This window comes from Hyperoodon ampullatus, assembly GCF_949752795.1.
Source record: "Hyperoodon ampullatus genome assembly, chromosome: 19".
NCBI lineage: Eukaryota > Metazoa > Chordata > Mammalia > Artiodactyla > Ziphiidae > Hyperoodon > Hyperoodon ampullatus.
This window is the reverse complement of record NC_136932.1, coordinates 18,694,912-18,803,205: the sequence shown is the minus strand read 5'-3', so window position 1 is coordinate 18,803,205 and position 108,294 is coordinate 18,694,912. Positions and strand designations below refer to the sequence as shown.

Below are 108,294 nucleotides of genomic sequence, written 5' to 3'. Positions count from 1 at the left end.
TTGATCCATACCCATCTTTTAAAAGGCCTCAGGGATTTCAGTGCCTGCCCCGAAGGTCACTAATGAGTTGAGATGGTTTAATGGTGAACCAAAGGCAGATGGGTCTCCTGGGGTGGCTGGCAATGTGTGTGTGTGTGAGTGGGCAGGAGGGGCTTGTAATCCAGCTCCAGGCTAATTTTTGAAAGGGTGATCTGCTCAGGGGCCCCCAAAGCTCAACTCTGGGCAGGCAGAGGTGGGGAGTAGGGTGGGGACCCCTCCTCTGATGGGACAGTCAGCCACTGCAGAACTGAGTGCAACAAGCCTCCTCCTTCCTTCCCCAGGCCCCAGATATTGGGAGGGGCCCCCTTCTTCCCGGCTGCACCCTCTCACCAAGAGGCAAGTGGGCCAGGACAGAGAGGGGACAGGAAGGCGGAGCCAGGACCCTCTAGGGTGGCCCTGTCCCTGCCAAGCCTGACCCAGGCCACTGGGGTCTGAAAGGCAAAGGCGGAATAAGCCCTGTTCTGCCCTCGGGGAGATCAGCACAAGAGACCTGGCATTGGGACAGGCTCAGAGCCCAGAGTCCTCAGTGGTGAGAGGGTGGGGGCCTCCCTGGGCAGGGCATAGGCCTGCAGGGCATCTGGCTACCCCAGAGACGACAAGGAAGGGGGCAGTGGAAAAGAGGAGTCAGGGGCCCTGGGCCCTGCCACTTGCAGGCCAGGTGGCCTTGGAACATCACTAAAGTTCTGTAGAGCCTCAGTTTCTACATCTGTGCAATGGGAATGATGGAGCTTAGACAGGGACCCAGTGAGCTGACACATGGACCAGAGTTGTCAGGCATGGTATGTCGATTGTTGCTGTTATACAGGAGGAAGAAGATGGCAGGGCCACATCCCAGCTGGTGGACCAGGCTGCTGCTGGCAGCCCTGCTGAGCGTCAGCTTCCCCGGGGACATGGGTGAGTCGGACACACCCCTGCAACACCCCTCTCTGTGGCGGGGGCTCAACTTCCAAGGCACTGCCCTTAAGTGAGGGAGGGGGCTCTCATGGAATGTCTTACCCAGACACTCACTCGGCCATTCAACAAACAACCACCACCCACTTTGAAGGCTGGGGAGCCATGAGCCTGAGCCGTATGGCCCAAGAACACCCAGGGGAGGAAGGAGACTTGGTCTAGAGGAGGGAGAAGACATCCACTAAGAGAATGGAGGCGCTTGCAGGATGTACTGAGGCTTGGAAAGCTGAGTCGAAAAGTTTTAGAGGAACTTGGAGGAGAGAAATGTGATCATCACCTGCTCTGGGAGTGTCTACAGTCGGCAAAGGGCTGGAGCTGGCTCCTCCTGATGAAATTTTGCCTGTCAGTGGAGGTCATGCTGATAGCTTGAAATAGACCATGGTGGGAACATTTACACCCTGGAAATTGGCAAATGCTGCAAGTCAGGGCTTCCCCGCCCTCACCGGAGCCCTTGCTATACATTGACAGTGCACCTTGCCTGGAGCCCAGGAGACCACCCACTAGTGCACATAATAGGTCCTTACTGTGATTTTAACTGAACAAAACCAAAGGGAATCCCAACCTTTGGAGAAACTGGAGTTTTACCTCATTCATTTACTAACAGCTCACTGTGTGCGGGGCTTGGGCTAGGCTCTGGGGACACAGTGATAAACAAGACAGAATCCCTTTTACCCTGGAGGAGCAGGTGGTGAAGGGGGTGGTTAGGGTGTCCCCGCCAGCAAATGGGCCAGCGCCTCGGTCTCGGCCCCCACCATCCTTGCCTCCAGACTTGAGTGGAGAGTCCAGGTTTGAGACCTGGCTCTGCGGGTTTCTAGCTGTGCTACCTGGGACTGACCACGTACCTGCTGGCCTCCATTTCCCCCTCTGTAAATCGGGAGAGGATCCCCACCTCTTTCAAATGAGGATGCACAAGGGAAGGGCTTGGCAGTGGGTGAGGCGCATCTCAGTGGGCACGCCCATCTCTGCTCCCCAGCGAACCGCTGCAAGAAGGCCCAGGTGAAGAGCTGCACCGAGTGCATCCGCGTGGACAAGGACTGCGCCTACTGCACGGACGAGGTGCGATGCTGCTGGGGCCCAGCCTGGGCCACCTTCCCAACCTGCGTGCCCCACCCTGCTACACCCCACGCCTGGGCTCTGGCCCACACTTGCCCCGCCCTCAGCCCAGCCCCAGGCCCCGCGGTCGTGGGAGGACAGGCAAGGGTCAGGAAAATCGGAGTGGTGGGGGGCAGGATAAATCCGGGGTTAGGACAGCCAGGGGAAGGGCACTGCTCTCCTGACTCCATCTCCTTCTGGCCAGATGTTCAAGGAACGGCGCTGCAACACCCAGGCAGAGCTGCTGGCTGCGGGCTGCCGGCAGGAGAGCATGGTGGTCATGCAGAGCAGCTTCGAGATCACAGAGGTGCCCAGAGTGGGGGTCGGCGGGGCTGGGCCCTCCAAGCTCAAGGCTGGCTGTTTGTGGGAGGCTATCGTGTCCCCTGGCTGAGCTGAGAGGTATCTCCATCAGATCTGGAGAGACCCTCCAGCCAGGTGTCCCCCTCCCCTGGACACAGGAAACACAGATCGACACCACCCTGCGCCGCAGCCAGGTGTCCCCCCAGGGGCTGCGGGTGCGGCTGCGGCCCGGAGAGGAGCGGCACTTTGAGCTGCAGGTGTTTGAGCCCCTGGAGAGCCCCATGGACCTGTATATCCTCATGGACTTCTCTAACTCCATGTCTGACGATCTGGACAACCTCAAGAAGATGGGGCAGGATCTGGGTATGGCGCAGAAGACAGCACAGCAGGGCATGGAGAGAGTGGCCTCCCCCAGCTGGCTGGGCACCTGCTCAGGAGGCCAGGGCTCAGGCTAGCTGCACCCACTCCTTCCCCCCATTCTCAGAGGCGGGTCCTGTGCAGACCCCAGTAACCACTCGGGAGTGCAGAGAAGGCCCCAGCCGGGTGGGAACCAGAGCCCTCTGGTCCTTTTTGGTTTTTTGGATGTGCTGTGCCTCATGGCTTGCGGGATCTTAGTTTTCCGACCAGGGATTGAACCCGCACCCCCAGAAGTGGAAGCTCAGGGTCCTAACTACTGGACTGCCAAGGAAGTCCCTCCTCTGGTGCTGACAGAGGGCACCAGCTGCCATAAGGCTGAGGTTAATTCCCAGCTCTGCAGACGGCTGGTCCAGCTCCCCGGCCGCACCCTCCAACTAGCTGCATGCACAACTCTGGGTCCCCCGAGTCCCATTTCCCTCATCCATAAATAAGGACAAGGGCTGTCATGTGCGTGAGCTGACGCCCAACATGCAAAGTGTTGACAATAAGTTATTCTTCCTCTTCCCCCTTCCCAAGCGAGCCCCCGGCCCCTGTGTTGATGGGTTCTTGGGGCTCAGCTGCCCCCTCTTTTTTGTTGTTGATGCCCAGCCCAGGTCCTGAGGCAGCTCACCAGCGACTACACGATTGGATTTGGCAAGTTCGTGGACAAAGTCAGCGTCCCTCAGACAGACATGAGGCCCGAGAAGTGAGTGACCGAGGGGGCAGGGGTCCTGGCCAGGTGGCCCACGCCCTCTCCACCCAAGCACTTCGAAGTCTTCAGGTTGAAATGAGCCAAGGGGGAGGTCCCTAGAGAGGGTGGGCAGGGGGTTGGGGGCGTCTTCTCCCCTGACTTTCTCCCTCCCTGACTCTCTCCTTCCCACGTCCGCCCAGGCTGAGGGAGCCCTGGCCCCACAGTGACCCCCCCTTCTCCTTCAAAAACGTCATCAGCCTCACGGAGGACGTGGAGGAGTTCCGGAACAAGCTAAAGGGAGAGCGGATCTCGGGCAACCTGGACGCCCCCGAAGGAGGTTTCGATGCCATCCTGCAGACGGCCGTGTGCACCGTGAGTGCCGGGGCAGGTCCTGCCGGCCTAGACCCGGCTGTGCTTTTCAACAAGGGCAGGAGCTGCCCACTGGCCTGCTCTGGTACCAGGCTGGGGCCCCCATCCCCTAAGACAAGCTCAGACCCACTGGGGGACCCTCAATTCCAATCCAAGTTTAGAGGTATCAGGGCCTGAGCAGTCACAGCCTGGTTTTGTATTGGCCAGTGAGGCGGACATGAGTCTTGGGGTTCTGGAACCTTCAGTGCCCTGAGGCCAGCTCCCCATCCAATCTCCCCGTTAAGACCCGTCTCCATCTGTGCTGGAAGAGGGCACTTCTTTTTTTTTTTTTTTTTTTTTTTTTGCGGTACGCGGGCCTCTCACTGTTGTGGCCTCTCCCGTTGTGGAGCACAGCCTCCGGACGTGCAGGCTCAGCGGCCATGGCTCACGGGCCCAGCCACTCTGCGGCATGTGGGATCTTCCCGGACCGGGGCACAAACCCGTGTCCCCTGCATCGGCAGGCGGACCCCGAACCACTGCGCCACCAGGGAAGCCCAAGGGCACTTCTTTTTATGTGCACATCAGTTTTTTCATTTAAAGAATAATGTATCCACAGACAAAAAAGAAATTTCCCTGGCAGTACAGTGGTTAAGGATTCAGCACTTTCACTGCCAGGGGCCCAGGTTCCATCCCAGGTCGGGGAACTAAGGTCTCTCAAGCCACATGGCGTGGCCAAAAAATAAAACAAAATTAGAAAATAAGAAGTAAAAATGAAAATAATGTATCCATATTACAGACAATTTGGAAAACAAAGAACAGAAATTGCCCATAATTTCACCACCATCAGACAACCAGCCACTGATACCCCACCAGCATATTTTGTTCCCTTTTCCTTATTTTATATAGTTGGAATCAGTGTACGTATAGTTCTGAAACTTGCTTTTTTTTTTCACCTAATGCTATCATAAACATTTTCTCTTGTAATACATGGTTTTCAAAATCATCCCATGTATTTCTCAAACAAATTGCCCCGTGCTGCTTGCTGTACCTATTTTAAATCTTCCGTTGAATGCTGCGTGGCGTACATTTTTCTGTGCAGTTGAGATATTCTCACAGAGTGGTTAAGACCTTGTGGGGACAGCTGGATGAACCTGGTTCACATCTTGCGTGGTGCCCACTGTGGGCACAGCCCCTGCTTCTGTTTCCCACTTCCCATCGCTGGTTTCTTTTTATCCCCCTCATCACTCATGTGCTGTCTGTCACGTGCGTCATTCATGGGGGCGTCAGGCTGTTAATCCCGTGTCCTTGCTGAACCCTGTGTTGGGACGTGCTTTCGCTGTCACTGTGCACGACACTGTGATGAGTGTCCCCTGCTCCACGGGCACCCCTCCTCGCTCTCCCCAGAGGGACATCGGCTGGCGCCCCGACAGCACCCACTTGCTGGTGTTCTCTACCGAGTCGGCCTTCCACTACGAGGCGGATGGCGCCAACGTGCTGGCTGGCATCATGAGACGCAACGACGAGGAGTGCCACCTGGACACCACGGGCACCTACACCCAGTACAGGACACAGGACTACCCGTCGGTGCCCACCTTGGTGCGCCTGCTCGGCCAGCACAATATCATCCCCATCTTTGCAGTCACCAACTACTCCTATAGTTACTACGAGGTGCGGGGGCCGGGGCCTCACTGGGCAGGATGGGGGCGGGCGGGAGGGTCCGTGGAACTTCTCAGACACCCCCATCTGCCTTCCTCCCTTCCTTCCCAAAACTTGGGATGGGCCCTGGTGGGAAGAGGAGTCCACGTGCCCATTCCCCAGCCCCCCTCCCAAGCAGGTGAGGGCTAAGAGCACAGGCTCTGGAACGCACAGCAGGCGCCAGGCCTTAGCTTCCCCATCTGCCAAGTGAGCAAACCCCAAAGGTGTTGTCTGGATTCAAAGAGATGACACTTGTGGGAGGCTGAGCCACGGCCTGGCATTTTCTCCTGCAGAAGCTGTCCTCGTATTTTCCTGTCTCTTCGCTGGGGGTGCTGCAGGAGGACTCTTCCAACATCGTGGACCTGCTGCAGGATGCCTTCAACGTGAGAGCTCTGGAGTCTGAGCCTTTCTGGGGCGGGGCTGGAGAGAAGGCTGAATGGCAGAGGACTGGGAAATAGGACAGGAGGGAGGAAGGGTCTTCTGCAGCCCTTGAGGAGTGCCCCCTGGGCCTGGCCCCAGGTTCCTGCAGCCTCTTCTCCCTTGACCCCCCACCCCCCACCCCGCCCCCTGCCAGCGCCCCAGGCCTCCGTGTAGGTGGGAGTGCAGCACAGACAGGCCAGGCCAGGGTGGGTGAGCCCGGGGTACCCCCAGGCCATTGATCGCCTGCTCTCTTTTAGCGCATCCGCTCCAACCTGGACATCCGGGCCCTGGAAAGCCCCCGAGGCGTGCGGACAGAGGTCACCTCCAGGATGTTCCAGAAGACGAACACTGGGTCCTTTCTCATCCGACGGGGGGAAGTGGTACGCCTCCGTGGGGGTCCCGGGGCAGGGGAGGACGGGCACAGCGCCCTGCGGGGCGGGGTCTACCTGAACAGATGTCCAGAGCATGGCCTCCGGAGTCAGATCTGGGTTTGAAGCTCTCTGGATCAGCCCCTTGGCTTGTCCTCATCTGTAAAGTGGAGACCAATCAGCTTGGAGCTCAGGGTTGCTCAGATGAGTGAATGGGCCAAAAGCAACCCTGGTTACTGTTGGTGCTCTTGTTACTGTGGCTGTGCCTGGAGGGAGCAAGTTCGCAGCCCTGAGGAAGGGTGGGCAGGGAGCTGGGTGTCGGGGGCCAGACACATCCCTGGGGCTTGAGGGCCTAGAGACTTCAGGCATGACTGCCCCCTGGTGGTCTGTCCAGGCCTGCCTTGTCTGACAGTGGGGTCCCTGCAGGGCACATACCAAGTGCAGCTGCGGGCTATCGAGGACTTGGACGGGACTCACGTGTGCCAGTTGCCAGAAGCGGACCAGAAGGGCAACATCCATCTGAAGCCCTCCTTCTCCAATGGCCTCATGATGGACGTGGACATCGTCTGTGACGTGTGCTCCTGTGAGCTGGTATGATGCGGCCCCACCAGGTCGTGGAGGGAGGGAGAGGCTAAGCCGACCACCCCAGGGCCCTGAGTAACACAGCAGAGCATCCTGTGGCCACAACTCCCTTTCGGGGTGCCCTGAGGGGCAGCGTCCAGCGTCCCTCACCCCCGCAGCCACCCCACCATCATTTCATTCCAGCAAAAAGAGGAGCGGTCATCTCGCTGCAGCTTCAATGGGGACTTCATGTGCGGACACTGTGTGTGCAATGAGGGCTGGTGAGTGTGGGAGGGTGAAGCCAGCACCCAGGATGCCAGCAGCTCCCAGAGAAGGGGCTGGGCACACCATGTAGGCTGCTGAGGGTGGGTTGGCAGCTGGGCATAGAAAGGGCTAGGAAAGGGGTATGTCTAGTTGGCAGGTGGATTCAGTTCAAAGCACTTTGAAATTCATGGATATGGGAATTCCCTGGTAGTCCAGTGGTTAGGACTCAGCGGTCTCACTGCCGGGGCTCCGGGTTCGATCCCTGGTCGGGGAACTAAGATCCCGCAAGCTGCATGGCGTCGCCAAAAAAAAAAAGAAATATATGGATATATAGGATTACCTCTGGAAAGACGTGTAAGAATCAGGGCAGTGGTGGCCATTAGGGTGTTGTGTGTCGGACACAGGAGAGAGACGTACTTTACCCTCCATCCCTTTCGGTTTTTTTTGTTTTTTTTGCTGTACACGGGCCTCTCACCGTTGTGGCCTCTCCCATTGCGGAGCACAGGCTCCAGACGCGCAGGCTCAGTGGCCATGGCTCACGGGCCCAGCTGCTCCGCGGCATGTGGGATCTTCCCGGACCGGGGCACGAACCCATGTCCCCTGCATTGGCAGGTGGACTCTCAACCACTGCGCCACCAGGGAAGCCCTCCATCCCTTTTGGACCTTTAGTATCTGAGCCATGGGCACCTATTACCTGAGCAGAAGGGAGTCATAAGAGAATGTTAGTAAGAGTAAGGGCTTTTCAAGCTTCAAGACATTGAATAAGTTTATCATGACTTGAGGGAGGGACAGGGGGAGGGTCTCAGGGGACTGAGGTTTGAGTCTCAGCTCAGCCCCTGCTGTCTACGTAACTCAGACCCACAGGGGCCCACTTCAGTTTCCTCATCTGTAAAATGGGATGGTGAAAGCCTTCCTGCTGAGCTGTGCGGAAGTGACTGGCTTCTCCTGCAGGAGCGGCAAGACCTGTAACTGCTCCACTGGCTCCCTAAGTGACCTGGCGCCCTGCCAGCGGGAGGGTGAGGACAAGCTGTGCTCGGGGCAGGGCGAGTGCCAGTGCGGCCACTGCGTGTGCTATGGCGAAGGCCGCTATGAGGGTCAATTCTGCGAATACGACAACTTCCAGTGCCCCCGTGCCTCCGGGTTCCTCTGCAACGGTGAGCTACTGGCCCAGGTTGGGTGGAGCCGAGAGGGTGGCCTGGGTGTCCAGCCCCTGCCCCCCGCCTCTAGCTCTGCCATCAGAACCCATGTTGGGAGAGGCTCGCTGGGAGTCGGGACCCCCATGTTCAGGCCCAGCCCTCCTCCAGATTCCCTGAGTGCCTCTCCCAAGTCCAGCCCCAACCTGGACCCCTCTCCTCCTCCACAAACTTGGTGCCCAAGGCCCCTGCCAGCATGAAATCCCCACTGTGGAATGTCCCCCTGAAGTCCTCCAGCCCGTGCCCACTCCCTCCTCCACTCTCCCATCCCACTAGAGTGGGTACCACCCAGCTCAACCTCAGTGATCGGTGGTATATGGCATAGCGATCTTTCCTCTCTCGGAAGATGCTACATCTCTAGCAGACAGGGCCGCCTGGAGTAATGCATCCTCTGTAGCCCCACAGGGCCGCCTGGAGTAATGCATCCTCTGTAGCCCCACAGGGCCTAACACAGTGTGGGCCCAGGCCATGGGCACATAGGCTGGCCAGGGCTTCCGGAGCTGGGCAGGGGTCACAGAACCCGCAGGGGCCACATGGAAATACTGAATGGGTGAATGGAGGAGAATGAATGAAAATCCACTCACCAAATACTTATTAAGCCCCAACTGTATACTTGCCACAGGGGGTCAAGACCCTGCTTTTCTACCCTTTCCTCTGTTCTTGTTTTTGTCTGCCATTTCTTCTCTTCACCTGCCCACCCCAGGGTGTGCTCAGAGAAATGAAGGGAGAACCCAGGACGTCTGGAGAAAGGCAGACATTTGGCACAGGCCAAGCTGAGACAGGAGGGGAGGGAGATGCAGCCAGGAAGGAGGCAGGGCCAGACTGCGAGGGGCTTGGGTTCCAGTCCAGGATGGGTCCAGTTTTAATCTAGTCCAAACTTTTTCTTAAAAGGCTATACATTAAATATTTTCAGCTTTGTAAGCTATATGGTCTCCGTCACAACTACCCAGCTCTGCCGTTGTAGCAGAAAGCAGCTATAGGCAATACATAGGCAAATGAATGTGGCTCTGTTCCAATAACACTTTTGCAAAAGCAGGTGGTGAGCTGGATTTGGCCCACAGGCTGTAGTTAATCAACCCCTACTCTAGTAAGGATATTGGACTTCATCCTTTGGGCAAAAGGGAGTCACTGGTGTGTTTCTTTTGTGTGTGTGTGTGTGTTTTTTTTAAAATAAATTTATTTATTTTTTATTTATTTTTGGCTGCATTGGGACTTCATTGCTGTACACGAGCTTTCTCTAGTTGCGGTGAGCGGGGGCTACTCTTCATTGCGGTGCGCGGGCTTCTCATTGCAGTGGCTTCTCTTGCGGAGCACGGGCTCTAGGCACGCTGGCTTCAGTAGTTGTGGCATGCAGGTTCAGTAGTTGTGGCTCGTGGGCTCTAGAGTGCAGGCTCAGTAGTTGTGGCGCATGGGCTTAGTTGCTCTGCAGCATGTGGGATCTTCCTGGACCAGGGCTCGAACCCATGTCCCTTGCATTGGCAGGTGGATTCTTAACCACTGCGCCACCTGGGAAGTCCTCACTGGTGCTTTTAATTTCATTTTCTAACTCTTTATATGTTAACCTTTTATCCAGCCACCTTGCTAAACTCACTTATGAAATCTAATAACTTATTTATAGATTCTTGTTATTTTGTGACATGTTTCTGATACTTGCAAATGATGACAGTTTTTCATCTCTTAACTTTCCAAAACTTATGTTTTATTTCTTTTTCTTACCGTATTGCATTGGCCAGGCCTCATTAGAGGTTCTTAAACAGGGGAGACACATGATTGGGTTTGTGTTTTGGGGTGATCACCTCAGCTGCAGAGTGGAAGGTAGAAGGGCACAACAGAGCAGGAGAAATGGAGAGAAGGGAGTTCCAAGAAAGCAACGAAGAGATGGCTCTGCCCCTGGCTGGAGACATCCTAGCTCCCAAGGCAGCTCCAGCCAGTGGGCAGCCTGGACTGTGGGTGCAAGTGTGCCTCTCCTCTCCCCTCCCCTTCACTGCAGACCGGGGACGCTGCTCCATGGGCCAGTGTGTGTGTGAGCCTGGCTGGACAGGCTTGAGCTGTGACTGTCCTCTCAGCAATGCCACCTGCATCGACAGCAATGGGGTAGGCCTGGGCATGAGGCAGACAGTGGGGGGCGGTGGAGGAGGCCCCAATCAGGACCACCCTCCCTCTCAGGCAGGGGTGGGGGCACAGCTGGCTCACTGGTGCCTCCTCTTGACTCAGGGTATCTGTAACGGGCGTGGCTACTGCGAGTGTGGCCGCTGCCACTGCAACCAACAGTCGCTCTACACAGACACCATCTGCGAAATCAACTACTCAGCGGTGAGGCCAGATTCACTGGGTATGGGCATGGGGACCCCAGGCACAGGGCAAGACGGACAAGAGGGGCTGAGCCTGGTGCCAGAGGAGCTGCCCAAGGGTGTGACGTGGTGGGAGCGGGCCTGGCAGGAGCCGCCGCCCAACATAGTGCCCGCCTGGCCCTCTTCACCCACCCAGATCCGCCTGGGCCTCTGCGAGGACGTGCGCTCCTGTGTGCAGTGCCAGGCGTGGGGCACCGGTGAAAAGAAGGGGCACATGTGTAAGGAGTGCAGCTTCAAGGTCAAGATGGTGGATGAGCTTAAGAAAGGTATGGGGCAGGGAAAGAGGACTAGGCAGGGGGGCTTCCGATGGGGTAGGTGGTGTCTCTCATCTGGGCAGGGCTGTAGAGCTGGGTAGGGGTCTCATAATCCAAACTGAGGAGATGCAGTCCAGAAAGAGGGTTTCCAGACCTGGGAGTGGTCACAGAACCCAGACAGGTCACACAGACCCAGGTAGGGGACACACAGTCCGGCCAGGGCACCCAGACCTGGGGAGATGGCTTCTGGCTTGGACAGGGGGCAAAGAGCTGGGTAGGGCCATGAACACGGCAAAGGCGCATAATTGGGCCATGGGGGCACACAGCCTCCTTTCCTCTAGGTCAGAGAAATGTTCTAGAAGGGACTTCCCTGGCGGGCCAGTGGTTAAGACTCCACACTCCCGCTGCAGGGGGCGTGGGTTCGATCCCTGGTCAGGGAACTATGATCCCACATGTGGCCAAAAAAAAAAAAAAAGAAAAGAAAAAAGAAAAATGTTGTAGAAGCCTAGCTCCTGAGTGTTGCCCAGGATGGGCACAGATTTGCAGCCTTTGATGCTCCTGGCGGACAGCCCCCGCCTTGCCCCATCTGTATGCACAGTTTGCCTGGAACTTGCATTCTTCCCCAGGGAGGTGCCTCCCACCCTGTGATGGGCGGGGTGGGCCCCAGAGTAGGGCCATGGTGAGGAGCGGCCATCTCACCAGGCCCTAAGGTGCTCTGGGGTGGGGTTGGGTGCCCTACTGACCGTCTGTGGGTGCAGCGGAGGAGGTGGTGGAGTACTGCTCCTTCCGGGATGAGGATGACGACTGTACGTACAGTTACACCGTGGAAGGTGATGGCGCCCCCGGGCCCAACAGCACCGTCCTGGTGCAGAGGAGGAAGGGTGAGCTGGAGGGCTGGCCGGGGGCATGTGGGTGGCCTGTCAGACCCCAGCGGGGGAAATGGCACCGACTCCCTCCTCCTTGCTCCCTAGACTGCCCTCCCGGCACCTTCTGGTGGCTCATCCCCCTGCTCATCTTCCTCCTGTTGTTCCTGGCACTGCTGCTGCTGCTCTGCTGGAAGTACTGTGCCTGCTGCAAGGTGGGGGCTCCCCCAGGGTCTCCCCAGGGTCTCCACCCACCACCAGGGTCCCTGTAGGTGGCAGAGGCCAAGCGAACCCACATGTTCTGCCCAGCCCTGGTGCCCTCCCCACCCCAGCCTCTCACCTCTGCCAACCATCAGTGGCTGGATACCTGGGAGCCTCTGCCCGGGGGTCAGCCACATGCAGAGGGTCATGAGAGCTAACAGAGAAGGAAGGGCTCTGCCCACCAGGAGCTGACAGTCTACTGGGGAGGAAAGACAGGAGACAGGAAAACATGGAGGATGGCATGGCATGGGATACTGAATTGTGGGGAGCAGAGACAACACTCTGCAGTAACCCCCAGCGTTGTGGGATATTAGTGTGTGTTACAGAGAAAAAGAGTTCTGTGATCAAATACATTTGAGCAAGCGGTTTCTTCTCTGCAGGACTTCTCAGAGCCTTTGATCTAGTTGTGTGAATAGTGAAACTATAAGGGGAAGGAATTCCGTGCTTCCCAAATGGGTTTGATCACAGAACCTTTACTTTCCACAGTATACAGCAGGACCAGGGTCCCCTGGCACAAATTTGGGGAACCCTTTGCCCCATCACCCTCTGTACCCACCTTGTGTGCCACACATCTAGACCCCTGCAGCTGCCTGGATATCCTGGTGTCTGGGAAGGCACCTTTGCCCCCTCTGGACCGTTGGCGTGGGTGGCAGGTGGTGGCGGAAGGGGCTCACCTAGGCTGGGGTGGCTGTCTCAGCTCTCATCCTCACCCACCTTGTCTCCTAGGCCTGCCTGGCCCTTCTCCCGTGCTGTAACCGAGGTACGGGCCGGCATCAGCAGGGGTGGTGGGCTTCTGCCTGCTCTTTCTTCCAGCTGGGGTGGAGAGGAAGTGGGGGCCGAGTCTGGAACAGAGGCGGGAGGCCCCGGGGTCCCACCTGCAGGGTTGTGGTGGGGAAGGTCTGGGGAGCGGCCCAGCGTGAGGACCCTGTCCCGCAGGTCACATGGTGGGCTTCAAGGAAGACCACTACATGCTGCGGGCGAACCTGATGGCCTCGGATCACCTGGACACGCCCATGCTGCGCAGTGGGAACCTCAAGGGGCGTGACATGGTCCGCTGGAAGATCACCAACAACGTGCAGCGGCCTGGCTTTGCCTCGCATGCTGCCGGCATCAACCCCACGGAGCTGGGTGAGGGCCAGGCCTGGGCACCGCAGGTCTTGGTGCTGCCCTTGGGGCCCGGGGCATGTTCACCGCCGCTCCCGGGTCTGGGATCACACCATTCCTATTTTCTCTGGGTATTGGGTGCAGGCACAGGCCTGGCTGCCTTCTATCCTTCCTGATGGTGCTATAAGCCTCAGGTGCTCCCCTATCCAAGCATGGCTCCTGGACGGGGCTTCTGCGGTGCCCACTGTGCAGGGGGCTGACGACACCCCTCCCTGCCTGCCCCTAGCGCCCTACGGGCTGTCCCTGCGCCTTGCCCGCCTTTGCACCGAGAACCTACTGAAGCCTGGCACCCGAGAATGTGACCAGCTGCGCCAGGAAGTGGAGGAGAACGTAAGGGCCAAAGAAGCCGATCCCAGGCAGCTGGCGTCTCTGGGCTGGGTGTGAGCCAGGTGGCGGGAGAGCAGAGGGAAGCAGCTGGGGAACCTAGATTTTTCCGGGCAGGGAAGAAGGGCTTCCTTGGACGTGTGCCTGGCCTGGGATCATCCTGGGATCTGTTCCCTGTAAATGCTTCCAGAAGGGTAGAGGCAATGTGCGTGCCCGTGGCCACGCCCCCAGCCAACTCCGAGAGGTCCTCTGGGCCTGGATGGCTCTGGGTGGAGAGGCTCCCCCAGGGCCCGAGCCTCACAGCCCTCCCTTGCCTGGCAGCTGAACGAGGTGTACAGGCATATCACAGGCGCGCAGAAGCTCCAGCAGACCAAGTTCCGGTGGGTCCTGGGTGCCCAGGGTTGGGTGAGGGTGCTGCCCGTATAGCCAATGCCAGGGGATCTCCCCCAGGCAGATTGTGCCTCCACCCCAGGGACCACCTGGCTCACGTTCCCCACTTTGTCCTCCACAGGCAGCAGCCCAATGCCGGGAAAAAGTGAGTCGAAGACACACAGGTGGGGTAGTACCAGCCCCGAGTACCTGCCGCCTCTGCCCCCTCCCCCACCCCAATCTCCATCCCCATCTCCATCCCACTGGAAAGGAGGGCTGTCTGTGTCTGTCCTTGGGTAGGACCTTCATTGAGCAAATACCTGTATGAAGCCCTCACCAAAAGCCAGCCCCCGTACTAGAACAGGAAAACCACAGAGAACCAAGCAGACCCAGTCCTTGTCCTCATGCCGGCGTTAGCCCCCTACCCAGTACCTGGGATAGCCCGGTGCCCAGCTGCAGCCCTCCTCCGACGCCAAAGGCCTTGATTCTGGAGGCACCACTGGGAGCCAAGAAGATGGTCCAGTGGGTGACACACCTCCTTCCCAGTTCCTACCCCAAGTCCCAGCCCCCCCAGGGGAAGAGTGGGGGTGGGAACAGCATGCAGAGGGGACACAACTGCGCAGGAACAGAATACAGCTCTCGCTGAGCACATCACCTTCAGTAAGAACCATCTAGACCAGCATTTTGAGTGCTTACGACGGGCCGGTCCTTGTTCTAAGGGCTTCATGTGTGTGGTTATCTTATCCAAGTGGGTACCTTTGCTATTCCCATTTTATAGTTGAGGAAACCGAGAATCAGAGAGCTTAAGTACCTTGCCCAAGGTTACCTAGCTGTTAAGATATAGAACCAGGATTTGAACCCAGGCAGTCTGGCTTCAGGGCCTATACTCTTCACATCTTTGCTGTCCTGACTCTCCTTTTGCTTCACCAGCCCTTCTTGGTGAGGTGGGTGGGAGTAGTAGCCTCATTTCACAGATGAGGATGCTAAGGCTGCAGGGTGAGGTGGTGGGACCAGCGTGGGCCTCTAGGACTGTCTGGTTCTGATGACTGCTTTTTCCTGCCTGGAATCTTGTCCCCTGATGGAGAGAGGACAGGTAGGTGGGGCGGGACAAGTGCCAGCCTCCTGGCCAGCCTGACACCTCCCCACCCAACCCCACCCCCAGGCAGGACCACACCATCGTGGACACGGTGCTGATGGCGCCCCGCTCAGCCAAGCAGGCCCTGCTGAAGCTGACGGAGAAGCATGTGGAGCAGGGGGCCTTCCATGAGCTCAAGGTGGCCCCTGGCTACTACACCCTCACTGCAGACCAGGGTAAGTGGGCAGGCTCCCTGTGCCCCTCCCTCTCACCTCCCACCCCTGTGCGGCCCCCTGACCCCCATCTGACGGCTCCCCACCGCCCGCCCAGACGCCCGGGGCATGGTGGAGTTCCAGGAGGGCGTGGAGCTGGTGGACGTGCGGGTGCCTCTCTTCATCCGGCCTGAGGACGATGATGAGAAGCAGCTGCTGGTGGAGGCCATCGACGTGCCCGTGGGCACTGCCACCCTCGGCCGCCGCCTGGTCAACATCACCATCATCAAGGAGCAAGGTCGGTCAGGGTGGGGGGAGCAGGGGGGCCCAAAGGGAGGCTCTGGGGTCCCTTGTTCCTCCTCGAATCCAAGTGGAAGTGGGGCCTGGCCATGTGGCCTAGGCAAGTGACTTAACCTCTGAGCCTTGGTTTCTCCATCTGTAAAATGGGTATCAGGCTCAACCCCTGAGCCTTGGCTTCTCTATCTGTAAAATGGGTATCAGGCTCTTGTGAGGATTGTGTGGCTCTACATCTCCGCACAGTGCCTGGTAGTAAGCACTCAGTGTGGGAGCTTCTCTTATAATCACCAGAGGGTGCTACGTCCTCCTGGAGCCATTGCACATCCCTCTCCTTGTTCTTCCTCTATGGCCCTTGAACTTGGGAGACTGAATGGGGCCCCCCTAGGATGGCAGGGCATCAGAGCAGGAAGGGGACTGGGGCCTGCCTCTGCCCAAGCCTATCTAGAGGGGTGAGCAAGGCGTCACACCGCTGTCACCCACGGTGCCTTCCCTGCTGGTTCCTCGGGGAACCTGGACTTGTTGATAACCATTTTTCTGGCGCCCGGAGGGTCTGTTCTGGTCCCTGACCCCTCCTCCCCACCTGCCCCAGGACCCCAGGACTCAGGCCTGCTCTGCCCCAGCTCTCAGTCTCAGCTCTCATGTCTGGTCTTTCCCCTGCCCAGCCTCCTTTCTCTGCGCTGACCCTTCCAAGATGTTAGTTGGACACTGTTCCAGCCTTGTCAACTTTTCCTGGAAGACTTTTCCAGCCCCTTCCTCTGCCCTTCCCCAGAGAGGGGTGACAAGCAGACTCCTGGAGTCTGGGCCGGGCTGGGCCAGAGGGAGGGCGGGGACTGAGAAGGGACTGTGGCCAAGACCCCTGACCAGTGCCTGGCTCCTTGCAGCCAGCGGGATCGTGTCCTTTGAGCAGCCCGAGTACTTGGTCAGCCGCGGGGAGCGCGTGGCCCGCATCCCCATCATCCGGCGTATCCTGGACAATGGCAAGTCCCAGGTCTCCTACTGCACGCAGGACAACACAGCGCAGGGCAACCGGGTGAGTCTCCACCATGGGGTCAAGGGCACATCCCAAGGGCCCGGTGCAAGCAGGACATGGCAGCTGCCTGAGTCTCTGGATGCTGGTGGTGCCGCTGGCTGGCCTCCCAAGGACATGTCCACCTGCCCGGCCACCCTGCAGCAGGGGTGTCTTGCACACCAAAAGTGCCAGTGACTCCCTGAGTAAGGTCTTATCGTGTCCAGACCATCCGTGTCCCCCTCCCAACATCCCAGGATCCACCAGGATAGCCAAACTCTCCACAGAGAAATAGACACCTCCGTCTGCCCCTGTCCAGGGACTCTGGGCTTCTTGACGTGGGATCACAGGCTCCATGTCCCTGGGCTGTCATTGCCGGGCAGGCCCTCTCTGGGCCGTGCCACAGGAGCAGCCCTTCAGGGCAGGGAGGGCCGTGTGGTAGGGCAGTGTCCCCTTTATCACTGGGCCCCAGTCTCAGGGAACTGCCAAATCCAGGTGGTGGATGTGCTTGGTTTGGCTTACAGGTCTGTTTGGTTTTCTAAATTTACTACCAACATTTTATGTTCTTTTTTTTTTGGCCACACCGCATGGCTTGTGGAATCTTAGTTCCCCAACCCAGGGATCGAACCCGAACCCGGGCCCATGGCAGTGAAAGTTCAGAGTCCTAACCACTGGACCATCAGAGAATTCCCTATTACCAACGTTTTTTTAAACTAATTTTTATTGGAGTATAGTTGATTTACAATGCTGTGTTAGTTTCTGCTGTACAGCGAAGTGAATCAGTTATACATATACATATATCCACTCTTTTTTAGATTCTGTTCCCATATAGGTCATTACAGAGTATTGAGTAGAGTTCCCTATGCTATACCGGAGGTTCTTATTAGTTATCCAGTTTATACCTATTACCAACATTTTAAAACTAAAAATATTCACATCAAAACTTCACTCAAAAAGTAATAAAGTCTAGTCTCACTGGCCCACAGGCCCAGCCCACTTGGCAATCATGGGAGCAAGTGTGCACTCAGAAGATCCTGACACACACCTATTCTTTCTTTCTTTCCTTTCTTTCTTTCTTTCTTTCTTTCTTTCTTTCTTTCTTTCTTTCTTTTTTACGCCCTATTCTTCTTTTTATTGGTAGGAACAGTTCTCATTACTGCTCCAGTGCTCCAAAGAGGAATTTGTATGCCCATAACTTTTCACTGAATATGCCATATTATAGAGATTCTGGCTATCCTGTTATGCTTTTATAAAGATCCTTTGGTATTGAACTATTTTTAAAAACATTTTACTTCTCAACTTTTTGTTTTGAAAAGCTTCAGCCTACAGGAAAATGGAAAGACTAACAAAATTAGCACCCATTTACCCTTTACGTAGATTGACCTTGCTTTCTCTCTTTCTATATAGATGTATATATGCATGTGTGTGTGTGTGTGTGTGTATATATATATATATATTTATTTATAGCTCTATAACTGTAGAGAGAAAGGGAGAGAGAGTGTGTTTGGTTTACTTTTGTTGGCTGAACTATTCAAGGTAAGTTGTAGACATCATATAGACCCTAAACCCTTCTGCAGGCGCCTGCTAAGAACAAGTGCACTCTACATGACTACGACAGAATTACCTAACTTAAAAAATGTCAGGGCTTCTCTGGTGGCGCAGTGGTTGAGAGTCCGCCTGCCGATGCAGGGGACACGGGTTCGTGTCCCGGTCCGGGAAGATCCCACATGCTGCGGAGCGGCTGGGCCCGTGAGCCATGGCCGCTGAGCCTGCGCGTCCGGAGCCTGTGCTCCGCAACGGGAGAGGCCACAACAGTGAGAGGCCCGCGTACCGCAAAAAAAAAAAGAAATGTCACACTGTCCTCATAACTAATAGTCCATATTCGGATCCCCCATGTTCACATGTCCCAGTAATGTCCTCTGTAGCTTTTTCCCCCCAATCCAGGAACCAGTCAAGGGTATGGCATTGCATTTTGTTGTCATGTGTTTAGTCTCCTTTAATCTAGAATAATTCCCTGGCTTTGTCTTTTGTCACCTGGACACTTTTTTTAATATAAATTTATTTATTTATTTATTTATGGCTGTGTTGGGTCTTCGTTTCTGTGCGAGGGCTTTCTCTAGTTGTGGCAAGCGGGGGCCACTCTTCATCGCGTTGCGCGGGCCTCTCGCTATCGCAGCCTCTGTTGTTGCGGAGCGCAGGCTCCAGACGCGCAGGCTCAGTAATTGTGGCTCACGGGCCTAGTTGCTCCGCGGCATGTGGGATCCTCCCAGACCAGGGTTCGAACCCGTGTCCCCTGCGTTAGCAGGCAGATTCTCAACCACTGCGCCACCAGGGAATCCCTTCACCTGGACATTTTTGAAGCATTCCCCCCAGGTCAGCTGTCTTGCAGGCGACTCCTGCTTTTCTTTCTGGGTTTTTGTAGCGTTTGAGTTTGTCCCTCTCTGCACAGCGCGGCTGGCTAGCAGTGCCTGGAATTGAATGTTAGTTTGCAGTGCCACCCAGTGGCGTCATGTGATGGGAGCTCAGGAAAGCTCTGGGGCATTGGGGGAAAAAAAAAAAAAAAAGCTGGAGATGTTGGAAGCACCGCCCCCGGGAGGCAGGGCCTGGGGGCTGGTGGGATCCAGACTTCAGAGCCCCAGTGCGGGGAACAGTTCCTCCCTCCCTGTCTGGGGCCTGCAAATCTCAGCTCCCCCGGCTGAGTGCCTGCCTGTATGGGACCCTCCATATCTGCATCCCTGTCTCTGTGCCTTGGTTCAAATCCTGGTTCCACCGCAACTACCTGTGTGAACTTGGGCAAGTTTCTTCACCTCTGTGTACCTCAGTTTCCTCATTTGTAAAATGGGGACAATAATATCTCTACCTCACACTGCCCTGAGGAGCAAATGAGCTAATATTTGTAATGTGCTTGATGCGCAAGAGGTGTTGTAGAAACATGAGTCATTCCGTGTCCATATGGGACAGTCTGTGTGTGGGGGGTCTCTGCATTGTCCGTGAGGTTGGGGTGGGCTGTGTGGCCGTTACTCATTCTTCCAGGCCTGGTCTGACCCTGACCCTGACCCCTTCCCACTCCCAGGACTACATCCCCACAGAGGGCGAACTGCTATTCCAACCTGGGGAGACCTGGAAGGAGCTGCAGGTGAAGCTCCTGGAGCTGCAGGAGATGGACTCCCTTCTGCGGGGCTGCCAGACCCGCCGCTTCTACATCCAACTCAGCAACCCCAAGTTTGGGGCCCGCCTGGGCCAGCCGCAGTCTGCCACTGTCATCATTGGGGACCAAGGTAGGCAGAGTCTGGAGTCAGCCTAAGCGGGGCTGGGGGCTTCTTGACAGTCTTAGCAAGTAAAAATACAGGACGCTCAGTTAAATTTGAATCTCAGATAAGTAACAACCACATTTGTAGTATAAGTATATCCCATGTACTATTTGGGATGTACTTATCCCAAGAAAGGGTTTGTTGTTTATCTAAAATTCCAATTTAGCTAGGTATCCTGCCTTTATCTGGCAACCCTACTCTCAATCAGAGAGGCTGGGGTCATGCGGCCACCGGCCTGCTGCTGGCTGTGAATCGCACCACTAAGGGCCTTAGCCCTTTGACTTCAGCCTTCATTCCAGCTAAAATGCAGGTGTTCCCAGAAGGGGTGAAACAGTTCTTATGGGTCCTGAGAACTGTATAGTGGGGTCTGTGAGCCCACCCGGAGAGGAGGCTTGCTGAGAAGATGGGGCAGGAGGTGGAGTCTTGGGGTCCCGGAGTGACGGAGGGCATTGGGAGAAGCCAGGTGTTCTCACGTGGGACACACCCTTGGCTGCCAAAGGGAGCGAGAGAGCAAACTCCTTCCTCCTTCTCATCCCTCCAGAGACCCTCCTGGGCCCCCCAAGTTTGGCAGGATGCCCTGTGCTTTACTAATGGGGGCACCAGCCCTCTAGAGACCCCCTTTGGTAGGTCTCAGTTGAGGGGGATGCAGGGAAGGAGCGTTGGTGTTTAACTGGGCTTCTGGCGCCCCCTGGTGGCGATGGTGGGTTCCTGCCCCCCTCAAAGCCGTGGGGTGACTCAGCTGGCTGCCCTGCCCTGGCTTTTGACCCACTACAGATGAACTGGACGGGAACTTAATGGGCCAGACCCTGTCATCACCCCTACTCCCCCGGGGTGACCTGGATGCCCCACAGAACCCCAATGCCAAGGCCGCCGGGTCCCGGAAGATCCACTTCAACTGGCTGCCCCCTCCTGGCAAGCCAACAGGGTACCGGGTAAGGTGCGGGGCGATGAGGGTGGTGGATGGGGAGGCTGGGCACATAGTGGGGAGGTGGGCCACCCGGGGGGAAGAGGGCCCTTGAGGGAGAGGAGAGGGCATGCTTGGCCTCAGTGGACGGGGGAACCCCCCTCTGTGCCCCGGGGCAGAGGCGAGTTCCTGGACTGTGGCCCCACCAGCCCAGAAACACCTCGGCTCCGCCCCAGCCCTGCTGTGTGAACCTGGCAGGTCACTCGGTCCTGTCTGTGCGCAAAGCGGGTAACAAGGGCAGGGCTCAGTGGAGGGAGGATCAGCTTTGCCAGCTGCTCCCCACTGACCAGCCCCGCCCCGGGAGCAGGTGAAGTACTGGATCCAGGGTGACTCTGAGTCCGAAGCCCACCTCCTCGACAGCAAGGTGCCCTCGGTGGAGCTCACCAACCTGTACCCGTATTGCGACTACGAGATGAAGGTGTGCGCCTACGGGGCGCAGGGCGAGGGCCCCTACAGCTCCCTGGTGTCCTGTCGCACTCACCCGGAAGGTGAGGCCTCGCCTTTCTGTCCATCCACCTGTCTGCCCCCCAGCTACCCTGATGCCAGCGTGCCCAGCCCTGTCCCCCGACCCCCTAGAAGTCTGCCCCCTCTCTGCGGCTGACAGCTCTCTTCCTGCATCCCCTCCCCCTCCAGTTCCCAGCGAGCCGGGGCGTCTGGCCTTCAATGTCGTCTCCTCCACCGTGACCCAGCTGAGCTGGGCTGAGCCGGCCGAGACCAATGGCGAGATCACGGCCTATGAGGTCTGCTATGGCCTGGTCAACGAGGACAGCCGTAAGGATCTGGACCTCTCCTTCTGCCCCCAGGGAGGAGCAAAGAGTGGGAGGAGGTCCAGCGTCCTGGTCAGTGGATGAGTCCGTATGTCTGATTGCCTGGGGCATCGTTAGGTTTGTGGTCAGGTTTGGGCTGAGTTGCATTCCAAAGCCAGGCCCAGAAGCTCCCAGGGCAGGTAGGGATGGAGGGCCTGAGATTATATATGTGCAGTGGGGTCACAGGTCCAGGGTTGCCTGCCCACGCAGGTAACTAAAATGGCTCAATTCTACACGGTTCTCTTAGGGCCAGAGTAGAGTTGACAGATTTAGCAAATAAAAGCAGAGGACGCCCTGAACTTCAAACAGACAATTTTTCTAGTACATTTCATGCAATATTTTATCTGGCAGCCCTAGGCCAAAGCACCTGGCAGAACTGTTATTTTTCTTCCAGTCCTGGAAGGGGAGGGACCACCCCTGCCAGTTGTCAGGATGAGAAACTATTTGAGGGAACTTGGTCCCACCTCTCGCCTGGTGCAGGGCCCTCCTCCTTGCGCTCTCACCTCTGTTTGGCCCATCTCAGGGATGGAGAGCTTACCACCCCCAAATAGGACCCGTGGACCCTAAAGTGAGTCAGGCTTAGCATCCCCAGGGTGGCCCAACAGGGCAGAGGGCAGCAGGATTGTTCTGGGTCTCAGGCTCCTTGCTCTTTAGTAGCCTGGCTGACTAAGCACAGCCTTCTCAGCAGCTGCATCACATCCTTGGCTCATTCTGAGTTTACAACACCTGGTCCACCCATGGACCGCTGTCAGGAAATGTTTTCTGACCCAGCCTTTAATCCCAGGAATGACTGATGGTTTCAGCCCACAGCGTTAGCCTGCTGAGGCCTCCACTGTGTCACAAATGTGTGAGGCGGGCCCAAGGGCATCAGCAACTTTGGGGTGGCCCCCTTCCCTTCTCCCCCTGGTGGACAGGGATGGGAAAGGGCAGTTAGAGACCTCCCCCGACTGACAGCCCAACATCAGCCAATTCTTGGAGCACAGCTCTTTACTTACCAAACAGCATCAAGGGACTTCCCTGGTGGTCCAGTGGTTAAGAATCCATGCTTCCACTGCAGGGGGCACGAGTTCGATCCCTGGCTGGGGAATTAAGATCCCGCATGCCACGCGGTGGGGCAAACAAACAAACAGCCTCAAGCTTAGCAGGTGTTGTTTTTCCAGAGCCCTCCTTTGGACCCCTTGGAAACTGGGACATTTTCTGGTCTCCCAGACGTCTTCCAACATAGAGGGCCCCCATCTTGTCACATGGGGTCCAAGGCACCGTAACTTGCTCAGAGCAGCCTGGGGTCTCTTCCTCCTCTCTCCCAGGGCTTGTGTCCACCCTTCTAGGTGTGGCGGAGGAGAGCTGTTTCCCCTCTGCTCTCGCCCTTAGCTCTCACAAGCCTCAGCCTGTCCTCAGGTGCAGGTTCAGGCCTGCCTCTCCCCTCCCGTCCTTGCCCAGGTGACCAGGGAAGCCATGCATTTGGGGTTTGGTTGTGGACAGTGAGGCACAGGTGGTGAGGGCGCCCAAGCCTCTGGAGCCAGTGTCACACAGACGCACATGGACGCAGGACCCTTTACCAATTGGTAGAGGTGACAGTGGGGCCGACTTGAGTCTAGTCTTGTCTCTGCCACTTAACTTAGCGATGAGCCGCATGGAGCCTTCTCTAAGCCAGTCCCACCCAGGTTCTCAGGGCTTGGCATGCAGCTGGGGTTCAACAGTTGCTTGCTCCCTGACTCGTTCCCCAAACTCCTGGGTGCAGCTCAGGGGCTGTGCGACAGTCCTGGTGCACCAGAGGCAGGGACCAGGCCAGAAGCTGGATGACCCCTCTGAAGCACTCTCCCTGTCCCAGGACCCATCGGGCCCATGAAGAAGGTGCTGGTGGACAGCCCCAAGAAGCGGACGCTGCTCATCGAGAACCTGCGGGAGTCCCAGCCATACCGCTACACGGTCAAGGCTCGCAATGGGGCAGGCTGGGGGCCTGAGCGGGAGGCCATCATCAACCTGGCCACCCAGCCCAAGCGGCCCATGTCCAGTGAGTGGTGGGTGGGAGGCACAGGGCAGACGGGGGTGGGCAGGAGGCTGAGGCTGGGGCCCTGGCTCACCCGCTCCCACCCTGCAGTCCCCATCATCCCAGACATTCCCATCGTGGACGCCCACGGTGGGGAAGACTACGAAAGCTTCCTCATGTACAGCGATGACGTGCTCCGCTCCCCGACTGGCAGCCAGAGGCCCAGCATCTCTGATGACACTGGTGAGTGGGCCTGGGATGCCTGCGAGGAAGGTGGGGGTCCTGGGTAGAGGATGGGGCTGTCACTGGTGTCCAGAGAGAACCAAGGGGCCAGTGAGCACTGGGCATGAAGGTCACACCAGAAGTCCCCTCTCAGCCCCAGACGAGCATCTACAAAGCCGACGGTTTGGCAGGCACCACACTGGCTCTGGATACAGAGGGGACAAAGCCGACGTGGCCCGAATGAATCGTGTGCACGTCTGTGTGTGAGGACAGGCAGACAGACATGTGCTTGGGGCACATGCACACAGGCTCATGCACATGGGACTGGAAACACAGTTTTGAGACCGGAGGGCTCACCAGCAGTGCCATGGAATCAGGCCACCTGCCAGGGACAGGGCCATGTGGGAGGAGGCAGGCCTGGCTCTGGGCCCACAGAGCAGTGTCTCCCCACACTGGCCCTGTTCCTCCTCCTTCCTTGATTCCTGTACAGTGTGATGCAAAGAGCCCTCGACTGGGACTCTTGGGGACTCAGTTTTAGCTCTGGCTCCACTGCAGGAATTCAGATGAATCACCTTCTCTGCGCCTGTTTTCTGATCTGTGAAATGGGATGCCAATCACACACTGCCATTAGTGAAAATCCTTCAGGATTTGTATTTTCTTCCATCCTTGCCTATACCAGGCCTCCACGGTGTCCAACCTGGGTTTAAGGAACCCAAGCCCAAGGGTCTTGAGAGTTTTGAGGGTCTGAAGTAAAGAGCAGCTGGTTCACATCAGGTGCCCCAGCTCAGCTGCACTACACTTCGCTGCCTGTGACGCACTCTGGCTGCTGGAACTGCCCCTGGGAGGCCAGCAGGGGAGAGCTCACGCCCTCCGTTATCCAGACGGAAAACCAAGGCTCAGAGCAGGGAGTCCTCACAGCTGGCGACAGAGCCCAGGCTCTGGTCCAGGGGTCTCCCCTCGCCAGCTGCAGCCCGGGCCGCCCTCTTCCACCTCTCGGGCGAGGGCCTCGCCGGCCACCGGGCTCCCCGGCACACACCCGGATCCCAGAGAGCCAGAGGACGGGCTCCCGTCACAGCGCCGCCCGCCTCCTCCCCCAGCCCCTCTGCGCAGCCGCCCGCGCCCCCCCCGGCGGTGCCAACGCGGCCCTTCGTTGTTCCCAAGGCGGCAGCGGCTGGAAGTTCGAGCCCCTGCTGGGGGAGGAGCTGGACCTGCGGCGCGTCACATGGCGGCTGCCCCCGGAGCTCATCCCGCGCCTGTCGGCCAGCAGCCGGCTCTCCTCCGACGCCGCCGAGCCGCCCCGCGGGCCCCTGGATGACGGCGCCGCCGGTGGGGGCGCGCGGGGTGCCGGCGGGGAGGGAGGTGACCGGCCTGCCCTGACCCGCACCCACCTAGGCTCGCTGGTTTGCTGCCTCTGGGCTCCAGCCAGAGCCCACCGCAGTCAGGCTGCCCGGCTGCCACCCCAGAGCCAAGGGATCCCAAGGCAGGCGCTGGGGCTCTCCCCAAAGCTGGACTGCCCCCAACCTTCCAAGTCTGTTGTGTCTAGGGCAGGCCCTGGTGCCCAAGGAGACCCGTCAGAGGCCTCAGGGGACCCAAGGGCAGGCGTTTGGGCTCTCCCCAGGGCAGGGCCAACTGCAGGGGCAGTGAGTCCCCGGCTGAGGTCAGCGGCCGTCCATAGGGGCGTCCTGCCAGGCCACAGGACCTGAGTTGCAGACGCCTAGGGGGCCCTTGGACTCCTCCAAGGACCTCTGTCCCTGGCGGGCCAAGGGAAGCAGGTTGTTTTTATGCCAAGGGCCCCCAGAGGGTAGGTAATCCAGGGAATTCCCAGGGCTGCAGCCTGCCCCGAGGGGCTCCAGGTCTGGTGCGGGCCGGTCCGGTGACCCTGCTCTACCCCACAGAGCACCTGGTGAACGGGCGGATGGACTTTGCCTTCCCGGGCAGTGCCAACTCCCTGCACAGGATGGCTGTGAGCAACACGGCCTACGGCACCCACCTGAGCCCACACCTGCCCCGCCGCCTGCTGAGCACGTCCTCCACCCTCTCGCGGGACTACCACTCGCTGACCCGCCCGGAACACTCGCACTCGGCCACGCTGCCCAGGGACTACTCAACCCTCACCTCCCTCACCTCCCAGAGTGAGTACTCACCACCTCCCCTGCCCTCCCCTAATCCTTCCTCTCTTCCAGCTCCTGGAGGCTCGGGCTGCCGGCCTGCCGTCCCCCTCCTGCCCATCCTCTGACACGCACACTCCCTGCCCTCTCACTCTTGTTTTGTCCTGCCCTAGGCCTCCCTCCCATCTGGGAACACGGGAGGAGCAGGCTTCCGCTGTCCTGGGCCCTGGGGTCCTGGAGTCGGGCTCAGATGAAGGGGGTCCCCCACTCCGGGGACTCAAGAGACTCTATAATCCTGGCTGGGCAGCCAGCAGCACCCTCTTGGGGCTCAGGTAGTACAGGGGTGGCCATCCTGTGCCTCCACAGCTGTCCTGCTGCATCTGTCACCCATCCACCCACCGCCGCTGCTGCCCGTGCCACCTCACCCTCCATTCCATCCACATCAGCGCTGGTGCCTAACGCAGCTTCCGTCCTCTGGGGGTGCTGGGTTGGGGTTAGGAGAGGGGCCAGGCCAGCTGAGGAGGGTGGGGGCCGGCTGACTCACGGGCTCACCCCCTCTCGGCACAGGCAGGGCCCGCACCCACATCCTTCACAGGACATTCAGGAGGTGCTGGGTGGCCTGGACAGGGTGTTGCAGGGTGAGTGGGCCACCTGGCCAGCGGTCAGTGCAGGCGCCACAGCTGAGGGCGGTCAGGGCTAGAACTAGGACTCCTGCCCGGACACCCCTGACACCGGCTGACTGTGGCCTCCTGTCCCCAGGCTCCCGCTTGGCTGCAGGTGTGCCCAACACACCCACCCGCCTGGTGTTCTCAGCCCTGGGACCCACGTCTCTGAAAGTAAGCTGGCAGGAGCCACAGTGTGAGCGGGCGCTGCAGGGCTACAGCGTGGAGTACCAGCTGCTGAATGGCGGTGAGGCATGGCTGCTGTTGGGCTGACACACGGGGACACCCGACTGTCAGGAATCCACCCAAGTCCCTTGAACACTAATGCTCCCCCCCACCCCACCTTTCTGAGAGAGTCTCTCTCTTCTAAGACTCCCACTGCCTCTTCTGATGAATCCTCATCCATCTCTCCCTAGGCCTCTCTCCAGATCATTCCCACTGCTAGGTTTTACCTAACAAGGCCTCACCAGCCTAGGGACCCAGGGCCTCTGCCGGCCTATGAGATGTCTTTCCAGGAGTTGGGAAGTGGCACTTCCGTGGGCAGAGACACTCGCGGCAGCATGATCTGGGCCCATAAACAGCCAACATACACAGATGGGATCTCAGGTTCCACTCATTCCTTGTGTAGCGTACAACCTGAACAACCAACCGTACTATACAAGGCTGACCCCACCTGTACCCAAGCCACAGCTAATGCTGGGCAGGTGGTGGGTAGGTCTTGACAGTAGCCTAGGGAAGGGGTGGGATCAGGCCGGGGATAGGAATAAGGAATAATGCTGCTCTGCTACCTGCCTCCATCCCCACCCAGGTGAGCTGCATCAGCTTAACATCCCCAACCCCAGCCAGACTTCGGTGGTGCTGGAAGACCTCCTGCCCAACCACTCCTACGTGTTCCGCGTGCGGGCCCAGAGCCAGGAAGGCTGGGGCCCAGAGCGCGAGGGTGTCATCACCATCGAGTCACAGGTGCACCCACAGAGCCCACTCTGCCCCCTACCGGGTGAGTCGCCCACCCACCCTGACAGTTGTCCCCTCATCTTGTACCCACAAACCCACCCACCCACCGACACTCTTCCTCTGCTGTCCCCAGGCTCTGCCTTCACTTTGAGCACGCCCAGCGCCCCAGGCCCACTGGTGTTCACAGCCCTGAGCCCAGACTCTCTGCAATTGAGCTGGGAGCGGCCGCGCAGGCCTGATGGCGACATCCTCGGCTACCTGGTGACTTGTGAGATGGCCCATGGAGCAGGTGCTGCCCGCCCCAGGGTCAGGGGGACCAGGGGAAGGGTGGAGGGGGAGCCACCGAGGCTAAAGGCATCTTCCCTGCCCAGAGCCAGCCACCACGTTCCTGGTGGATGGCGACAGCCCCGAGAGCCGGCTGACGGTGCCAGGCCTCAGCGAGAACGTGCCCTACAAGTTCAAGGTGCAGGCCAAGACCACCCAAGGTTTCGGGCCTGAGCGTGAGGGTATCATCACCATCGAGTCCCAGGATGGAGGTGGGCTGCTTCACCCCTTCTTCCCCCGCACCCCTTCTGGCCACGCCTTCTCCCGGCCCCACCCTCTGACTGGCCCCTCTGCCCACTCCAGGCTCCTTCTCACAGCTGGGCAGCCACTTGGGGCTCTTCCAGCACCCAATGCCAGGAGAGTACAGCATCACCACCACCCACTCCAGCACCACTGAGCCCGTCCTACTGGGTGAGTTGCCCGGTGGGGGCTCCTGGCTCTCCCAGGGGAACACAGCGCTAACAGAGGAAAGGGGGTTGGGGACCCAGGTGGACCCTTCAACACCTCTTCCCCTGCAGACGGATTGACCCTGGGGTCCCAGCACTTGGAAGCCCATGGCTCCCTCACCCGGCACGTGACACAGGAGTTTGTGAGCCGGACACTGACCACCAGTGGAACCCTCAGCACCCATGTGGACCAACAGTTCTTTCAGACCTGAGCCCCCGAACCCCACCTCCTCTCCCTGGCGCTGCCTCAGCTACGCCATCCTTGGACCCCTGGCGACCAGCCCACCCGCATGCTGATCACAGGGCCGGTGCCTCTGGCCACAGAGCAGGGGGTAGGTGTCCTCTGGGAGGCATGAAGTGGTCCCGGAAGGCCCTTCGGCTGCCCTCCTACCCTGGGCCCAAGCCCATTTGTAACCAAAGAGCTAGGACCAGCGTGACAAGGTCCCAGCTTTGTTCTGCACTTAATAAAAGAGTTTGCTACCGCTTGGCTCTGCCCTGTCCATGTTTCTGGGGCCTGCCCAGAGCAGGGGAGCAGTTCTTACACCCACCTTTCTCTGATGCCCAAGCACACATCCACCTCTGGAGACAGGCATGTATCAGAGCCAGAGGTAATACAAGTTTATTGAGCACCCAGGTTGGAGGGCAGGCCTGCCGTGGGCCGGCCTGGGAGGGCCTCACAAGCACAGCACCTGGGCGCCGTCGGCCGCCTGGGAAAGGTAGAAGGTGGCGGTCCCGCTGTACTGCCCCTGTAGGAGGGACGGGTGGGGTGGGGTCTGAGCACAGCACGGCCCTGGGAACCCATCTCTCCCGCTCCCCCCAGTCTCTGGCACCTGCCCACCTGGATGTGCTGCATCACTAGGGAAGCGGCGGAGGCCTCCAGCAGCGTCACCGTGCAGCCACCAAAGCCACCGCCTGTCATGCGGCTGCCATAAACCCCGGGCGCAGAGAGCGCAGCCTCCACCAGCTGATCCAGCTCGGGGCAGCTCACCTCGTAGTCATCCCTGCAGAGAGGACATGGGGGGGAGGCGGGAGGCCTTGAACCAGCCCCATCCGGCACAGGGGACAGCCTGTGACCAGGAGGTGCTGGGCACCCGGGGATCTCACCTGAGCGAGTGGTGACTCTCCACCATGAGGCGGCCGAAGGCTCTGTAGTCACCGCGGCTCAGGGCGGCTGCTGCCTGGGCTGTGCGCTGGATCTCGCCCACCACGTGCCGCGCCCGCCGGAAGGCCTCCCCGCTCATCAGCTCCCTGCCAGCTGGGGCGGAAAAGGAGTCAGCAGATCCACCATCCACCGCCTCTGGGCCCCTGTGGACGTGGAGGAGGGGCACGATGGCTCCAGGGCGCTGGCTGGGGGGGGCGGGGGCATCTCCAGTTTGAGACCTGGTTCTGACCAAGCTGTGGGTAGAACCTCGGGTTGGTGACCAAGGTTTCAGAGTCTCCCCTCCTCGACTATAAAAGGGGACACCCGCCTCATTTGGCGTGCAGGGAAGACTGAGTGAGCAGACACATGGAGTGCTCCCAGCAGGGTGCCTGGCACACAGGGGGTGCTCGATAACCAGCAGGGTGCCTGGCACACAGTGGGTGCTCGATAACCAGCAGGAGCTTGTGAGCCACAACCACTGAGGCCCGCACTCCTAGAGACCATGTTCCGCAACAAGAGAAGCCACCGCAGTGAGAGGCCAGCACACAGCAACGAAGAGTAGCCCCTGCTCGCCACAACAAGAGAAAACCCGCGCACAGCAACGAAGACCTAATGCAGCCAAAAATAAATAAAACAAAATAAAATTAAATTAAAAAAATAGATGCCATGCAGCATGGCCAAAAAAAAAAAAAAGTTATGTTTTGATTTTGTGATCCTACTCCTAATAATCTAATCCTAAGAAAATAGGAAGAAAGTGCAGAGAAAGAATTATGTATAAAAATACCCATCAAAAAAAAAAATACCCATCAAGGGGGCTTCCCTGATGGCGCAGTGGATAAGAATCTGCCTGTCAATGCGGGGGACACAGGTTTGATCCCTGGTCCAGGAAAATCCCACATGCCGCGGAGCAACTAAGCCCGTGCACCACAACTACTGAGCCTGCGCTCTAGAGCCCGTGAGCCACAACTACTGAAGCCCGCATGCCTAGAGCCTGTGCTCCGCAACAAGAGACGCCATCGCAATGAGAAGCCCGAGCACCAAAACGAAGAGTAGCCCCCGCTCACCCCAACTAGAGAAAGTCCGCGTGCAGCAACGAAGACCCAACGCAGCCAAAAATAAAAACAAACAAACAAACAAAAAAAACCCATCACAGGGACTTCCCTGGCGGTGCAGTGGTTAAGAATCCACCTGTCAATGCAGGGGACAAGGGTTTGAGCCCTGTTCCAGGAAGACCCCACATGCCGTGGAGCAACTAAGCCCATGCACCACAACTACTGAGCCTGTGCTCTAGAGCCCACGAGCCACAACTACTGAGCCTGCGCGCCACAACTACTGAAGCCCACGCACCTAGAGCCCGTGCTCCACAACGAGAAGCCACCGCAATGAGAAGTACGCACACTGCAACGAAGAGTAGCCCCCACTCGCCACAACTAGAGAAAGCCTGTGTGCAGCAACGATGACCCAATGCAGCCAAAAATAAATAAATTTATATATAAAAAAAATCCATCACGGTGTTAGGTATGATTACCAGAAAATGGTTAAGTAAATTACAGTGCACCTAGATGCTGAAATGCTATGTAGCTTTAAAAAGCCATGTTGATGACAGGCCTTTCATGACATAGAGAAGGGCTCTGAGAAAATGTTAAGTAAAAAAAAAAAAAGGGCAGGTGGCAACACTGCGTATACTCAACCTTGAGAATACAGATGTTGAAACTAACATAACATTGTAAGTCAAGGATATTTCAATTAAAAATTTTAAAACTGGGACTTCCCTGGTGGTACAGTGGTTAAGAATCCGCCTGCCAATGCAAGGGACACGTGTTCGAGCCCTGGTCCGGGAAGATCCCACATGCCGTGGAGTAACTAAGTCCATGCGCCACAACTACTGAGCCTGCGCTCTAGAGCCTGCAAGCCACAACTACTGAAGTCCACGTGCCACAGCTACTGAAGCCTGCACACCTAGAGCCCGCGCTCCGCAACAAGATAAGCCACTGCAATGAGAAGTACGCGCACCACAACAAAGAGTAGCTCCCGCTCGCCACAACTACTGAAGCCCATGCACAGCAACGAAGACCCAACGCAGCCAAAAAGAAAAAAAATTTAATTAATTAATTAATTTAAAAAAATACAGATGTAGAAAACACTGGAAGGAAATATACTAAAATGCTAATAGAGGCTATCTCTGGGTAGTGATCTTATAGCTTGTTATTTTCTTCTTTGTACTTTTTTTTTTTTGGCTGCGCACAGGCTTTCTCTAGTTGCGGCGAGCAGGGGCTACTCTTCGTTGTGGTGTGTGGGCTCCTCACGGTGGCTTCTCTTGTTGCAGAGCACGGGCTCTAGGCATTCAGGCTTCAGTAGTTGTGGCTTGCAGGCTCTAGAGCGCAGGCTCAGTAGTTATGGCCCACGGGCTTAGCTGCCCTGCAGCATGTGGGATCTTCCCGGACCAGGGCTCGAACCCGTGTCCCCTGCATTGGCAGGCGGATTCTTAACCACTGCACCACCAGGGAAGTCCTCTTCTTTGTACTTTTCTGTATTGTCCACGGTGGATACTTAATCCTCACATTAGAAAAAACAATATGGAGATTTCAAGCAGTCCTAAGTCAGCAGTGTTGGGGGAGTGGGCAGAGCTTGGCAGAGGTCCCTGGGGGTGAGGGGATGTACATCCGGGTCAAAGCCACAGCGAGAGCCCGGCAGCCCCCCTCACCCCAGGGTGGCCAGCCATCTCCAGAACACAGCGCACCCAGCCAGCTCTCACCCTCCAGCTCCTCCAGCTGCACCTCACGAAGGCTCTCCTTGCCCAACGCCTGGGCCACTTCTTCACACTGGCGCCGCCTCAGGGGATACTCACTGGAGCCCAGTGAGTGGCGGACGTTGGAGTTGGTGATGAGCACAGCCAGCTTGGGATCCAACAACGGCACCAGGCTTGTCTCCAGGGACCTGGGATAGAGATGGAGCCAGGAAGATGACAAGGCCAACCATCTGTTTGCCGCACGTTTCGTCCAGGAGCTCCTACGAGGTGGGAGGGGACAAGGGGAGCCCCTGACCTGCAGTCAATGAGCAGCGCGTGGCCTTTCTGCCCCAGCAATGCGATGAGCTGGTCCATGATGCCACAGGGCACCCCTGCGAAGCTGTGCTCAGCCCGCTGACACACCTGGGCCCGGGTGGCTATTGTCCCCGAGTCTGCAGCACAGGGCAAGGTGGGAAGGCTGGGGCCCAGGAGGGGGCACTAGGGGTGGGAGGGTGGGAGCAGCCCCCAATGTGTCCAGTGATACTCCAGGGAGATTCCCTACCCACTCCCCCAAAGCCACAATTGGGGTAGGAAGTTCTGATCACAGGACCTCAGGGAAGGAGGGCTGCGTGGGGAGCTGGGGTCTAGGAGGTACCTGGGCAGAGCTGCTGCAGGAAGGTATACGTGGCCACTTCCAGGGATGCTGAGCTGGACAGCCCACCCCCTAGGGGCACTGAGCTGACCACCACTGCACTGAAGCCAGGGAGGGGGGCAGCTGCAGGAGAAAGAATGGATGATGGTAAGACGGGCCATCTGGGAGGATGAGCACAAGAAGGGCATGTATTCTGGTACAAAGGAGGCAACTGCCTGGCAGCTGCTTCCGGGAATGTGTCTCAATTGTCAGAGGCCACCAACCTGTTGGGCCAAGGGGTCCGCCGCCCTCCATCCTCCAACCCTGAGGTTCCTGGGACACAGTCTCCTAGTTCTCCTGGCTTAGGGCTCTGGAGACCCACGGGCTGGGGTTTGAACCCTGACTCCTCCAATCATGTCATGGGCAACCCAGGGCAAGTTCTAGAACCTCTCGGGGCATCAGTCTCCTCACCTGTACAATGGGGATGCTCCACCCTGCATGCCTACCCCACAGTGGATTAGATGAGCTGATGAGCTTTGTGGCTGAGAGACAGGAATTTGACCCAGGCCTGGGCCCCATACCTGGGTAGTGCTGAATCACTCCCTTGACGTAGTTGGCCCAGTGGGGGACCCCAGGCTCCAGTGGCCGCTGGGTTGTGGGCAGGGGAAACTGCAGCCGCCGGGGCTCGTCGGCATCCTCAGAGGTGGTAAGGAGGGAGATAAGCCCATCTGCCCGGGGGCTGCCCACCAGCACAGTCCCAAGCTCCAGCGCCTGGCGGAAGAAACAAATAGTATGCAAAACTTCCAATACCAAGGGGCCAGGGACAGACAAGGAGGTGACCTCCAGGCTCAACATGAAGGGAATGGGGAGTGTCTCAGGGAAGAGCCTGCATGTTCACCTGGCCTTGGGGGGCTTGGGTCCCACCCCATAGGTCTTCAGGGGCAGGGCCAGTGCAGCGGGAGTGCAGACCTGGACTCTGCCCTAAGCGTGGGCTCCTGGCTGTGGGTCAATAGGAAAACAGAATCAGACGAGCTCTTTCTGACGCCTTCCCATTTTGGAAGATGCACAGGGGGATGGACATAGCCCCAGGCTAAGGCAGCTCCACCTCAGCTGTGTGACCTTGAGCAGATCACTAGCCCTCTCTGTGCCTCCATTCCCTCCTCTGCAAACTGAACGGGCTGGACCAGGAAGCTTAGGGCTACTTCGCCTCGGTTTACAGTTGGGCCCCCTTCCGCATTCCCCCACAATCTGAGGTGGCTCCCAAGGAGATGGCGAGGATCAGCGGTCCATAGCCTACTTCCTCGCGGATTCCCCGTTTCCTCCCTTCCAACGTGTGAAATGCCCCGTCCTAAGGTCTCTCCCACGTGCTCGTCCCCCACACTCGGCTGGAGTAAAAGTTCGGGGCGGCCCGCCCAACAGTGCACGCGGGGAGATGGCGCCTCCCGCGCAGCCCCTCACCATGGGCAGCACCAGGCCCTGGTTGTAGTCCGTGTGCTCCCCGATGAGGTTGACGCGGCCCGGGGCCGACACGGCCAGCTCGGGCTCGGCCCCGAACTCCTCCAGGAAGGCTCTCCGGGCCTTGGCCAGCAGCTCCCCGGGTTGGCGCTGTTCGGAAGCGGCCATGACACTCACCCTGCGGCTCTGCCAGGCGCAGTCGAGTCGGCTCGGGATGCTCGGGGCGGAGCCGCGCGGCGTCGGCTCACACAGCGGCACGCACCGCCCCAAATCGGGCCGCGCTGGCCCCGCCCCGCCCGCGGTTCCGGCCCAATCCACCAGCTGGGCGCGCGGGGCGGGCCGGCGGCGGGCTTTCCAAAGAAGTGCTGGGCGCCCAGCGGGGTGGGTATTGACGGGCCCGGGAGATCTGAGCTGCTCTTTCCTGGCCCTGGTGCCCCTCTCTGTGTCCACACCCATCCACCCAGCCATCTACCCAAGCCGGAGCAATAGAGCTGGCCTCCAACACCTGGGTTTCCCAAAAGGATCTCCTAGGTCCTAAAGTCCTGCAACTGTGAGAGGTCACCAGCCTCTGATCATAAATCTGTAAGAGGGCAGCCAGACAATCAGTGTAAATAGAAATCAGGAAAGCCAAGTTTGGTGGAGTCACTTTCTACAGGCTTCTTTTCTAGAGTGGACCTGCTGTCCCAGCTCCTAGCAATGGAGGAGTAGGGAGAGTGGAGGTGGACAGCAGTGGGCCCAGCCCCTCCTGGCAGCCAGCCCCAGCTGCCAAGGTAGGTTGGTCTGTTGGCCCAGCAGGTGCTTTCTCAGCCTGGAACCTTGGTCCCAGGGCCTGGTGCCCAGAGTCTGACACTAGCCACCTCCTCTCTCACCAGCCTGCATCCTAAACCTTCAAGCTGTCCCCAACTCCTGACTGGATGCCTGTCCACAGTTGGCCACCCCATATGAAACCTTGGAGGGGACAGGCTGAAATGTAAGCAGACTCTTCGGGATTAGAGTGGGGGTTTTGTGGAGGGTTGCAGCCAGGGTAGCTTGGGGTCTGCTCAGGGGGTTGCCCCAAGAACATTCAAAAGTCAGCTCTGAAAACTCCTAGAAGTAAACATAAGGTTAAACCTTTGGGACCTTGGCTTAGTCAATGGTTTTTTAGATACGACACCAAAAGCACAAGCAACAAAAGAAAAATACGTAAATTGTACTTCATCAAAATAAAATAACTTTGTGCATCTAAGGACCACCCCATCAAGAAAGTGAAAAGACAACCCACAGAATGGAAGAAAATATTTGCAAATCATATTTAAGGGACTTGTATCTAGAATGTATAAAGAGGGCTTCCCTGGTGGCGCAGTGGTTAAGAATCCGCCTGCCAATGCAGAGGACACGGGTTCGAGCCCTGGTCCTGGAAGATCCCACATGCCGCGGAGCAACTAAGCCCGTGCGCCACAACTACTGAGCCTGCGCTCTAGCGCCCTCGAGCCACAATTACTGAGCCCACGTGCCACAACTACTGAAGCCTGCATGCCTAGAGCCCGTGCTCCGCAACAAGAGAAGCCACTGCAGTGAGAAGCCCGCGCACTGCAATGAAGAGTAGCCCCCGCTCGCTGCAACTAGAGAAAAGCAACGAAGCAGCAACAAAGACCCGACGCAGCCAGAAATAATAAAAAAAAAGTGTATAAAGAAGGACTTCCCTGGTGGCGCAGTGGCTAAGAATCTGCCCGCCAATGCAGGGGATACGGGTTTGAGCCCTGGTCTGGGAAGATCCCACATGGTGCGGAGCAGCTAAGCCCGTGCGCCACAACTGCTGAGCCTGAGCTCTAGAGCCCATGAGCCACAACTGCTGAGCCCACGTGCCACTACTACTGAAGCCCACACGCCTGGAGCCTGTGCTCTGCAGCAAGAGAAGCCACTGCAATGAGAAGCCCATGCACCACAACGAAGAGTAGCCCCCGCTCGCCGCAACTAGAGAAAGCCCGCGTGCAGCAATGAAGACCCAACGCAGCCAAAAAAATAAATTAATTGAAGAAACAAATTTTTAGAAAAAGAAAATGTATAAAGAGCTCTTACAACTCAATGGTAAAAAAGACAATTTAAAAATGGGCAAAAAGACTAAATATGAGGCTTGGAGATCAATAAAGAAAAGGTTTAAAAGCTTGAAAAAAATGGGCAAAAGATTTGAACATTCTCCAGAGAAGATATGAAAAGGTGCTCAACATCATTAGTCATTAGGAGAAGGCAAATCAAAACCACAATGAGGGGACTTCCTGGTGGTACAGTGGTTAAGAATCCACCTGCCAATGCAGGGGACACGGGTTCGAGCCCTCGTCCAGGAAGATCCCACATGCTGCGGAGCAACTAAGCCCATGCGCCACAACTACTGAGCCCATGTGCCACAACTACTGAAGCCCGTGTGCCTAGAGCCTGTGCTCCGCAACAAGAGAAGCCACCACAATAAGCCCACACACTGAAACAAAGGGGAGCCCCCGCTTGCTGCAACTAGAGAAAGCCAGCCAACGAACACCCAATGCAGCCAAAAAATAAACAAATTAATTAAAAAAAAAATCCACAATGAGATAGTACTTCACATCCATTAGGATGGCTTAAGCTAAAAAAAAAAAAAAGAAAAAAAAAAGACAGAAAATAGCAAGTGTTGGTGAGGATGTGGTGAAATCAAAACCCTCATACACTGCTGCTGGGAATGTAAAACAATTATGCAGTTCCACAAAATGTTAACCATAGAGTTATCGTATGACTCAGCAATTCCACTCCTAAATGTACACTCAAGAGAAAAAATATATCCACACAAAAACTTGTACATTAATGTTCATAGCAGCACTATTCACATTAGCCAAAAGGTGGAAGCAATCCAAAAGGGAAAAATGAATAAACAAAATGTGGCCTATACAAGGGAATATTATTCAGCCATAAAACGAATGAAGTTCTGATACCTGCTACAACATGGATGAGCCTTGAAAACATAGTAAATGAAGGAAGCCAGTCATAAAAGACTATAAATTGTATGATCCTATCCAGGCGAAATGTCCAGAATAGGCAAATCTATAAAGACAGAAAGTACATTAGTGGTTGCTTGGGGCTGAGGGGAATGGGAGAATAAGAGGGTGTTAGGAAAGAGTACCAAGTTCCCTTTGTGGTGATGAAGATGTTCTAAAATTGAGAGCGGTGATGGTTATCCGTATCTGTGAATATACTGAAACCATTGAATTATACACTTTAAATGGGCCTTTTGAGCACTCCTCAGTAAAGCATTTTTTGGCATAGGCAAAATAAAACAAGAAAAAACCGTGAGTGGCCCTTGGGGCTGGTTGAAATGGAATTAAACTCACAAACCATGCCTCCCCATGAGGCAATGACTGGAGAAGCCTTCCCAACTCTGCGCATCATTTATCCACCTCAGCTTTGATGTCCAACAGCTCTGAGCCCAAATCTTTGCCCTTACTATTGTGTGATCTTGGTCAGGTGACTTAACCCCTCTGAGCCTCAGTTTCTCATCTGTAAAGTGGGGCTAGTGTGTTTCCTTCCTAACACACAGTTTCAAAAGGAAGTGAATGAGGTCATCTTCATATAGAGTGCCCAGCCCTGCCTCTGGCACTTGGTAAGCACAGAATAAACGTTTGCTATTATTATCAATCATCCATTAATACAACAGACATTGTTGGACTCTCCAGCAGGCAGTGGGCCAGATAAAAGCCTTGGGCTCTGATAGGGAGGCAGTCTCAATCCGACACTCGCCCCACCCTGACTGAGATAAATGCTCTGACAAAGGAATAAAGAGCTTTCTGGGAATTCTGATCCCTAGGCAGCCCACACCCCTGTTTATTTCCATTGTTTAATTTTGATTGAAAACACTCCCTTTGATCCATCTTCATCATTTGTATGTTTCAAGTTGTTCTTGGAAAACCTGATTTGACCCAAGGGCAGGTGCTCCTGATGGCTCACTCTGGACTCTGAAACACTGATTTCATTTGGGAGACCTGTTTACTCTCAGTGTTTGAATCCCATCTAGCATGTTACATAAAATTTGTTCAGAAGAAAATCTGCCTCTGACCTTTGACCCTCCCTCCCATTTCCTGGCCAGATGTCACAAGACTGGGGGGAAGGTGGCACCTTAAAGGGGACACTGCCACCCAAAGTCTGTCCTCTGCTCTGCTGGCTAAAAAAACTTACTTGTATCAGAGCAACCAGAGCCAACTGTCACACAGGACTGAGGTGTCATGATAGAATTCTCAGTAATAGCCCCCACGGGGACAAATTATCCAGTGGTGGGAATACCACCCATGCCAGCTGAGTACCCAGTGGCCTAGGCAAGCTGTTTGTCCAGGTCATGGCGAGACCGGGCCCACCACTGAGGACAGGTGTTCCAGAGGCAGCTCTTCTCTCCCAGAGTCCGCGTTTGTCCCCGCGCTCAATTCTTAGCCCTTGGGCCCTCCCTGCTGGACCCAGTCTTTCTTCATGCAATGAAGGTCTGTGTGCTTCATGCAGCTCTGGCCTCTCCGCTGCAGTTAAAGACTGGTTTCCTGATAGGACTTGGATCCATATCTCCCAAGCTAATATCTACAGTCTCTGAAACTGTTTGCTCTCAGCAGGTGGCTCACCCTTTCGCCCATGCTGGGAGGGTTTTCTTGTTGTTCCCAGGGGGTTACCCTATCTCCTGATTTGGGCCCCCTTTGCCCTTCTGCTACATTAATGATAACAGCTTCTGTAATATTGATAATACTAATATCAAGCTTGTGGTAAACCCTGGTATCAGGGCTGAGATGCAGCCTGCAGGGCAGCACTGGTTGTTCACCACCAGTGCCTGTTCTGATTGGTCAGTGCTCTGGACTTCTGTTTTAAAGGCACCGGACTTTGCACACATTGTTTCATTAAATCCTTACAAGTCTATTGGGTAGACACTGGTTTTATTCCCATTTTACAGATGAGGAAAAGAAGCACAAATGAGTTAAGGAACTCATCCAAGTAGGACAGCTGGGCCTTGAACCTGGGTCTGTCTGATACTGAGATTGGTTGTACTGCAACCACCCTGTCCCCAGGAGCACTCTGACCTGCTGCAGCCTCTGCTCTGCCAGCCTCTGCTTATGAAGTATTAAAATCCAAAGCTCAGCCTCATAGTAAGGAACAGGAGGGGCAGCTGCTCTCCTGGACCCCTGGAGCCCCAGTTCCTACATGGAACACTCCCAATTTGGAAGCCAGGCCAGTAACCAAAGCTCTTGGGAACCTGATTGAGTCTTTGCCACCCATGCCAGAAGCAGAGCCAGCCAGATGCGCTGTGGGGCTGCCAGGGCCTTGGGTTGGCCAGCAAACACGCCTGGAGTCTGTGCTGTGTGCCAGGCACGACTCCAGAGGCAGACAAGCCTCAGGTCTTGCCTTTGGAGCACCAGGAGCTTCTTGTCCATCCCCGGCCTCAGATGCCCCGCTAAGAGGCGCCAGCTGCAGGCCTCGTCTTTATTTGGTACCCCCACTGTGTCCCTGAAGTTCCTGCCCTCTAGGCTGACGACCACCCTGCTGATGGCTAGGCAGGGAGCAAATCCAGACTCACAAGATGCAGCTGTGGCTGTCTCTCCCTGCACCTTGCCCTAGGCACAGCAGCTGGCAGGTCTCCAGGCCACTGTGGGTGGGCAGGAGGACTGAGACTGGTCAAAGGCAGGGCACTGAGGAGGGAGAGGCCCTCGGACTGTCGCAGGACCCTCAGGTTCATGAAGGCTGGGCCTTAGACCCAACCCCATCCTGTCCCCTCTGCTGATGCTCTTGGCTCAGTGCCAGGCAGTGAGGCGCTTATGGGAAAGGTCCTGGGGCCTAGTGTGTCCTACAGAGGGGGTGGGAAGGGAGTAGAGGTTAACGGAGCCTGGGCACCATCTCCCTGGGGATGTGTGCAGTCCCTCACACACCCCTCAGCCAGAGGCAGCCAGCCTGAAGCCTGCAGCCCAGCAGCCTCCCTTCCCCAGAGCCCTTCTTGCCACCAGTACTGGTGAACTGGAGATGGCCTTCTTTTCAGCCCACTCTCCCTTCCACTGTGTATAGTCCCAGAACTGCAGCTTCCTGAACGGGGGCTGGTAGCTGCCAGAGAGAAGACCCCAGACCCTGACTGCCCAACCACGCCCCTCTGCGCCCCTTTCCAGATCACACGTGGCCTTTTAGCTCCTCCAAGAGTCACGGCCTCACTGAAGAGCTGCCCCGCCGCCCCCCACCTTGCTTCCCTAGCTGGGGTATAAGGGGGGTGTCTGCGGAACCTCTTAGCTTGTTTCTCAGAAAGGGCAATGGGGTAGGTGGAATGGGGGTGGAGGGTCCCTGGCTGGACACTGGACATAGTGCTCGGGTCAGGACACCAGGACAGGCTGGGGACACATCACACCGAAGTCCCATGACTCTGCTTGGAACAATGCCGATTGTCGGGATGGGATCCCTCACTGCCAGGGGCAGCTGGGCAGTAGGCAGGAACAGGGAGCAGGCACCTCTCCACCCACCCCAGGAGGGAGGACAACAGCCTCTGGTCCCTGCTCACAGCACAGCCTCTGTGAATATACGCAAAGCTGTCCCAGCTGCACCCACCCACCTCGGCCCACAGCCTTGCTCATTCCCCAGACCTGCTGACCCAAAGGGGTCAGGGAGCCAAAACGCTGGCCACCTGGCCCAAGGACATCAGCCTTCTCTCTGAGCAGGCTGCAGGGATTTGGGTTAGCAACCTGGGCAAGGGTCAGTTCTTCCTTCCTTCCTTCCTCCAGCCTTGCCTTCAGGAAGGTAGATGGAAGGCTGGCTGCTTGTGCTGGAGTTGCTGGCCAGAAGCCAGGCCCAGCTCGATGGAATGGTCTGGGCTGGTGACATCCCTGAGGAACGCCTACAGAGGCAGGTGCGACCGCCAATGGGTTGAGGGAAGGAAAAGGCTGTGGAGCTCAGACAGAGCACATTGAGCTCAGCTGTTCTTGTATCAGCGCGCGAGGTGGGGCCCAGGGAAATAGCTGTGACTGCCGTGATGAGGTGACTGTTAAGGGATGGGAAGGTAGGGGTGAGGACTGGATGCCCAGGGTGGAGGCTCAAAGCTCTTGGGCGTAGCCTACCCACAGTGAGACGACCGCTACAGAAGGGTGTGCTGAAAACTACACCTCATCCTTCTCTCTGGCAGGGTAGGTTGGCCGTAGGCCTGAGGAACTGATCCCTGACCTTCTGCTGTTGCTCCCACAGGCAGGCTGGCCCTTGCCTGCAGAAACTTAAGGGCAAGCCTTGGAGTTTCCTGCTGATCCAATGGCAGACAGCTGACTAGACTGTGTCCACCCTCTGCCGCCCTACCTGAAAGTGTTCCAGAAGGGGCCTGCTTTCCTACTGAGGCAGACCCCAGCCCCAACACCTGACACCAGGCAAGAAACAGTGCTTGCAAGGAACCAGGTAGGGGGAGCCCCAGGACACAACAATTGGGGAGAGCTGGGATGCACTCCCCCCACCCCCAACTACCAGCTGAGTCAGAAGGCAAGGCTTCCTGGACATTTCCCCCACAAAACTTCGTGAAAGAAAAACATTATCATCCAAATGAAGACCATTAACAAGATGAGAAAGTCTCAACTTTAAAAACTTTATTTTTGTCTCATCCATCAACAGCACAGGATGCCTTCATCAGCTCCAATTTTTGCTTGCTTTTCTCCTCAGACTCTGTTCTACCACCTTAACCCATGGATATTATAACATGTGGGCAGTTTCCTAGAACCAGAAAATATTTCTGCCTGTCGGCTTAAAAATTAAAAGTATGCAAGTGTAAATTTGCACTATTTTAGCAGATTCCAAGCTGCCCAGTAAAATCCTACCTTGGGATGCAGACTTGGTGAGAGAGTTTGTCACCTACTCTAGCTCTAGTGGTAACTCAAGGAGACGCATCACCATAGCTTTTTCTCTACTTGTGTCTGTAACTGCCAGACACGCCACACCACATTCCACTGGCTAGGATTTCAATGTCCTTCACAAGAACAATGCAAGTAAACTGTCAGAATTGGTTCCAGAACTCGTTATGATGGACCTTCTAGGAAACCAGTTCATTACACTGTATCAGATTTTGACACCTCATAAAAAGCTCACTAAATTACCAAGATTCCCAATCCTAATCTGACTTGCCTCTTTCCAATCCTAAACCCCTTAAACTCTAAATTTGAAACTAGTGACAACTTAAGAAAACACCCACCGAACTGTTTTATCAGAGCATAGAGACTTCCTACAGCTACTGACTTCAAATTATACAGAATTCTTGTCTGACTGGTGTGGTTCTTGTGCCCATGTCCTGCTGACAATACTATGCTTCACTGGTGGCCATCATTGGTCAAGAACACCAGTTTCATACAGAAAAGGCAGCTTAGACTAACTTAAGATTCTATACCTGTGGGCTTGTGTTAAAATAACTCACTTTATGAAGAGATCTATAAACGTGCTTCACCAACAGGTTCAGGAACAGACCCCAAATTTGAGTCCTGCAATTTTAAAGAAATTTACTTTCCTTCACAACAGAAGGGCAGGGGGGAGAAGCATATTAATACAGTCTTAAGCCCACACTGCATATACAGATGTCATGGCATTTTTATAGAGCAAAGAGCTGTTTACATGCTTTGTAGAAATATTTCTGTAAATAAATGCTTCCTTTGTCTACCAAGCAAAACCTGAAATAAACTTAAAGGACCTAAATAAAAAATGTATTAAGCTTTCAACATTCAATTTAGGTTTTTGACACTTAGTTGGATAAACAAGTTTATTTGTAACTTTAGTCAACATACATAATTGACCTAAAAACTTCAATAGAAGGATAAATTTGAAAACCACTTGGAAAGCCATCTCTATGAAGTGATTTTTCCCAGGACCTTATATCAGATGACACCATTTTAACTGGCAGAGAGGTTCCATGAGCTGAAGCTGTGTGTCCCTCCCCCACAGCAAGTTTACCCTAAGGGTTATTATAATACAAACTCCACAAGGAAAAGAAGTTCGGTATTGTTCCCTCCTGGTAGAGAAAAACTCAACCTAGTTATGAGACCAACCACAACACAAAGAAAAGCTGCACTAACTACTATATTAGTAACAGATGATGCTGGTGTGAATAACTTGTGTTATATTCTAGAGCCCTTATAAATAAATCCCCCCGTTAGTGTCTGCATTATCAGCTAGAGGATTAGTTAACATGTGGTAGAATGAGGACTTATGCAAGGTATAATGCGCAAAGCATTTTACTATGTATGAAAAACAAGTGCAGTCTAGTTAGGAGAAAACCAACCGGACTCTATATTACACACACCTTAATGACAAGACTCCCCACCACATGTGAATGTAAAACATTTAATTTAAAAATGTTGACACTACAATATATAAAATAGCTATTATAAATGCACATAGTGTATTCTATAGCTGCCAGGTTTACTTTTTTTTTTTTTAATAAGGAAACTGTAAGTTACACTGTGGTTAAGACTTGTATCTTCACCCTTGAAAAAGCCCACATTCTATCACAGTGATGTATGGTCAGACTTAACAGCCCCAATTGTTAAACACTTGGATCAAGTCATAACCAGTTTTATTGCAAAAGGACCCTGTACACATTTATCAATTCTAGTACCTTAATAGCTACCCAACAAGTCATTAACATACAGAAACATGCATCATGAGAAGCAAGAAATATCACCCATCCCTTCTGCATATTAGCAACTTGTCACTCCTGAGCAACAGTGCTCACATCACTGAGGTCTGTGAACAGTCAGTCACTTTTCGCATTCATCCTGAGTGAAAGATGGAATGACTTAAGTACAAATGCAACATATTATAAACAATTTCTTACAAAAAAACTCACAAATTAAACCAAAGTATTTTACAGAATTTTCTACAAAACACCATAAAAACTGCCTTCACTTAAGCTCTCTCTCCCCGTATCCGGCGAGCCAACTGGATGTCTTTGGGCATGATGGTGACTCTCTTAGCGTGGATGGCACACAGATTAGTATCTTCAAATAAACCCACCAGGTACGCTTCACTAGCCTCCTGTTGAGGACAAGAGCCGCACTATTAACTCTCTCCGAGGAGGAGAACCGCACGCAAGCCCTCCGCCCCTGCTACACGCAGCCTCGGCCACCTCACCTGAAGCGCACCAATGGCGGCACTCTGGAACCTCAAGTCGGTTTTGAAATCCTGGGCGATCTCCCTCACCAACCTCTGGAAAGGCAGCTTCCGGATCAGAAGCTCGGTGGATTTCTGGTAACGACGGATTTCCCGAAGCGCAACGGTCCCGGGTCTGAATCGAAGAGGAGGGCGTAAAGGGACACCGGTTAACCGAGAGCGCTGATCAAGCAGCAGGAAGCGTCCCGCTCGCGGCGCGCCGCCGAGTCATTGTTTTCCTGCCGCTCTGCCTACCTGTAGCGATGAGGTTTTTTCACCCCGCCGGTAGAGGGGGCGCTTTTCCTGGCCGCTTTAGTGGCCAGCTGTTTGCGGGGCGCTTTGCCACCCGTGGACTTACGAGCAGTCTGCTTGGTTCGGGCCATTTTCTTTCACCTGCGGAACAAATCCCTGACTCCGGGGCCGCGGCGCTCGCCTCCCGGGGTGCGGCACGCCCGGCGCCCCTGCCCTCCCGCCTCCTCGCGCCCCAAGGCGGGCGGCAGATGGCCGAGGGCTGCCGCCTCCTCCCCCTCCCCTAATGACTCAGGCTGCAAGTAGCAGCAGCCTCCCCCGGGAGGGGGAGCGCGGGGAGGAGTCACTTCCCCTCCTCGACGGGCGGAGGCCCGGCTGCCCGGAACCCGGCGTCGGGACCTCTGAATCACCAGCGGGAAAGAGGCGGAGACATGGTTCCGGAACGAAGCCCCAAGGGAAAACCACCCGTCCCCACGCCGGCGCCAGCAAGCAGCCTGGGCAGCCCGCAGCGGCCGGCACTCGGCTCTCAACGGCCGTGGCCCGCGACATCAACGGCTGACAGGGCCTCATGTCACGCGTAAACCCAAGCACACTTACCCAATGCCTAAGTTTTACGGCGCTTCTCCGACAGCCGCGCCGCTCCCGCTGCCCAATGAAGAGCCGCAGTCGCCGAACTAACGGAAGAAGCTCCTGCCACTAACGAACAAACCACTCTGGGCTCCAGGCCCCCCCTATACCTCCGTTTTTATACCCACGCTTCACGCTGCGTCTCTGCGTCATAGGACCCTAATTTGCATACACCAACGACTTTTTCTATTGGCTGACGCTTTCGCCGACGCGCTGACATCCCCCGACACAAAGGCCGTGCTTCGGCCCCGTTCTCTGATTGGCGAATGTCTAGACCACTGATTGGCTGTTAAAGTGGCCTAATGATTGGATGAATGGAAAGCAGAATGGACGAATCAGAGTTTAACACTAAGCGGCTCTTCTGATTGGATGAAATGGAGCTATGTTTGGATCCTTCCCTTGGTTTCAAAGCTCTACAATAGAAAGTCAATGCAAATGAATTGCACTGGTCCCTATCAGGACTTAAGAGTCGGGACGGGAAGGAGCCTAACCTTATTTGCATCAAGCTAATACAATGCAGGAGGAGGAGAGGTTTCTTTAACGAAAATTTTGTAAATATTTAACAATATAAAAAAAATGTATTCCCTGTGATTACTTTTCAATCAAAAGGGAGTTCTTTTGTTTGGTGGGGTGGGGAGGGGTAAATAATAGATACAAAAAAACAAATGTCAATAAATTATTTTAGAAGTACTGTTTTGTATGTTATTAGACCATCACAAAATACTTTGTGATTTCAAAATGCTTAAACAAGAAGTAACCCACTAAGCAACATATTGTTAAAATTATGTAATTCAACTGAACTAAATGACTACAGCCAGAATGGGAATAGTCAGTTCTAAAACAGTATTTGCATGTCCATAAAGAGCAAACAAAAGACAACTAAATTAAATACGTTCACTTGTATTTAATGGTATATCCTGGAATGTGTTACTTGTGAAGAAACAGGACAAATGTATAAAAATGCTAATCCCTACCTTTGCCTAAATGTCTTGAGTGGATTTTAATGTTTAGTTTTTCAGGTGACTCAGTTATATAAAATATCAAAGCAGGCTTAAGGTTAAGACCCGCCAAACAAAGCTCAGAAAATTGAAAAAGAGCCTTGGGCATTCTCCTCCGCAGTTCTTACTCTGGGTTCACCGAACTGATTTATTTATTTGTTGGCGGTGCCATGCGGCATGTGGGATCTCAGGCTCCCGGTCAGGGATGGAACCCGCGCCCCCTGCAGTGGAAGCGCGGAGCCCTAACCACTGGAGAGCCAGGGAAGTCCCTCACCGAATATTTTAAATTATTAAAATAAAAAAGCAGCAAAACCAGGTACATATAGATTTCAACTCAGAGAATTATTATACATAAATACAAAAACCTCAAAAATTTACTACTGACGCCAGAGTTCCCCCTCTCACCATCAATAGTGAGAGAAAATAAATGCACTTTGAAAAAGGAGCTATGGCAAAAAACACCTTTGACCCAACCTCTATTTCCAAATTCCTCTCATTATTTCAGCCCTCTCAATCATAACACGCACAGTATGTATTTAATCATTATATATCTAAACTTTCATGTGATAATTCAATCAACTTTAGTTTTCTGCCTTCTGCTCAAAGTTTAGGGTAGGGGAAAAATTAAGCTGTTTCATTCATGCCAGACTGAGAAGACAAACCAAGATGCCCTGTTCTCAGAACCTGGGTAAAGCCGAGAAACAGGGCGCTGGTTACATCTCACATAAGAGGCTGTCAAATGTCCTGGGATGTAACGAGAAAAAAACCCTGTCATCTATTTTTGACTGCTCAGATGGCCCGGAGAAGGAATGGGCTCCTGAATTAACACCCATTTTGTGTTCCAAGGCTTTTCTAGGAGATCCAGAACCCTGTCTGTCCCATGCTTTCTACAGGAGAAATAGTCTAGTTATCCGCCGCGCCCCCCATCCCCGTCCCCAGTTTTTCTAATTACTACAGAGGAACTAAAACGGCTCCAGGAGAAACTAGGTATGAATTTACATGCATCCATTTAAGAATGATTAGTGGAAACAGTTTGTCCCTCTTATTTGGCCGTCTTATCGCTATGTTCTTTTTCCTAAGTGGACGCAGGGGAGGAAATGCAACACAGGAAATAGGGAACAACTGAAAATGTTAATACAGTCAAAACAATGCAAAACATGATGCAGCATGTAGGCTACTGTCCTAGTTCCTGTTCTGTCAGACTTGCTGAGTAACTTCGCACAAGTTACTTAACCTCTCTGAGTTTTGGTTTCCTCTTCCGTAAATTAAGCAGTTTGGATGGTATCATCTCCCAATTCTACCAGTACACACTTATTCTGAAGCTCATGGTATACCCTTATTTAAAATCTAGCACTCTTAACTATATTTCTTCATTCAAATCACACTTGGGTATTTTGGGGATAACATATATGCCAATTATTTGGATTTAATAATAGGAGTAAAGCAATACACAACTTTTTTGTCCTTTTGGAATTTTTCATCTTCAAATGCCCCTAGTGGTTAAACAACTGATTTGACATGTTTAAGAAATACCAGTTTCTCAACTTTGTAGGCTGACAATTTGGCTTCTGATGTGAAGTTACTCGTAACAAAATAAAATAGATATGTATCAGTCTTAATTTTCCATTCACCCCACCCTGCTTCACCCGTAAGGTTATTCGTTATTCGGAATGTGTTTAATGAGATTAACATTAGTTAACGTTATCTAATAAAATGTAAATTAGTCTGTAAAACAATGGTCTAAAATAGATTCAATATGGAAAACAAAGTTAAATAACAAGTGTTAAAATATCTATGAAGAACTTCGCCCAACTGGCGGGAAGCGGGGAGGAGACATTTTCACCAGTAGAAACGCTGGCATCCGCAGCAGGAAACTAGAGTGGATTATAAATCGCACTCCCTACTCAAACCCAGGCCCTTCCTCTGGACACTGTGATGTTTCTCGACGCCCCTGCAGCTTGCCAGTGTACCTGAGACTATGCTAGACGGAGATTAAATTCGTCCTTGGCCCTTAATGTACTGGAAACAAGTTGGTCAAGCCAGGTGTCGAGTTGAGAAGGGACCCAAGTCGTGGAGTTCCAGGTTTCAGGGCTGGTAAAGGTTTACGGAGCGCCTCAGCAAAGGCGCAGCAACAGAGTATTGTGGAGTGTAGCTCTTCGTTAGCAAAGGTTTCTTAAGCTGACTTCCAACGGGCAGACTTTCCTTCACGCCTCTCAGCTTGGTCCCACTGCAGGAATGAGGATGTTGGCGGACTCCAGGTGCCTGAAGCTCAAAGGCCCACTGCTCAGGGCCGGCATCAGAACCGAGCCCAGGGTGTGCTAAGTATGGAGGCGAGGTAATTGTTACACTGTTGGCAGTGCAATTACACTTAGAACCGTTTCCCAGCAGTCGTTAGGCCCTCCCTAGTTCTGGGCCTCTTCTACTCCAGCGGCTCCAATTTCAGGGAAAGGCTCCCCTACGAACCTGAAAACACGCAGTTAAGAAGAAACGCAGCCGGACTGCAATCCCCAGAAACCGTCGCGGGCCCTCAGCATCCGGGACACCGTCTGCAAGGATCCCTGGGTATTGTGGTCCATTCCTTCGGCAGCAACCCTCTGCTGACGGTAAAATTCCAGCCGAACCTGGGACCACAACTCCCAGCAACCCTTGCTGCCATGCGGGGGGTCTTCACGTTCTCGTGGCGCGGCGCAGGCGCACTGGGGCCTCGGCGCGGACCGCGCAGACTGAATAATAAAAGGGGAGCGGCGAAGAGGCAGGAAGACAGGACCATGTCGAAGGGCCCAGGGCCCGGCGGCTCCGCAGCTTCCTCGGCGCCCCCGGCCGCCACCGCTCAGGTGCTGCAGGCACAGCCCGAGAAACCGCAGCACTACACGTACGTAGAGCCCCCCCCGCCGCGCGCGCACGCCTGACGTCAGCGGCCAGCGTGAGTCACGCGCGCAGGGAGAGCGCGAGGCGGCCTCTCCCTCCCCCCTTCTTCCTCCGGCCCGGCCCAGACCGGTTCCAACCTGCTGGGGCCGGTCCCAACTGCCTCCAACTGCCACCAACCTTTGGTCGGCCGAGGGGCGGGAAACCCGGTCCCCGCCGCCGAGTGGGGAAGGCGGGAGCTTGGGATGCGGAGTGCACACATCTTAGGCCGGGCCTTCGAGGCCTAACTGTTCCTCAGACCATAAAACCACAATCCCAGGCACTTTTGGGGCGATAAGAAGTCTAAGACGCGACCAGAATGAGTTCCTAAGGGGCCAGCCCTAGACCCGCTTATAAATGACCGTTAGCGTGAAGTCTTGTCAGGCGACCCATGTAGTGTGCACAGGAGGCCTTTTGTGTCCGTGAGGTCCGTGTGTTGTCCACAGAGGTCACTCTTGATTGAATTCACTTAAACAGTTGACCCAGCCCTAGTCAGGGATCCCAAGGGTGATGGGGTCCGAATGTGTCCTCAGGCCCAAGCCAAATGTGGCATCAGAGGGAGCCCCAAATGCTGATGCTACGAGAGGCCAGTAAGATGGGAAGCCTCTTCCTGGGAATCTGCTTGTGTCTTAAATGTAGGTCCCTGTCGTCTTTTTATAATATTGTCTCTCAAGGCACTTTAAGCAACTACCTAGTGCTAGATGCTTTGGGAGAAAGAAAGAGAAAAAGAGGCAGGCCCTCCTGTTAAGCACAATGTTGGTTTCCATTTTTCCCTGATGCTCTTTGAGTACCCCACATCCCCTTCGTCTCCCAAGTTGTGTGCAAGTTTAGAAGGATCCCCAAGTGTACCTCAGTCTTGCTGGAGATTTTGGAAGTTGGGGGTTGAATAGCCCTCAAGGGGAACACGGTAATGCTGCCTTGTGAACCAAGAGCAAGAAACGTGTGTTGGAGTAGAAGGAAGTAGACAAGAGGAGCGCTTGTTTGTCACTGATGGAAGTGAGACCCATTGGGAGACTCTTCTGGGATTAGGGAACATCGATTTTAGGAAGTGTATTGGTTTCTTTGTGAGATTCTCTGTTATTGGTTGAAATCATTTGAAACTTTTTGTGGACTTAAGTCTGACTCACATTAACTATAACTTTTCTAATATGGCCATTTGCATTGCTTTCTTACTGGAGTTCTTTCTGCAATTCTGCCGCTGGCTTTGGTGAGATGGTTTTACCTCAGAGAATTCAGTGATCAGATGAATGGTGTGGTCAAGCAACAGTAGGGTCTTGATTTGGAAATCAGCAAACTTCACCTTATTGGAACTTATTTGTAATCACTGGTTGCTCAGATCACTTTTTTTCAGAAAAATACCGATAACATTTTTAGTAATGTGAATCTTGGTTTCAGCAACCTCTGTTTCTGTGTTGTGTTGTCATTGAGTATACTATGGAGTCTATATTAGAAAGGCTTTCTAATCATTTTGGAATTGAGAGATGAAACAAGTCAACAGCTGTGTAAATGTTAATATGAGTCTTTGTCCTCTTGATGCTCATTTCTTTAAAATCTGTCTTTCCGTTCCTTGTGGGGTAAGTACAGAGTAATCAGTCTTGGCTCTTAAAGTGGCTTAGCAGCAGATGAAAAGCCCAGGCCTGATTGGGTGGTTGGAGGTTGGAGGTGTTCCCATCTCTTTATTTTCTGTTATCTGTTCCTGTGTGTGTGTGTGTGTGTGTGTGTGTGTGTGTGTGTCCAAAAATCAGAGATAGAAGTCAGTTGTCTTTCTTGGTAGATTTATGAGCATTCAGAAACCTTGATGATTTGGAAAGCTTCATTCAGGTCTGAGGATCAGGGAGCATGAGGACACTGATGATGGCACAAGTATACTTGTTGGCTCTGAATTTATTTATTAAAGGTGAACCCATTTGTTTTTCTTGGGGGTTAGGAGACACGAACATTTTAATTTTGATTTCAATATTTGCTATAAAATTTTGAGCTGCCGAGCATTTTTTTCATTCTCTTTTGTAGCATGAATTTCCAGAATTTGTTCCAACCTGAATATGACCTTATCTAGTGCATTGATCCCATTGTTGAATACAGATACAGACTCCTTGTTTTTTTTTTGAATGTTTGTATTTTTTTACCTGTCAAATTTTTTTTACATTTTAAAACTTTCTTATACATTGATTTTGTGTATTTTTTTATACCTGATGTTATTTGAGATTATGTGACATGCATTAATTTTGCAGTAATCTAGAAGAGATTTGCATTAAAATTGAATCCCACTCATCATAATGTCAGTCTTGGCAAACACAGTTGAATCCATCAAAAGCAAAAATTGTATTCCTGTTGGCTTGCTTCTTGCCCTTTATTCTTATACCACAACTAAAGTCCTAGAGTTTGAGCCCTCCTTTTCCCAAACCAAGAGGATTATTCGTAACATAGTTTGAAGGATAATTATTTTGTTGGCTTTTCTTTTTTTTAAGCTGTTGAATATTCTTACTTTAAGGGAAACTTAGAATTAATCCTTTCAGAAAACTGGTGTAGCGGGCACTTGTGCCAGACTTGAGGAATTCATCCCTTTTAGATAACGGTTATATCAGAATTTCCTCTGTTGTACAGTTCCAGGTATTTGATTAGCGCTAAGTAAAATGATAATATGTATGTATTAGTACTTTTCAACACAAGAACCATGTGACCTCTTGCTAGGTAATTTGTCTATTTTTTTTGACAAAGACTAAATTTAATGCAGCTTTATTTAGAACAAGTCCATCTTATATTTTAGAAGAGTTTTATAAAAACAGACTGAAGAATGGGAAATTTTGGAGCAATTTACATTCTGAACTGTATCTACAAATTTAGCTAACACATAACAATTATATTGTTAAAAGTGTATAGCTGAAAGGTCACCAAAAAACCTGCCATCTTTAATAAAACATCCCAGTTTTGGGACTTCCCTGGCCGTCCAGTGGTTAAGATTCTGCGCTTCCACTGCAGGGGGCACAGGTCCAACCCCCAGTGGGAACTAAGATCCCGCATGCTGTGTGGTGTGGTCAAAAAAATCCCGGTTTTGGGAATTCTCTGGCAGTCCAGTGGTTAAGACTTGGTGCTTTCACTGCCGTGGCCGAGGTTCAATCCCTAGTCCGGGAACTGAGATTGCGCAAGCCGCGCAGCACGGCCAAAAAAAAAAATTAAGTTTTTGATCTCATTATTTTGACTCTATAAGAGGATATAAACCTCAAAGACATTAAATCATTTTTGGATTCTTTTACCTGCAGTTGATTCTCAGACTTCTTAATTCTCTTGTATTAAAGGAAAATGAAATTCCAGTTTATTGATGGTTACTTGGAGGTTTCTGGCCACTGGGTGATTTCTTATAGGTAGACAGAGGATAAGTGCTTTATACTCATCTAGCCAGGTGTTGTTTTAATTTAGGACTGTTTCCTGGGCATCTTTAAAGAAGAATAATGTAGCAGTACTTCCATAGATAAACTACTTTGAGGGAAATTTGTTAGTTTATACATTATGTAAATGTCATGAGCTTCACTTGATTGCATCTGATTGTGTTTTGGAAAATCCAGGCAATGAACAGTATTTAAATCATTATTGCAGATTGCAATAACTTTGTAAATACATTACTAGAGCACAACTTGTTGCACAATGGAAGTCATTGGAAGCATTGCTTAGCAGCCTCAGCAAGAATGAGTTAAATTACCAATAAACATTTCTGGATCTTGTTTACTTGTTTATCAAGGAGAACTAATTTCTTGCAGGACAAAAATTGAGAGCTCACTGTGGCCTTCAGGCAAGTCCACAAAATCCCCATTAATAAGTGTTAAGTGCCCATGCTAAGGGTAGACTCAATTTTAGCACCTAGTTGATATTTGCTATAGTCTAAATTAATGATTAAAGTGAAGATTTGCTTAATGGTTAAGTTTTTTTGTTTTAATCCAGCTATGTTAGATACTAAAGAAGGCTTCCCCACAATCCATATGCATCTGCTTTGACTGGTGGTTTCTATCAACCTACAAAGACTGTGGCTTATTGGTGAGGGCAGCTGGACAACTCTGAGAGCAACTTAGAGAAATCCATCTTGGGCACACTCTATAAAGGAGCTCCTTCTCTGCAAATAGCACCCCAGATAAGTGCACAAAAGCAAGACACCCTCGTGGACCTACTTCCTCCCGCTTTCAACACCCTGATGCCTGAAGGTGAGGTCTCCTTCCTGTGTGTCTTAGAAGCCGTGAGCTCACTTAGGTAATGAGAGGCCTGCAACAGCCTGAGCACCGCACATCTGCAGGCTTTCCTACCAGACCTTTGCCTAAGGGTTATTTTTCTCATTAGGAGAGACTCTAGGTTAGAAGACTGATAAAAGTAAGGTTGCATTTAAAGCTACATTACTTTAAATAGAGAACTGATGTAGGGATTATTTTCCCAAGTGGGGATAATATTTGCTTAATCATAAAGTTTTTCATTTTGTTTTTTGTTTTTTTGATCCAGCTGTGCTTGATACTAAAGGAGGTTTTCCCACATATGCATCTTCTATATTTTGAAATTACAACTATGGACAGTTATGGCTAATCATAGTAGATTGTCTTCCCTTCTTTTAACACCTTGGATGAATTTTGGGGCACACTAATGTGTTATGTGAAGATGGATGTTGAATGTAAGTTTCTCTGCCATTCTTAGCCAATATGTAAAAATTACATTAGCCTAATTGCTAAAAATGCCAAGGATTTGCGTTCAGTATCTTTCTGGACAATGTAGTTTTCTTGTTTTCTTACCATATAGATACTCTATAGATTCACCCCAGCCAGCCATCTTAAAATACCTGCATGGGCAACAGAGAGATCTACGGAGAAAGTTTGGGTAAAATCATTGCATATGAAAATAGGTATGGGGTTTATTTTGGGGGGATGGAAATGTTCTGGAATCAGACCATGATGATGGTTACACAACATGATGAATATCCTAAAAACTAATGAAATGTACACTTTAAAATGGTGAATTTTTATGTTGTATAAGTTACATCTCAATTTTTTTGGAAAAAAGGGTTGTTATAATCAGTGTATATGAGTCCCTCCTACTAGAGAGGCCTTAGACACATGGCCTGTCAGGGCTTGGCAGCATCATTCAGCATGGGAAAGCCTGCAGTTTGTGAAGAGCTCTTGGCACCCTTTTCCCAGCCTTCTCAATGGCTTCGTCTCCGTGTATCCATTCTAGGCGAATGCCTCCATGTTGTAAGTCTGAGGAGATTCTTTTAAGAAGTGAATACTCAGCAAGTTTGAGACGACTAGTTGTTGGTAGTTGTACTTTAAATTGTCTCTGAATTGATAACCATTATAAAGAATAAGCACACTTTTCCCAATACCTTCATAAAATGAATTGTGTTTACTTCCTAGGGTGGGTGGGATGTAGAAGAGGTTGCTGTTCTGCTAAAATGAATTGATTCTCTTCAGCAGGTATTGTGATGATTGTTCTAATGTTCACATGGGCATTTCTGTAAGAATAGGCCATGTGTTTTAGGCATTTAAAGTGATATCAATGGCTATAATATTTTCGTTCAAATAATCACAACAAACTTTTAATATTTTCTCTATAAAATCCCTCAACTTTCACCCCTTTTTTCTTTGCCAGTGTGTAGAATTTGACAGCAGTATCAAGAGCTGATGAGGAGGAGAAGATGGAAAGGAGTCTAGCAACTTAAAAATCTCATAGCATTCTCTGTGAGGTGACCTTTTTCCTGTTGGTGGCTCAATTTATTTAGGAGACAAAGAAGATACTAAGGCCTGTGATAGTATCATCATGTCATATCTGAGCTTATTTTCCTCCCTTTCCTTATTCTTTACATCACAGTTTGCTTTTTGTGTTCATAAGTTGACTCATTTGTTTCCTATTAGTATTTGAAGCACCATATGGCCACCATAAGTCCTAACAAAATGACTTCTAGTGAGGAGGGGAAGACCCGTGTTCCCACCTTCCTATGAAATTTTGGCCTATTCACAAAACTACCCCATTGAAGAGAGGTAGTTATGCTTAGGAAGGAAGAGGTTGATAAAAACATTTGGCATGGTGTTTTATGACTTAAAAATTTTAAGTAGTAGTTTTTATATCTAAGCTTTTATTAATTTTGGTAAAAACATTACTATATCTTTTTTATTTCACTTTTAGTGCTAAGAGATGCCAAGCATCTGGTAGCCTGCCAGTTTAGGATTTGTGTAAGTCAAACAACATAAATTAGAAACTTGTACTTATATTTTCTTATTTAAAACCAAACAGAAAAGATTTTACTATTGAACTTTTATAATGAATACATAAAATGAATATTAAATATCCAATAGAGTACATTGAAGTTAACATTTCTGTTTTTGTTTTTAGTAACTTATTTTATGGTATTGTAATTATGGCCTGTCAAAAACTCCCGGACATACTTTCAACAGCTTCTAGAGAGCCACTTATGCTTATTTGTTACTACTCTTGTTTTTCCTGTAGCTCAGTTAAGAAAAACATAGTTAACAGCATGGTGTTTAAGACTAGTGACTCTAGGACCAGACTGTCTGGGTTTGAAGCCCAACTCTGCCGCTTACTAGCTGTGGGACCTTGGACAAGTGACTTCCCTCTTTGTGTGTCAGTTTCCTGATGATACCAATAATACCTGTGCCAAGGGGTAGTTATGAGGATTAAGTGAGTTAGTTAATGTATATAAAGTGCTTAAAACCATGCCTGGCACTTAGCACAGTGTAAGTACTATTCTTATCAATATCTGAACAATGCTCAGGTTACTGCTTTCAGTTGCATTGCTACCTCCTTCAACAGCCTGTGGGTCCGTGGTGTCTTCAGAGCACTCTCCTCTCTTCCCTATCCATTCGAATTTCACTTCAGTCGCAGTTTTTATAGCCTCCATCAGCCTGGTTATATCTCAATGAATTTGTGTTCTCAACGGAACTACTCTTTCAGGGATCAAGACTGTTGTACAGAAGTGCTCAAAATAACACATCAGTTAAAACCTTTATACTAAAATGTTTGTCAAATTGGAAGTTTTTGAGGCCAGCTGTTTACAGGAAAACTTTGAATCAAAACAAGGTGTTATCTAATTTAGGGAATGAACCAGGGTTTTCAGTACCCCTCACATATTCTCCAAAATCAGTGACGTTGAGTCACTGATTACATGAACTTTCCTCAGTTTTACCAGTTCCAGGATCCTTAGGGCAAGGAGAAAATTATAGGCAGAAGGAACCAGGAACACCAACGTTGCACCGTTCATGGTTCTTGTTAGTTCTTGGGGCCGGGACATGTCACAGGTATCAGCTCTTTCCCAGTGAGAATGGGCTGATATCATTTGCCGGTGAGTGACTCCACCCCACCTTAAAGTGTTTGCTTGCTTAAGTGCCTGTGGTGCTTGTACTGTGGGTTCCTGTGTATGTAACTGTGTGTTAAGATAGTTTCATTGTATCTAGGTTGGTACTGGCCCCAAGGTCTTTGGCTAAAACCCAGTTATAGGATTAAAGCCTGTCTTAAAGATTTAGACACATGCAAAAATTCACTAGATGCTTATTTTGTTTGCCTGAATAATACTATCTGGGCTTGCTTTTTCTGCCAGAGTGTTCTAAACCAGGATCACTTCAGAAGATAGCATGTTATCTTATCTTAAATAAAGATTTAGACAAAAAATTGTCCAAATATTTACCAATAACCAATTTTAGCTTTATTCGGCGTTGTTTTTTTAAAAAGCCAATTTTTTTTGTGGTAACTCCTACTGGTGTGGTTATTGTCATAAAGTTGTATGGTTTCTGGGTTATGTTTGGTGTCAAAACAGAATGTGTATGTATATCCTTACAGACATTGAATCCAGAACTAATAGTTTACCTAAAGCTCTTCAAAAATGAGGAAAGATTTTTCAGCAAATTGTAAGAAATATTTATTTTTACACACACACACAAACACACACACTTGGATAAGTAATTTAGAATTCTTAATCTACTGCTTATCTGCTCTTACAGTATTCTCCTTGAAGTTAAAAAGGATTTTATTCTCAAACTTAAAAATGAAGAATCTTTGGTAAGTCATGAACTATGAGCTCTGTGACTAAATTTCTTTATAGGAGTTATGTATGGGGAAAATAAAGTAGCCAGTAGGGTTAATATAAATATGGAAAACAGTAGATTATAGATAAGTGTCATTTGAGCCTTTGGACACCACAATGTTGTCTTCGACAGTGACTGGAATTTTTTGGGATTTTTTGTTTGTTTTGTTTTTTCTTTCCTTTGCTAGTTTCAGGATCCTATCGCATTGTGGCTAGATTTCAATAAGGAATATTTAAGAACAGGACCATTTCTTGCATTGTAAGATTCTGTTTCCATGATGAAGCTTGATTATTGCTTGAAATAGATAAAATTTGGATTTAATAAGACTAGCTGTAATAAAGATGAACAGAGTGGCTTATTAGGGATATGGGTACATCTGTCATGTTGCCAGACCTCTGCTACCCCTATGTGAGCCTCATGAGCAGTGACCACTGACTAGATAGGAGAGCAGCTGGCTCCCCAGGAGCAGAGCCATGACCTTCGGTCTGCGAGGTGTCAGGGGTGGGTTTCTACTGTCGGCTCTGTCTGTTGCCTCCTTTTTGTTGGGCTCACATATTGCTGTTCACTGTGCACATTGGGATCAAGTCCCAAGCACACAGCATCTCTTCCTGTTGCTTCTCCAGAGGCCATCATTGTCTTGCTTATGTGCCTTTTTATTCAAATCTGACCATTTTACATATGTATCCAATCAGACTTTACAAATCATAAGCAGGATGACATTCTAATAGTCATTTGTTTTACAAAAAGATTTACCACAGTTCACTTTTAACTTAAAAGAACTCTTCTGACTTATTAGCATCATACATCTTTCATTTAATTTTGGAAAAGCCACGATAACTACTAAAATCAATAATACTGGATATAGTTTTCTTTCTAGTTTTTCTTTCTGTATATAGTTTACCTAATTGTCCAGTTATATATATATATATATTTTTTTTTTTCTTTCACTTAATATATCTCTAGTTTGTACCCAGTTTTTGCCAAATAGTCATCATGATACCTTTTAGTTGTTCGAGGAAACAGAAAAAGGAATTTAATACATCTCTGTTTATCTCTGCACATTCTCAGCAGCAATTACAAAGTGAGCCATCCCACTGGTTGCTTTTCTAGTCTTCATGTGAAGCTGAAGATCTTAAATTTAGTGTTGAGGGTGAGGAACAAGGCTGTGCAGACTTTGTGGGCAAAGTAGCTGGAGAAGTTTGATTTCTTAATTGCCAGGAGAAGCATCTAAGTTGCTTGTCTGTGTTTTGCTGGGTTAGTACATAGCTGCTGTGGACCAGGCTTGTACCACTTGGGTTGCTTTAACACTTTTGCTTTTTCTTGGACAAACAAGTCCTGAACACCTGCTACAAGCTCGCTTTGTGCAGGGGTACAAAGATGAATAGACCTGGCTGTATACAAAGCGGTTGAAATCAACTGTGGTGGGGCCATACCTGCTATATTCACACAGTGTGGTGGAAACATGGAAGAGAGGGCAGTTAATACCACTGGGCGGGGCAGGAAACTCTTATGCAGAGAGAAGCCAGAAGGGCGATCCAGACACAGGAGCAACGTGATTGAAAGTATGGAGGTCAAAAATGAGGGGAGGCTATGGTTTGTTGAGCAGAGGTCAGTAAACTATGGCTCGTACAACAAATCTAGCCTGCTACCTGCTTTTGTATGGCCCGTGTACTAAGAATAGTTTTTGCATTTTTAATGATTGAAAAAGAATATTTCATGGCACATGAAAATTATATGAAATTTAATTTTCGGGACTTCCCTGGCAGTCTGGTGGGTAAGGCTCTGTGCTTCAAATGCAGGAAGTGTGGGTTCGATCCCTGGTCGGGGAATTAAGATCCCACATGCCGTGTGCCCCCCCCCAAAAAAAAAAAGAAATTTAATTTTCAGCATCCATAAATACAGCTTTATGGAAGCCACACTCATTGGTTTAGATATTGTCTATGGCTGCTTTTGCACTTTAACCACAGGGTTCAGTAGTTCTGATGGAAACCAGACTGTTGCTCTGCATTGCTCTTCAGTGCGCTACAAATCATGGTGACACAGTTACAACTTGACAGTGTTTCCAGCGCCATGTGTGTCAGCATACCACAATGTTTTATTTATTCTTTATTACCAGTGCCTAAGTATCACGTCAAAACGAGAAGAGAAGAATGGACTTGGAATGTCGTGTTTTTAGGGCAGCAATTGTCACTGAATTAGTTGGCAAAGCTATCTGTAATTAAAAAGCTGTGCTGAAAGAATCCATTAACGTTACCAGACTACGTAGTTGTCACAATATTCCCAACTCATAGGAAGGCAACGGTCGGAAAAATTAGAAAATTCTAAAGAGACTGTTTCATTACAGCAGAATTTCTTCACAAAAATGAAAACGAGGCTACAACTGAAGTAAGTTTCTGAGTGGCTCATGTGTTAGCCAAGCAAGGAACGCCATTTACGGATAATTAATTAAATTATGTTTGAGGGAAGAAGCTGAAGAAACATGTCCAGAGAAAACAAACTTGTTTAAGAGCATTAGCCTTTCAGCAAGAACAATTTCTCAAAATGTTGAGGTCAATGGGAAAAACATCAGTAGTCAATTAGAAAACAAGGCAAATGATTTTGTGTGGTTTTTCTTGGCTCTTGATGTGTCAACAGAAGCTACTGTTTAGTTTTATTCATGAAGTCAATGCCGCGTTTGAAGTGACTGAAGAAGTAGCTTCTATGAATAGTCTACTTAAAACAACTACAGCTGAGGATATTTTCTTTTCAAAAACATTAAGAAAACACTTAATTCACTACGGCCTGAAGTATAATTTGCTGATATCTGTTACAACTGATGATGGACGGAATATGTGTGGAGCAGAAAAAGATTTAATTGGACAAATTTACAAAGCTTATGAAAACGTAAGGTGTTTAAAGCCTGTGGTTATTCATTTTATTCATCAGCAGGGACTCTGGAAAATACTCGAATCTGTCATGAGTTCTTGAACTGCTAGGATCAATGATGAGCTTCACTCCCTCTTGTGGACTTAACAATCCTCAATTCCATGAATTTTTATCAAAAAATAAAAGCTGAATATTCTGGCATGCCCTACTACACAACTAGATAGCTTAGCAGTGGTGAAGTTTTCTTGTAATTTTTTGAGTTCAGGGCTGAGATGGAAATTTTTCTGAAAGAAGAATCATTCTCAACCACTATTACCGAATGCTGAACGGCTTTGGAAATTAGCTTTTGCTGCAGGCTTGATAATGTTTCTTAATGAATTCACCCTAAAATTGCAAGACAAAACATCACTTATATGCAAACCTTATGTTGCAGTAAAGTCATTTTGACAACTCACGTTTGAAACATAAGTCATGTCAAACTGCCTTACACACTTCCTTTGCTGCCAGAAGTTAAAGGTGAGATCTCTATCCCTACACAAATTTACTATGGATATGATTTCATTGATTGATTGATTGATTGATGCGTCGGGTCTTAGTTGTGGCGCGCAGGCTCAGTGCCACACAGCATGTGGGATCTTAGTTCCCCGACCAGGGATCGAACCTGCCTACCCACACTGGAAGGCAGATTCTTAACCGCTCGACCACCAGGGAAGTCCCTACCATGGATATGATTTCTGAACACAAATTATAGTTTGAGCAGTGATTTTGCATCTTGATAGGAATACAAAGGAAATTTCCATATTTCAAAATCCATGTACCTTTGCAAATGAGTTTATGCCAAACCTTCCATTGGAAGTAGTTGAAAGAAAAGCATCATATGGGGGGATATGTGTATACTTACAGCTGACTCACTTTGTTATACAACAGAAACTAACACAGCATTGTAAAGCAATTATACTCCAATAAAGATATCTAAAAAAATATCAAGACACTAATAGAATTCTATAAATGTCTTCTAAGACCAATATGCTCAATTAAAATCATGCTTGTAGAAAGGTAACAGCATTTGTCAGTACCTATCTATGTGAAAAGACATTTTCAAAGGTGAAATAAGTAAAATCTTATTACAGAATCAGCATTAACAGATGAACATTCGTAACCGCTTTTGGTGAAAGGGACCCCCAACTTCGCAAATGTTATTCCTGCCACCCTAAGTCCATTCTTATTAGTAGACATGTATTACCAAAAATTATAGCCAACTATTATATTTTCACCAATAAAAAATGTGTGGAAATCTGTTTTTTCTCTTGTTGTGTGAGTACGTATGTAATATCCTCAGTTTGGCCTTTTAGCCCTCAAAGTCTGAAATACTTACTCTGTGGTCCTTTACAGAAAAAGGTTTGCTGACCCTGCTGTAGAGTTTAGCTTGCTGTTGGCGAGAGGAGCAGGTCAGTGGCAGCAGGGGAGGTAGAGTCAGAGTGAGGCCATGCTAAGCACAATTCTAGAAGCAGGGGGTAACTAGATAGATACGGATTAAAACGTCAGCTACGTCCTCCCCATTGCTTCTAAATTTACGTGGTTTGGGGACTTCCCTGGCGGTCCAGTGGTTAAGACTTTGCCTTCCAACACGGGGTGCGGGTTCAATCCCTGGCCAGGGAGCTAAGATCCCACATGCCTTGCGGCCAAAAAACCGAAACAGGAAACAAACAATACTGTAACAAATTCAATACAGACTTTTAAATTGGTCCATGTCAAAAAAAAAATCTTGGAAAAAAATAAAGATAAAATAGGACTTCCCTGGTGGCGCAGTGGTTAAGAATCCACCTGCCAGTGCAGGGGACACAGGTTCAGTCCCTGGTCTGGGAAGATCCCACATGCCGAGGAGCAACTAAGCCTGTGTGCCACAACTACTGAGCCTGCGCTCTAGAGCCCGTGAGCTGCAACTACTGAGCCTATGCTCCAAAACTACTGAAGCCCGTGCACCTAGAGCCCGTGCTCCGCGATGAAGAGTAGCCCCGGCTCCCCGCAACTAGAGAAAGCCCATGCGCAGCAACGAAGACCCAATGCAGCCAAAAATAAATAAAAATAATTAATTTTAAAAATAAATTTATGTAGTTTTTCTGACAGCCATCTCTAATTCTTCTCTGTTTATTCAGTTTATTCAAATTCTGCTCACCCTCCTACCCAGAGGAGAGTGAAACACCCAAACAGATAAAGCTATTAAGTGAGACAATTTAGGATTTAAAGTTTAGCTGGAGGGAATTCCCTGCGTTTAGGACTCTGTGCTTTCACTGCCAAGGGCGTGGGTTCCATCCCTGGTCATCAGAGGACTAAGATCCCGCAAGCTGAGCGGTACAGCCAAAAAAAAGTTTAGCCGGAAATTGAGCTGGAAGCAGTTAGCACTTGATTTAACACCTTAAGAGTGATGTAGGGACTTCTCTGGTGGTCCAGTGGTTAAGACTTCACCTTCCAATGCCGGGGGTGCGGGTTTGATCCCTGGTCAATCCCTGGTCAGGGAGCTAAGATCCCACATGCCTCTTGCAGCCAAAAAACTAAAACATAGAAGCAACATTGTAACAAATTCAATAAAGACTTTAAATATGGTCCACATCAAAAAAAAAATCTTAGAAAAAGTGATGTAATTTACTGAATATATTGTTAATCCCTTATGTTATCACTGTTGGTTTAATGGGGCAAGTGATTGAATTTTGATTTCAAGTAGCCTGATTTTTACTGTTTTAGAATTTTGGAAAGTAAAGATAATCCAGTAAATATTGAAAGTATTTGATTTTTTAAAAAAATGTTTGCATTTATTTGATTTTTAAAGTTTTTAGGGAAAGGTATTAGTTTTATAAAGCAGTTTAGTAATATGATACCTTAGGATTATATTTGTGTAAAAATACTGGGAGAAAATTTACCAAAAGTCTAGCATTATTCATGGTGGGATTAAGGGTGATTTTGCCCTTTTTTTAAAAAAAATATTTTTTAAAAAATTTATTTTTGTTTGGCTGCATTGGGTCTTTATTGCTGCGTGCGGGCTTTCTCTAGTTGCAGTGAGCAGGGGCTACTCTTTGTCCTGGTGCGCGGGCTTCTCATTGCGGTGGCTCCTCTTGTTTCGGAGCACTGGCTCTAGGCGCACGGCCTCAGTAGTTGTGGCTCGTGGGCTCTAGAGCACAAGCTCAGTAGTTGTGGCTCACGGGCTTAGTTGCTCCGCAGCATGTGGGATCTTCCCGGACCAGGGCTTGAACCCATGTCCCCTGCATTGGCAGGCAGATTCTTAACCACTGCACCACCAGGGAAGTCCCCCCTTTTCTATATTTAAAAATTTTTTGTAAGTGGGCATGTTACTTGCACAATGATCCTTTACATTTACAAACAAACCATTAATAGGATAATTAATATGATGTCCTAAAAAGGAGTGAAAGATAGCTTTGATTGAAATTCAGCCCCTGTTGGGACAAACATGCGGGCGCTGCTCCTTAGTCAAGGTGAGGCTCTGAGCAGCCTCTGTTCCTCCAACCTTCGTTGATCCTTCTCCTGGGAAGGACGAAGATGCGGCTTTTTCCATCAACTCTTACTGATTCAGGGCCTGAGTGGTTTCTTGACTCATCCTGGCCACAGTAGGTCACTGAGGCCTTGCAATTTGAAGCTAGTCCACGTTTATTGTCTTTTATCCTTGAGTGCGGGTATTCCTGGGAGATGGAAGTGTGAAGAATTGAGCTCTGTGGCCCTGTGCGCCCCCCAGATCTTGGAGTGGGGCAGGGGTGGTTGGCGAATCTTCTCTCCTTACCAAGAATTCCAGGACTTCTTGGTTTTCCTGAGAGCTGGTTGAATTGGAACGAGTAAGTCTCAGCCTATTTTCTTAGATCTTATGCTTTCAAACCTTTAAAATGGAAAGATCGGTTGGAGCTTAATGGAGACAGTTGTTCATTTCCACTGAAAATTTGTTTCATTTCAATCCATGAAAGTAGAAAAGAGTGACTTCTAAGTGTGTTTCTCCTTGCTGTCTGGGCAGTGCGTTGCTGGTTGGCACAAGGTTGGAGGGGGACAGGGAGAGTGGGAAGTTCTGACAACATTTTGGTTCCCAGGTGGAGGATGGCACAGTTCTGTTAATGGCTTAAGCAGAAGGTTAGACATTGCTCTCATTGATTATTGTTGCTTGAAAGTGGGTATTCTGCCTGCCTAGATTCAGTCATTTGGCCCTTTCTCTCATGAGAGGCTTTTCTGCAGGACAGTCCGCCCTATCTGCAGAGTTACAAATTTCCTGCACTGTAGTGCTTTTCACAAGGAAATAGGATTAAGCTTCCAGCTCTCAATGTCTGCCTGTGGGCGGCATCATAAAATTGTTGATATTGCTTTGTAGACTTTGCCTCTTGTGTGACTTCTTGTTACATTCATTCAGCAAACTTTGTCACTGTACTGGGTTATTACATGCTTGCTGTCAAGGGCTTTATAATTTAGTAATAGAGGAAAATGTACACATTATTAATATGCAGTGCAGGATAAGGACTCTAAGAAATGTTTAGAGAAAGTGCTGTAAAAGCTTAGAGATGATAACTTAGCTGGGGACAGGGGCAGGAGGGGGAGGATAGGTAGAGGTCAAGGAAAACTTCATGGAAGTGATGGCATCAGAAGATGAATTACCATTGAATTCAGCCTTGAAAGATTTCTGCAGGTGAGGAAGGGGACATGAGCAAAGGCAGGGAAGTTAAAGATCTCTTTGCAAGACACCAAGGACTCCAGTGTTATTGGATTCAAGAGAAATGAGGTTGGAAGAGTTCATTGGACCAGACGTGTAGGGCTTGAAATGCCAGGTCGAATAGTTGGTCTTTATCAGTGGCTACTGGTGGAAGCTAAAGGCTTTTAAGAAACTGAAAATTAAATTTGGGTTCTGGGGAAAATGATGAGTACTGTGCAACATAAACTAGACAGGGGAGAGGCTGGATACAAGGAGACCAGTTTATTAAAAGGTACCAAGTGCCTGACCCATGGCGGTGGGAATGGAGATGAAGAGGCTTAGAATGAGGTAATTTGTTGCCTCCATGTCTTTGCTTTGTGACACCTCTGCCAGCTGGAGCCCTTTGGAGCCGTAGCATCTGTAGGTAACACTGTGGACATGGCTGCCCCAGAGAAGCAGGCTCGCCAGGAACTCTCTCCGAGAGGACAGACTGCATCCACAGTCACTTCTCTGGACTGCCTCCCTGGGTTTTTACTGAGGCACTGATACTAAGCAGGCAGATGCCACTCTTAGGGTTGCTAGATTTAGCAAACAAAACTACAGGATGCCAGGGACTTCCCTGGTGGTCCAGTGGTTAAGACTCCGTGCTCCCAATGCAGGGGGCCTGGGTTCAATTCCTGGTCAGGGAACTAGATCCCACACGCATGCCTCAACTAAAGATCCTGCACGTGGCAATGAAGATCCCGTGTGCCGCAACTAAGACCCAGCGCAGCCAAATAAATAAAAGAAGAAAAGAAACCGAAGCTATGCTTAAAAAAAAAAAAAAAAGCCAGTTAGATTGAAATTTCAGATAATGGATAATTTTTTAGTATAAGCATGTCCCAGAAAATATTTGATTTATCTGGAATTCCAGTTTAACTGGGTGTCCTGTATTTAACCTGTCAGTTCTAACTATCAATACTTCTCATTTTTCCCTGGCCCTGGGATCAGCTTCCTCCGCTCCCATTTCCTACCTGTTACCTCCTGAATTAGTATCCTGTGGGTCAGGAGTCAGGCAGAGTATGTGCTGCGCAGGAGAGATCAGTCTAGCAGTTTGGGGGATTGGTGTCCCAACTCAGTGCCAGGGTTTGATACTGCCCCTTACTGTACCTGTGTACAGTATGCAGGGCAGATTTCTGTCTATAACCAGACAGAGAGGGAGACAGGAAGAAAAGACCTTACGTTCCAATGTCAAAGGGACTGTGAGGCTCTACGGAGCCTTCCAGGTTTCAACCCAGTGTCTCAGAATATATCTGTAGCCTGGAGATGATATCCCTGAAATGTGGCTCCTCCCACACCTCACCTCATCCTCATTCCCTTTTCCAGTTCTTCTCCTACCCCGCTCACATTCCACAAAGGCGCTTGGAGCTCTTTGACTTAGGCACACTGTTTCTAAGCTCATACTGTTCCCTTTGCCTAAAACACCCTTCCCACATTCTTCACCCACAAGTACCTCTCCTTCTCTTCCCCCTTCCTTTGTGCCAGCCTGGGTCAAGGATCCTTCCTCTGGGTTCCCAAAGAGCCCTCTGAAAACCTTCCTCATAACCTTTTCCACAGTTGATTGATTCCACCTGTTACTGGTGTGTCTCCCATGAAAATATGGGCTTCCTAAGGATAAGGACCTGCTACGTCAGTGTCCTCAGTGCTCACCACCATGCCTGCACCTAGTAGGTGCTCAGTAAATAGGTGCTGAATGAATAGGATGCTATTTGGAAGCTTCACTGCCCCTTAAACCCCCTATCTGTGTTCTTCAGGGAGCACCCAGCTCCAGCTTCCCCCTGCCCAGTACACACGCCTGGACACTTCTCCACACTTCAGGGCTGGGAGGATTTGGGTTTTTTTGGCCACACCACATGGCTTGTGGGATCTTAGTTTCCCCGACCAGGGATTGAACCCGGGCCCTTGGCAATGAAACCACGGAGTCCTAACCACTGGACTACCAGGCAATTCCCCTTGTCTCGGAGGATTTTACAGCACTCTCGTTAGCATTAAAGAAAACCTGCCTGGAAAGTCTCAGCCCTGGACCTACCTGTCCGTACACCTTCCATATGCCCAGACTGATAAGGCCCTGCATATCCTGGCATGAGCCAAAGACATGGGCTGCACCCTCTCGCCTGTTTCCCAGGCATTCCAGCTCCAGGTGGCTGCTCTCTCCACACTCCCTTCTGCACACAACCTTCTGTGCCTTCTAGAACCATCCTCCTCACTGGCATCAAATGCCTTCTATCAAGCCATTTGTTGCCTTCATTGCTAGGGCTTGAAGGAATGAATAAAGAGAACTGGGCTGCCTGCTTGTGCCCACTGTGTGTCTGTGTGTGTGTGTCGGGGGCGGGCAGTGGTGGTAAATCTAAGAAACCCTCTACCTGGACACAAAGTGAATGAAAACATGGATGGTATGGTTCTGTAAGGGGGTAAGTGGGTCAGGCCCTCCACTGGGTTGTGTGGGGGGGAGGAGCTTCGGGTTGTCTTGGTTTTTAGATGCAGAGTAAAGGAAAGAGATGCAGGTTGGGAGGAGGCTGGGAGGACAGACAGAGCCCTCCAACCCCAGGTTAGTCAGGACGGAAATAGAATACCTCAGCTGCTGCAGGTACTCATTTGCAGGACTGTTGTGGGAGGCAAGGCTGAGAGGGAGTCTCTTCAGATGCTTCCAACATGAGCTTCACAAACATACTTGGGTAATGCTAGGAAATATCTCTGGAAGGAGGTCAGCGGACAGGACAGTGATGACCTGTGTCAGCGGTCCAGAAGGACACCTTGTGACCTGGGCTCTCAGCTGTAAAGCAGCAGCCATCCTGGCCCTCAGCCTTGTGCCCCAGCCCTGCTCCTGAGACAAGTGAGGCCTCCAGGAATTGGCAAGCAGATTGGGCAGCAGAGACCCTTGCAGGAAGTTTAGGAGAGGCTCCTCAAGCTCTGGTTTGCAGCCTTTTCCCTGTAATTAGTGGTTTGGCCTGGGAAACCTCGGGGAGCACTCAGAGAACAAGCCACCGATTAAACCCTCCTCTGGTCACCACGGCAGGCAGCTGACCACTGAGGGCCCTTGTGGTCTATGGTTCCTGCCCTTCAGGCTGGCTGGGGACCTGCGTATTAGGAAGGATCCTGATGCTGAGGGCCTGCCTTAGCTCTGGGTCTTTTCTGGTGTCTCAGTTGAGCGAGCCCCCCCAGAGTAGGGCCCTTGGGGGACTTGGTGGCCAACTTCTTGCTGGGAAACAAGGGACTTAACTCTCCGCTCCTGGCCTACCCTACTCGGGGGCTCTCCCTGCAGGTACCTGAAGGAATTCCGCACTGAGCAGTGCCCACTCTTTGTGCAACACAAATGTACTCAGCATCGGCCCTACACCTGCTTCCACTGGCATTTCGTGAACCAGCGACGCCGCCGGTCCATCCGTCGTCGGGACGGCACCTTCAACTACAGCCCCGACGTCTACTGCACCAAGTACGACGAGGCCACAGGCCTCTGCCCGGAGGGCGACGAGTGAGTGCTGCCCAGCCTGCCCTCAGAATAGTCCAGTCAGAGTCCAAGAAGCCAGCCAGAGCCTGCCTTTGGGGACCTGCTGCAGCCTGGCCCACCTTCCTATGGTTTGGACCTGGGTTCAGACCCCGCCATCATCTGGGGGAGACCCCTTCTCCTTTCCCCACTTTTGGGAAGCCCTACACAGGCCTTTCTTCTGCTAAGCCTAAGGGCCACATCTGAACCACAGTGGCTTCCCAGGCCTTCTTTCCTGGTCCCGTGCAGGTCACAAGGACCCTCTCCCCAGCCCATACTACCCACTCCATCCCATGCAGTTCCCACCAAGCCTGGCTCTTTAGAGACATAGAGCCTCTCTAGTTCCCTTTTTGCTGACCCTAAATATTTTGCCACAAAGCTCCGTGAAGAGACAGGGCATAACAGATGACAAACGTGAGGTGGCAAACCTGGGAACGTCACTGAGAGGGAGCACTTATTGACGCTGCTTAACAAGTGTTTCAGCCGTGCGGAGGTGGTGACAGCAGCACCGCGGGGGCTTCTGTGGGTGCACCCCACTGAACCATCCCACACCAGCTCTTCCGTTTCTCCCAGGGGTCAAAGGCTTGCTCACCCCTCCCCCCAGCTTCATGACGCACCCAGGGCCCAAGGGCGTTTGCTTCTCTGAAGACCCCTGACCTAGGCAGTGTTTGTTCTCCCAAGAGTGCCCCCCTCTGGAGCTTCTCTTCAGGACAGCCCAGGGCCCTGGCTGAGTAGCCTTTGAGAAGCTGAAGTGGGATTCCAGGACTTTCAGGCCCCACTTTGGGCTACAGCACCCACCGGCAGTGGGAGGGTGGCTCTGTTACCTCAGCAGGACTCGTCACTTGCTTGCCTCCTTGACCCACCATCAGTACACCCGCTGTGTCATGAGAAAGCCGTTGACAGGCAGGGAAGGGCACGGCTGGTAGCCCAGGCTGCAGGGGGCAAAGGTGAGTGACCTCCACCCCTGCTGCTGTGTTTCAGGTGCCCATTCCTGCACAGGACCACAGGGGACACTGAGCGCAGGTACCACCTGCGCTACTATAAGACTGGAATCTGCATCCACGAGACAGACTCAAAAGGCAACTGCACCAAAAACGGCCTGCACTGCGCTTTTGCTCATGGGCCCCATGACCTCCGCTCCCCTGTCTACGACATCAGGTGGGCTGATGGCTGAGGGCTGGGGTGGGGGCCTGGCTGCGGACACGGTGAGTACCACCGACGGAGTGCAGGGCTGGCACTCTGGTTCCTTCCTCCTCATGCCCTCTCCCCGCTCTTTCTGTCCTCTCCTCTCTTCCCAGGGAGCTCCAGGCAATGGAGGCCTTGCAGAACGGCCAGACCACAGTAGAGGGCAGCATAGAGGGCCAGTCGGCTGGGGCCGCAAGCCACGCCATGATAGAAAAAATCCTCAGTGAGGAGCCTCGGTGGCAAGGTAAAGGCGGCCACACAAATGGCTGTGCCCCCTCCCACCAGCTGTCTGTCCTCCCCCCCTCCTCCCCATGGCTGCTCTGAGGACGTGGCTCACCACCACCTACTGCCTTCTCCAGCCCAAGCCACCACCTCTGCTGGGAGGCACTTGCCCCCTCATCCCACGTCACATCCCGCCAACTGCAGCCCTGGCATCCGGGGGCACTTCTGGGGGAGTCTCCCCAGACACACCTTGCCCTGCTCCTGTCACCCCAGGTGCTCCCTAAATTCCGTCGGGAGGCTTTCACACATACACGGCCGTACACATATATGAGTACACGTAGGTGTATTCTCAACCCTCCTGCGGACGCCCTTTTAACTCTCTGAGCTGTGAGTATCTCCAGTGAGGGACGGCGGCATCCTCCTTGCCTCTCTCCCGGGTCTCAGTCTTGGCATTGGCCCACGAGGAGGTGGCCCTGCTCATACCTCTCACAAAAGCCTCGGCTCCTAGACTCCTTCCTAGTGGCTTCTCCTTCCCCTCCCTGCGCCCCGCCCCTGCCTCACCCACCTGACCCCTGCCTCTGGCCCCCTGTGCAGAGACCGCTTATGTGCTGGGGAACTATAAGACGGAGCCGTGCAAGAAGCCCCCACGGCTGTGCCGCCAGGGTTATGCCTGTCCCTACTACCACAACAGCAAGGACCGGCGGCGGAGTCCCCGGAAACACAAATACAGGTCCTTTGGCCCAAGCAGGCCAGCCGTGGGAGGGAGGGTGGCAGGGAAGGGATCACGGCAGGGGCTGCTTGCACTGTGCTCTCAGGGAGGCCAGCCCTGGGGATCACAGAATCACAGGACCCAGGTACGAGGGGAGAGAATGGTCAGGATAGCTGAACCATAGGGGGCCTTCCTGGATCCTCCTTTGGCATGAAATGAGGATCTTGGGTTAGAAGCCCCTCTAGTTCGAATCCTGAGGGGTGTCTGCCAGGGCCCAGCTGTGGTGTGGTTGTAGCCTGGCTCTCCTTGGGCTGCACAGTGCTCGGGGGGGAGGACTTGGCCGAAGCGAGCAAAACGGTGTCCTTGGTGATGCAGCCAGGTTGGGCCAGAGAAGCAAAGCCTGGCTTCTGGCCCCAGTAAGGCCCTCACTCTGCAGCTGATGTTTCCTACTTCTGAGCCTGGCTTTGCAAAGCCGGGAGACCAGAGAGGGGCCCTGAACAGCAGCGATCTCGTTGGCATCCCCCAGATCCTCTCTGCATCCATCTGACCCCACCCTCTTATTTAACCAGGTCATCTCCATGTCCGAACGTAAAGCACGGGGACGAATGGGGTGACCCTGGCAAGTGTGAGAACGGAGACTCCTGCCAGTACTGCCACACCCGCACGGAGCAGCAGTTCCACCCGGAGGTGGGCCTTGGAGCTGGCGCCCGAGCTGCGGCCCTTCGAGGGTTGGGGGTAGCTTAACATATCCTCTTTGGAAAGCAAGGAGAAAGGAAAGGAGGGTCCGGGCCGATGCTGGCAGAATCCATCCTGATACCATCCTGGGAGGGATTTGTAGCCACAGGCTCCCACCCCCCGGGCAGTACCTAAAGGAGCCCCACACCCTAATTTGGCAGCTTTCCTTGTCTGAGCGCACACTCACCAAGCAGCCCTTGGCTCCCGGTTTTGTCTCCCCGAGCCCCCCTGAGAGGGAGAGCATGCACCGGGCAGGGTGACTTGGCCGTTCTGGGCTTTGCACCACTTGTGGTACTTAACGTGGCATCAAGACTTAAAAAATAAGAAATCCCCTTAGCATTGTCCTGTACCGTATGAGGGCCTAGGGTACCGGCAACTTCCCTGGTGCAGCCCCCAGCCCCACGGTGTGGCCTGGGCTCTGTCAGTGTGCCACGAGCTCATGTATGGTATGGAGAGGCATGTGCTGTCCCTTCCCTTGGTTCCATGGAGGTCGGGACACCCTGAGATAGACACGTGGGCAGAAACTACGTTATGTGGGCTACAGACAGCAGGGTGGAAAGTTAGGCCCAGCGTAGATCCCAACCCATAGTGCTCCAGGATGGATGGGTGTTGCCTGTGAACTTGGCTCCCTTAATGCCCAGAGGCACATTGGAAGGTCACAGCCCTGGTCAAGATCATGAGTGAGAGTAGCATGGAGAAGATCCCTTTGTGAGAGCTGGGTCAGGGCTGGTTGGGCCTGTGACCGCAGGAGGGGGGTGGTCCCTGGCGTGCGGGCGGCGGTGTCTGCTCACTCTGGCTTGAGTAAGCAGTTGGCAGGGAGAGACTTAGGGAAGCGGCATCGGGTGGGGAGGAGAAAGGAGAGATTTCCAAGCCAACCCAGCCATGCTGAAGGCACCCCTGGCTGCCTTTCTCTCTCTGCCCAAGCCTGACCCGCCTCTGTTCTGCTCTGCCCTCCAGATCTATAAATCTACCAAGTGCAACGACATGCAGCAGTCGGGCAGCTGTCCCCGAGGACCCTTCTGCGCCTTCGCCCACGTAGACCGTATGCTGTTCCCATTGCCCTGGGGCAGTGCCCTCTCCACCCTCCCCTCCCGTCCCCCCTCCCCCTAAGTTCAGTGTCAGCCGGCAGTGGGCCCCTGTCCCCCCTGGAAGTTCCATTCCCCCACCCCCCTGCCCCACCTCTCTGGAACTGGTCTCAAAACCCTGGAGCTTCCAAGGTCGTGAGACAGCAGGGACTGTGCCCCGGGTTGCGCACTCACAGTCCCCGGCAGGGTGAGGCACCCTCCCCGAGCCAACTAGGCAAATCCCAGCAGCCACCCCGTGCCACACCCATGGCAGACATCACTAACTGAACACGGCACTCTGCCCTGCTGAGAGCAGAGCTGTCCAATCAAAATTTAATGCAACCCCCCTTATGTCATTTTAGATATTTTAGTAACCACATCTAAAAAGAAGAAAAAGAAATAGGTCAATTTTTAATAATATATTTTTATTTAACCCAACATAAAATAATATCATTTAAAATACAGTCCATATAAAATCAAGATATTTTCCCTTTTTTTTTCAAACCAAGTCTTTGAAAGCTGGTGTGTACTTGAATAGCTGCAGCACGTTCCAATCCAGACTAGCCACGTTCCGGGTGCTCGGCAGCTGCATGTGGTCCTGGGCTGCGGTACCGCTCGGTGCAGCTCCAGACCACCACCGCCAGTCTCAGAGATGGGTTTGAGTTACAACCTGTGTCTACCCCAGGCCACTGCTCTGTTTGTCCTTAACCTCTTTCTAGCCTTAGGCCTTATCTCTGGGATTAGAGTGAAAAATAAACTGAGGCCCCAGGGAGTGGGAAGCACACATGTGGCTCAGAGGTGGGCACAAGCCAAGGCAGCACAGAGAAGCAACGAATGGCCCAAGCTTTGGAGTCATGTGGATTGGGGTTCAAATCCCAGCTCTTCTGTTTCCTAGCTCAGCCCCCTGGGGAGATATACCTTACCTCTCTGAGCCTCAGTTTCCTTATCTGTAAAATGGAGACCATGGTATTACTTCTATCTTCCAGTCATTGTGAAGATTTACGATTAATACAAATTGCCTGGAACATAGTAAGTGCACAGCACGTGATATTAATAGAAACAGAAGCCTTCCCTTTATACACAGGGGGATGCATGCTCTCCTTTAAAAGGACCCAGATGCATTTTTGGAGGGACAGAGCTGGCTCAGGAGCCTACTGACACCCTGCCCCTGTCTCTTGCAGAGCCACCCCTCAGTGACGACCTGCAACCTTCCTCAGCCGTGTCCAGCCCCACCCAGCCAGGTCCCGTCTTGTACATGCCGTCTGCTGCTGGAGACTCGGTGCCCGTGAGCCCTTCCAGCCCGCATGCCCCTGACCTCAGCGCTGTACGTGCCTGTCCAGGGGGTGGGGTGGGCACCATGCCTGTCCAGAGCCAACACCTGCCTCTCGTGCCCTGTGCTTGGGGAGGAGGCCTTCGCCCAAGGGTTCTGCCCTTTCTGCCCCAGGCTTCTTCTCTCTGTCAAAAGCTGATAGTGGCTGGAGTGGTGTCTCCGGAGCCCTGCGATCAGCCTGGGTAGAGCTGATCACAGGTAGTAGAAGGGACAAACCCTCTCCGCCCCCCAACACACAGCTTCCACATGGGGTTCTGGGTCCTGGGTGGTGGTTGCTGCCCCCTGGCCAATTAAAAAGGAACTGAGCCTCTTGATGAAGGATCTCCCTCCCACGCAGGGATGGAGAATGGGCCATGCCCCAGCCTGCATTTTGCCCCCCAGCCTACTCTCTTCCTTCTCTGCAGCTCCTCTGTAGAAACAGCAGCCTCGGCAGCCCATCTAACCTCTGTGGCTCCCCACCGGGCTCCATCAGGAAGCCCCCAAATCTGGAAGGCATTGTCTTTCCTGGGGAGTCTGGCCTCGCCCCTAGCAGTTATAAGAAGGCTCCTGGCTTCGAGAGGGAAGACCAGGTGGGAGCTGAGTACCTGAAAACTTTGAAATGCCAGGTAAGGGATGAGGCGGCAGCCCAGTGAGGTTAGCATGGGCTAACCTTCTGCATGCGGCAAGAGAACACCTGGAGGGTTGTCCTGGCCCAGCTATGGGGAATGTGACTGGGAGCTAGGAAGCCCCTGTTCCCAGCCTCTTCAAGACTGAGCAGAGTGGGTGAGGCCATCCCATTTCACAGATGAAGACAGGCAGGTTAGAGGCTGAGCACCTCACCCAGTGCCAGAGCCAGTTAATAGAGGGGAAGGGGTTACTACCTCAGTCTTCTGACCCCACGTCCAGACTTTGCCCTGCCCTGTGCTGCCTTGATGGGACATCAGGGCCTTGGGGAGCAGGACAAGAGGGGTGTGGAGCTGGCTTATCTGTGACTTGGAGTCCCAGGGAGGAGAGGAGCAGCCCCCCGGGTTCCCAGGGTGGGAAGGAGGGTGCATGTGTGTGAAGGGGGGCCGTCCAACAGGTGTCTGGTGCCTCCTTCCCCCTCAGCCATGGCAAGTTGATGCTTAGGAGGACTCATGGGCTCAGGGTCCCTCCCTAGCACCACATTCATCTCCTGCTCCCTGACTTTTCTCTCAGGCCAAGTTAAAACCCCACTCACTAGAGCCCAGGAGTCAAGAGCAGCCTCTGCTTCAGCCCAAACAGGTATAGAGCCCTCAGCCCCCTTTCTCCCCTTCTGGCACCTACTGTGGACAGGACAGGCCCAGAGCCCCAGGAGGCTTCTTTGGGGAGCACGGGGCACCGCTTTCTCTACAAACTGAGGGCAGGATTAAGGTGGGGCCTCAGCCCCAAATTCAGAGAGGGTGGGAGTCAGGCCCTTGAGCCCCTCACCTCCGGACTCACTCATTAGCCAGTCAAAAAAAGTATTTATTAAACATCTGTCCTTGCACTGAACTTGCTTCTCCCTTCCCCTACTGCAGAACTTTAGGGATGAGTAGGCCCTGCAGCCTCCAAGCCACACCTGTCCAACTTCAGCCTCCCAACAAGGTGTTGAGGGCAACCAGGCGAGAGCTGGGATGCACGCTTCCCTTCTGCCCTAGCCAGCCCCCGCCTCCAGCCCCCATCCGTGGGCAGCCATCCCACTATGTCTCTTCTTCACTGTCTCGTTGCAGGATATGCTGGGCATCCTCCCTGTGGGCAGCCCCCTGACCTCAAGCATCTCTTCTAGTATCACCTCCAGCCTAGCAGCTACTCCCCCTAGCCCCGCTGGCACCAGCAGTGTTCCTGGCATGAATGCAAACGCCCTGCCCTTCTACCCCACCAGCGACACGGTAGAGTCGGTCATAGGTAATTGGGCCATTTCTGTTGCTAAGTTTAGGAGCAGGTCTGGAGTCAGAGATACTAGGTCTCTGGAGTGAGACTCAAACCAGCATACTGGTCACTTTAGACATCTGTCTTGGGAGCGTCAGAGAGTGGGCATTCTGAGCGCTTTGATCTAAATGGAACATGAGCCCAAGGTGTAGGGCCAAGACTAGCCTTTATAGCAAATTAGCCCTCCAGTTTGCTCTTTTGTGCAGATTAGAAATAGATGCCTCTTCCCCTGGGTATGTGCAGTCTCATTCCACGACATATGTCATTCAACCCCAGCTAGGTATCCTTGTGAAAAACCTGCACAGCTGTCCTTAGAGTTCCTGGTCATTAGAAGCCACTGCCCTTCTCTTTCAGCAGTCATTTATGGGTGCCACTTTGTGCTAGGTCCTTTTTGCAGGCACTGGGGTGACAGAGATGAAGACATGCTGCTCCTGCCCTTTCAGTCCAGTTCCTCAGAGCGCAGTGGACATTTGTTGGGCAACTACTGTGCACTAGCCACTGAGGGTCCAGAGACCTGCCTGCCCTCAGTGAGCTCAGGGGTGAGACATACAAGCTGTAACGTCAGGGAACAAGAACTCTGTCAGCTGGATTAGAACTCATTTCCCCCGGGGGTATCGAAGAAGGCTTCCAAAAGGAGAGCCATTTGAGCAGGACTTGGCTAGGGGGATCGGTGTTGGCAGAGGGGCAGCCCAGGCCCAAGCAGAGGCTTGAGCGAGCACAGCTCCAGTGGGACTGAGCTCGAGGATGAGGCAGGGGCAGGAGTAGAGGCAGTAAAGGGCAGGTGGGTCCAGGAGGTGAGGCCTGGAACCTCGGGTCTGTGTGGGCCCTCGGGAGGCTGGGAGGCTCATATTCCAGTCGCTCTGTCTCTAGAGTCTGCCCTGGATGACCTGGACCTGAACGAGTTTGGGGTAGCTGCCCTAGAGAAGACTTTCGATAACAGCACGGTGCCCCACCCAGGCAGCATCACAATCGGTACTGGGGCATGGGTGGGCAGGATGGCTTGGGAGGGCCCCTGGGGTCCAGCCTGGCCCAGGGGGTGGGCAGATGAGCCATCCCCTACTCAGTGCGGCCCCACATGGCTTGCCCAGCCCTCACTTGGCCGCGTTCCTGGGCCTCTCTTACAGGCGGCAGTTTGCTGCAGAGCTCCGCGCCCGTGAACATCCCTGGCTCCTTGAGCAGCTCTGCTTCCTTCCACTCAGCATCCCCGTCCCCTCCTGTCAGCCTCTCCTCGCATTTCCTGCAGCAGCCCCAGGGCCACCTGAGCCAGTCAGAAAACACATTTTTGGGGACCTCAGCATCACATGGATCTTTGGGTAAGAGGGGGTATGGCTCTCTAAGGCCTGGGGCAGGAATCTGGGCTTTTGGAAAGTGCCTTTGGCCATTTTGTCCACGGCTAGAGGCAGTGCAGAGTGGAGGTTAGAGTAGGGGCTCTGGGCACGGAGGCGAGTCAGGCCCTGGTGTGGAATCTCTGAGGTGTGTGAACCTGGACAAGTGACTTAGCCTCTCTGCCTTAGTTTCCTCTGTGAAATGGGTATAACGGCAGCATCCACCTCGTGTGGTGGTTGTGAGGCTTAAATGAAATAACATGAGTGAAGTGCTAGGCCCTGGGCCAGTGCACAGTGAGAAGCGTGCCCTCAGAGTTGCCAGGGCCTAGGTCTGCTCTCCGTGCCAGTGTGGCGGCTCTGCCTAGTCGCCCAGAGTTCCTTGGGGCCAAGGGAGAGGTCTCAACAGGCTCAGCCCTGGCACAGGGCGGCCTCCCTGTCCAGCAGAAGCACCAAGCGGACCCAGCTGTAGCCCCAAAGGCTGTTTGCTGAACCCAGCGTTAGAACTGTGTGGACCAGGGGCTCTGGAGGGCACGTCACAGCAGAGGGTCTAGAAGCGCGGGTGGAGACCTGCGTGTGTGCGTGGGGCCAGCGCGAATGAACGTCTGCCGAAGTAACAGATGTAAAGCAGCAGACGCCCAACCTGCTGCCTCTCATTCAGCAGCAGCTGCTACTCTTACTTCCCCCTCCCCCAGCAGCTGTTCAAGGAGATCAGAAACACCCTCCCTGAGGGTGCTGGGCATCCTGGTCACACTGAGCCTGAGCCTCTGAGCTGCCCTTTGACATTCTGACCAGGTTTGGGTCCTTCCCTAATCTCTCTGAAGATCAGGGCAGCACCTTCACAGTTGGCGTTGATGCTGTCAGCTTCAGATGCTTACTGTTAGTTTGTCTGGCTTGCCCACATTCTGGAGGCATCTCGACTGCGGCCCTACTTACTGGCCACGCGTTCCTTCCGTCCGCACATAGTTATGGATACGAGGTGAGCTCAGCAGCCCCTGCTGGCATGGAGCCGTGGTCTCTTGGGAGAGTCAGAGGCGCCCAGGCATTACATCATACTTAGAGACCATCACTGTCGGGCGGAGGCAACAGGCTGGGTGCTGCGATTCAGAATAATAGAGGGACCTAACCTGGGTGGGGCTCCCCGAGGAAGTGGCTCCTCTCCACGAGAGGAAATGCCACCCGAGCGGGAGGAGAAGCACAGGTGGAGCTTGCTGCTGGCCAGGGTTGCCACAGCAGGGATCCCAAGTTCTCGCCTCCAGGACAGGGCAGAGAGCCTCGTATCTCCATACAGGACGACGTTGGTCACGTAGGTGCACTTGTGTTGCTTGGAGGACAGACTCTCTTAAATCCGTTTGGTCCCAGAACATCCTGGCTGGATTAGTGGGAAAGGGAGCAAGGAAGAAGTCATGAGAATGATACGTGTGAACAGAATGAGGCCAGAGGTGGATGTGGGTCTCCCTCAGAAGACAGGGGCCGTCCTGGGGGCCACAGAGCAGGGGCACGTGGTGTTAGTTAAACATCTGCTGAATGAGTGGGTGAGGGGTGCGGTGGATGAGCACACAGCTTAGCTGCTCGCAAAGAGTAGGCCTGTGGAGCTGGACGCCCTGGCTGTGTCCTGGCTCTACCACTTAACTGTTTTTGTGATTCCTGGCAACATGTTTTATCTCAATTTCCTCACTGTAAAACATGGGGGATGGACCAAGGGCTCCCTGTGCTCTAATGGCTCCAGCTCTGCCATCATCTGAGGCTCTTGACCCATGTCTTTTTTCGTGAATCTCCTCCTGGGTCTCACATCAGGGTGCAAGAAGGCTCCCCTTTCTCTAGCCTGAAAGTGAAGTTGGGCTCACAAATTGCCACATTCACAGACTGCTCTCCCTACAGCACTTCCCAAGTCCCCTGAATCACCTCGTGAGGCAAGTGATGGGAGCCCCACTTTACAGGTGGGGATGCTGAGACTCGGAAGTTAAATAGCAGCTGATGAGTAACAGGTGGCGCCTACACATCCCTGTGAAATTCCCCAGCCTAACATGGCTGGAGCCTTGCACAGCCAGACCCTGGAGGCCCCCAGGCAGGGTTGGACAGGGCCGGGGCCCAGGCCCAAGCCCAAAGCTCTTCAGAGCTCTGATGTCCCTCCTCTTCCTGGGGCAGGTCTGAATGGGATGAATAGCAGCATCTGGGAGCATTTTGCCTCTGGAAGCTTCTCCCCGGGCACTTCCCCTGCCTTCCTGTCGGGGCCCGGGGCTGCCGAGCTGGCCCGGCTTCGGCAAGAGCTAGATGAAGCCAACGGCACCATCAAGCAGTGGGAGGAGTCCTGGAAGCAGGCAAAGCAGGTACTGGGCCCCCCGGCCCCCCACCCCACCCCTCCGCCTTTCCCGGGGCCTGGCGGCATCTAGCCCAGGCCCATCTTACACAGAGTGGGTACGGGGGCTGGGGGAGGTCAGGGGTCCTGGGGGACAGAGCAGAAGCTCCGTTTGGCTTATTCTCTCCCCCTGTGGAAAAACTTGCCTTGCCGGTCAGGACCCTGGGGTGGCTGGTATCCCAGGCCTGGAGTTCCCTCTGTGAGCTGCCTGTGTTTGGTCTGGGCCCATAGCACTGCTTGCTTCTGCCCAGAAGCCCTGACTCTCCAGGGCTCTAGGTCCAGGGTTCTAGGTTCTGAGATGGGCCTTATGTCCAGCCACAGCATGGCTGCCCCTAGAGGTGCTGGCCAGCTCTGCCTAGTGCTCCCCTGCTGTGCTGGGCTCAGCCCCTTTCCCTGCCCACAGAGGGTCTCTTGCAGGTCCTGAAATCTCTCCTCTCTGCAGGCAGCATCAGCCCTCCTCCCTGCCCCACTTCCCAGACACCTGCCCCAGCTCCCCAGCAGGCCCCGCAGCCACAGTGGCCCACACAGGCTCCCCAGAGATGCACTCTCGGGGTGGGGGGCAAGGGCAGGGGGGCCAGCATGACAAGGTGCTGCGTGTTGGGCCCATAGGCTTGTGATGCCTGGAAGAAGGAGGCAGAGGAGGCTGGGGAGCGGGCCAGCGCGGCGGGCGCTGAGTGCGAGCTGGCCCGGGAGCAGCGGGATGCCCTGGAGGTGCAGGTGAAGAAACTACAGGAGGAGCTGGAGCGGCTGCACTCGGCCCCCGACCCGCAGGCCCTGCCCACCTTCCCCGACCTGGAAGCCCTCTCACTCTCCACCCTCTACTCTCTCCAGAAGCAGCTGCGGGCTCACTTGGAGCAAGTGGACAAGGTCAGCTTAGGAGGTTGGGGAGCACGGGGTGGGGAGGTACAGTGGGCTCAGCCAGTGCTTGGACTTGGATGGGTCCCTGCTGCTCCAGGGATGGCCACCCTCCTAAGAGCCTCTGTCCCCGCTGAGCTCACACAAAATGCCAGCCCGCTGGAGAGGAGCTCAGAATAGAAAGTCACTGGGGAGGTGGGAAACCTGGAGGTAGCCGGGCACCAGGGCCCACCCCTGGCACTCTCGAGGGCAGGCACTGAGCTGAGCTGCAGTAGTTCGCCTGGGCCCTAAGTTTCATCCTGGCCACTTCTCTTCCTGTGAGCTCTGCACATGCCAGCAGACATTCCAGAATGGTTAGGTCCCCAGGGCTACTGTCTGCATTCCTCGGTGCCCTTCTGGGTCCCCAGGGGAGTGCGGCACAGTGGGAAGAGCATCCTTCCCTTCGTTGGGCAGCCATGTCACCTCGGGCCCGTCACTACCCTCTCCAGACCCCACAGTTCTCACTGGGGATCTAGGGTCATTATAAGATCAAACGAGACAAGAGGCAGAAGCCTTTGTGCGAGGGAAAGCCCGTCCGGCTGGGAGCTGCAGAGCAGCCCTGGCCCTCCCCGCTCCCCACGCACAGCTCCGACTCAGCCCCACTCGGCCTTGCAGCTGAAAGCAGAAATGAGGCGCCTTGAGGTGATCAGCCTGCCCCCTGACCCTGCCCTCTCCCTTATCAGCTGGGGCCTGTAAGCACACTGTCAAGTTTCCTCATCCCAAGGGGCTACAGTGAGAGTTGGGGGAGCTCTTTGTCCGACGTGGGGCCGGGCCAGTGACCGTGATGTCCCTTTCCCCGCAGGCCGTGTTCCACATGCAGTCGGTGAAATGCCTTAAGTGTCAGGAGCAGAACCGAGCGGTGCTGCCGTGCCAACACGCCGTGCTGTGTGAGCTCTGTGCCGAGGGCAGTGAGTGCCCTGTCTGCCAGCCAGGCCGGGCCCACGCCCTCCAGTCGTGACCCTGCAGGCCTGGCCCCGGCCTGGCTCAGATCTTCTCCCCTAGGACTTTTTAAAGTATATATATGTATGTATGTATGTATGTATGTATGTATGTATGTATGTATATGTATATGATTATGTATATGTATACATTTCTGTATGTGTGTAGGTGTGCGTGGGCGGCCAGTGTGTGAACAGTGTCTGTGTGTATATCTATACATAGATATAGACACACACTTTAAAACAGACTTACCAAGCACTTTTTAAGAGAAAAAACTATTTTGCAGTCCTCCCCCTGCCCGCTCCCTACCTTTCCCACTGCAGAGACAAAGTTCCCTCTTCTCCCACCAGCCTTTTGGCAGGGAATCTGTTTCAGCCTCTTTTTTATGTAGGAACTAACTAACTATTTTTAACTTCTTCCTGGGGCCTGAGCAGGGAAGGGTGGAAAGCTAGAAGGGGCCAAGGGGAGGGGACAAGCCTTCAGGGCAGGCCCTGTTCACCCCACTTCCCCAGGCCAGGGAGCCAGGGGTGTGGAGGACCTGGGCCCAGACCTGGTTCCCAGCTGTGAGGCTTGAGAGCGGGGAATCCAAGCCCACCGACCTCTAGGGTTACCAAGCGTGTGTTTAGTCCAGGCTGGTGGGCCAAAGCCGTGGGGCCAGCCCCACTCCCAACCCTGGGCCTTTGCAGCTCCTCGAGGGGCAAAGCCCAGGCCTTTTACCCCTCAGGTACCTGAGGCCGGGGGTGTACCCCAGTCCTCCCCCCACCCCCGGGCTCCTAGAGTAGCCTCCCTGGCCCCAGGGCAACCTACCAGGCTAGCACTGCCCTCTCCATCACCCCCCAGCTGCCCTCAGCTGTCTCCCCTTCTGCACAGCCCCCCGTGGTGTCCACCCCTCCCTCTGGCAGCTAGCAGGGCAATAGGTGGGGAGGAGCTGCGGACTGTGAGGACCAAGGTGGGGCCCAGGCCCTGCCCTCCTCCCCAGGAGGGGCTCCGTATGCATTCCTTGGTGCTCTCTGAGTGCAGCTGACGTCCTGCCCGTTTGGAGCAGACGCCTGTGTGCATGTGTGTGCGTGCCTGTCCAATGTATATTGTGTCTTAGCTTCCATTTTTAAAATTGTTCTGTACAGAGAGATGCAGCAGGGGGTGGGAGGGCAGAGTGGGCAGAGGGAAGCCACCCCACTCCCAGCACTGGGGGTCTGGGGTGGGAGCAAGAGGGCTGCAAAGGGTCTGGCCCGGCCCAGGCGCCGCCTTGGGCTCAGCACGAAAGGGCTTTCAATGAATTAAGTGAAAACTTTTTTACAAAAACGCAAAAATCAAAGCTCCAAACGTATTGGAAATAAAATATGAACTTGCGGTGGTAGCTTGTTTATATCGGGGTGAGGGAGAGTTGGGCCCTAAAGGAGGGCCTCTGGCCCAGCTCAGCCAGCCCAGCCCAGGTTTCAGCCATGGGAAAGGCTCATGCCTGACCCCTGAGGTGTGGCTAGGTAGCTGAAGAGGCCTTGAGGTACCCTGGGCCCATCCAGGCCCAAAGGCTGCTCCAGGCTCCTAGACAGAGCTTGAGTGTTCGGACGCAGGCCTGCTGGGGTTGATGGGATGGGGACCTTTAGCCCTGGACCCAGAGACCTCCCAGGCCCTAGGGCTCTTCAGAGCTCTATCAGATGCAACTGGTATACTTACTGTTTTCCAAAAGACAACAAGGCCCCTAGTAGCTTCTCAGAGGAACAGACAGTGCCTGCTCATAAAAGCATCGAAAGAGGTGGGCCTGCCCCCCTGAGGGAGCCTTTGAGCCACCTCCCTTCCCCTGCTCTTAGCTGGCCTGTTAGGTGGGTGGGAAAACACACACCTTGTGGGCTTTCTGTATGGGTCTCAGAGGAACAGAGCTGAAAGAAGCCTTGGACGTGGTCTTATCTGACCTCCCCCCACCCATCATACCTGTGCAGGCTCAGAGAGGTTAGGAGACTCAACCACGGTCACACTGGAATGAGAAGTGAGCCTCAGGCTCTGACTCCCAGCATATGGGCCACTCCCCCAGGCAGGTCTGGGGCCCCATTCCTCTAAGCCCTGCTGATCAGAGCAGCCCCTCGGCCTCAGCCTGCACCCCTGGGAGGCCCCCCCACTCATGGTGCCCCCATGAGTGCCAGGCTCCTGTGTTGGGCAGTGGCGACAGAACCCGATACATCTGGTGGTGTTTTGTTCGAAGCCTTTGCTGCTGCGTCAGTTACCTCCACACCTACCCCGCTGCTCTGTAACGTGGGGGAGTGAGCGGTGGGCCGGGGCCCAGAGTCGGGGGCAGCCCAGGCTCTCCTGAGGGCTGAGGAGGGGTTTGCAATGGCTTGGCTGTAACCTAGGCCCCGCTGCAGGCCAACAGTATGTTTAGTAAGAGGACGATGTATTGTTAATTTTTTAATTTTTGCTAAGAAAGTTTCTAGGTACTGTCCCAAGGCGGAGTGGTCCTCAGCAGACACAGCTAGCCAAACTGCCAGCCCCACTGCCCACCAGTTCTCACCCCTTCAGAGCCAGAAGGTCCCTGGCTCTAGGCTCCTTAGCCTGGGTGCTGGCAGCTCCCTCAGGAGAGGACCCAGGCTCCCTTCATTATGGCTGCTGAAGAATAGGGCCCAAGGCACCTGGACCCCCACTTCAGTGGCTGGAACAGGCCTGCCAGGAGAGGAAGGGCTGAGCCCCTTCTCTGCCAGAGCAGCTTTTCCCTAAGAGGGGAGCAGGGGTAAGGGGTGCAGACAGCTGTCTCCGCTCCCCCAGGGGCTGGATTTGGCAGAGAACGCTGAGGCTGGGGCTGAGGGGAGTAAGGAGGGGGTATAAATACTGCGAATGGGGCCCCCACCACTGTGGGCCCCGGCTCTGGCAGCGGGAACCCCGCACACTGGGGCTCCCCCGACCTGCAGGGCCCTCCTGGAGTGTTAGGCCAGGTGGGAGGGCTGCGCTGTGGTGGGGAGAACACAGGCCTCCCAGGGACCCAAGCCCCGCTACTGCCGCCCTGGCCCCGGGGCGTGCGGGGAGGCCTGCTTGGCTCGCTGCCGCCTCAGCCGCACGAACACCTGGGCCTCGCGGTCACTCTTCCGGCTCTCTAACAGCTGCAGGATTGGATCCCCTGCAAAGAGAGGCATTTGGGGGTCAGATTCGGGGAGTGGCAGGGGCTGCAGCACTGCCCCATTCTCCAGAAACTAGCGATGGGCCCACACCAGCCAAGCTCGCAAGACAGCCTGAAAGATGAGGCAGGAGACGTGTTTGCCACCCCCAGGCAGCGGGGTGCACCTGCGGTGCGCGAGGCTGACATGTGCCTCAGGTGGCGACTATTACCTTTTCCTACAAGAAACTTGGGCCAGTCCACCAATTCGTGCCTCAGTTTACTCACTCGGAGAGTAGCGATAGCACCTGCCTCACTGAGTGGTTGTAAGGACTGAGGGTTAACATACGTCCAGCGCTTAGAACTGACCCATCGTGAGCGCTCAAACACAAGACCTACTCCTCTTACCAAGCCTGGGGACTGCTCTGCGAGAACGTGCCCCCTGGCACAGAAACGGCCCCTCCCCCAGGCAAACCTGTTGGTGACCTTACCCCACCAGAGAGAGTAGCACACACTTGGCCTCACTTAACCTTCACTGGTCCTTGATCAGGTGCGAGATCTCAGCAACACAAGCCACCACGCTGGCTCCACAGGCGTCCGCCTCCAAGGAGGCTTTCCTGACCCCAACTCGGCCTCTGGGGGCCCCTGAGCCTTTCACGGCTGCCCCTCCCCTGTATCCCCAGTGCCGGGCCAGGGCCCACACTCACAGGGCTCAGGCCTACCATTGGGTGCAGCAGGGTAGGTGAGGGGCAGGCGGGTCTGAGGCACGTCGCCGGGCTCCACAGTCCCCGTCAGGCCCGGCACCGAGCGCAGCGGCAGGAAGGCCTCCCCTTCAAGGTCATCAGCCCCCAGCGTGTCGTGGTCCAGCACCGTGAGCAGAAGGCACGCCCCATCCTTCTGGCACGGCTCAGCAGGCACCAGGCTGGGCGGGGGGCAGAGCTGTGCTCAGCTGCCTGCCCCACGTGCTGCCGCGGCCACACAGCCCCCGACGCGGGCTCGCCCAGACGGGTGGGATTAGGGTTGAGAGCTCTCAGCCTGGTGTACCTTGGGCCACACGCCATGATGCCTGCTCTGACTGTGGGCCGATGCTTTAAACCAGGGGCCCTTGTGTACCCAGGTCCGCCTGACTTAGGGAACAGAGGACCTCCGGGGCAGCACCCTTCCCTGAAAGCAAGCCTCTGAGCCCAACACGTGGGAGAAGTCTCCCCAGCAGCCCCACTCCACCTGCAGGGCAGCAGGCTTGAGGCCTGTGCCAGCAAACGCTTGTCCCAAGTGCTCCCTCCCTGGGACTCAAACCCAGTCCTCCGAGGGGAGCCCCTCGGCCCGCCTCAGCTGGGAGGAGCAGGCCTGAGGCGGGTCCAGGGCTAGTGGGACCACTCACAATTCAAAGGTCTCATCGAACAGTGGGTGTAGGTCCTTCTTGTGCTTTTGGGTCTCTCGGGGGGCCAGCTCAGGGAACTCGTGCCTGGGCTCCAAGGTCAGCTGGACAAAGGGGTCGCTGGAGCCTGGCAAGTGGCCGGGGAGGGGACGTTGGCCGAGGATATCCCAGCCCCGCCTCCGGTGCCCACGCCAGCAGCTGTGCCCCGCTCAGCAGCACTGCCCTCTCCTGGTAATCCAGCAGAAATGCACCCAGTGCCCAGGCTGGACGAGCAGAGCCCCCGGGGACTCGGGGGACCAGAGTGGGGACACGGAGAGTGGCTGGGGCAGCCTCCACTCACCATTGGAGTCCAGGGGCAGCAGGCTGGAGGCGCTGAGCAGCTCCACGTGCAGCTTCTGCTCGAAGGCGCGGTAGGAGGCCTTGACCGTGACCGCCCCGAGCTCCTCGGAGGTGGTCTCTGCCTGGGGGCGGGGCGCAGGGGCAGCGTCAGGAGGGGCTGAGCGGGCGAGGCGGGGCTCCAGGTGCGCAGCGAGCGCGGCGGAGGGAGACTCACCTGCTGCTGGATGCGGCCGCAAAAGTACTTCTGGATGAGTTCCCGGCTGGAGGCCGCCTGCAGCTCCAGGTCCCTCTGCAGAGCCTGGGGATGGGGCACAGCTGAGGAGTCACTTGAACTGTCACACTCAGTCGCAGCCCAGTGCTGCCCTTCAGCAGCTTGCAGCCAACGGGGAGACGACAACGTGAAGTGGAAAGCACTGGGCGCTGGGGGACCACAGGTAGGGTTGCCCTGGCGACAGCCAGAGGCACCCGACAGGGTGGGCTCCACAGGTGTGTCTCACAGCCGCCCCCGCCCCAACCGTGTTTAGAAGAGCTTCACACGTGGAGGGAATTTTGTTGGTTTGCGGCGGGGGGTGAGGGTGGGGGCGTTTGTTTGTTTGGTTTTGGTTTTTGCTGTGCCACGAAGCACGTAGGATCTTAGTTCCCGGACCAGGGATGGAACCTGCATTGGAAGCGCGGAGTCTTAACCACTGAACCGCCAGGGAGGTGCCCTCAATTATGTTTTTTTAAAGGGGCCCACATTTTCATTTTGTGCTGGGCCCTGTAAATCACGTAGCTGGTCCTGGACACAGGTGAGCACAGGAAGGCAGGCTCCCCACGCCACCAGCTAACCAAAAGGCCCCTACCTGGAAGGTGGCCGTGTGCAGGGCCTCGGGCGGCAGGCCACAGCCCTCTGCGTAGAAGCAGATCTCCAGGTTCTAGGGAGCGAGACATCAGAGGTGACCCCCAGGCACTCTCCCACCAGGGTTTTTACTGTTGTCACTGGTATTATTACCTGTAGTGCGATCTTCAGCCTGCTAGAAGCCAGAGGGCAGCTCCGCTGGGAAGCGGCCACCTCCGCCAGCACCGTGAGCGTGTGGGTCCAGAGCAAGGTCAGAAGGCTGGGGTGCCGTGCAGAGGGATGCCGGACACAGGACAGGAGGACAGAGGAGGAGGAAGCGGAGATGCTCTTGAGAAAGAAGAGGCCTCGTGGGACCCAGGTCCACCCCCGTTCCCCAGTGCCTCCCCACCCCCCCCCTCCACCTGCCTCACTGGTGGGACTGGGGCCCAGGCTGCAGGCAGGGGAGGGAGGGAGGGCTGGTCTGCTGAGGGAAGGAGGGCAGGGGGCGGGGCAGACAGGCCCAGTCCTATCCAACATGTCTCGGAAGCTAGTGAAGGATCCTTCTCACTAGGATTAAGAAACCCCAACAAAAAAGGAAGCAGGAGGGTGGTCCCCCAATGACAGAATCATGAGTCAAGATGGGAGGGACCAAAATGAATCGGATCTCAGCACACAGCATGGATAAGCATGTACTACCTGGGGCGAGAAAAAAATAGCAACCAAGCCACAGTCCATCCTAATAACAACCTGAAATAACTGAAATTCCACTTGTCAAAGTAGAGTCAGGCAGATAAGCACAAAAAATATGTAATTAAGAACAGAGGGCGGCGCTTCCACGGTGGCACAGTGGTTAAGAATCCGCCTGCCCATGCAGGACATGGGTTCGAGCCCTGGTCCAGGAAGATACCACATGCCACGGAGCAACTAAGCCTGTGCGCCACAACTACTGAGCCTGTGCTCTAGAGCCTGTGAGCCACAACTACTGAGCCCTCGTGCTGCAACTACTGAAGCCCGTGCACCTAGAGCCTGTGCTCCGCAACAAGAGAAGCCACTGCAATGAGAAGCCCTCGCACCACAACGAAGAGTAGCCCCCGCTCGCCACAACTAGAGAAAGCCCCCGTGCAGCAACGAATACCCAACGCAACCATAAATAAATAAATTAAAAAAAAAAAAAGAATGGGGGTGCAGGAGACTTCCCTGGTGGTGCAGTGGTTAAGAATCCGCCTGCCAATGCAGGGGACATGGGTTTGATCCATGGTCCGGGAAGATCCCACATGCCACGGAGCAACTAAGCCCATGCATCACAACTACTGAGCCCACACGCCGCAACTACTGAAGCCCGCATGCCTAGAGCCCGTGCTCCACAACAAGAGAAACCACCGCAATGAGAAACCCGCACACTGCAATGAAGAGTAGCCCCCGCTCGCCGCAACTAGAGAAAGCCTGTGCGCAGCAATGGAGACCCAACTCAGCCAAAGATAAATTAAAAAAAAAAAATGAATGGGGGGATGGGACTTCCCTGGTGGTCCAGGTCCAGTGGGTAGGACTCCGTGCTCCCAGTGCAGGGGGCCCCGGTTCGATCCCTGGTTGGGGAACTAGATTCCTCACGCATGCTGCAGCCATGAGTCCGCATGCCACAACTAAGAAGTTCACATATCGCAACTAAGAAGCCCGCATGCTGCAATGAAGACCCGGCACAGCCAAGATAAATAAATAAATAAATAAATAATAAAAATAAATATTTTAAAAAAAGAAAGAATGGGGGAACTCTAGGGACTTCCCTGGTGGTCCAGTGGTTAAGACTCCACGCTTCCACTGCAAGGGGGCGTGGGTTCGATCCCTGGTTGGGGAACCAAGATCCTGTAAGCTGCGTGGTGTGGCCAAAAAAAAAAAAAAAGAAAAAAAGGGCCTCCCTGGTGGCGCAGTGGTTGAGAGTCCGCCTGCCGATGCAGGGGATACGGGTTCGTGCCCCGGTCTGGGAGGATCCCATATGCCGCGGAGCGGCTGGGCCCGTGAGCCATGGCTGCTGAGCCTGTGCATCCGGAGCCTGTGCTCCGCAACGGGAGAGGCCACAACAGTGAGAGGCCCGCGTACCACAAAAAAAAAAAAAAAAAAAAAAAAAAAAAAAAAAAAAAAAAAAAAAAAGAAAAAAAGAATGGGGGAGGTCTAAAAATTTTTTAAAGTTTAGAAAAAAATTGGGTGGTCCATACTAAAAGTAGTTAATTTGGGGACTTCCCCCCTGGTGACTCAGTGCTTAAGAATCCGCCTGCCGAGACTTCCCTGGTGGTGCAGTGGTTAAGAATCCGCCTGCCAATTCAGGGATCATGGGTTCGAGCCCTGGTCTGGGAAGATCCCACATGCCACGGAGCAACTAGGCCTGTGCGCCACAACTACTGAGCCTGAGCTCTAGAGCTCTCGAGCCACAACTACTGAGCCCGAGTGTCACAACTACTGAGCCCGCGTGCCACAACTACTGAAGCCCGAGCACCTAGAGCCCGTGCTCCGCAGCAAGAGAAGCCACAGCAATGAGAAGCTGCACACTGCAACGAAGAGTAGCCCCCGCTCGCCACAACTAGAGAAAGCCTGCGTGCAGCAACGAAGACCCAACACAGCCAAAAATAAATAATAAATAAATAAATTTATTAAAAAAAAAAAAAAAAAAGAATCCGCCTGCCAATGCAGGGGACATGGGTTCGAGCCCTGGTCCGAGAAGATCCAACATGCCACGGAGCAACTAAGCCCTCGTGCCACAACTACTGAAGCCTGGCGCCTAGAGCCTGTGCTCCACAACAAGAGAAGCCACCACAATGAGAAGCACGTGCACCACTGCAATGAAGAGCAGCCCCCGCTCGCCTCAACTAGAGAAAGCCTGCGTGCAGCAACGAAGATCCAACGCAGCCAAAAATAAATAAAATAAATTAATTAAAAAATAAATAAAAGTAGTTAATTTAGTCCCCATACTTAAGTGCTCATTATGCACAGACACTGTTCTAAATGTTCTGAGGTGGTGGTAAGTTAAGCTCCTGTCTTAGTAGAGATTAAACTCTATTTGTGTGACGATCAGAGCAGAACACATGGCATTTTCTGGCCTAGGAAATAAAGAAGGTGGGCTCCCGAGGTCCCGCTGCCCCACCAGGAGCAGAACTCTGGGGGCCAGCAGCCCCATGTGGAGGACCTGTCGTCATCACCGTCACCGTCGTCACAGCAGCTCAGTCATCAACCACTTCCTTTGTTGCAGGCACTGCTCTCAGCACTTCACATGACTCATTTAGTCCTCAATAGAGGCCAGAACTATGATCATCTGCACAGAAAACTTGAGTAATCTGCTCAAGGCCACCCACCAAGCAGCAGTGAAACTGGAGTATGAATCCAGGTCGTCCAGAGCCCATGCCCTTGACCTCTACCCACTGCTGCCCAGTGTGCTGGGCCCTGTTTTGAGAGAGACCCTAACGAGAAGTTCCCCTGGAACACCAGCTGCCTGTAATGTTAGGGAGGGCAGAGCTGCAGCCTCCCGAAGACGCAGCCCAGGGCTAAGGGAGAAAGGACAGGCAGGTTTCAGCTCAGCCTAAGGTGAAATGGATAGCATTGTGCGGCCATGAGCGCCCTGACTCTTGGAGCAAGCATTTAAGAGAGGCTGGTTGCATCCTCCCCTGAGGATGGATGCTGAGGCCGGGAAGGAGGGGCGGGTGGGAGGAGAGGTGGAGGTGATGGGGCGCCACAGGGCAGGCAGCTGCTACAGACCTGCTGAAGTTCTCCTGCACCAAGTTGGTGTTCATGTAGCAGAGCTTCACCTCCAGGAACTTCATCAGGGGCAGAACGGCCTGGGGAGGGGTGGCAGCACATCTGGTTCTGGCCCATTCTGGTCCCACCCCCATTCCTTTGCCCTGACCCGGAGAGGAAACAGGGCTAGGAGCTTTCCTGCACATCTGTGGAATGTGTGCAGAGCCAGCCCCTGACCACAGTCAGCTCCAGCCACACTGGAGACAGTATAGCCTTTTCTATAGCCCTGAACCTGCCAGACCTGGTCCTGCCTCAGGGCCTTTGCCCATGCTGTTCTCTCCCGTAGAAATCCTCGTGGCTCCTTCTCTTCCTTCCTTTAGGTCTTGACTCAGTTGTCACTATAGCTATAGCTATAGCCATACAGCTATAGCTATAGTTATATACTTAGCTCTTTTTTCACCTCCTCTACTAGAATGAAAACTCTAGGAAGGCAGGGATTTTTGTCACACTGTTCATTGATATATATCCCCAGTGCCTAAATCAATACCTGGGACAAAGTGGTGCTTAAATAGTTGATGAATTAATGAGTAGCACGCTCCCAAGCAATCACAGGTGTAATTATTATCCCCGCTGACAGATGAGGAGCCTGAGGTCAGCTGACCTATATAAATAGAATAGCTACGCTAGTAGACAGCTAAGGAGGCATGCCCAGGGCTGTTTGGCTGCAAAGTCTAAAGCCTCCCCCACTGCAGCTCCCACATTGACTGTCAGTGCTGGGAGAGCCCGTGGAATGACCCAACCCCACCCTCTTAGCATCTAAGGGGGAAACCGAGGCCAGGAGGGAACATTCCTTGCCCAAGTCTGGGGGACTTATCTCTGACACCCCACGGCCTTCAGCCCCTTGCCCACCCTAAGCCCCTTTGCAATCCCTGACCCACACTGCTGGCAAAAGTCAGCATGCACGGAGGGCCACTCACATCCTCAGGCAGGACGGATTCCTTGATGCCCACGAGTTTCTGGATGTGCCTGGCAATGCCCACCTCCAGCTGGAGACACAAAACGGTAGGAGGGAGGCCAGGGTGTGAGTCGGGGGTCAGGAGAGGTTGCTTGGGGCCTGAGTTTAGGTTCAGGAAGGGAAGGGGTCTGGACATTGGCCCAAGTCCTGCTGGAGGGTACTTCAGGCTGAGGATGGGTGGGGTGGGGTCACTGTGGGTCAAACAAATTACCTGCTCGGCCAAGGTGCGGACGCCAGTGCGGATCTCATGGCCCAGCCCAGCCAGGGCACCCTGCAGCTGGGCATGCAGCGTGTTCTGCAGCTGCCCCTGCTCCAGCACAGTCCCTACCCGCTGCTCCAGCGCCTCCCATGCCAGCTGGGTGGGCAGCTTGCCGATCACCAGCCGCAGCTGCTCCATGTCATTCACCACCACACATAGCTGCAGGCAGGCATGGGCACAGGGATGCCGAGCTTCCTGAATAGAGCCAGGACTGGCAGGCTCCACCCCTACCCCGGCCCAGCCTCAGCTCCCAGCTCTGACCCTTACCATGTTGGCTGCCTGGCCTTGGTCCTTCTGGCCGGCAGAGAGCTCACGGGCCCGGGCCTTTATAAGGCTGCAGTACACCAGGGCCAGCCGACAGGTGTCCTGGGGTGAGGAGGGGATGATCAATGGGGGCGGGGAGTGCCAAGGAGAGGCAGATGGCGGGGGGTGGGGGCACAGGAATTTCAGTGACTTGGGAGATTTAGGACATAGGCTTTTGGAGGCTGCTAGGATGAGAACTTGGGAGAAATCGTGGGGTGGGAATGAGGCTGCACCTCCACAAACTTGACGGTGATCATGAAGGCCTCCTCTGGGTCAGGCCAGTCCAGCTGCTGGGCAGTGTGGCTGATCTGGGCAAAGCAGGTGGACAGATCCACAGCCGATGTGCTGTGCTTGGTCAGCTCACCCAGGGGCACCAGCTAGGAGATGGGGGCATGTGTAGAAAGGAGGGCTCAAGGCTGGCCAAATCCATGCTCTCCCTCCCCACTTCCATTGGCAAGCATCCAGAGCTCATACAGCCAGCAAGCACAGAGCTGGGCAGGGGGCTGCAGGGTGAACAAGCAGGGCTCTGCCCAGACCCCCCAGGCTGCAGGGATCAGCATGTAAACAAAGTCCCCCCCCCAATATAACAGGAGGCAGCATTTTGCGCTCAGCTGGCCTCGAGAGCACCGCTCAAAGCTGGTTAACCGCTTCCGCATGTGCCACACGGTTGGCACAGCTGCGAGCCACACCCCGAAATGTGGGACTCTGCCCCTAGCCCAGGCCCCAACCCCACCTCGTCCATCTGCACAGCGCGCTGCACCCGCGCCAGGGCCACGCTGTACGTCTTCTGCAGCCAGGAGGGGATGGCAGGCTGGAACCAGCGGTAGAAGCCTTCCAGGGCCAGGACGCCATCCCTGGGGAGAGCCAGGGTCAGCCTGGGGAAAGCCGGGGCCATTGCGGGCTTCGGGCCCTCCTCTTCCTGCAGCCAGTCTGCTACCCACCTCTCCGAGGGGACCGGGCCCAGCTGGTAGAGCTCCTTGAGGCTGACGTAAAGCTGGAACAGACTTTCGCCCATCTCCGGGGTCACGGCACCGCTCACCACCGCAATGTGGTCCTGCACCCTCTTGGCCACCTGCGAAGGGAAGGCGTGGTGGGCGGAGCTCCAGAGCCAGGGCAGAGGGCGTGGCCTTGGGACGCGGCGAGTGGGGGCTCACCAGCCATTGCAGCTCCAGGAAAGCCATGGAGAAGAGGTCGATCTTGAGGACACTGGAGGAAAGGCAGCAGGTGTGACCTGGCGGCACACAGCGGGGTCCCTCTGGTCCCCATTCTGAACCCCTGCTGCACTGCCTCCCGACCCAGCCGCCTGCTCACTTATGGAAGATCTTGTTCCACGTGCGCTGGCACTGGTGCAGGTCGCCAATGATGTCTTGTACCAGGCTCAGTAAGGCCTTGCCCGCCTCCAGCGTGCCCTGGCAGGGACAAAGGTGAGCCAGGCAGGGCTCTGAGGGGCAAGCATCCCGTCCCAGCACCCACCTCCTCACCCGAGCCCTCTCACCTGCACCATGGGCTGATGGTGCTGCTGCTTTAGGTGGAACCATTCAGTGGTGCCAGTCTGTGGGCAGAGAGACAGTGAGCAGGGAGGGCTGCTGGGCCCAGGCACCGCACCTACAGGGTGGGCACCATACCTGCAGTGCCTCGGTCACCAGGCGGGGCAGGGGGCCACTTTCGGGGCACAGTTCTCCAAAGGCCTTCATCTTGCACATCTGTACCAGGACCCTGTGGGGAGAGGGAGCCGTGTGCAAGATGCCCGTTGCCCCGTAGCCCCCACTCATTCCTCCTGCAGGCTTCCCCACCCCAGAGGTGCCCCAGCTGTTCCCCGTCCCCGACTCCACTGAAGCGGGGGGGAACCACTGACCTGAGGAGAGACTGCAGCCGGGCTGGAGAGTCGGAGACGGAGAGGGGGAAGACAGACCGGAACCTCCGGATGAGGGAGAGGCCATAGGCCAGCAGGGAGCTGAATGAGGCGGCCAGCTCCTCCAGCTGCAGGGCCAGGACGGTGCTGTGAGGCGGGGGCTGCTTTATGGGGCCCGGGGAGCCGCTCCCTGAACCCTGCCTGCCCAACACCCCTCGCCCCACCCCAGCCCACCTGCTCTGCCTTGAGCCGGCCCTGGATCCACTGGTACTCGATGCTGGTGATGGGGTACAGGAGGCAGCTGCTGGGGAACTCTAGGCTCTGGTAGAGACGGCTGTAGGCCATCCACTGCCTGCGGCAGACAGGAAGCCCTCAGCCTGGCCAAGTGAGGCACCTTCCTTCCCACAGCTCACCTGGCCTGGCCTGGCGGGGGTGGGGGAGGGGGAGGGGCGGGGGGGGCGGGGCGTTATCCCCACCCCAAAGCCTCCTGGGGATCCCCATCGAGCCCGGAGGCTGAAAACCAGTGGCTGAAGGTAACCCACAGGTTTGTTTTTGTTCCCATTAGTGCTTTTCAAACATGTAAATGAATTGTCCGTCTCTTAAATTAGAATATTAGTGATTTAAAAATTCAGGACTTCTTGCTTCTTTCGAGAAATCAGATTTGGAGACTCGAGCCTTCAAGTACATGTAAAACATCAGCTAGAGCATCCCTTCAGAGTCGAGGGGAGACTTCACAGAGGTGACCGAACTGAGACAAGAGCGAGGACGAAGGAGGCTGGGGGAGAAGAGCAGCCCAGGGACAGGCCTCCGCCACGCGGGGACACAGGGGCCAACCGCACTCCCTGCTGAGGCCCTGCAGGCAAATGAGGCCCTCACCCTCGGTGCCTGCTCCAGTCTCCAGCCTCACCTGCATTCCCCACAGCCATCCAGGAATACCCACCTCCCCCTGGTCCTAGAAGCTGCCCTTCTCCGCTAGCCTCCTTCTGACCTCCTGCTGAATGCCAAGTGTCAGCTCCCACTCTCAGTCCTCCTCCTGGCAGCACCCGGGCTGTGCCCCTGCTCCTCTCGTGCACGGAGAAATCTACAAACTCCTGTGTGCCCTTCCTGGCATTCCCGTAATCTAACAAGGCTCAGGGGAGGTGACAGGCCCTCAACACGGATTCAGGAGCATCAGCGCACAGATTTGTTCAATGGCCCTGGGGTCTGGGCCCGGGGCGGCAAACTCAACTGCCCAGAAGGACTCAGGTGATGTCAGGGGACGAAGCGTCCAGATGGCAACTGTGATGGATGGGGGAGGGCACACTACTCTGCTCTGACCACCTGCAGCCCAGCAAAGCGACAGCCCTGCAATTCCAGCACGAAGCTTTCACGGGAAACTGGTGATGTGAATCTGCACAGCAAATCTCCAGATTTTTAAAAGTTGGCCACTGACTCAAAACTTAAAATACACAGTTTGGGCCCCAAACAGAAATCTCCTGAGGGTTAGACTTCGGGCTGTCAGCCTGCAGGAGGGCAGACAGGGAGGGAGAGGGTGGTGCGGTGCAGACGGCCCTCGGGCACTCGGGCTGGGAAGGGCACTCACGCCATGGACCGGTGGAAGTCGGACAGGTCCTTCTGCGTGGAGTGGAGGAAGAGGACGGTGGCAGCCTGGGGGCTCAGTAACCCATCCCAGGAGGTGCTGCCCGCCTGAGGGGACAGGTGGAGGGTGTCAGGACCTGACAGGCAGACCCTGGCCCTGCCCAGCCCCAGGAGGGCAGTACCTGGTGCTGGGTGACCTCGTGGGACACGAGCTGCTGCAGCAGGTGGAGGTGCACTGTGTAGCTGGGCTGCGAGCGGCTGGCCGTGGTGGCTCTCTGCAGGCGGGCCGGCGCGGCCATGAGCAGAGGACCCCACGCCCAGGGCAGCCCCTCCTCCCCACCCAGCCGGGCCACCTACCCGCTTGTGAATGAACTGGAACTGGAGGTGACACTGACCGCGGTCTGGGTGGGTCTCCGTGCAAGGCTCTAGAGGATACCACTGATCCTCCCGGCAGCGCAGGTCCTGGCAGGCCGGGCAGGCAGGGGATGCCCACACCTGTGAGCCACAGGAGCCTCACCCGGTCGGGGGCAGGGGAGGCGATGGGAGGCCGACCCCAGGCTCCGCTTGGTGTAGACCTGGACCCCCTCCCTTGATCCCCTCGTCACCCCCTCTCTGCTTCTCTCCCGGGAACCTTTCCCCACTCCACTCACCTGTAGTCTCAGAACCACATTCCCCAGAAAGTCATCCTGGCCTTTGTCCTTCCGGGCCTCCTTAAAGATCCTGTTCCAGGCAGGGTCCCGTGAGGGAGAGGGGCCAGGAGCCTGACAGGGTCAGGCTGGAATCTGCTCCCTACCCGCAGCCACCTGGGCCCGGGTGAGAGCCTGCAGCCCGCCAACCAGTATGCATGTGGAGGCAGGGCAGACGGAGCCCCGCCCCCTCCCCCGGGAAACCCACGGCCCTCACCTTCGCAGCCCATGCAGATCTGTGAGCTCCCCGAGCTTCTGTCTGACGGACTCCACGGTGTCCATGTCCCTGGTGGGGCAGAGGTTTGAGCAGGAGGCGGAGAGGGTGTCCTGGGAGCCCCCAACCCCTTTGTGCCACCCTCACCCCCAGGCCCCCTTCTCTTCCCAACCCCTAGGGGGGCGGGGGGCGGGGACATGCCCCTCACCACATGTCCAGACGAAAGCTGGCATTGCTTATGTCCTCAAACTCCCTGTAGTGAGAAAAGAGCATGGCTGAGGGTCTTGGAGGGATAGACCCCTGACCAGGCCACAGGCTACCTCAGCCCCGAGCCTGCCCCCCAAAACTGCCATCCAGTATCGCCCACTGTCAAGTCTTAGTCCCTCACTGCAAATTCTCCTCCCCTCCCAACTGCATCTCTCTCTCCTTTAAAGTAAGGCTTCAGGCTACCCCCCAGATCAACCCAGATGTGCCTGACCCTCCGCCGCCCACCAGCACGTGGCGTTTACTCCATTGCTGTGTCCTGCTTGGCCTCCTGTCAGTCTCCCCTGCCTCGGGTGCAGGCTCCTCCTCCAGTCAAGCCAAGCTCCCTCCCCCGAACCAGGAAGTGCTGCGGGCCCAGAGTGGGTAGGAGCTGGGGCAGAGCCACGTACAGGATGAAGGTCTCGTCCCAGACGGGGTTGAGTGTCTGCGTGATGACCTGGGTGCGGTGGATCTGTTCCTCTGGGATGGTGTGCTTCACCACAGCCTTCTGCCGCCGCTGGAGCCCAGGGCTGCCCCCCGGCACACCCGCCCCCTGCTCGATGCCCAGCAGGCAGTAGGGGTCACTGAACCCTGGGGAGGAAGGAGCGGGGTGTTGGCTAGGTTCCCAGGGAGAGTCCTTAACACCCCCTACCCCTCTCCATCCCAGGCTCCAAGGACAAGGGGCCAGCAGCACCAAAGTGAGCCCCAGGGGATGTTTGGGGATGGGAACTTGCATCACAAGCTCTGGGACAGGCTGTGATGGGGAGACGAAGCAGCCAGGAAGAAGGCCCTCAGGGCCCCCCATCGCCGGCTCACCACTGACATCCTTGCCCAGAATGCCCTTGGCTTGTTTCACCGTGGCCTTCAGACAGAATATTGGTTTCTGGAGCGACAGGAGGTGGGGCCTGAGTCCCAGAGGGAGCTGGGCTTCCCAGCCCCCGTGCTTGCTCAGGACAGCCCTGGCAGGCTTACCTCGAGCTCCTGGACCTGCCGCAGCATCTGCTGGTGCTCCTTGGGCTCCATGCGGAAGGCCTGGTGGGGTAGGAGTGTGGGAAGCTTGGGGCACGGGGTGGGGGTGGGGGGGACACGGTCAGGCTGCAGGGAGGCAGGTGGAGTGGGGGCTGGCCTTACCTCCTGCAGGTATCGCAGCAGCTCAGAGGACTCCCCGACATGGGCGGGCTCAGGCTGACCCAGGCGGTACAGGACCGTGTAGAGAGCTTCCTCGTAGAGCAGGGCCCGCTGAGACACAGCAGGGTCACCTTGGGAACCCCCGTCCACCCACCACAAGGTCTGAGCCCCACCAGCCACCCCTGGTACTCACAGCACATGCCCAAGGCGGGGACCAGGCGTCCACACGCGCGGGGGAGGGGAGGGGGTTGAGACCCAGCCTTAGCCAGCAGCCTAGGGGGGTGTTTGGGAGGATGCAGTCCTGCTTCCCAGCACCCCTCTGCAACCCGGAAACACTCCGATTCTTACCTCCTCAGGGGACAAGTGGTGGGATGGAGGCTCGATCTGGGAAGCGAGGTGGAAAGACAAGATGTCCCAGAGGCCTGGACCAGGGCTCCGACGCGGGAACGGCTCCTCACAGAGCAGGCCCAGCCCGAGGGCTGAGGGGGCCCCAGCACCTGGCCTCCAGCCCCAACAGTGCTGCACACCTGTTCCCACAGCAGGGCTCCCGGGGGTCCGGCACCTGGGCCACCTTCCTCATCCCCTGGCCCGCCGTGGCTTGGGTCCATTGGCGCTCAGCTGCGCCAGCTCAGCCGTGCCAGCAGGCGCCCGTGGCCTCAACCTCCCCCAACCTCCCTTCCTTCCCCAGAGGAAACAGCGCTGCTTATCGGGCGGCTCCGCTCCGCACCCCCGCGGCGGAAGTGAGGCCCAGCAGCAGGGGTGGGAGACTGGGGGGGTCATGCCAAGCAGGCCTGGGGGCTGCTCAGCTGGCCCCCGAAGGCCCAGCCCCCAGCGGGACACTCCCTGCCTAGTGGAGCGGGCGTCTTTGGGGCTGGAGGAGCAGAGGGTGGCTGGGGATGGGGCACGAGAGGGAAGGGCCTCCGAAAGGCTCAGAGCCCAGACCTGAGGCCCAGGCTGGCCCAGAGAACACATGGCAGACCCTCTTCTGCAGATCCCGAAGGCTCTGCCGGGGACCGGGGTGGGCAGGGGAGGGGCACACATCCTCAGCCGCAGCCCACAAGAGGTGGGACCCTGCACCCAGAGAGGGCAGGGCCCCACCCAGACCTGTTCTTCTCCCCACTGATGTCTCTCCTACCTCCTGAGCCCTGTGGGGCAGGACATCCTGCAGATCTCTGACTCTGCGGCGCCTTATCTTGATGGCCTGGCGCAAAAGGGGAGGGCGCCGCCGGGGCTGGGAGAAGAGCGTCGCCATGGTGGCCAGCCCTGCCCTTCCCCTCCGCTGTGCCGCTGCCTTGGGTGAAGATAGGGAAGCCACAGGGTTATGCAAAGAGCCCAGGGCTGCCACCCGGCGCCAGGGGAAGGGGAAGGAAGGGAGGGTCATGGGAGGGTCAGGTCGGGGTTTCACCACCTTGGGGTTGGGGGGCCCCGGCTCCCGGGCCCCTGCACCTTCCTTCCTCCCTCCCGCTGGCTGGGATCCTGGGAGGAACTGGGCTGGGCTGGAGGCAGAGGTAGACCAGGTGGGCGGGTCCGCCCCACCCCACCTTCCCACAGGGGCCCTGGGGAGGGTCCAGCGCCACGGGCAGCGGGCATGAGGGCAGGGGGGCAGCGGGCGTGCTGCATCCAGGTGACTGGGGGACGCTCCCCTGGCCGGTGGGGTTCTCACCCTCAGGTCTCCCTGAACCAGCCGCAGACCCGGAGTAGGGGTGGGCAGGGCGCAGGGTGGAGGCTCCGGAGAGGCGTCTCCCCAGCCGCTCAACCTGCTCTGTTCCCCAGGTGACATTCCACCGACGTGACAGGGCCAGGCTGCGCGGGGCAGGGACGGCCCCACGGCCCCGGACCCCATAAGGATGGTCGGGCGGCTGCTCCCTTCAAACGCCCTTGTAGGGGCCTCAGCCAACCCCAGGAGCTGCTGGGCGGGGCTGCAGAAGGAACAGGCTGGGGAAGCTACTGCCTAGCCTCTCCTGACAGGGAGACTTGGCCCAGAAGGGACAGGAAGATGACGCTTCGGTGCTGGGCTGAGCTCCACCACAGGGTCCCAGGGCCGCCCTCCAGGCCAGGGTCCAGGGGATGCAGGCCTGGGCATGGACGGTGGCCGTTTCCCACCCGCCCTGGCCCCAGGGTTCACAAGGAGGGTGGCACCAGAGCCCGCACTGCAGGGGGCCAGTCTTGAATGGCTGGCCTTCACTGACATGCCCTCTAACTCCCACGAGGCAAGGCGGTGAGCACAGCAGCCAGGGACGCGGGAACTCCCATCCAGCCTGGCCCCTCCTGCCAACGCCTCCCACCCAGGGCAGCTGCTGGGCTGCGCCAGGCCCCAGGGGACTCAGTGGGTGGGCACAGTTGCTGAGCAACTGCCATGGAATGGACACAGGAGAGGCCTTAGCATCCTGGGCCCAAATAGGCCAAGAGAACAAGGGACTCTCACATGGGAGGGAACACTGCCTCCCCCGGCCCCGAGCAGCCAGATGGCTCTCCTTCCCAAGAACTTGCCTCGTCACCACACGCAGAGCCAGAGAGGGTCCAGTCACTCATTTTTACTAGTTCACATTTTCAGCAGACAAATCAAGGTGCAAACAGGGTTTATTTCACATTAATATATTAACTGAATTTTTTTGTCAAATAAATAGGGAATTCTCTTTAAATAACCATCTTCTCTCTTCACAGCCAGTCCAGGAGCAAATGGGAGCAAATTTTAGTGCATCCAGGGGGCATATCACCAACCAGGCAAGAAGCTTAAAGGGAAGAGGGCAGGCTAAGAGGCTGGCGAGAGCTCATGGTCAGCGCCCAGGCCGGGCCCCAGGGGCTGGCGAGAGGTCAGGGTCAGCGCCCAGGTCAGGCCCCAGGGGTCTGTTCCCAGCCCTCCCGGCAGCCCCCAAGTGGACATGCATTCTCCAGTTCCAGTCCAAGAAGCCCCTTCTAGAGGGAAAAGAGAGAAGGCAAAGGGAAACAAATTCCAGAAAAACTAGCAGGGAAGCAGAGGGGCCCCCTCCCCAGCTGCAGCAGCCTGGCCCTGATGCCACCCACCCCCTGGTGGCTCGTGGGAAAGCTCCAAAAGTCAGAAGCAGTGGCAACAGGATGACCAAGGACAGGGAAGGGAAGGCGAGCATGACAGGGGCTGAGGCTGGCTGGGAATGGAATGTAGGCTGACAGTCCGGCAGACAGGTGGCCTTCCACAGCCACGCACAGACCAGAGTGGATGGAATGTGAATAGAGCCTGGCAGGGGTCCCTGGGGAGGGCAAAGTTCTTGAGGATAAAGTGGCTACAAAACGAGAGAGCTGGACTGCGGCAGAGGAGGTGGCCAGAGAGTCCCTCCGTGGGTAGAAGCTATGAGAGCAGGACAGGAATGAGGGGGACGCCCCCCGGGGATGGTGAGAGGGAAGCGCTCTGGGCTCAGAGCTGGGAGGCACCGCTCCCCGCACCCCTCAAGGCTAGTTCCTGGCGACTGCTTTATAATCATCCAAGTCAAGGGGCCCTCCCCCCACCAGGCTAGTTCCTGGTGACTGCTTTATAATCAGACCTGGAGAAAGGACGAGGCCCGCCCCCCACCCCAGACTCAGCCCCAAGGGGAGGGGAGGAGAGAGCAAAGAGAGGCGGGAGGAGGGGGTGGTGAGCGGTCTACTGAGTCTTCTTATCTTCTGGGGGGTAGTAAGGAGGTGGTGGTGGCTGGCTCTGAGGAAGAAAGGAAAGATCCCGTTAGAAGGGTCGGAATAAGCCGAGGTCTCTCCTGCCCCTAAACCCCAGCAAACTGGGGCTGCGGGGATCCCGCCAGTCCACGGCCCCGCCGCTCACCAGCCCCGCTCACCGTGGGCATGTAGACATTGTGTGGGTTGCCTGGGTTGTAATAGGCGCTGGCGGCTGCTTCGGCGGCCTTGGCTTCAGCTGTGAGAACACACAAACTGGGAAAGAGCCCCGGGGACAAGCCCTCCCCGCCTCCTCCGGCTGCCCCCACGGCCCCGGCCCCCTGGTGCTCGGGGCGGCTGGTGCTGAGGACGCAGTTCCATCACTGAAACAGTGGGGAACCCTTCCTGAGCACTTACCGCATGCCACACCGTCCCATCTGGTCCCTCTATACCTCCTGCCCCCCCGTCTTCACCACAAACCCCCCAGGTGGTGCCGTTGGCACGTTTTGTGGATGAGAAGACTGCGGTGCAGAGGGGGACCTTCCTGGGCCTGGGGCACGTGGCCAGCTAAAGGACAGAGTGGGGGCTGGAATCTACCCCTTTGCCACCAGGCCACCGTGCTGCCGGTCCCCTGGGATCATCCCTAGGCCGCGGTCATTCGTTATCTGGGGCTTCCGTGAAACCACGGGGAGCAGCCAGGGCCCTCACCTGCAGGAGTGGAGGGGACATCGGGGCCGCTGACCGGAGGCTCCATGGGCCCAGGGTAGGGCGGCGGCGGGGGCTGCATGTACCCCATGGCCCCGTCCATCATGGGAGGTCCCGGATAGAACTCTGCTCGGCAAGAGGGTGACGGGGACCCAGTGAGCAGCCCAGCCCCGGCTCCCGTAGCTGGCACCCTCCCAGGCCCCTCCAGCTGCTCTGTCAGTCCTGAAGCAGGCCAAAGAACAAGTCTCCCCTCTACAACCCCCTGGCCTGGGTGAGGGTGGTCAGTGGGGGGGGAGGTTGGGGGGGGTGAGGCGTGGGCAGCAAAGGACACACTCACCAGCTGGGGGCAGTGGACAGGGGTAGCCAGGAGGGCAGGGGTACATTCCATTGGCGACTGGTGGGGGGAAGACATAGGCCCCGCTGGGCATGTAAGAGTAACCATAGGCTCCGTTGGGGGCTTCACCTCGGGAGGCTATAGCACAAGGGGAGAGAGAAATGAGTGTCGCGGGCCTCGGGTACTGGGGAGAGGGCGGCCCGACCGCCTGCCGAGGGGAGCTGCAGGGTCCCAGGAATGCGCACAGCAGACATGCCTCACCCCTCCCCACTGGAGTCCGCCTCGGTCAGGGATGAGGCGAGGGGTCTGGATGGGGAGAGAGGTCAGAGCTGGGGTGGAGGAGGTCCAGGACAGGGGTGGAGGGATGGATGGAGGGAAGGAGGAGGCTAGAGGTGGGGTAGAGAATGGAGCTGGGTGAGGCTGGGGACGAGGTGAGGAGGTCTGCTGAACACAGCCCTTGGGGACTTAAAATGGTTGCCTGATGGTAGCTTAATGGTTGGGTTTTTGTTTGTTTCTATGAGGCCACAGTAAAATGTCCTTGAGTCCAAACAACTTTGTTAAAATGTCCTATACCTGCTCCAGGCAGGGGAAACCCAGCCTTTGAGGTACAGGAGGGTGATGTTTATTACAGGCTTCCTTCCCAACTCCCAGCCCTGGGCAGCCTGGGGCCCAGAAACTCATCTCCTGACTGCTTAAAAAACAAAACAAAAAGTAAACAAACCCAAATGAGCAAATAGCACACACATTCAATGCGTCCTTGGCCCCTGATTTTTAGAGCCTTGATACCTTGAGATGCCACCTGTAGCATCCGCTGTCCAAATTCGATGGCGCCCCCTGCCATAAAGGTCAACTTGTATGACGCAGAGCCTTCCCAGCCACCTGAGAAGGGAACAGTGCATCAACAGCTCCGGAAAAGAACTTAAGTTACGTCTGAAGAGATGGCTATTCATCCTCTCCAGGTCCCATCCAATGGCCAGGAGGCCTGCGGGGAAAGGGCTGCTCTGGCTTACCACCCACATCGCATGCCAGCACTGCAGACCGGCCACCTCCTGCCCGCTTACTGCGCAGCCCTGTAAGCACATCTGCACTCAGGCCTCCCACCCCCAGTAAAGCAGCTTCTCAGCAACAAGCACGCTCAGCAACAACTGACTTTCAAGTTCAGAGCAGATCTCTCATCCCGAGGGGGCCTGAGGACGAACCCCAGGCCCCTCCAGCCTGGCTTCTGTCCAAAGGGGAACTGTGAGCTCAACAGCAAGGCTCGGGCCAGGCTGAACGTGAGCGGGAAGGCTAGTTTGACGCAGGGGCCTCTGGGGTCTGCAAAGAGCCTGCCACCAAGCAGGGCCTCTCCGGGCGTTACAGAGGGGCGGCGGGTTCTGCCTGGCTCTAGGGGAAAGACCCTTCCCAAGAACCTGATACAGCTCCCTCCCACACCTAACATCTGAACACGACCCCCAGGTCACAGTAAGCATTTCCACTTGGTTTACAGTCATTCTGCTGACTTCCCTCTCTGAAAAGGTGGTCTGAGCTGTCCTCTTTAATGTTAGCACTTTCCAGCTCTTGGCAACTTCACCCCTGCTGAACAGCTGGCAGCCCAAGTGTTGGTCTTGGAAGCTAATCCAGAGCCAGAAAGAAGACAAGGCTAGGCTGATAGGGTCCAAAGAGAACATCTCCAGGGCAGCAGAGATGCCCCAGAGCACCTCTCTGGAAGCCCCGTCAGTGTCCCCAAGCTCCCCTGTCACCCACCTCCTGCTTCAGCCTTCACTGTTCCCTTGATGTAGTTTGCTCCAAACACAGGCTGCTTGATCTCACAGTCCTTCATCAGATAAAACGGCATCATGAAGGACTGCATGGCATCCTTCCCCTTGGACAGAAAGATGACCTGCAGGAAGAGAGGACAAGGGCCATCACCACCCGAACCATGGCCTGCCCGGCCATCACCTCCTATGTGTGGGAGGCCATCACCTCCCAGGGCCGGGGCGGGCGGCCCGAGCCAGCACCCAGCAGCCCCAGGGCGCTCTCTGCACCAGCCAGCCTCGGAGAGCGCTTTTTAGAGTAAAAGGCCTCAGATGCAGCTGGGCTGGAGAGGCCAGACGTGTGAATTCACAAGAAAAATGTGTGGCTCAGACAGCATGTGTGAGCAGGACAGACTGCTCTGCCACTGAGACGTGGTGGATAGGAGATGGTGGATGTGGAGCCTAAGTGAAGGGCCTGCAAGGCCAGGGCAGAGAGGCAGGGCCGAGGCAGGGAAGGGCTCCTGAAGGGAGAGTTCAGCCTGAGCTTCACAGAACTGAGAAGAGGGAACGGCAGCGGGTGGCAGGTCCCGGGAGAAGGGACGATCCTAACCTTTCTGCAGACTCTGCCCAACAGCCAGAGTCTCCCACCCTGCACGTGGAGAACATTCTGCTTTACCCCCATGATTTCAATCTGTGACGAAGATGCCAGCTTGAACCCCCAGAGATAGGGTTTTGAGACGCCCCCACCCCCACCCCGGTCTTTGCTAAGGCCTGTGCTCCTCTTCCTCTAACGATCCTTAAGTCTAACTCTGGGATAGCTGCACGCAGCGATCCTCTTCCAAGAATATCCATCTGTGTTTCTCTGGAAGTCTCTCAGAGTCTGCCTGGGGAACTCTCAGGCAAGGCCCATTCTGCAGTCTGGCATTTCTCGCTTTGCAGCGTTTTGCCGGTCTCTCTGCCTACTCCCGAGGCTATGGCCAGGCTACTGTATCCTGTTGACCACATTTATCACTCTGGATGTGTACAAAGGCCTCACGGGCTACTCCTACAAAAATCAAAGTAACAACGGCCTCTCCCCTCCAGGCCCAGGTCATCCCAGCAGCTGCATCCAACTACAGAGAGATTTTGCAACAGCACCTCTGGAACTTACACGGATTCACTGCCCAGCCATCAGTTCTGCTGTGCGAAGAGGCTGGTGGTTCTAGAACCAGGAGCATGTGACAGAAACACGCTAACATTCACCAGGGTTCAGCGGCCACTAGGCTCACAAGGCTGAGGCTGACCCAAGACTCACATCAGCCTCCAGGAGCCATGAGTCTCCAAACCAACTGACTCGCCAAACCAACCGTCTCACTGTACAACGTACCCGGTACGGGGTAAGGTAGACGGTGCCTTTCTTGGTCCCTTTGAAGGCCTCTGGCACATTCCTCATGTCACTGAACGTAAGTTCTACATGGTCATAGGACATCAGGATGCTGTGATGAGAAAAGAGGAAATGCCCTGATGAGACAGCTGGAGTCACAATCTGTCACCCCCAGGGACTGGACCCTCCTGGGTAGCAGTTGCTTATTAGTAGTTGCCAGCAAGTCATCCACTTCAACACTGCTGTGAGAAAACTACTAACACAGCCATGGAAGAGATGAGCAAGCTGGGGTTCCATAGAATTTCCCCCAAACCCCACACACACAGCCCCTAAGTGACCAGTGCAGGGACTTCCCTGGCAGTCCAGTGGTTAGGACTCCACGCTCTCTGCTGAGGGCCAGAGTTCAATCCCTGGTCAGGGAACAAAAATCCCACAAGCCAAGAGGCACAGCCAAAAAAAAAAAAAAAAAGTGACCAGTGCCGTAGAAGAGCCACAGGGCTCTGGAGACGCCATAATCCCTCAAATCAGGTTAGATTATCTGGGTTAACTCTTCTATTCTCTTCTAGGTCCTTACGACAGGTGTTGTTTTTGTTGGTTTATTTTTTCAAGCCTGATATACAAACATTTTAAGACATGACTCTACACATTACCAAAGGGCTCACTTCAGGGTTCCTTTAAACCTGGGGTTCTGAAGCTGGGTCTGCAGGGGTATCAGTCCACTAGCCCTTGAGATGATCACATACGTGCTTTTTCCTGGGAGAGACCATAGTTTTCATCACTCTCAAAGGGATTCATGATTTGAAGAGTAAGGTTCACTATTTTACACATCAAGTTTTAAATGCTGAATGTGGACTTCAATGACTGTTTACACAATTTTTTCAGAAATGAGGCTGAAGCAGTTTCTGAAACAAGGCACATCATTATTTAGCAGCAATGAGTCCTAAACCGGGTAGGAGGCCCAGCAGGATAAGATACATTCTTATCCCAGAAAAGTCTCACTAAAAGAGAAAGAAATAGTCCCAGGAGATGTTACCAAATGGCATCAAAAGGGTTTGTCCGGGTCCAGGACTGGCTTGCACACAGAGCAGCTACACACTAAGGGCAATGTGAAGTTTCTCTGATTACAAGACAACAAGGTCCAAGCTCATAGGGTTCCATTTGTCTCCTTTCGCCTCCCAGATATCACAACTTCCTTCACTGAGGAGGGGTAAGTGGGAAAGAGGACCAGTACCAGAAAAGAAAAATACAGCTCAGAGAAAAGAGGTCATTACCAGGAACAGGCTGGGACTGCCAGTCGCTGAGCAGGTAAGATGGAGGAAGAGTCAATATTCTGAGGTCTGGGCTCCCTGGGTGCTCTCCTCTGACTCATCAAGCGTTCCCGGATGACAGCCCTGGGCTCGGTGCTGGCCTTAACCAGCTACCAGGCTTTGATCCTACCAAGTCTTCTGTGGGGACTCAGATTCCTCCTATGCTCCTTCAAGAAGTGCTTTCAGGTCAGCATAGCTCAACCAGGGCTGGCTGGTCTGATTCTCAGCACCCAAGGAGCAAGAGAAAAGAAGTCATCCAAGGAGCCCAGAGGTGGAGGAGAGACAGAATTGACGGGGGGGGTGGGTAGGAAGAACCTTGAAGTTGGGAGACCTCTGCTCTGGGAAGTGACCCAAGCCAACAGGAATTCAAGGGAAAGAGGCAAAGACAGACCTTTACACCTTCACAGGAAACGTGTCAGACATGTGACAAAGGTTAGATATGTAATTTCACCTCTGGGCCTCAGTTTTTCATCTGGAAACTGAGCAGTTCTGGAATATACTGGAAGGCTACATACTGGGAGTTGAGGCTACTGACTTTGGAATCAGGACTCCTTTCCTGTTACAGCTCTGTGATCTCATGCAAGTTACTTAACCTCTGTGCCTCAGTTTCCCTACGTGTAAAATGCGGATAGTAATAGTATCTGCCGCACAGGATTTACATATTGAAAAAAGCAAAAGAGGTGTAGTCCCTGACACATAGTAAACGCCCAATAAATGGCAATTATTTTTGTCTAAAGCTCTTCCCAATTCTTAAAGTCACCTACTCTGGGACAGGGGCTCAAGAACTACCCACAGGCTCCGCCTGTCTCTCCAAACCCCACCCGTCTCTCCAAACCCCCACCCGTCTCTCCAAACCCCTACCTTATCCAGCCGCCCCACTCCCATCCCACAGCTGATCGCAACATCCCGGCCCCTCCCTCACGCCTCACCCACCTTCCTTCAGCCCCGCCCCCAGCCGTTACCCCACCCCCCACCCCCATCAGTTTCCCCTCTTCACGGGCTTATTCCCCACCGCCCACTCACCCACCACCCACTACCCACACCCTCGACGCCCGCCCTTCAGTCCTCCAGGATCCTTCCGTAGTGTTTTCACCTCTCGGTATTGTTGACGATCACTCCGCCGCCCTCCGAGTGATTCTTGTTGAGCGCCATAGTCTCTCGGAAAAGGGTCCCGAGACTCGGAACGCAATGCGCTTGCGCCCTTCTTCGGCCCACCCCTAGTGGCGTCGTTCGTATTAGAGTCAGCCAATCAGCTCTTGCGCGGAGGCTGGCCCTACCACCTGATCACTGGCGTCACGTGCTAATAGTTTACTCCCTCTCCCCCTCCCCCCTAGTTTCGCTCGCATCACAAACAAACTCAAGACTGTAGTTCCCAGAAGGCAATGCTCCCTCAACCTCGACCTCTCACTACGCTAACGGAAAGGCTGCATTCTGGAACTTGTAGTCTCCAAGACCATAGGCCCGGATTGACTCCGCTTGTTGCATAACTAATCCCCACCCTCCTTCACCCGGTCCTCCGAGGGACCGGCGTAAATAGTTGGGTGCGTCACAGGGAAGTTCGTCGTAAAGGCCCTGGACGCAAAAGTTCATACGCACGGAATGGGGACTATAACCTACACCTGCTGTGGGAGCGCTGAACACTGGGGCATTTTCATTCAGTCCGCAAACGTATGGGGAGCATCTCCTAT

At 54.2% G+C, this 108,294-nt stretch overlaps 6 protein-coding genes across 12 annotated transcripts; 2 read left to right on the top strand and 4 right to left on the bottom strand.

Moving 5' to 3' along the window:
- Window positions 1–854: 854 nt before the first annotated feature.
- ITGB4 (integrin subunit beta 4) lies at window positions 855–28,763 on the top strand (the record flags this gene model as incomplete). 5 transcript variants are annotated; one of them, XM_079725232.1, is made up of 39 exons in its annotated part: window positions 855–933; window positions 1,964–2,046; window positions 2,288–2,389; window positions 2,541–2,745; window positions 3,388–3,484; window positions 3,670–3,841; window positions 5,222–5,485; window positions 5,806–5,895; window positions 6,190–6,312; window positions 6,727–6,891; window positions 7,066–7,142; window positions 8,077–8,279; window positions 10,309–10,412; window positions 10,533–10,631; window positions 10,806–10,935; window positions 11,682–11,804; window positions 11,895–12,001; window positions 12,774–12,807; window positions 12,984–13,175; window positions 13,438–13,541; window positions 13,857–13,915; window positions 14,047–14,070; window positions 15,067–15,215; window positions 15,310–15,489; window positions 16,370–16,518; window positions 19,568–19,772; window positions 20,580–20,737; window positions 21,077–21,257; window positions 21,403–21,540; window positions 23,407–23,589; window positions 23,677–23,808; window positions 25,683–25,919; window positions 26,069–26,227; window positions 26,655–26,804; window positions 27,366–27,554; window positions 27,645–27,800; window positions 27,883–28,047; window positions 28,139–28,246; window positions 28,354–28,763. In XM_079725232.1, 39 exons carry the CDS (start codon window positions 855–857, stop codon window positions 28,491–28,493), a joined length of 5,415 nt encoding a protein of 1,804 aa, XP_079581358.1. In that variant the 3' UTR covers window positions 28,494–28,763. The 5 variants fall into 5 exon arrangements, with proteins under 5 accessions (XP_079581358.1, XP_079581359.1, XP_079581357.1 ...); XM_079725233.1 differs by having other exon boundaries at window positions 15,310–15,493; window positions 16,374–16,518; XM_079725231.1 differs by lacking the exon at window positions 26,069–26,227 and adding an exon at window positions 24,956–25,128 and having other exon boundaries at window positions 15,310–15,493; window positions 16,374–16,518; window positions 23,677–23,812; window positions 25,641–25,919.
- A 120-nt stretch (window positions 28,764–28,883) lies between these two features.
- On the bottom strand, window positions 28,884–34,404 carry GALK1 (galactokinase 1; the record flags this gene model as incomplete). Its single annotated transcript, XM_079725236.1, has 8 exons — window positions 28,884–29,027; window positions 29,120–29,282; window positions 29,386–29,536; window positions 32,178–32,359; window positions 32,467–32,602; window positions 32,806–32,925; window positions 33,363–33,552; window positions 34,240–34,404. 8 exons carry the CDS (start codon window positions 34,402–34,404, stop codon window positions 28,956–28,958), a joined length of 1,179 nt encoding a protein of 392 aa, XP_079581362.1. The 3' UTR covers window positions 28,884–28,955.
- A 7,384-nt stretch (window positions 34,405–41,788) lies between these two features.
- H3-3B (H3.3 histone B) lies at window positions 41,789–45,336 on the bottom strand. Its single transcript, XM_079726243.1, has 4 exons — window positions 45,202–45,336; window positions 44,611–44,748; window positions 44,338–44,491; window positions 41,789–44,241 (listed from the first exon to the last, which is right to left on the bottom strand). Exons 2-4 carry the CDS (start codon window positions 44,736–44,738, stop codon window positions 44,113–44,115), a joined length of 411 nt encoding a protein of 136 aa, XP_079582369.1. The 5' UTR covers window positions 44,739–44,748; window positions 45,202–45,336; the 3' UTR covers window positions 41,789–44,112.
- A 3,661-nt stretch (window positions 45,337–48,997) lies between these two features.
- UNK (unk zinc finger) lies at window positions 48,998–80,951 on the top strand (the record flags this gene model as incomplete). Of its 2 annotated transcripts, none has more annotated exons than XM_079725628.1 (16): window positions 48,998–49,101; window positions 68,044–68,253; window positions 69,247–69,423; window positions 69,564–69,694; window positions 70,267–70,402; window positions 70,951–71,068; window positions 72,074–72,158; window positions 73,362–73,465; window positions 73,915–74,115; window positions 74,687–74,752; window positions 75,220–75,394; window positions 76,289–76,390; window positions 76,543–76,731; window positions 78,889–79,070; window positions 79,709–79,966; window positions 80,796–80,951. In XM_079725628.1, 16 exons carry the CDS (start codon window positions 48,998–49,000, stop codon window positions 80,949–80,951), a joined length of 2,394 nt encoding a protein of 797 aa, XP_079581754.1. The 2 variants fall into 2 exon arrangements, with proteins under 2 accessions (XP_079581754.1, XP_079581753.1); XM_079725627.1 differs by having other exon boundaries at window positions 73,362–73,504.
- A 2,368-nt stretch (window positions 80,952–83,319) lies between these two features.
- Window positions 83,320–98,810, bottom strand: UNC13D (unc-13 homolog D). 2 transcript variants are annotated; one of them, XM_079725625.1, is made up of 32 exons: window positions 98,679–98,810; window positions 97,892–97,927; window positions 97,547–97,654; window positions 97,388–97,447; window positions 97,232–97,298; window positions 96,826–97,006; window positions 96,381–96,425; window positions 96,176–96,244; window positions 95,923–95,992; window positions 95,630–95,734; window positions 95,455–95,547; window positions 95,277–95,380; window positions 93,929–94,046; window positions 93,698–93,822; window positions 93,468–93,558; window positions 93,338–93,394; window positions 93,154–93,251; window positions 92,997–93,048; window positions 92,784–92,914; window positions 92,576–92,696; window positions 92,076–92,219; window positions 91,807–91,905; window positions 91,492–91,698; window positions 91,243–91,311; window positions 90,287–90,366; window positions 86,720–86,825; window positions 86,571–86,642; window positions 85,943–86,026; window positions 85,730–85,850; window positions 85,393–85,516; window positions 84,734–84,933; window positions 83,320–84,035 (listed from the first exon to the last, which is right to left on the bottom strand). In XM_079725625.1, exons 1-32 carry the CDS (start codon window positions 98,793–98,795, stop codon window positions 83,911–83,913), a joined length of 3,279 nt encoding a protein of 1,092 aa, XP_079581751.1. In that variant the 5' UTR covers window positions 98,796–98,810; the 3' UTR covers window positions 83,320–83,910. The 2 variants fall into 2 exon arrangements, with proteins under 2 accessions (XP_079581751.1, XP_079581752.1); XM_079725626.1 differs by having other exon boundaries at window positions 93,344–93,394.
- Window positions 98,811–101,056: 2,246 nt separating this feature from the next.
- WBP2 (WW domain binding protein 2) lies at window positions 101,057–107,762 on the bottom strand. Its single transcript, XM_079724952.1, has 8 exons — window positions 107,700–107,762; window positions 105,303–105,411; window positions 103,947–104,082; window positions 102,990–103,082; window positions 102,207–102,341; window positions 101,873–101,995; window positions 101,347–101,423; window positions 101,057–101,213 (listed from the first exon to the last, which is right to left on the bottom strand). The coding sequence occupies exons 1-8, from the start codon at window positions 107,756–107,758 to the stop codon at window positions 101,160–101,162; spliced, it is 786 nt and encodes a 261-aa protein (XP_079581078.1). The 5' UTR covers window positions 107,759–107,762; the 3' UTR covers window positions 101,057–101,159.
- Window positions 107,763–108,294: the final 532 nt, after the last annotated feature.

Excerpts from the sequence above, each read along its gene's own strand:
- WBP2 (XM_079724952.1), bottom strand. The coding sequence starts at position 107,758 with ATGGCGCTCAACAAGAATCACTCGGAGGGCGGCGGAGTGATCGTCAAC. Across the intron at positions 102,342-102,989 it reads GCTACAGGTGGCATCTCAAG|CCTCCCGAGGTGAAGCCCCC; the intron begins GTATCAAGGCTC and ends CTTGTGCTATAG. Across the intron at positions 101,996-102,206 it reads CTGTCCACTGCCCCCAGCTG|AGTTCTATCCGGGACCTCCC; the intron begins GTGAGTGTGTCC and ends CTTGCCGAGCAG.
- UNC13D (XM_079725625.1), bottom strand. The coding sequence starts at position 98,795 with ATGGCGACGCTCTTCTCCCAGCCCCGGCGGCGCCCTCCCCTTTTGCGC. Across the intron at positions 93,395-93,467 it reads TGGTGACCGAGGCACTGCAG|ACTGGCACCACTGAATGGTT; the intron begins GTATGGTGCCCA and ends CTCTGCCCACAG. Across the intron at positions 90,367-91,242 it reads AATCCGTCCTGCCTGAGGAT|GCCGTTCTGCCCCTGATGAA; the intron begins GTGAGTGGCCCT and ends ACCCCTCCCCAG.
- H3-3B (XM_079726243.1), bottom strand. The coding sequence starts at position 44,738 with ATGGCCCGAACCAAGCAGACTGCTCGTAAGTCCACGGGTGGCAAAGCG. Across the intron at positions 44,492-44,610 it reads AAAAAACCTCATCGCTACAG|ACCCGGGACCGTTGCGCTTC; the intron begins GTAGGCAGAGCG and ends TCTTCGATTCAG. Across the intron at positions 44,242-44,337 it reads CCGCCATTGGTGCGCTTCAG|GAGGCTAGTGAAGCGTACCT; the intron begins GTGAGGTGGCCG and ends TGTCCTCAACAG.